At 51.8% G+C, this 136,701-nt stretch overlaps 7 protein-coding genes, 4 long non-coding RNA genes and 2 other non-coding genes across 26 annotated transcripts in view; 10 read left to right on the top strand and 3 right to left on the bottom strand.

Moving 5' to 3' along the window:
* Positions 1–3,999, bottom strand: part of LOC101907241 (uncharacterized) — a 5,311-nt gene extending 1,312 nt beyond the window's left edge. The window contains exons 1-4 of the long non-coding RNA XR_234518.4: positions 3,906–3,999; positions 2,571–3,011; positions 1,966–2,099; positions 1–745 (exon numbers count right to left, since the gene is read on the bottom strand). The exon at positions 1–745 is cut by the window's left edge and continues 1,312 nt beyond it. This is a non-coding gene — a long non-coding RNA (uncharacterized lncRNA). The remainder of the gene's footprint in view (positions 746–1,965; positions 2,100–2,570; positions 3,012–3,905) is intronic.
* A 5,660-nt stretch (positions 4,000–9,659) lies between these two features.
* HOXC11 (homeobox C11) lies at positions 9,660–12,132 on the top strand. Its single transcript, NM_001192873.3, has 2 exons — positions 9,660–10,443; positions 11,718–12,132. The coding sequence occupies exons 1-2, from the start codon at positions 9,762–9,764 to the stop codon at positions 11,948–11,950; spliced, it is 915 nt and encodes a 304-aa protein (NP_001179802.1). The 5' UTR covers positions 9,660–9,761; the 3' UTR covers positions 11,951–12,132.
* Positions 12,133–19,767: 7,635 nt separating this feature from the next.
* LOC101907194 (uncharacterized) lies at positions 19,768–21,544 on the bottom strand. 3 transcript variants are annotated; one of them, XR_001500320.3, is made up of 3 exons: positions 21,339–21,544; positions 20,533–20,556; positions 19,768–20,455 (listed from the first exon to the last, which is right to left on the bottom strand). It is a non-coding gene; the product is annotated as an uncharacterized lncRNA (long non-coding RNA). The 3 variants fall into 3 exon arrangements; XR_009494478.1 differs by lacking the exon at positions 20,533–20,556 and having other exon boundaries at positions 21,339–21,521; XR_806594.4 differs by lacking the exon at positions 21,339–21,544 and having other exon boundaries at positions 20,533–21,332.
* A 12-nt stretch (positions 21,545–21,556) lies between these two features.
* Positions 21,557–26,873, top strand: HOXC10 (homeobox C10). 3 transcript variants are annotated; one of them, XM_059886861.1, is made up of 4 exons: positions 21,557–21,721; positions 22,107–22,632; positions 25,025–25,117; positions 25,743–26,873. In XM_059886861.1, exons 1-4 carry the CDS (start codon positions 21,719–21,721, stop codon positions 26,018–26,020), a joined length of 900 nt encoding a protein of 299 aa, XP_059742844.1. In that variant the 5' UTR covers positions 21,557–21,718; the 3' UTR covers positions 26,021–26,873. The 3 variants fall into 3 exon arrangements, with proteins under 3 accessions (XP_059742844.1, XP_003586096.4, XP_024848183.1); XM_003586048.5 differs by lacking the exon at positions 21,557–21,721 and having other exon boundaries at positions 21,770–22,632; XM_024992415.2 differs by lacking the exons at positions 21,557–21,721; positions 25,025–25,117 and having other exon boundaries at positions 21,770–22,632.
* Positions 26,874–28,334: 1,461 nt separating this feature from the next.
* Positions 28,335–28,419, top strand: MIR196A-2 (microRNA mir-196a-2). The gene has a single exon (NR_030827.1). It is a non-coding gene; the product is annotated as a microRNA mir-196a-2 (primary transcript).
* A 3,180-nt stretch (positions 28,420–31,599) lies between these two features.
* HOXC9 (homeobox C9) lies at positions 31,600–39,612 on the top strand. Its single transcript, XM_002687231.6, has 2 exons — positions 31,600–37,326; positions 39,048–39,612. Exons 1-2 carry the CDS (start codon positions 36,789–36,791, stop codon positions 39,290–39,292), a joined length of 783 nt encoding a protein of 260 aa, XP_002687277.1. The 5' UTR covers positions 31,600–36,788; the 3' UTR covers positions 39,293–39,612.
* A 5,734-nt stretch (positions 39,613–45,346) lies between these two features.
* On the top strand, positions 45,347–49,372 carry HOXC8 (homeobox C8). Its single transcript, XM_002687232.5, has 2 exons — positions 45,347–46,285; positions 47,680–49,372. Exons 1-2 carry the CDS (start codon positions 45,850–45,852, stop codon positions 47,970–47,972), a joined length of 729 nt encoding a protein of 242 aa, XP_002687278.1. The 5' UTR covers positions 45,347–45,849; the 3' UTR covers positions 47,973–49,372.
* Positions 49,373–53,851: 4,479 nt separating this feature from the next.
* On the top strand, positions 53,852–67,102 carry HOXC6 (homeobox C6). Of its 6 annotated transcripts, none has more exons than XM_059886859.1 (3): positions 53,852–53,941; positions 64,978–65,203; positions 65,928–67,102. In XM_059886859.1, exons 2-3 carry the CDS (start codon positions 65,050–65,052, stop codon positions 66,233–66,235), a joined length of 462 nt encoding a protein of 153 aa, XP_059742842.1. In that variant the 5' UTR covers positions 53,852–53,941; positions 64,978–65,049; the 3' UTR covers positions 66,236–67,102. The 6 variants fall into 6 exon arrangements, with proteins under 6 accessions (XP_059742842.1, XP_059742843.1, XP_059742838.1 ...); XM_059886860.1 differs by having other exon boundaries at positions 53,854–53,941; positions 65,041–65,203; XM_059886855.1 differs by lacking the exon at positions 53,852–53,941 and adding an exon at positions 55,802–56,005 and having other exon boundaries at positions 64,858–65,203.
* Positions 67,103–69,385: 2,283 nt separating this feature from the next.
* Positions 69,386–70,833, top strand: HOXC5 (homeobox C5). Its single transcript, NM_001191351.1, has 2 exons — positions 69,386–69,921; positions 70,619–70,833. The coding sequence occupies exons 1-2, from the start codon at positions 69,468–69,470 to the stop codon at positions 70,831–70,833; spliced, it is 669 nt and encodes a 222-aa protein (NP_001178280.1). The 5' UTR covers positions 69,386–69,467.
* On the top strand, positions 70,293–70,385 carry MIR615 (microRNA mir-615). The gene has a single exon (NR_031135.1). It is a non-coding gene; the product is annotated as a microRNA mir-615 (primary transcript).
* Positions 70,834–74,254: 3,421 nt separating the features above from the next.
* On the top strand, positions 74,255–91,577 carry HOXC4 (homeobox C4). 4 transcript variants are annotated; one of them, XM_059886694.1, is made up of 4 exons: positions 74,255–74,401; positions 88,729–88,845; positions 89,483–89,927; positions 90,412–91,577. In XM_059886694.1, exons 3-4 carry the CDS (start codon positions 89,489–89,491, stop codon positions 90,765–90,767), a joined length of 795 nt encoding a protein of 264 aa, XP_059742677.1. In that variant the 5' UTR covers positions 74,255–74,401; positions 88,729–88,845; positions 89,483–89,488; the 3' UTR covers positions 90,768–91,577. The 4 variants fall into 4 exon arrangements, with proteins under 4 accessions (XP_059742677.1, XP_059742676.1, XP_059742675.1 ...); XM_059886693.1 differs by lacking the exon at positions 74,255–74,401 and adding an exon at positions 82,093–88,566; XM_059886692.1 differs by lacking the exon at positions 74,255–74,401 and adding an exon at positions 82,095–88,566 and having other exon boundaries at positions 88,992–89,927.
* Positions 91,578–93,797: 2,220 nt separating this feature from the next.
* LOC100847613 (uncharacterized) lies at positions 93,798–128,316 on the top strand. Of its 2 annotated transcripts, none has more exons than XR_009494477.1 (4): positions 93,798–96,812; positions 123,538–123,644; positions 125,719–125,774; positions 127,543–128,316. It is a non-coding gene; the product is annotated as an uncharacterized lncRNA (long non-coding RNA). The 2 variants fall into 2 exon arrangements; XR_003034699.2 differs by lacking the exon at positions 93,798–96,812 and adding an exon at positions 114,576–114,656.
* On the bottom strand, positions 112,328–113,686 carry LOC107132469 (uncharacterized). The gene is made up of 2 exons (XR_001500318.3): positions 113,602–113,686; positions 112,328–113,297 (listed from the first exon to the last, which is right to left on the bottom strand). It is a non-coding gene; the product is annotated as an uncharacterized lncRNA (long non-coding RNA).
* Positions 128,317–136,701: the final 8,385 nt, after the last annotated feature.

The raw sequence follows: 136,701 nt of genomic DNA, 5'->3' as shown, positions 1-136,701 counted from the left end.
GACTATCTGACACATGCCTATGGAAAAATTCTTTGACAGACAATACACTCACACCCAGCAGATATTGTTTTTGAGTCAATGGGTTCCTGTAGATGCGGCCATATTTTACTGTCCAAAGGAATCAATTAATTAGTGCCTCACCACTCCTCACACCCTCCGCTGCTTGGCTGAGCCTGCCTGAGCCGCGGAGATAGATGTACGTGGCCAGCTCGCAGGTCTTGTTAACAAGCCTCGTCATAAAGATGGAGATGATAAGAAGAGCAAGGAAGCCCTGGTGGCCGTGAGGGGCACTTCGAGGGCCCAGCCCAAGGGTGTGGGGGGCAGCAGCAGGTCGGAGCCAGAGCGATGTAGGAGCCAGAGCGATGTAGGACCGAGGATCGAGGTGACCCGAGACTGAGATCACCGAGGATCCGGTGTATCCAGTGTTTTTCCCTTCTAGGGTTGAAACGCTGTGACTCGAATAAGTCCCTCTCCCCTCCCCCATTCTTGAGTTTTCCCTTTTTAAAATCAAGCCTCAAGTTTTTAAAAATTAGAAAAAAATAAAGATACATAAACCTCTGTCCATGAGTGCCTGTCTTGCCCTCCACCACGTTTGTTCAGGAACCTGCCGCTTTCTCCTTTCCCCGCATTTCTCTGCGTAGTCCTTTTTCATCTCCGTCTGGCGCTCTCTTCCCTCCTTAGGCTCGCTCTCTGGCTTCAAGCTTGCTTTTTCTACCAAGTTGATACTGGCTCAGGCCCCAATGAGCTTGTAAAAATAATATTACAGATACCCCTGCTTATCTCTCAGCAGAGTAAACACCCCTAGATAAGCCCAAAGGAAAACAAAAACAAACAAACAAACAAAAACAGCAACAAAACATTCCCCTCCCCCCAAAAGGATGTAATTGCTGGTTTGGGTTGCAGCACTTAATTCTCATTATTCTCACCAATGTGGATACTGCACAGAGAGATACTGATATTAGTAGGCAGGGGGGAATTAATGTTAGTTTTATAGTCATCTATTAAGAGCAGAGAGCGATCTGAATCTACTTTAAAGGGACCAAAAGAGGGGGGGGGGGTGGAGAGAGAGAGAGAAAGGGAGGGGGAAGGGATAAATATGACTGAAGGCAAACAAAGATCTTTGCCTGAAGAAACAATGTAATACTAGACAGAACTATAAAGTCTAGGAATGTAAGAACACAGGCTCTCTCAGCTTCCCCCATTTGGAATTCCGTCCCTTGCACTTCCTGCTGAAATCTCAACCTGACTACCCAGCAGTATTCAAGGAAGGATTCATGCAATTATCCGGATAATTGTAGGGGGTGAGAGAAAGCATTTCCTTTTGATGGTCTGATCCTCTCTGGTGTCTGTGCAGAGGAGGAGGAGAGGGGGGTGTAAGGGGAAAAGGAGGTGGTAGGGTCTCCCAATATGACCCATCCCCTACAAGACGGCTACTCCTAAACCACGGAGGTCCTTGGCAAGCTTACAGATTCTGAAACACACTCAAGAATGGACAGAGTCTCACTTTCATTTTTCAGCATATTTCCTTGGCTTTACTTTGTCTGCATAAACCTGCCTCATCCAGTATTGTAATTATCACAAGTAAGCGAATAATAGATAATTATAGGGGTGTCCATAATATCATTTATTTTATAGCCACACAAGATATGATTAGAGTTAATGTTGGAGGCTTTGTTGGAGCCTGGGAGGCAACAAGAAGCAAAGCAGAAAGGCCTGAATAATCTATCTCTTTTCTATTTTTATGTGTGTGGGAATATCCAAATCCCTATTTCTCTAAATTCCCTCCCCAAATGCCTTAAGTGAAATATCTAGGATTTTACAGGCTGAAAGCTCAGAGAAAGGTAAACAGCAATTTACTCCTTAAACATTTCCCTAAGTCTCAAGAGCAGAGGTCTCTGCTCTCCCTATAACCCCCCCCCCAAACAAGAGCTTCACCCTCAGTTCAAGACCCCTAGGGTCACAGACCTGGCAGGTGAGGCCAGTGAAAGGAAGACAGTCTTCCAAGTTCATTGCCATCTTCAGGTGGGCACTGGGCCCAGAATGAAGCCCCTTTGATCCCAAACTCGCCTTCTTTCCTGGTCCTTCTTCCTCAGGGATACCTGGATGGGGGCAGAAGCCAGGCGAGGGCCATGGAGGTCAGTTGGGGTGGGGATGGGAGAGTATTGAAAATATTATTTCCTGTTTCTGAGATTCAAAAGATCAGGAAAGAAGAGAGAATGAGATTGCATCAGAGAGGCTAGGAAAGAGAATCAAGGGAAGCCATGAAACCAGAGGCAAGAATCAAAAGAATGAGTCAAAGGAAAGGGGGGTGGGGGAGAAAGAAGAACAGCAGGGGGGAAAAAGGAAGGAAGAAAGTAAAAAACAAAGGGCAGGAAAAGGGGAAGAAAGGGAGAGGAGGGGGAAGGAGGAAGTGAGGGGTGGGGGGGGGAGAAAAGGAGAGACATTTGACAGAGAAAGAAAGGAAGCAGGGAGGCAACGGCCAGGGTCGCCTGGGCGCTGCCTGGCTGCCTGCAGAGGTCTGGGTGGGCGGGGGGCGCCATGACAAAGTGAAGGTCAAGTTAGCATCGTACCTTATAAGGAAGGCGTCGGTCCTCCATTTCAGCCTTTCTTTCTGCCAGGACGTGGCCGTGGCATTTCTGGTCTTGTAAACACTGGAGTCTTAGGGGCCTTAAAAAAAAAAATAAAGACCCCCCTCCTTCCTTTATTGGGGGTGAGCTCGGCCGGCTTGGGGAAGCAGTGGACAGAAGTCAACTAATGATGACTCCGGGAAACTTTTCTCTCCTTTTCTCTCTGGCTCCGCTCCCGCCAGCTGGGGCCCCCTCCCCCTCCCTCCGTCCCTCCCTCCCTCCCTCTCCCCACCCCAGTGCCTCTTTTTCTCTCGGTATCTCTCCGTCTTCCGTATCTCTCGCCACCGTCTGTAACTCTGGGCTCCGTCTCTCCACTCCCTCTTCCCAATACTGCAGACTTCTAAATCCCTTTCATGCTACCACGAAGCGGAATGGGACGGAGAACTGGAGAGAAAATTAGCCGTCACAAAGAAAAAAAGTTCATTTACAGCTTAGATGTCTGACTATTCAGATTTCCTTCGAAAACAAGGCGGTACACTCGGTAAGGAGGAGGGGAAGTGAGGCAGCAAGAGTGGGGAGGGCTGATGAAGCAGGGGACTTGGATTTATTTATTTCTCACATCCAGAGGCGGAAAGGGTTTGGGGAGAAACGGGAAAGTGAGAGAGAGAAGCGGTTGAACCCAGCAACTAGCAAAGAAGGAGGCTGCAGCGGGGGACGGGGAGCGAAGCGCAAGAACCCGGTGGCGCGGCGGCGATCCGCGAGCGCTGAGCAGGCTGAGCCTAGGCCTTGGGTACGGAGAGACAAGGGCATTCGATGTCTGTTGGTCTGAGAGGTGGGGGCGGCGGGGTGTGAAGGCAGGGATGGAAGGAGTCAGGCAGAGACAGACGGAGTGAGGCGGCGCCGCAGCCGGCGGGCCGGAGGGAAAGCGAGTTCCGGAGCCGCCGCGGCGGCCCAGGCAGCGGGCAGCGGGCGGGCTCAGGGGAGAAAGGCGGCCAGAGAGAGGAGCCTGAAGTGGAATCCTTGGCCCGGTCCCTCCAGGGTACCAGAATAGCACTAGGAGAGGGTGGCGGGGGAGAGAGAGAGAATATGGCGTGGAGGTGTCTGTGAAGGACTCACCTCTATCTAGGACTTCTGTTTTTGCCTGCTCTGCGTCCACCTTGCCCTTTTTAGGTCTAATCATTGCTTATTACATGGGAATTCTAATAGCCAAGGGAGGGACGCCCTGATGGCGGTCTTCTGGTTAAACCTGATGCCCCACAAATCCCTTCTGGTTGTCACCTACACCCTTCTTAACTGAAAAATCAGCGTCTAGGATCAGCCCCCTCCCACTTGGCCTACCTGGTTGAGGGCACCTAAGGGCTCTCTGGAACCTGAAGTGGGGCCTGGGGTCCAGGTGGGAGCAGCCAGGAGCAGTGAGGGTGGTCAGGAAGCTCCCAGGCCTCCGCCTCAGGCAGCCCTCCCACCCTGTGTTCTGATAATGAAAAACAAAGGGGGAGGATTTGATTATTTCTGCTGGTGTTAAAGGAGCCTGGCTTTCAAAAACAGCCTCTGACCCTGAGCTCTAAGGTGATAAGTGTCTCTCCTATGGACATTTAATCTGGGCAGGCCTCCTACTGCCTGGGCTCTGGGGGCTGAGGGGGTGGCCAGGGTAAGGACATTTGAAGCCAGGAAGCCCCAGGGAAGGAGCGGCAGGCCCTCTCTGGCACTCTCTAGAGTTCTGTGTAGAGTACTTTTAAAGGACCGAATGGACTGGGGAAGCCCTTTCTGAGGTTTCCCTCAGCCCGGGGAAAGGGAGCCCTAGGAAGGGAGGGAGTTTATTAGGAGCTGGGACTTTTCCCTAATGTGGGAAATACAGAGATAGCCAGACCTTATCCTGCAAAAATGTATTTTGTGCCTGCCACAGAAAATTGGTAGCCACTGGGGAGACAAGGGACTGGCAGTGAGTGGAGCAGGGCCAGATGCTGTGGTGAAGGCAGAGGTTGAGGTGTGATTTCGGGTGGGTGCAGGAATCTGAGGGAAAAGAACTGGAAAGGTATCACCCAAACCCTTTTTCTCGGAGAAGCTAAACACACACACACACACACACACACAATGGGCCCCAAATTGAAAAACACCAGATGATCTGCTTCGAAGAGACATAAACAGGCCAAGCGGATGCAGGTTAATAAAACCCGCAAAATCCCAGACAGGAACACTTAAAATGCCCCAGAAACAAAGCATACCGTGACAAATTCTCACCCAACACACAAGTACATGTACCAGAATGTTCCCAGGCACAGGCAGTCCTTCCCTATTTCCAGCTCCCACCCTGGGACACTCAGGTGAACCTGCCCAGCTCCCAAGGCACATGCACATTTGCGTCCCCTGCTAAACCTACCCACCAGGAGCCCCTACTGGGCAGGGGGGCTGCACACACACCCCACATAGTCAGCCCCGAGTCTCCTGAGCCTCAATAATGCATGATCCATACCCTGAGATAAAAGTCTAGACAATAGATGGCTGTTTATGACAACAAGGCTCTCCAAGTTTGGGGCCAGGCGATAAATCTCTGGCGAATCTTCCTGTAACTCAACTTCTGGCTGTAGTGACAGAAGAACCACGGAGACCGCTGAAAGGGGAGCAGCAAAATGGGACATACTTTGAATTTAGAGCAGAAGGCGACTTCCAGGCCCAGTCAAGGGAATGCAAGCGGCCGCACTCGGCCCCCATGGCAGGTCCACAGTGTGGAAGCTTTTGGACCAGGCTTCAGAACACAGGCAAGTCAGGCTTCCTGGCTCCTGAAATCAGGGAGAAATGGCAGGGCCTGGAGGCTGGGACAGACCCTCAAACCATTCTTGCTGCAGGCAAAGGGTCTTTTTTGTGGGTGACCCAAATCTTCTTGCTACGTGTCACCTGAATTTTTTCACCCCACGCCTTCTCTCTCTCTCTCCCTTTCCTTTTTGGATTGATGGGCTGTATCCTTTTGCATTTTCTACCCAGGCGTCTGATTACAAGTAAAGAGCCACTGAAGTTGATCTCATAAAAATGCCGCGAGCTCACTTTGATCTGCGCGGACTGGGTCCAAGCCTAAGTAGGCGCTAAAGCCGGGGAATGGCGGCTTCGGCCAACCCGGCCTCCGCTCCGCCGCGAGGTCGGAGATCCTGGTGGTGGGTGGCCGGGCAGGGCAATCCTGCTTAGAAAAGGCATTTTGTGTGTGTGTGCTGCTGCAGCTGAATTTGGAGACCAAGGTCCAGTGGTTGTGACTCCGTTTCCAGACTGCTTTTAAGACATTTCCTTCATTTTAGAGCATTTGCTGAGGGGGCCAGTGAAACTGGCTCATAAAATGGGACTTTTATGGGGAGAAATGGGGTCGCCGTTGCTAGCCTCCCAGGACAATCCCTCCGCGGAGGAAAGAGGGTGGGGCCGCGGGGGCTGAGGGGCTGCCCTTTTCCCTCCCCTCATCCTCTCCAGAGGCCACAGGAACCTCGGAGCAGCATGTCCTCTTAGGTGACCTGAGTTAGGACCTTGGGCTTGGGTTGAGGAGAGATGAGTATTGGGAACTGGCAGTCCCTTTCCTTTCTAGTTCCCTGGCTGGAGGTGTGAGGTGTCCAGGGATGCAGGATAAACTGCTGGGCTGAAAATCCCCAAGCACACTAAAAGGATTATTAAAATCAGTGGCATTGCTCTAACGGAGAGAGCTGTGCCCAAAAGGATGCAACCGTTGCCTGCCCGGCAGTCTCAGACCCGCGGAGGGAGTCCATGTGCTGATTGCTTATCTTTTTACTGACTCTACAGAGACTGATCTTACAGACTTGAGAGCCCTAAGGGCCCCCTTGCTCCAACCTGAGGTTTCCTCCCAGTTCTTGATCTGTGGGAGTGGGCCCCTTTCCCGACCACAATCCACTCTCTCCTGAGCCTCAGCAGGAGGTGGACAAGCTGCAAGGGGGCCCAGTACTGGGTGGGGGGTGCTGCGCTGGGATCCGAAGATACTGCCCTTCTGAAGCCGCTTCTGATGTCTGCGTGTGGAAGGGAAGGGTGCTAGTATCTGTCGCAGCCCTGGCCAGAGTACCGAGGCAGCTACCCAGACCGCAGCCGCCCGCTAGCCGCCATGCAGGCAGACAGTGCTGACTGAGGCCACCCAGAGCCTCAGTGGGGCTGGCAGGATGGCCCCGCTGAGGAGGATTTCAGGTGAAATCTGGGTCTCCAGTAGGAGAGGCTACAGGCACCCATGAGATGAGGGGAAAGCCAGCCACCTCCAATCTGAGGAGTGAGGCTGCCCAAGGCTCTTGGGAAGTGACCTGGGGTCTCACTTCAGGGAAAGCACTGATGCCCAGGGATGCAGGCCAGGGCAGGTGGCTAGCCTATGCTTCAGGGTGGCCTGGACTTAGGACTGGGCAGGGAGGCCGCTCGCCCATGCCTTGGGCACTTTTGCTCACCAATATCTTCCTGACTTCAGCCACCACGGCCTTCTCTCCTTGACCCCAGTAGCAACCTCCTGTTGTTGGGACTTTTTCTAAGCTGTTGAAAAATTAAAAGTCAGACCAAAACTAGAAAAAACATTTTTTTGAACTTTGTGCCTTGCTTTTAGGGAGATGAATATTAATATTCAGAAGCCTCTGTTGGAAGATCTCACAGTTTCCTGAACATCGACTCCTTTGACATTCTTTCTTGCCTTTCTTTTTGTTTCAAGGAAATCGAGCCGCCAGCAGCTCCTTGCAGCCGCCTGGCTCACTTTTATGGTGGCCCTGGAATAAACTTTGGTGGTCAAATTCAAGTGCTCAGGCCCACAGCTGTCTCCTCACAGGAAGTGCACCCCCTCCCCACTGTCGGCCTGGCGGTGCCTTGGGGGCTTGGGCCCCACAGCGCCCTGGAGGCCAGGATGGGGGAGGAAGCACAGCCCTGGGGGAAAGTGGGGAAAGCCCTGGCTGAGACTCTGAGCCGTCATCCACACCTCTGCAAGGGATAGGGGTACCTCTCACCTCCTTCTTGCCAGTTCCTATCACTGTTTGGGGAGCATTTTGCCTCCAATAAATTCGAGTTTAATGAGGAGAGCACGAACCCCATAAAAGCCATAGCCCATAGTTCCCCATCATTATAATTAAAAACGCTGGCCCCAGTTCACCCTATAAAAAGGGGTAGAGGAAAGAGGAAAAGCAACAGATTTTTTTTTCTTGCAGCTTACTCTTTAGCAAAACTCCAGTCTAGCTCCTCTTTGCCCTTAGTTAAGATCTGGCCAGAACTAAAGGAGGGCTCGGGAAGCAGTGCCCAGCCAAGAATGGGTAAAGGGAGCCTAGAGGCCTACGCTTGGGTATGCCAGAGCCACCCCAAGAACAGGACCCATGGTCAAGGCTGTCCCAACCCAGGTGTTGCACTAAAGTAGATTTGAGGAGGCAGAAGGGTTGGGAAAGAATGACTTTGGAGGGGTTGTATTTGGAGTCAAGGTATTTTTTTTTTTTTGGTACCTTCCCTGTCTGGTATTGGGGCCTCTGTAACTCATCAAGAAAAATCAAATACAAATAATATTTTTTAAGTGGAAACCAAGTTTAACCATGAGTTAGGGGTTAAAAGAAGGTTTGGGCCATTTCTGGCTTTTCCTAAGAGTGCATGGACTAAGTCCTTGGGGGCTTCAGTTCCTCCCTCCTCCAACCCTCGGACCGAACAGAACAGAAGAGATCATACTCTGCTGGCTCCTCTTTAGATGCACGGTTGGTTTCTGCTCGTGGGCGGTTGCTCTGGTACCCAGTCCAGAACCCATCAATAAACTGATTTTCAACTATCCAGATGTGTCCTGTGGTGCCCAGAGGGAAGGGAGGCAGGCAAGGGAGGGCAGAACCACTGAGTCCACCCCTTGGGTCACAGCCATCTAGGAGGCTGGCAGATGTGGAGGAGGGCAGGGCAGGGCTGAGAAACAGGAAAGAGGCACCCACCAAGGTCTGGCTGCAACCCCTTGGGAGGGGGGAAGTGGGGCTGGGGGTTTCCATTAGGGAGTGGTCCCTGGCCCTGGGCAGCCTGCCAGGGTCCTCAGTTCCCTTCCACTGCCCTACTGGTCTGTCCCAGAGATCTATACTGTCCACCCAAATCATTCAAGGATATCACCCCCAAACCCAGATCCCCCATCATATCCTACCTAGACCCAACACTGGGCTTCTTTACTGCGCAGAAGCTGACACTTAGCACCCAATCCAAAGGGTCCCCAACAGAGAAGACGTAGGACTCTCATTGCAACCTTTTTCTTGGGGGTTGAAATTTAAAAAGCCACTGTGGATGCAGCTTTCTGCGCATTGATTGACAATAAAGGCAGGCATGAAATATTCACCCAGGGCCACTCTCTCATACTAAATATTTAACACAACATTAGAGAAGGTTTTTCCCAGACTTCGCCAGGCACCGGCTGGGCGGCTGGCTCACTGCTTACCACTGTTTATGACTAATTTGAGTCCCTAGCCGCCAGCAGCACAGCAAGCCAGACAAAGTTGGGACACTGGCTGGTTGCTGGGCCGCCTCACCTTTGGGAAACTTCAGATACCCTTCCAAAGAGTCCCTCCAAAGGGGAAAACGAGTCTGGATACCCAGCCCGGGCTAGGAAAAGAATCGACTTCTTCAAAGTCTTGTAAACAGGCACTGACTCTCTTCGGGTTGGTGGGGTAAGAGTCCCTGAGAGTTGGGGGGAAAGATTCACGTCTCTGGAGGAATCAGGCAGTGGAGAAAGAGGTCCTCATCCCCACCTCTGTCTTGGGCTGATCTCAGGGAGAAGGCAAGACCCCCCATATGTGAGAACCCTCCTCCTTCTCCCAATCCTGGGGAAAAAAAAGAGCAGCAGCTAGAAAAAAATACAATTACCCCCTCCTAGCCACCGCCCCCGCCCATCCCACTGCCCACCCCACCCCAACCCTCTCTCTCTCTCCTCCTTTGCTCGCTCTGTGGAATGGAGAGGAGGGGAGTGTCAAGAGCAAAACGAATACAAATCTGCAATTGATTTTCATAATGTTTCTGCGGTGTTTGCAAACCAATCGCCTGAACGTCCCCATCTTACCTAAGAGAGAACCCCTCCTACGACTGCGAAGTGCTCCGAACTGATATATGACAATATCTACTTTGGATCACGTGCTCGGGGAGAGAGACTAAGACGGATAACGCGTCATCTCGCCTTCCCAAATTTTACCCCCTCGCTAGACCTGGTCCAAAACCTCCATCTGGAGCCGGCAGAAGAGAACGATGTTTAACTCGGTCAACCTGGGCAACTTCTGCTCGCCGTCGCGCAAGGAGAGGGGCGCCGATTTCGGCGAGCGAGGGAGCTGCGCTTCCAACCTCTATCTGCCCAGTTGCACTTACTACGTGCCTGAGTTCTCCACGGTCTCCTCCTTCCTGCCCCAGGCCCCCTCTCGTCAGATCTCCTATCCCTACCCGGCCCAAGTGCCCCCGGTCCGAGAGGTCTCCTACGGCCTGGAGCCCTCCGGCAAGTGGCACCCCCGGAACAGCTACTCCTCCTGCTATGCGGCGGCCGACGAGCTCATGCACCGGGAGTGCCTGCCTCCTTCCACCGTCACCGAGATCCTCATGAAAAACGAAGGCTCCTACGGCGGCCACCACCACCCCAGCGCCCCGCACGCCGCCCCTGCCGGCTTCTACTCCTCAGTCAACAAGAACAGTGTCCTGCCCCAAGCCTTTGACCGCTTCTTCGACAACGCCTACTGCGGCGGCGGCGACCCGCCCGCCGAGCCCCCCTGCCCGGGCAAGGGTGAGGCCAAAGGGGAGCCTGAGGCGCCCCCAGCCTCGGGACTGGCGTCCCGGGCTGAGGCGGGGGCCGAGGCCGAGGCCGAAGAGGAGAACACGAATCCCAGCTCGTCCGGTTCAGCCCACTCGGCGGCCAAGGAGCCGGCCAAGGGAGCCGCCCCCAGTAGGTAGCAGCGGCCGGGAAGCAGGCGGGCAGGAGGGAGGGAGCTAGAGAGGGAGGGCGAGCGAGGGTAGGGGGGAGGCGAGGGGAGCGGGGACGGCCTCGTGTTTTGGGTCAGTCCAATTTTATGTGGAGTTTTATAAGCATTCAAAGGATTTTATTATAACCTACAAAGCCCTCTCTCCCAACGACTCGACTTTTTACGATGGAGAAGGGGTGGGGAGGGAGGGAAAAGGGCTCTTTGGAAAAGCCGGGTGAACCCCCCTCTCCGTTATCTCCTTCGGTCTGTGAAATTTTTAAAAGCGCCACCATCGCGGGCAATATTAACTTTGATCGTGAACTTAGAGGAGCATTTAAGGAAGGATGGGGAGCCCCGCGGCCGGGGTTGGGGGTGGGAGGGAGGGGAGGGGTGGAGGGGGAGAAAGGGGAGGGCAAGGGAAAGACAGGGAGAAACTCCGAGAGGGGGAGTGGTGGAAGAGAGAGGCATTGGAGCAGAGCTGGAGCCCGGGGAGTCCAGCCAGGGCCGCTCTGCTTCTTTTAAAAAAACTATTTTTTGAAATGTTCAAACTCTGTGTTGGCGGGTCCCTGAGCAGGGCTCGGAGCGACCCGAGGGTCAGCGGCGACAGGGGGTGGGGGCGAGGCGGGCTCAGGGCTCCCCTCTGCTCCAGGCCTGGGGCTTGGCGTTTCCCTGCGGCCCGCGGCCTCCGCGCCGGCCTGCCCAGGCCGCGGGGAAGGAGCGGCCCGCCGGGCGTCCCGGGGCGCCAGGGCCCCCGGAAGCGGCTGTCGGGTGTCTCTGGTGCCTGCTCTCTTGCTTCCTCCCCGCATCCCAGTGACTCTCGCCGGATCGCACTTCTTTGCGCCTGTTCTCCGCGGTCCCCCCACATTTCTGGGGGTGGGGAGTGGGGGTGGGTTTTTAGAGCCACCCGGAGGGCAGAGGTGCGCGGCTGAGCGGGCGGGGGGCCTTGGGGACGCACTTGGCCGCGGCTGGCGCGCATCTCCCGAAGACCCCGCCACAGCCACGGCCCTCGCCGGAGGGGAGGGGGCACGGGCCCCCGCGGTGGCCCGGGACGTGGGACGCGCTTGCCGCCCAGGCTGGGGGTCGCGGCTCGGCCCAGCGCCGCGCTTGCGGGAGGAGACCCGGCCGGCCTGGTGGGAGGGCTGCCCGGCGGTGGGGCCGGCAGAGGGGCCCGCCGAGCGCTCCGGGGGGCTGGGGTCGCCAGGGTCTCACGTGTCTCTCTCCCCCTCTCCTCGCACTTGCCCCCTCCCCTCCCCTCCAGACGCCCCCCGCACCCGCAAGAAGCGCTGCCCTTATTCGAAATTCCAGATCCGGGAACTGGAGCGAGAGTTTTTCTTCAACGTGTATATCAACAAAGAGAAGCGGCTGCAGCTGTCTCGGATGCTGAACCTGACGGACCGACAAGTGAAAATTTGGTTTCAGAACAGAAGGATGAAAGAAAAAAAACTAAGCAGAGACCGGCTGCAGTATTTCTCGGGAAATCCTCTGCTGTAACCGCAGACTGGGCCCTTTTGAGGGGAGGGGGGAAAGGGGAAAATTATTTTATTTTATTTTTATTTTTTATTTTCTAACTCGCCTACTTTCCGCGGGTGGAAAACTGGACTGTGGCCAGGGCTGGCCCCCACTGCCGTTTCCCGCACGTCTTTCTGGACAACCTCCTTCACCTTGGTCTGACTCCATGTGGGACAGGGACAGGGCCTGGAATGGGGGATGAAGGAAAGTGTCTGACCCACGGCGAGTGGACACCGTTGGCGCCGAGGCCAAGACTCTTTATTTAAAAGAAAACACACCTCGCGACCATGTCTTGCTGCTCGAATTGGGTGGGGGAGGGGCGAGAGTAGTGGGCGCCTGAACTGAACAATCCTTGAACTAAAAGCCTTCCCTTGCCCAAGTGACAAGATCTGCTAGGACACCGGGTCTGCGAGGGGAGACTTCCTGGGCTCCCCATCCCTACCCCACCTAGCTCCATTGGTAGGGGGCAGCTAAATGTGACCCCGCCTTGCTGTGAAATTTCTGTTCCTTTGACCTGGTGTTAGGTGTGCAAACTCGTGTCCTACCTCCGTCTACGCCCAGGCCCCACCCGAGCCTAGCTGTTCTCCCCTTGAAGGTGTAGAACCCTCTTTAGAAATTTCTTAACTGGTGCATCGAGGTTTCCTAATCTTTTTCCTAGCCGCGCCCCACTTCAATGAATTTATAGCTATAGTCTATGCATTTGTTACCTCCTTTTTTTTGTTGTTGTTAAGGAAAAAAATAAAAAAGATTAGGGTGGAAGAGGCAATAGGGAGATGGGATTGGGCACCTCCCCTATGCTGGGGCCTGAATTTTTTGTAAATAAATTTCACAAGCATTTCTTTCTACCCTGAGGGGGTGTGGGTAGGACTGGCCTGGAATGAGATTGGAATCACCCATCTCCATGTGCGTGAGTGTGTGTACATGTGCAATCCCCATCCGGCTCGCTCCCTGTCCCAGAGGGATTGCTGTGACTTTTTTTTTTTTTTTTTTGTGGCAAATAAAGATACTTCATTCTGTTCAATATTATGATTTTATTTGATCCTTTTATTAGCCCCTCTCCTCTTAAAACCCTCGGTGCTGTCCGGGCGGAGGAGGAGGCAGGCGGGCAGAGCATGTGAAGGTGAAGTAGGCCAGAGCTAGCGGGCCTGCTCCCTCCTTTCCACGGGCAGGGGCAGGAGTGTGGCGGTAGCTTCCTCCAGCTTTCAGGCTGAGGACTTTCCACAGTGAGTCTCAAAGCTGTCCTTTCTCACGTGCTGCTCAAGCCTCGTCCAAATGCCCAGCAATGCTTTCCGCTTTCCGTTTAAGCACACATTTGTTGTGGAGTTAATTGTAACCATCATCGAATTTAAATTTATAGGAATTTTCTTGGCTCCACCACCCTCCTGCCAGATGTCTCCGTCTGTCGCAGTTAAATGTGTAGGGTCGAGGGTAGGGTTTTCGGTTTTCCTTTTTTTCTCCCCCTCAACCATGAGAAGACTGTATTGGAATTTTTATATACAGTTTCGAGGGAGGGAGGGGAGAAGGGGGAAAGCCAGCCCCCACCTTTCCTCTCTGCGCTGGTCCCCGAGGGTGGGAAGGTGGGGCTGGGCCCCTTCCCCTCAAGCACAAATGGCCAGTTCGTCCAGACACAACAAGACCCTAGACTGGGGCTGGCCACCCTGATGTTTATACGTTGGTTTCCCAGAGTAGAAAGCCCCAGAGATTCGTTTTGTAAGGGGTTGGCTTGGGGTGGGGCTCTGGGGAAGGAGGTAACCTGTGAGACCGTCGCCACACCCATCTATATTTGCTGCATGTTTCTTCTGTATAAAGATAACCACAGTCCTTTCAGCGCGTTCAGTGAGGGCACTCTGGTGGTCTCTGTTCCAAATTCGTTCTTTGGGGGCTGAGATTTGGAAGCAATTCTCTCATCTTTCCCTTCTCTTTGGAATTGTTCTGTAATTCAAAGAAAATGTTTTTTTGTCAATAACACCTCTGTTGAATGAAAGAAAAAGCACCACGACTATGGACTGACTATTGCATCTAGGTTCTCATTTTTGATGACAGAGGTATCTGAATCTCTAGTTTGTAAATGTTGGTCTTGAGATGAAATTGGCAAACTGGGGTTTATACGCAGCCCCACAATCCTTTCTTGTGCTTGCACACAAATATTTAAGTTGGGATGCCTATGGGTGCACATGAAAAGGATGTTATGTGTGTGTTTTTGCTTGTAGTGTGGAGTAGAATTGACCACATGCACATCTAGAGCTCGTGTCCTCCGAGGTGTGTAAGCACTCTGGGTGTTTAGTGAATGTGAGCAGCAATGCAGCTGAGAAGCCTGTGTGTGTGTGTGTGTGTGTGTGTGTGTGTGTGTGAGCTTGCACGTGTTCATGCGTATGCACAGAAATACGAGAGATTTCTCTAGGTGTGGTGTTTGTCCACCAGTAATAACAAGGGATATTGACCTGCCGGCTGTGTTTCCAATAAAATAGGAAGGAGATAACGATAACGCTATAGAAGGAACCTGTTTATAAAGCAAAATACTAATCTCCAAATGGCTCCTGATTATGAAGGAAAATATTAAAAATCCAAAGCTACCACTTTCCCTGTATTGTGAAGCTCAGAAAAGGTCCCCGGCTCTAGAAGGATTTCTGAAGGAAAACGCAGAGTGACATAGTGAAAGAAAAACAAAAGCTTCTAGGATTCAAGCCCAGGAACCTGCCAGTCCTGGGTGACCCTCTAAAAGTTAGGGGAAAAAAAGAGGTCTCTGTCCCCCAAACAAACCCACCTCCGGGCCCCTGGGATGTCCAACCCCGCCCTTGCCGGTCAGGGGCACTCTGGGCTCAACCTCTTCGGGTAATCCCCTCCAGCCGCGGCGCTGCCTGGGAACAAAAGAGCCTCGTCTAGACGCCGCCATAAAGCGCCCCCCCGCGCCTCTAAACCCAGTTTCATTTCGCCCTTAACGACCCAGTCTGGCCTGTGTTAGAAAACGCTTCCGCCCTAAATAGTAAACAAACCCGCCGTGGATAGTCTCGGCTCCCCCAACACACCCCAGACCCCCATTCCATTACCCCCTTGCCTGCATTTCCCCCCTCTTCTCCTCCTGCTTTTCTCAGCTCCCAGCACCCCCAATCCCCTCCCCCCACCCCAGTAAATAAACCCGAGGCCGAGTTCAAAGTTTCCTGGAGCTAAGGAGGAATGTTGGTTGTAAAAATCCAAGTTTATAGCGCACGTGGGAGTTTACAAGGGTATTAAGTGGTGTGGGCTGAGAGAGCACTCTGGGCCCCTCCCCCTCCCACTATGGGCTTTAGGGGTGCTGGGGGAACCTGGGGGACTTGAAAAGAAAAGTGGGTTGGGGCCAGTCTTGAATTTGGGTTTCTTTGTCGCTCAGACCTGGGGTTGCTGGGGGACGGTGAGGCAAGGGAGACTTGAAAGAAGATTCACAAAGCCCCATCAAGCACCTTTGAGAGAAAACCCACAGGTTCTAGGTGTCCCAGAAGGGGCCGGTGGGGAGCTCTGCTTTGGACAAGCAAGAAGGTTACAGACCAGGTGTCTGAAAGGTGGACGGAGTTGGGGACACCCGGAACCCTTCCTCAACCAGAGAAGAATAAACTACCTGAGGCTGATTTCTCGAGTGGGTTGAAGGCAGAGGGGGTTTTTCCTCACCAGAGCAAAAAAGAACTTTGAACTTCAAGGGAGTCAAGGGCAACACCCCTTCCCTCTCCCCGCCCCTCTCCGGAATCTACAGGGCAATTCCTTTCCGAGCAAATATTCCCTCAAGGGGGCAGCCCCTGGGGTTTCCTTGTGCCCCAGGGCTGGATAACGCTGTTTGCTGAAGGCTCCCAGCTCAGAGCCCGCCAGAACTGTGTGCACGCGACTGCACTCTTTATTATTCATATAAACCTTTGGAAAAGGCAACGCCTGGGAAGTTTTTATAACTTTGTTTGGCATAAAAGTTTTACAAGATTCCTCCTCCCTTTTTAAAAAAAAAATTAAAGTTTTGGTCTTTCCATGGAATGAAGTCTCAGGATCTCTGGGAGGGTGGGGAGACAGAGGTTCTGGGGTCCAGGGTGTGGGGGGGGTGATGTCTGGAGCTGCATCTCTAAGGCTTCTTTGTCGCTCAGACCTAAAGGCTTAAAGGTAGGGATTACTCATTCCTGAGGCCCACCTTAGACCCAGCTTTGGGGGCTGCTGGGAAAGTCTCAGCCACTCTGCTGTTGAGACACACACTAACAGACCCCCAAAGTTTGGATGATGTCAACTGGACCAGATCTTTTCCATCACATCCTCTTGTTCTCCTGTAGGCATCTCTCTCTCTCTCTCTCTCTCTCTCTCTCTCTCTCTCTCTCTCTCACACACACACACACCCTGCGCACCCTCAACCCACTGCACAAAGTGGAGACCCATAACCTTGACTCAGACCTCCAAGTTGGCAGAGTCTCTGCACACACACACCCGCATCCCTGCCTCCTGCAAAGTCCACAAAGGGTTTGATGAAAGACAGAATTCAAAACAAGAACTGCCTGCCCAGAGGTTGCAGCGATTGCAGGACGGAGAGAAGAGGAAAGCCAGTGGGCTGCAGTCCAGGAGCGTGCAGAACAAAGGTGCCTGTGTAGAGATGTGGCCTTGGGCTGCTAAGCCTGCTTGTGACTCCTTGGATCTGCCCCCCACCTGGGACTGACGGAACCCCACTCCTTCATTTCCCCTAACTCCAGCCTCGGGACATCAAGTTGACTGAAACAAGGGCTATTTTAATGTTCAGCTCTGGAAGTCACGACAAAGACGGAGTAACTTTTCCAAAACAGGCCTGGCGGATGAGGCTCCTTTGGGGTGATGGACTTGAGGGTACCTAAGCCCTGGAGCTGGGCACTTCAGGGAGCCATCGGAGTCGGTCAGGACGTGCCCCAGACTCTGCTTTTCCTTCTCTCTAATGGCGACTGCTGAGGCCTGGCTGCCAGCCGTTGACAGCCCTACACTTCGCCTTGTGAGGAGCCGAGTTAAGGCTGGAGGCGGGGGAAGGTCAACTCCAAGCTTGAGCAGCGGGGCTGGGGAGGGATGCTACGGAACCTGGTGCTCTCCCCCTCTCCGGGCGCCGGGTGCAACAGAGAAAAGTAAGAAGAGCTGGGGGAGAAAGTCAAAGGAAAGGAAAGCATTGATGAGGAAAGAAGAGTAAAGAATAAATTGTATAATAAAGAAGGAAGAGAGAAATAAAGACGACAATTAATTTAAAAAGAGAAAGAATCCGAAAAAGAGAAGGAAACAAATGGATTCCAGAGAAAAAGAGAAAGAAGCAAATAACGAGAAAGGAAGAAGATGGGGAAAGAAAGAAAGGGGTGGGGAGGAAGATGGAAAACAAAGATCTTCAAAAAGGAATTTAGCCGGTAAGGGAGGAGCGAGATTCTCTCTGGAGTAAGCCGGCGACCGCAGACCTGACTCGGGCTGGAAACCCGACCTACTGGGTAACTTGGGAGCACACCATAAAGTGGGGAGCAAGTCTTCCCCCTCCCCAGACATCCTCCCATCTGTCCTCCTCCTAAAGCTTCTCTTGGATGTGTTTGCTGTCTGGTTTCAATTCAGGAGGCAAAGTTAAATAACTAGCTGGCTTCAGCGGGGCAAGAAAGCCGTTGTGCTGGTTATGAGACTTCGGGATGCGGGAATCGCAGGGAGTACATTTTTGGGTAAAAGTGACTATGTGTGGCCCTGTACATACAATTAAGCGCCTAGTCAGACACGTGTCTAGGCGGTAACCTCCATAGCATCTGGGTGCAAACGTGTACAATGTCCAGATGTGAGAGCGACTCTGGTGGCTGGGCTGCCGGCGTGGCGAGGAGATCGGGGTGGATCAGAGGCCCCTCCATGCGTCCTGTCCTCGGCCTCCCACTTGCCTCTTGTACCTGTTTAAAAATCTGTTTGCAGGGTGGGGTGGGGGTGCTGGGGAGCTTCTAAGCATTCTTTTGCCTGAGATTTCTCTGCTCCCAGTTCAGCCGGGTTAGAGCCCGGTCGGTGTTAAGGAAGAAAGCAAAATTTTCCTTCACGTTTTGAGAAGAGATTGATTTATTTGGGCCTCCAAAACAAGAGGGGAAAAAACTCTGCAGTTTTCACCACTGGTGTGATTTTGTTTTCCATTTCGCTTGAAGATATTTCAACACACACACACTGTATAATTATTTTATTATTTGATCCTAAATGGAGAGACATTTTATTTTTGTTTCACTTCACCTTTGGAATTTCCTAGATGACTTCCTTAACCTGGTGAGGAGACTCCACTAGTTTTCCCTGGAGGAATAAGGGTGCCTCTGGGGCGTTTTGAAGGCTAGAGCGGGCAAAGTAGCCGAGGTTCCTTTCTGTTCATCGAGCACTACCTTTTCCGGCTTCTGTTTCCACGTGGGGACCTCTAGCGCCCCAGCCCTCAGCCTGTCCTCTAGAACCCGCCGATCACCCTGGAATCTGTGATGAGCACTCTCCACCTCTCCCTTGGTCACAGTCCCACTGGTGGCAGGAGGCCCAGCTCCCATCCCTGGTGCCCTTTCCAGGGTCTGGGTACTGGGAAGAAGGGCGCAAGGGGCCAGGGCGCTCGGGGTGGGGGGGATTGTCAAAATATAGGTGCCGCCTGAGCCCCCCTCATTGTGGCCTGAAGCCCCTGAATTTTCGCATCCCCAAGTTGAGGCAAAAAGAGGGCAATCCTGAGTCAGGCATAGACTGGGCACTTTCAGGGAAAGTTGGGTAAATGGCTTAACGGTGATTTTAGCAACACAGACTTCTCCTGGACCCCAATCCAGTTCCCTAGGGGTGCAGGCCTGAGGCTCTAGGCCCCGTGGGCTGGGCTGATGGGCGCCTGGCAGCGGTGGCAGGCGGGGTGGCCGTGGTGGCCTGAGTGCCTTTGAACGCCAGGCCTGGGCAATAGGACTGAACCGGCCTTTGCTCGATGGAGCCCGAGGGGGCAGGGCCAGGACCCACACGCGGACCCACACAGTCGCCCCCTCTCACCGTTCTGGCCCATGCATCTTCCTTCTTTTCGCCTCCATTGGGGCAGAAACCCCAGTCTGCAATAACCCAACAAGTTATTCAAGTCTGTGGCTTCGGGTACTTGTTTAACAGCTCTGGGTTTGCCTTTATCCTGCGTAATTAAAGGCAAACATTTGTCCCACCGGGGGTCCCACTTAGGCTGATGAATTTGATTTCTTTTTTCATTAATGGGCCGTGTTTATCATACTTCTAATTATTTCAACTTTAAACACTATTCGTTCTTGTGAGGAGGTGGGAGTGGAGGCGGGAAGTTCGTTCTCCCCGGGGGGATTATTTCCATGAATAATACCGAGGATTCTGAAAGCAACTCTGTCCCCACCCAGGGCTGAGGTAAGGAGTGGGTTTGGGACCGGGGTCAGGTTGGTCTGGGAGACAGGTCGCAAGGCCCAGTGAGTCTGCTTCCCTCCAGCTGGTTCCCCAGGTTAAGCCGTGGGGCTGGATGTTTATGAGAGGTTATCTGGAGTTTGTCCCCCTCATTCTGCCGCCTCCCTCGCCCCCTCCCGGGCTAGGCTCACACTCTTCCCCTTCAAGGCTCTTGAAAACCTTCCACAACCCCAGCAGATACCAGCCCGGCCTGGGCAGAGAGGGTCAGGGAATGATGTCCCTGACACAGAGAGAAAGACCAGGAAAAGCCTGAGGTGGTCAAGCGGCCCCTGGGTGTGGGGGATAGGGCCCAGCAGACCCCAAAATGGGGAGCAAGGGCAAGGGACTGGGACGTCAAACTCCAGGGACAGGCACACCAGGCAGGAAAATAAAGGAGACATGAAAGAGGGGGGAGGGAACCCCCCAAAGCCATATAATTCTCAATTGCTTTGGTCTTTAATTTCATCGCCCCATAAATGAGGAAATATCAGTTCCCATACTAAATTTTTATCCTTGGCTGATAAATATGACCGGGAATTTTCGTTGGGTCCTCGTAAAAGCGAACAGTTTCGATCAAACTGGTGGGGAAAGACTTATGCAGATAATACAAACAGAGTTGCCATAAAGTCTCCGCGTTTCCCGCGGGGTGGGCGGTGGGACAAATGGCTCCTTGGATTGACTGCCGCCCCGGCCGGCCAAGTCTCATCTGGGGCCTAAGCAGGCTAACCTTGCCCGGGCCATCCCCCTGTGCCGAGCCCACTGCGACCCCTGCAAATGAAAACACGAAAGCATTTCAAATCTCCCTTGGCTGGCCGGGTCAGCAAGTCACACATTACAAACATTTTCTTCCAGTTTTTCCTGGGGTTCAGGAACCCCTGAGCCTTCTCTCTCGCCCTCTGGATGCAAGAAATCCCGGATTTCTTTCCGAAGTCGTCTTCTAGAAGCCGCCGGCTTGGGCCTCCCTAGAAGGGATCCAGTCTCCTCACTCCACGCCAGGGCGCCCGGGGCTCAGATCCCTTTCCCGGCCAGGCTCCAAACCTTTGGAAAATCGAAACCCGAGGCTCAGCACTGGGGGAAATGTGGGGCCACCGGAAAGACAAAATATTCTCCACATTCCGTCTCCTGAGGAAGGGGTAGAGAGTTTAGTTCGCTTTGGGAGAAAGGCGATGAAGAAACGGAAAGAACTATTTGAAACATACCTTGTCTCTTATTTCTCGCTTTCCCTTATTACAAAAAATAAAAATAAAAAAATAAAATAACAACCACAAAAATAGTCTGGTTCCGCTCCATTCAAAAATGCCCCCAGCTCCTTGGCTCCTTAAAGGACACTTCTGTAGGTCGGGTTTCGTCGCCGCCTCTGTTGTCCCGGTTTCCCGGTTGATACGTGACTCCCCCCAAGCCGCTCGAGGCGGCCCCGAGGGTTCCCTCTTTCTCTCTGGGAATATTCCCTGTTTTCATAGGGGGCAAGGTCAACTGGAAAGCGAGGGCCGCCAGGGCTCGGAGCAAAGCAGCCGAACCGGCTCCAAGGCCAAAGCCTTCCAGCCCCTGAGTTGATAACCCCGGAGCCGCCCACCCAGCCAGGCCCAGGCCGCACTCCCTGGTCGGGGAGCCGGCGCTTTGGGTTGCCGGCTTCTTCCTCCCGCGACCCCTAAACCCCTTCGGAACCTCCCTCGCCCACGCAGCCCTAAAGCTGTCTTGACCCCTCCCTGGCCTGCCCCGGACACTGGAGATTCCCCGTCAATCCCCGCAGGGAACTGGCGACTCAACCAACTTCCGTGACAGGCGGTCCCGAGCTGAACTCCCAGCCCCAAGGAAGGAGCCCGACGAAGGAGGACGCAGGAGAGGAGAAACTTTAGTTCTGTTCGGGAGTCCTTAACTTTTTCTCTCCCTTTTTCTGTCCACAGGAGCCCTCCCCCAAACCTCACCCCACTCCCATCCCAAGGGAAGAAGTGGGGGCGGGGGCCAAGGCGAGGAAAAGAGGAGGTGAGGAGAGGGGAAGAAGTACCTGAATCGTGTCTTGACCTTTTAATTTGAATTTGACTATTTTGAGCCCTGAGTTGCCTCGCTCTCTCACTCTCTCCCGCATTTCCCCCCACCTTCTCCCGCCCCCCTCTCCCCAGGAGTTACAGGCTGGTTCCCGGGTAAGCAGACCCCATTCTCCCTAGAACCCCCGCACCCCCCTCTACCTCCCTCCTGCCCCCGTCGCCCCGGGGGCCCTTCCTTTGTTCGCGGGGAAGGGCTCCGACGCCCCTACCCCGAGGCGGCTGCTAGGTGGCGCTGTTACTCCACGCTGCACACTCCGCCTGCCGACAACTTGACCCCGCTGACGTCACGGCCGTCTGAATCATCAAGGCCATTTTCAAATCCCATTGGTCTAGCCGTCACATGGTGAGGCTCGAATGCGCGGATAATTATGGAGCTGATATTTCCCCCCCTCCCCTTCTTTTCCCTCCCGCCCCTTCAACCGCCCCCCCTCCCGGATGGGGAAAAAAAAAGATGTCAGCTCCTCCGCTGTAGTATTGCTCCTTAAAAACCCCTCTCTCTGAAAATGACATGCCCTCGCAATGTAACTCCGAACTCGTACGGGGAGCCCTTGGCTGCGCCGGGCGGAGGAGAGCGCTATAGCCGGAGCGCAGGCATGTATATGCAATCTGGGAGTGACTTCAACTGCGGGGTGATGAGGGGCTGCGGGCTCGCGCCCTCGCTCTCCAAGAGGGACGAGGGCAGCAGCCCCAACCTCGCCCTCAACACCTACCCGTCCTACCTCTCGCAGCTGGACTCCTGGGGCGACCCCAAAGCCGCCTACCGCCTGGAACAACCTGTTGGCAGGCCGCTGTCCTCCTGTTCCTACCCACCTAGTGTCAAGGAGGAGAATGTCTGCTGCATGTACAGCGCAGAGAAGCGGGCGAAAAGTGGCCCCGAGGCAGCTCTCTACTCCCACCCTCTGCAGGAGTCCTGCCTCGGGGAGCACGAGGTGCCCGTGCCCAGCTACTATCGCGCCAGCCCGAGCTACTCCGCGCTGGACAAGCCGCCCCACTGTGCCGGGGCCAACGACTTCGAAGCCCCTTTCGAGCAGCGGGCCAGTCTCAACCCGCGCGCCGAACATCTGGAGTCTCCCCAGCTCGGGGGTAAAGTGAGTTTCCCTGAGACCCCCAAGTCCGACAGCCAGACCCCCAGTCCCAATGAGATCAAGACCGAGCAGAACCTGGCAGGCCCCAAAGGCAGCCCCTTGGAGAGCGAAAAGGATCGGGCCAAAACCGCCGACTCCAGCCCAGACACCTCCGACAACGAAGCAAAAGGTAAGGCCGCCTGGGCCGTGGTCCGGCTGGGACGCTCGGGCACTGGGTTTTCGTGGCCCCGGGCGAGGGCAGGGAGAGGGTTGGGCCGAGGAGGCCCTGGACGGTCTTGGGAATGCGACCCCAGCTTGAGACTCGTGTCTGCTGAGCGCCAGGCTGGTGGCGCGTCACTTGGCTGGGGAAGGTAAGCGGCGAAGTGGAGGTGCAAGGCCGGCAGCGGCCGTGGGCGCCGAGACCGGGGAGGTGCACACCGCGGGCAGCCTGCGGGCGCCTTATGCTGCCCCAGGCGGGTGACCGCGCCTGGGTGTGTGCTGCCTTTGGTTTGCTTGTTCTACGTTGTTGTCCTGGGGGACTGATGTCCCCCCACTCAGGTCAGAAGCTTGCAAAAAAGCTTAAAATGGCGATCTTGGGCTAGGGACTAAGGGAAGCTTGGGAGACGGGGGATTTCGCTTTACTGCGTTTTCCCAGTTGAAAATGTTTCCTGCGAAGCGCGATTTGTTGTTTGTGGGTCTGATTCCTGCGTGTGGTTTGGGCTCCTGCGGTTTTTGGCTCGGCCGGGGGCCTCGGGCCGCAGGGCTGGGGCCGGAAGAGGTGGAGGTGAAGGGCTGCCCGCTGCGTCCCTCCCTCCCCCAGATGCCTAGGCCGCCTATGGCGTTGGAACAGGGCATGTGGAATGTTGTTAAGTTTTTTATCTTCCTTTGAAATTTTTTTTCTTTTCCTTTTTTTCTAGTTGCATTTTTAAAAATGTAGTTTTCTCATTGGTTTCCAAAAACAGACTACAAATGAGTGGTTGGGAAATTTCTGTGTGCATAGTAAGCGGTTTTCTCCTGCAAGGGAGTGTAGCTTTAGTTGGATTTCATTGTGATTTTGGTTGGCGAGGGAAAGCCTAGGCAGAGTTCAAGCTCAGAGTTCAAGATTCATTTCTGCTGAAGGAGCTGGGGGCCTTCAGGACCCTTCTCTGACACCTGGAGAAAATGTAAAGGAAATGGGAGCAGTGGAGGGAGGCTGAGGCGGTTTTCCATGAAAAGTTGGAGCAAAAAGCATCAGAAAAGGCCCAACTGGCAGACGAGGTGGGGGCGGATAAACTGCTCCCCACGGCACTGGCTGCTGGAGGCTGTGTGTAAGAAGGGCTCTTTGGGTGCAGAGGCGGATGAAATAGTGAGAAGTGAGCAGACTGAGGGCGGCCTGGGTCTTGTGGCGCTTTGTATATGGATGCGGTGCACAGGCATGCCCGGCGGCGACCTGTGTCACACTCACACACACGCGTGCCCTCTCATACATGCACACTCACTCTTTCAGAGGGTGAGGGCAGAGCCTCGCCCTCTTGGGTCTCCTCTGCAAATCAAAGGTGGGCCCTGGCAAGTCAGCCCATGGAGACCCTGGCCAGAAGATGGGCACGGGTGTGTTCCTGAAGGTGAGGGGGAGAGAGGCACACACACCCATGAAGCCTTAGTGGTGGCACATGTGCAGCACAGAAGTTTAATTTTATACCATCTCCCCACACCGTGGGCTTGGTTGGGGTGCAGATTTGGGGTAAGAAAAGCTGCATTCTAGCCCCACCAAAAGCAAAGTCAAGGTTAACAAGCCCACCTCCTAGCTCAAATTGCCCCCATGCCCCATAGACTCTCCTTTCTCTCCTGCCATTCCCCACACCATCTAAACCCTCCAGCCCCAACTAATCTTTCTCTGCCTTCTGCCTGTGCCCTTCTTGCCTCCATCCCCCCATTTTGGTACCTCCTCCAGGCCAGAGGCAAGCCCGCTTTGGGCCAGACTTCCCCACTTGTAATTTCTCCCCTTCCCCTAAACCCCAATTAAAAAAATCAATAGCACAGAGTTATATGTGGAGAGCCTTTGAACAATTTGGCAGGAGGCTGCAGGTGCAGAGGTGGGAGCAAAATTAAGGACATTCAAGTGTTTTAAACTAGAGCCTCAAGTTTGCATTTTTCTGGTGCCTCCTGGTTCCCCTAGGGCCCCCACCCCACTCCCCATCAAGATAAGATCCAGGAACTTGGCAGTTTCATTGGGCATAGAGGGGAATAGAGCACAGAGCCATCAGCAGAGTCCTTTGCTTGGTGTCCCTCTCGGGTCTCTGGACTCTGGGTTTTCTCCCTGGAAAAGATAGCCAAGGTCCCTTCTGCTGCCTAAGGTTCATTTCAGCGAGAATGTGTGCCAGGGAGAGAAGCTATCCATGAGGGAAAGGGAAATACACAGTATATTTAGAATATCTCCTTATATAAATAGACACACATGTGCATATCCCTGTGTGTGCATATGGGGAGGAATGTGTGTCGCTGCAGAAATGCACATGTACATGCATGCATGCATATCTGCATAGACGAGGCAGGAGATTTCCAGGAGGCTGCATTTCCTCAGGATCTCTCTCCCTTGACCTTAGGTCTCTGGCCAGGGCAGTTGTCTGAGGACCCCTCAGCATGCCCCAGAGCTGTTGCCCCTGACCTCTGCTGCCTGCACAAGCTCCCTGCCTCAGGTACTCCTGGGGAAAACAGCTAGGAGAGGAAAAGCTGGCGATGGGAGATCCAGTGGGGGAAGAGTCGCTCTGTGGCACTTGGGGTGGGAGTCAGGGCTGGGGGTCTGACTCTGGCTGCAGAGACTGGGGCAACCTCCCTGCACTGAGTTGAAAAGGGCCAAAGCTCTCTGGGAATTGCCCAGGGCAGCGGGGTGGCCTCTGTTACCCAGTCTGAGGCCTGGAAACACCTTTCCTTCTGGTTGGGGTTTTTTTTTTTTTCCCCTAGAGCTGGAAGGGAACAGAGAGGAGGGAGGGTCTGGTGGGGCTTAGAGAGCCCACCAGGGTCAACAAGCTGAGGGACAGTGGGAGTACTCAGAACCTGCTAAGTCAAGGTGGACTGGGGTGATTTAAATTTAATAGACACGTTGGAGGCAAGTACCTTCTGTCTTTCTTCCCTGTAAGTTTAGACCCCAGAGAAATTCTAAAAGCCCTGAACCCAAGAGGACCCCACCAGCCAGCCCTGTGGGGCGAGAGCAGCTCCCCTGGGCTCCCTCAGCCGCCCCCACAGCAAGCTAGCTAAGGCTGCAGTGCTGCGAGGGTTTGCCTCTTCCAGGGATACTTATGCAAATAATGTTATTTTTAACAGAGGAGATAAAGGCAGAAAACACCACAGGAAATTGGCTGACAGCAAAGAGCGGAAGGAAGAAGAGGTGCCCCTATACTAAACACCAGACGCTGGAATTGGAGAAAGAATTTCTGTTCAATATGTATTTGACGCGAGAGCGCCGCCTGGAGATTAGCAAGACCATTAACCTTACAGACAGACAAGTCAAAATCTGGTTTCAAAATCGCAGAATGAAACTCAAGAAAATGAACCGAGAGAATCGGATCCGGGAACTGACCTCCAATTTTAATTTCACCTGAGCTCGGGGGGCCTCCCCTCCCCCTCCCTTCTCTCCCCACCACCTTCTTTTCCCCGCCCCTCCTTCCTTTGTGCCTGGTGGTATATTTTTTTTTTCCTCCCTGAGTATAAATGCAACACGCCTGCAAAAAAGGCAAAGACCTCAGACTCTCCTTCCAAGGGACCTATGGTTCGTGCTCCGAAGATGCGTCCACCTAAAGCATGAGAAATGGGGTGCTGGGGTGTGGGGTGTGGTGTGCCCACATAGATGAGGGTGGGAGTGTGGCTGGTGTGTGTGTCAACCCCTCACTCATGCACGCACTCACACATAGCATCCTGTTCTCCAGGCAAAGTTAAGGTCGAATCCACCCGATTATAGGGGGAAAAAAATCAACCAGAGAAGGTCTGTAATCTCGCAGAGCACAGTCAGAATCAGAATCGCTTCTTCCTTGCTGCATTTCCTCCTTAGAATAATAGACGTTTTGGAAAGTTCAGCTAGTGTTTGTGTGTTTGTTGTAGCGTCCAGCGCCTTTGCCAAACCCTCTCTGTGTCTTTACCTCCCAGTCGCGCTGAGAATCTGCTTGAAGTCTCGTATTTGTACTGCTTTCTGCTTTTCTCCCATCCTCCAAGCACCCCTACATCCTCCATCCACTGCCATCTCAGAAATTCCATTCAGAGGAACAAAAAACAATTTTTAAATTAAAAATAGAACATAGAGAAGCAAAGACAGAATGCCCCTCCCCCAAATATTACCCTGTCCCTGTCTGGGAGTTGTGTTATTTAAAGATATTCTGTATGTTGTATCTTTTGCATGTAGCTTCCTTAATGGAGAAAAAAAAAAAATCCTAATAAATTTCCAGAATCGTAATCCTCAAATGGGTGGTTTTTTTGTTTTTTAGTGTTTTTTTTTTTTTAGCGACACCCTCCCCCCAAAGAGGCTGAGTGTGTGGATATGTGTGTTTTGTGTTCGACTCATCTCCTAGAGCCTTTCTAGAACGTCTCTTGGCGGGTTTAATGTAAGTGAGAGACCATAACGTTGATTTAAATATTATCCAGGTGACCACAATAAGTCAAGGTCATAAAACAGTAATGTCAGGACGGTCTTGGTGCGCGCGAGAGGTGGATTTTATGATCTGCAAATATAATGTGGTGCTGCAGTAAAAGATGCATTTAAAGGTGACTGGAGGAGGGAAAGAGGCAGAAAGCAAACTGCAATCTTGAGGAGCAGACGGATCCCATTGCTTGGGGTGCTGGGCCAAGCGCACCCCACCGCTGCTGGGGGGAACCCCAAGAGCCCCCCACCTATCCAAGGAGAGGAATAAACTTAACCACCGGAGGGGGATGAGGAGCTGAGCACCCCCCCCCCTTCTCGACAGCAGCAGCAGAAGCGCGGGCAGTGGCAGGAGGAGGAGGCAGCGACAAGGTAAGAGAAGCGGTTTCTTGTTCTTCTCTTAGCAGCGGAGTGGGGACTAGCGGCGTCCCCAGGTGCCCAGCACGCATTGGGCAGAGCAGGGTGGAAGGTGTTCTGGGCATCTTTGCTTGCTGGGAGCCCAGGCTTGCCCTGTGGCGGCTCGAAGCGGAGGGCAGTGGCCACAAGCTCCCCCTCCCTGACCCATTGCCTTGGGGTTCGGCAGTGAAAGGGGTAAATTGGTGGTTTTTGGCTTCTTTCTTTACTCGGTCACTCATGGTCGCCTGGAGCTTGACACATGGGTCTTGATGTAGCTCAGTCTGGTCGTCTGCTGAGGGGAGGCAGAAGGAGGATGGGCTGGTGAGGGCTGGAGCTTGAAGCTTAGGTTTTCCTGCTTTCTGCTGGTTTAGATGTGAGCCTTAGCCAGGCTCTCGGTCCCCACTCGCTCTGGCTGTGGGGCTTTGCCAGGCAAGTGGCCTGATTGGAAGAGGCTTTGGAGTGGTTCGGTCACACACGGACGAAGGGAAGCCAGAGTTCAGCTGAGAGACAGGGGATCAGAGGAAAGCTAGGAGGAGAGCACAGGAGAGCCAGAAGGGCAAGACAGGGGACCCAGCCCGAGAGTGGAAGGACACTCCAGCTTCCCTCAGGGCCAGAGGCAGGGGGATAGCCCCACTGCGGTGCTGGGGGCGGGGCGGGGGTTTGGCGGCTTGAGGTCCCATTTCACCAGAGTCTCCCTGAGCGATTGCTTAGACCAGAAGCTGATGAGGCAGTCAGACCCCCTGCCCACCCAGCCACCCAAAGTCTACCCTCTAGTCCTTAGGGAGGTTGTGGGGGCGGAAAAGGGGACGGGGCTGAATTTCTTCCTTCCCCAACCCCCTTCCCTTCTCCTCCCGATAAATGCAAAGCTGAATCTCCCGCCCTGCTCGCTCAGCTGATCTGTGGCTTAGGTAGTTTCATGTTGTTGGGATTGAGTTTTGAACTCGGCAACAAGAAACTGCCTGAGTTACATCAGTCGGTTATCGTCGAGGGCCCCAACCCACCTATCCCGCTCCTACCCTCCCCAGTGGGACTGCTCCCCAGGCCCCCTCTTAGACAGGGCAAAATGGGTACAGACTGAGGAGGGCAAGCTGTGAGTGGGGCCACACGACAAATCTGGAGAACCCCAGTTTATCCGTCCACTCAGCCTGTCCCAATCCCCGTGCTTGAGAGAGAGGAGTTTTTCCTGCAGCTATTGTTTCCTGGGCCCAGCTGATGGAGACAGACAAAGGAGGTCTAACCAATTCCAAGGAAATTCAGGAATTTGAGTAAGAGGTGGCCTGGCGGGCCAGCTCAGCTGGGTAGCAGGGTGGGGCAGGATGATTAGAAGAGAGAAGACCACAGAAATAGAAAGGAGTCTTTGAAGGGTTAGTTTTTCCCACTTGCCACCCCCGGGGTGGGGGGCGGGAATCTGCCTCCAGTCAACTGGGGCTGGAGCTTCTTAGAAAAGTGGGATGCGTGGGGGGTCCCAGGAGCTGGGGAACTCTGAGCGTCAGCTCAGCCACCTCCTCTTCCTCTTGTATAGCCCCATCCCCAGGAGAAGGGCATATTTAGGGTGTTAGTAGGCTAGAAGAAAGTCATCAAGTCCAAGTAGAAACCCCCCACACACACCCTACTGGGAAACATCAGGGCAAGAATCTGGCTCTGGTCTCTCTAGCTGTTTGTTGCCCGTAGGCCTTGGTCTGTTGTGTCTGTGCCTGTCAGGCAGCTGCTTGTCTTTGCACTGTGTGGAAAGGTCTGGGTGAACCGGAGGCTGCCAGCGCCCAGCATTATCATATTGTTGGAGAGGTTGTTGGCTGATGCCAGGGGGAGGAGGGGAGGACCTGGAGTAAAGGGGCATCTGAGCAATGTGCAACTTTGCAAAGCTTCTTCCCCTCCTTGCCCCCTCTGGTTCCTCAGTTCTGGTCCTGGTTGCTAGAGAGAGGGCTCTCAGAACAGGTTTCTCTGCCTGCAGAGAAAAATGGGGAGGGTCACGGAAAATGGAGAGGTACACCCCTGCTCTCAGATTGGAAAAGAGAAAGTCAAAAGGCAAAGGACAGGTTCTTGGTTCTCTTACTTTGGAATTATTATGATTATTAAAACATAAGAAACTTTCAGACAGGGAAACAAAGTCATGTCCCTGTAACACAGTATATCCATGAAGTTTATTCACGCAGTTGTCTGCTGGGGGATATATTGAACCTTGCATGCATGTGGGTCTCTGTTTCTATATCTCTGCCTCCTCCAGCCTCTCCCAGATCCCCTGTATATATTTTTGTGCATACTCATGTATTTTTCTCTCTCTCTTATACAAAGAGATCCCATGGAGATTAGAGGAGAGAATAGTAATAGAGCCTCCGTTCTCCCCAGCTGAAATTGTCAGTCTGTCTTTCTCTCTGTCCCCCAGCCCTTTGTAAGGGAAAAAAAATCTCTTCCCTTGGAAGGAAGTGCTCAAATCGCCCTATGGCTCCCAGAGAAATGGGGAAGTTTTCAGAGAGGAAGGCCAGCTGGTGCGAGGCAGGCAAGGGCTTCCCCGGTTTGGGAGCCCTTGGCAGTCTCTGAGTTTTCAGGCTGTCAGAAGCCGGGGGCCAGCTGGAGTGAAGGGAATCCCAGGCAGGGGCGGGGTGCTCAGGAGTGCCTGGCTTTGAGACAGTGTCCCTGATGGGCCGAAATTTACCAATGAACGACTTCTGCGCTTTGGGTCTCTCAGCCCCAATTTCCATTTCAGAGCTGGTGGGCTTATAGGGGGGTGGCCACAGAGCCATGGGTCTGAGTGTCCCCCCCCAATATCCTGGGGAGAGGGGTGCATTCCCACAGAGCCAAGGTGAGGGCCAGTCTGGTGGCCAGTGTCCACCGCGGGGCCCTGGGGCCGTGGATCATGGCTAAGGCGATGGTGATTATTTATTCGCTTCGCTGGAGGGGAGTCTTCAAAAGAAACAGCGTGAAGAGGAGGGAAAAAATTATCTCTCTCGTCTGTGGATATTAAGATGGATTTTTATTTCTTAAAGGACCCTCCCCGCCGAGAGCGCATAAGCGTAAACTTAATATATGCTCTGCAGCCCAACTCCAGAAATCGCAATAAAAGTTAAAACCTCCCCTACTGGTTTTTTTTAATTATGATATGGGAAAGAGGAGCAGGATTTATAGAGCTGAACTCTCGGCGTGTAAGTGTTTAAGACTTGCGGGAGAAGGAGGAAGAGGCAAGAGCTCGCCAAGGAGAGCCTTGGTCTCTGAGATCTCTCGCCGGCTGCAGGGGTCTCCGGCTTAGGCGGCGGATCATCTGTGGCCTTCCTGGGACCTCGGCTCCCGGGCACCCTACAGCCCGGCCCACCGCCCTGCCTCGGCTGGCTCGGAGATGCGGCCCTTCTTGAGAACAGGTGAAGGGCAGCGGGACTGGGGAGAGGGGGCCGCGGGTGGGGGCGTCGGGACACTGGGCTTTGTGTGCGTCCCGTGCAGGGGAGGAGGTGTGCAGCCCCGGGCAGGGCCGCGGCCCGAGGGTGGTCAGCGGGCGCCTTGGCTCGGAAGGGTGTCCGGGCCGGGCCCCGAGAACACGGACAAGGTGGATTGTGTGAGGACTTTGGCCGCAGATGGAGCGGAGCGGGCTCCCAGGCGGAGAGGCCAGCGGCAAGGCGGGCAACCGGATGTTGAGTCTGTAGGAAGGACCTTGAGGTCTGCTTGGTGTTTGGGCTGCCGGGGGGCGGCGGCCCAGAGTGTGGAGCGCGCAGCGCGCGGGGCGCGGCGGCCGGCGTGGGCGAGGCAGCAGGCCAGCACACCTCTGCAGCCGCAGGGCCGGGCCCAGGACGCCTGAACTGAGGCCGACCAATGGTCAGAGCGTGAAAAATAAATGCAGTTCAGGGTCTTTCTTTCTTTTCTACATCAGAGGTCCTTTCTTTTTTGTCTCTTTCGGAGATACCTGGATTTGGTCCAGAACAGGTTGCCCGCGGGAGGGCCCCGCGAGCGGCGGCGCGCGAGGGAGGGAGAGAGGGAGGGAGGGCGAGGAAGAGGGAGGGAGGGAAGGAGGGCGGGCAGCGGCGGCTGCGGTGGCCGGGGCTTCCCTCCCCCGGCGGAGGCGGCTGCCCTGCATCTGTGGCCGTGGGGAGCCGAGGAGCAGGTAACGAAGGCGCTTCCCGAGGCGGGATTGGACCAAGCCAGAGGGACCGAGTCTTCCGGGTCTCTGCCGGACGCCCTGGAGGGGAGAGAAGGTAGGGAGATCGGCGCCCGCCCGGCCTGGCAGAGAGGCCTGGGGAATGTTGAACCTGTATTTGATTTCAGACTCACACTCATGTTGTGAGTCTGTCTGCCTCCGGAGATGCGGTTTGCCTGTCTGTATGTCTGTCCGTCTGAGACGTCCTAAACCCTAGTCTGTCCAGCCAAAGGCTGAAAAAAATCGGGAAAAATTCGTCGGAATGTGCACTTTCATTCATTGGATTCTCGGCGACTCAGTGGGGCTGGTGGCTGGGCCCCCAAGTTGGAGGGCGCTTTCCTCCTGCTTTTTGGACGCCAGAACCTCTGGTTCCCTCCGCCATGGGCTGAGTTTCCGGCTCCAGGTTCGCGGGTTACCCTGAGGTTTGAGGCCAGACAGCTCCTAGTCTGGCAGGGAGGGCGGGGGAAGAGACTAGCGGCTCTGGCTCCTTAATTGTACTTCGGACCCGTATTGTCTCTCCTTTCGCCACCTCCGCTTCCTCAGTCTGGGATCCAAAGTCACTGCAAATTTCCTTGCGACACATACATCACCCAAAGATCAGGTAACCAGGCGCCCAGGACCACGGGGGGCTCCGGGCGGAGAGCACCCCTAGCTCTGGGGCCGCTCCCCCTCCAGCCACTCCCCAGGCTGGGAAACCAGATCGGGTTGGGGGAGCGGAAATAGCCCCGTTTGCTGCGGGGCGCAGTGCAGGGGGCCGGAGGGAATGCAGGCCGTGGCGTTGAGAGGGCCACGTTCACAGGCCCTGGGGGTTTCACTCCTGCTGGGCTTAGCGGCTGGACTCCTGGTGTGTAAGGATCCCGGATACCCACCTGGGGTGGGGGCAAGACGCTGGTCTCCTCGCGGCGGGCCAGGAGAATTCAGTTTCTGCTTCCAGCGCAGGCCTGAGCTAGGAGGAGTTGTGTGTGTGGGTGTGTTTTTCCCAACAAAGAGGGATCAGGAGAGAAAAGGGGGGAAAGGAGTGGGGAACCGAGGAGGGGCGGGGAGGAGGAGAGGGCAGCGGAGAGGTGAACTGAGCCCATTTCAGGGGGAGAAGGAAAACGAAAGCAAATGGAGCACGCAGGGCCTCCTCCGCGCAGGCGGGTGCTGACGAGCCGGGAGCGGGCGCCCTGCCTGCGGCTGCGGGAATGACCCGCTGGGGGACCGGGAGAAAGCCTGTTTTAAATATAATCCGAACTTGACGGTGTAGATTGAACCGGAGGGAATTTAAATCACTAAAAGGGAGGTGCAGGGCCAGGGGAGGGGATCAGTCTAACCTGTCTTTCTGTCTGTCTGTCCTGCCCACGGTGGTGCTAGCTTGATTGTGATCCCAGCTGTCCAGGTCTGAGGTGATGTAGTCAGGGTGCTCCTCCCCCTGAGGGGGCTCTCCTCTGCCCAGTGCCGTCTTTCGGGGTCAGAAGAGAGCTCTAAGAACCACAGTGAATGCACAGCTGCTAGCTAAAGCTGGAGTCCTCCCATCTCCCAACAGGGACTCCCAGTGGCCTCCAGTCCCTCGGGCTCCCCATCGGTGATAAGGAAAATTGAGGGGACTGGTGGGGGTGAGAGGGAGTCTGGGAACCTGGCAGGCGTAACTGAACCTGGGAAAACAAACCCCTCCTTCTTGGTGCTCCCACATCCTTGGTGCCCTCCAGGTCTGGATTTGGGGAGAGCCCTAGGGTCTGCTTCAGAGCTCTGACCTGCCACCCCACCTCCAAATGCAGAGGATGGGGGTACCGTCCACATGTAGTTGTGGAACCCAAGGGACGGCCTGGTGGCCTGATGAACTCAGGGATTCTCAGCCTCTTCCAGCCCCCCTCCCCCAGGCTGCCTCTCTTAGCAAGGCCCAGGCAAAATGGGGTGTTGGTGGGGAGGGGGCTGTGGGTGAGGCCTGCTTCCAGATCCACAGCTGTGTCTGTGCCTGAGTGGGGAGGGTCTGAATTCATGCTCTGAAAGGAAGGCAACAATCTCCCCTCAGTTTCACAGGGAATTTGATGGCAGCAGAGAGCGTGGGCCTGGTGATCTTGGTTGCCCCACTGCTGCTGCCTCTGCTGGGTGGGCAGGCTGCTCAAGAGTTGAAAAGAAGGTGATGGCCAAGCTGGGTAGGAGAGAAAGGGGCATCTGTTTACAGCCACTGTGTCTGGGGGGCTTTCCCAAATAGTCGAAGGCCATAGGAGAGGGGCTTTGGGGGGCAGCTTCCTTCTAGGAAGACTGAGGTAGGTGTAGATGGGCCCTGTCCCCTGGCGAAGACGAAAAGGAGGAGCCGGCGGGCTTGAAACCTTCTCCTTCATCCTGTCTTCTTTGCTCCTTGATTGAGAGCGTGGCTCAGCTCCCAGCTGCCTGGGTAGCTGCCTGGGCCGAGATAGGGTTCTATATCCTGGAGGCCTGGTGTCCCCACCCCAGCAGGTCGCCCGGGAGGGGCAGGAGAGGAGGCCTCTTCCTCCTTTGTGTCCGGACAGAAGTGGCCGCCGCGCCCAGAGCCAGTCCCGCGGCAAAGGCCCGGCCAGCCAGCGGGTTGCACAATGCCACGGCTGCTCGGTCAGCCCGCGCCCTGCCCCGTCCTGCCTGCCTGTCGCCGCCCTTCCTCCGACTCTCTCTGCATGCCTTCCTTTCCTTGCTCTTCCCTCTCTTTCATCCTGCCTCCCCTCTTTTCTGTCTTTCTTCCCTCTTTCTTTTATTCTAACCCGTTTTCTTCTTTCTTTCCCTCCTTCCTTCCTCCCTTTCTCTCTGGGGACCTGGCGCCGTGCTTCAGTCTTGCTGTCTCAGGCTGTCTCGGGCTCAGTCTCTCTCAGGCTCTGTCCCCTGATGTCCTCTTGGTCACAGTCTGGCCCCGGGCCCTCTGAACGCTCCGCGGCTCTGCTCAGCATTGCCAGCAGCCACCCAAGAACCAGGCAGGGTTCCCCGCCGCCAGGGCTGGGGGGGAGGTGCAGATGGCGCTGGGGATTTGGAGGAAGCCTAGGCAGGGGGACTGTAACCTGCAGTCTTTTCCTTGAACTAGTGAGGGAGAATTTTTGATTGACAGCTAACCCAGCTCCATCAAGGCCAAAGAGATATTCTGTTTCTTGCTGTAATTTGACTTTTCCAAAACCAGTCCAGTCGAGGGGCGAGGGGCGGTGAGGAGAAGATAATCAGAGCTGAGGGTGAAGAGGCTGAGGCCCCGGGTTGCCTCTCCCCAGCCGGGTACTTCTCACGTCCCCCCCATGCGTCGAAATCCCAGCCCCGCTAGACCGAAAAGGAGAGAACCCGAGAAGGGGAGGAGCAGGGACTGGGGTGGGGGCCTGGCAGGCTGGGGTCAGTGCTGCGGGCTGCAGACAGACCCTTCCCCCTCAACTTTCCTCACCCCCCTTCTCCCAAACACACACACTAGTCTCTGGAATACCTCTCTCTAGCCCTTCTCCTCCTTAGAGGAGACAGGTTGACAGAGATGCAGGAAAAAAGCAGCCTCCGCCTCCGCCCCCCCCCCTGGTGTTTGGTCCCCTCCTGAGGACAGGCATGGGAAAGAAGAGCAGGCATCTCCAGTCTGAGAAACCTTGTCCTTCCCTGCTGCCTCAGAGCCTGTGTCTTAGCCTCAGCTCCTGCCTGTTTCCCTTGGCGCAAACTGGACTATTCCCTGCTGACCCTGAAATTGCACCCCTCCTTCAAATTCACTCTGCCCTGACTAGAACGCCTGTGTCTCTGGGGATATCACCTGCTCTTCTCCCCCACCCCCACCAACTTCCCTGCCCCTCTCTTGCACCCACACTGAGAATTTCCTGCTTGCCTTTGCCCACCTTTGCTAAACCACCATGGGACAGTCTGATGAAAAGCAGAGGGCTGGGCAATGAATGAACCCCAAATTCAAAGAGGAGGGTAACAACCAACTTACTGAGGGGGGAGGAATCCAAGTTGTGTGATCTTCCCTGCCATCACACTGCCCCCTCCAGAATTCCTGTGTCTGACTCCAAAGAAATTGCTTTCTCCCATTCCTTCATAGCTTTTTTTCGTTCCAAAAACAGCCTACAATTTTATTTAATGAAAGACACATTTATGAACAATCAAATGATCCTCATAAAAATTTTATTGAAGGACGTAAAAACAAGCTACTTGCCCACGACCGAGGTCGCTCTCTCGCCTTGCCCGCTCTCACCCTGGCTCTCTGTAGACAGAGCCCCGGTAGTGACTTCTTTTTTGGGGGGAGGGTAGGATGTCTCAGAGATGGAGTTGAGGGCAAAAGAGGGCGAACAGGAAGACGGGATGGGGACACCCCACTGAAGTTGTGTAGATCTCTCCTCCACTTCTTCAGGCTGGCAAAGAAAGATAAAGATACAGACAATAAATTTAAAGACGTTTGCATATCTGTGCCAAAGCAAAGAGAGGACTTCTGGTGACAGAGGTGTACAAGGTCCCGAGGTCCTACCCCTCCCAGCCTTGGGCCACCTTCCCCAAGCTTCCCCTGCCCCAGATTTGGGGGGCTGAGTTGGCCAGTGGCAGAAGGACGCTCCCCTTTCCCTCCTTCCCTCCCTCCACCCCAGCTTCCCCAGTCCCCTCCCACTCTCCCTCCCTCGCTGCTGCTGCTCCAGAAAGAAATACATACATACACACTATTTAAAAACGCATTTTTAAAAGCCACGTTCCGAACTGACAATCGCTGATCTCGGCTCGCGCAGAGACTGCGGGAGCGTCGGGACCGACAGAGACGGATTACGTCAAGAAATAGTTCCTCCACCTACCTCGGCCGGCCTCTCTGCCCCTGCGAGGCTCCAGCGCCCAGCTCAGCCCCGAGGGTCCGGGAACCCTGGCTTCGGGGACTGGCATTGGCACCCCATTAAGAAATCCTCCCGGGGGTGGGGGCGGAGGCCATCTGCTTATGGGTGGACACGGGCAGGGGCTTCTGTGCTGAGATGCGAGTTGTCCTTAGGGGGCGGCGGGTCCTTGGGTCCAGAGTTGCGGACCCCCAGGAAAACGCAGGTCGCGGGGATCAGCAGAGAGAAGGGGGTGGGAGAAGGGGAAAAAAAAAAGCCAGGAAAAAAAGCCCCTGCGCATTGATCCGCGCCGTATTTTTGGGTAAATACGATCACGTGGGGGCCGGGGAGCCAATGAGCTGCGGGGAAAAGGCTGGAAAAATAATTACCTGCCTTGATTGTTCTGTGAGCAGATAAAAAGTACATATACAGTTCATACAATAATCTTATGTATGTAAAACCCTGTTACGATGTCGGCGACGGGGCCCATCAGTAACTATTACGTGGACTCGCTCATCTCTCACGACAATGAAGACCTCCTAGCGTCCAGGTTTCCGGCCACAGGGGCTCACCCCGCCGCCGCCAGACCCAGCGGTTTGGTGCCGGACTGTAGCGATTTTCCGTCCTGTAGCTTCGCGCCCAAGCCGGCAGTGTTCAGCACGTCGTGGGCGCCCGTGCCCTCGCAGTCGTCCGTGGTCTACCACCCGTACGGCCCCCAGCCCCACCTCGGCGCCGACACGCGCTACATGCGGACTTGGCTCGAGCCGCTGTCCGGCGCCGTCTCCTTCCCCAGCTTCCCGGCCGGGGGCCGTCACTACGCCCTCAAGCCGGACGCCTACCCCGGGCGCCGCGCCGACTGCGGCCCGGGCGACGGCCGCAGCTACCCGGACTACATGTACGGCTCGCCCGGGGAGCTGCGCGACCGCGCCCCGCAGACCCTGCCCTCGCCCGAGGCTGACGCCCTCGCCGGCAGCAAGCACAAAGAGGAGAAGGCCGACCTGGACCCCAGTAAGTTGGGAGCAATTTTCCTTTACAACCCGCGCGGGAGGGGAGGGGAGGCCAGGCGGGGGGAGCGGATTACAGCCCCTCGGAGCGGCGCAGGGAGCGCGGGAGAGGGGTGAGGGCGAGGACTCAATAAAAGCGAATTACCTTGGGGAGCTTTCAGGGGCAGGAAGGTCTGAGAAGGGGGCCCAGGGAGCCAGGTTGGGAGAAGGCTGAGGGGGGCTCCTCTCCCAGGAGCTGGCTTTGATGAGACCCCCGCCCCCACACCCCCAGCCCAGGCTTTTTGGCTCAGTCACTACTTTCGGAGAAATGCAGACAGGGCCAGGGGATAGGATGGGGGCGAGGTTCATTTTATGGTTTGGGATGAGATGGGGGAGAGATGAGGAGGACACTGGGGATAGAGAGGAAATAACCCCAAGGAGAAAAGCCACCCCTACCTCCCAGGCAGTGTGGGGGTCCTCACCCCACTAGAGATTCATAAAACAGAAGGTCCATGGGCTTCTCCCCCAGGAACCCTGGATGAGAGGTCTGAGGGCTTTCTCAGCCTGGGAACTTGGAGGGATCAGGACTTCCAGAGTTGAGGGAGAGAAGAGGGGTCCCAGTTTCCTTAAACTTGAGAGCCCTCTTCTGAGGCTCTGCAGGAGAGAGGGGTGGGAGTGGGGGTCAGGGATAAGGAGTGGGGAGAAGCATCTCCCCAGATTAGAGAATTGCACACACACACACAGACACACACACACACACTCCAATCAGGGAAAGGGGAGCCTTCTGAGTATTGCAGAGAAAGGCAAGGGTAGGTTTTTTTTTTTTTTTTTGGAGGGGGGACAGGTGAGAGCTGCAGGGCCAGAAAGAAGATAGAAGGGGAAACAGCAGGAGGAGGGGGTGCAGCCCCTGGGTGTGAGGAAATGTCTGGGGGAGACCCAGGAGGGGGCTGCAGGAAATCCTTTCCTGCAGCCCCATCAGGGGCCAGGGCCTAATTATACCCCTCTGAAGGCTTCCCTCCTTGCCCTCAGCTACTCCCATAAACCTGAAATTGGAGGCTTGGCTCCTGCAGAGCGTGTCCTGGGGCTGGCAGGAGGAGGGGGCACTGGAAGCCAAAGAGGGAAGCTAAGATATAGGGGGGCCTGTCCCCAAGGCCAGCAGTTCCCTGGAGAGAGGAGAAAGGCTTTTCCCATCCCAGCATCACCCTGAGAATTCGCCTCAGCAGGGTTGAATTCCAAGAGCGGAGATGGGGCGCTGGAGAGGGTAATGAGGGGCTTGGGGACTCTCAGGGTCAGGAAATAGAACTGCTGAAATTTCAGGACTTGGTCGTGGGCTGGGAGGATGGGAGGGGGCAGAGGAGGAGGGAAGTGGGGAGGAGAGAGACCTCGCTATAAAAATAAAAAACAAGAGAGAGAAGCGTTTATGGGCCTATGAAACGGTTGGGAATTTGGACTTTTTATGAGGATATTCTCGAGTTACTACTCTTGAAGCTGAGGAGGACCAGATTGTAGAGGCTTTGATAGCTTCGATTTCCTATAGTTTTAGGTGCTGGAAACTGAGGAGGGGAAAGATAGGGAGGGGGGAGACCGCAAAAGCAGTAAGGGGGGTGGAATTCCTAAAGCAAAACGTGTCCAAATTCAGGTTCAATTATTGGGTTTGGGGAGCCTGGCTGAGCCTGAGGATGGGGTGGCAGGGGTCCTGGGCTGGAAAGGGGCTCCACTGACCCCTGCCTGTGTTTGGCCCTCCAGGCAACCCCGTGGCCAACTGGATTCACGCCCGTTCCACGAGGAAGAAGCGCTGCCCGTACACCAAGTACCAGACGCTGGAACTGGAGAAGGAGTTTCTCTTCAATATGTATTTAACCAGGGACCGTCGGTACGAGGTGGCCCGGGTTCTCAACCTCACCGAGCGGCAGGTCAAAATCTGGTTTCAGAATCGGAGGATGAAGATGAAAAAGATGAATAAAGAGAAAACCGACAAGGAGCAATCCTAAACCCTGCCCCAGCCTGCTGCCTCGCACAGCCAAGGGAAAAACAAAACAAAACAAAAAACCCACAAAATACCCCAGCCCAGGCGGGAGACAGCACTGAAAGAAAAAAGGAAAGAGCAAGATAGAGAAAAGCCAATCGGCTTATAAAGGAAAAAAAAAAAGGGAAGGGGAAAAGGAAAACTCTTGCAATTTGGGAGGGTTCAGTGTTGAGAAATTGGTGTTTTAGAGTTAGTTCTACCCAGCGAGGAGGAGGAGGAGGCGGGGAGAGAAACCGCGTTCTCTTCTCCCAGCGCAACTGAAATAAATGACACACACAAATGTGATTTTTTTTTTCTCCTTTCTTCAGAGAAGCCAGTACTTGAATCGCTATATTTCTATTTTTTTTCATGTATTGTATTTGGTCCGGGCCATCACTCCCCAGGCCTGGGGTGCTCTGTGTGCAGATTTTGTACAAACACACACACGCGCACACATACAACATACACAAGTATGCTTCCCAGCCCAGGAGCGAAAAGGCGAGGGCCAGGGACCATGCCGCAGGCTGGGTCCAGCGGCGCAGGCCGGCGCCTCTGGCGTGTACATAGCAGTGTCTCCTCTCATCCTCAGAGTCGGTCCTGTAACGTGCTTCTGTTTGTTATGGTAGAACAGCTCTGTGTTAATATATCGAAGTCACTTAAAAAACCAGAAACCCAACTGCATCCAGTTCTCATTATTTCTCCTCCTTGTCGCTCCCAGGCTTCTGACGTGGAGGAGGCAAGTGCTTAGATCCTTTAGGGGAGGTGGGAGCCAGGCAGGGGTCTCCCCCTACTTCGGAAGGGCAAGTGCCCGCCACTCCTCCCCAGGCAGGGTGTGATGGGGCTAAGAGGCTCCCGGGGTGTGTGGAGGCTGCTGAGGCCCGGGTGCTGCCTGTGCCTTCCCTGGCTGGCTGCCTGTGAGTCTCCTGGTAGCTCGATGGAGTCCCTGGGGGTGGGGGTATGGCATGAATGGTTTTCCTTGGCTGTAATTAATTGTAATAATTTATGAGTACATGAGATCGGAGGGAAGAGATAGGTAAAGATGAAGGTTGCGTGCTGGGTGCAGGCCGGGGCTGGATTCTTGCCTGGCTGCATCGGTGCTTTGAGGGGTGTCGGTGGGGGGGCAGGCTGCTAAGGAGGGTGTGCGGTGAAGGGTGAAGAGGAAGGCCCTGCAGGCCTCAGGGAACTGGACAGGCACTGGACATTGAGAGTGAAAGAAGATGCAGAGAGAGAGCAGGGAGAGAGAGTAGAGAGGGAAGAAAGAAAAGGGAGGAAAGAAGGGAGAGAGAAGAAAGATGGCAAAACCAATGCAATCAAGATTAGATTTAGTTTCTATTTCTCAGTGTATTCTCAGTTTCTCTCTCCATCTCCTAGTTCTCTCTTTTCTATTCAACCTATCTCTCTGGTGCTTAATTTGAATGTTGATCTGGGGGTGAAGTTTGAATGTTGATCTGGGGGTGACAGTGGTTATGCTGAGCAACCGCAGCATTTCAAGAGATCCCTAGGCTAGGACCAAAGGAAGCTGGGCAGGGATTAGCCAGAAGTGGGGTGTTCTCTGGTGGCTGTGGGACCCCAGGGGCGAAGATTTGGGGATATGTGTGTGTAACAACAGCCCAGTGGGGATGGTTGACTGCCTAGCACCCCGAGAGCCTTCCCCAGAACCAGCAGTTTTCATCTGTTAATCAGAAGCAGACTCAAGCTGCTGGGTATGCTTCAGCCCAGCGCCCCCTTTCTCGGAAATCCCCCAATCTGGAAACTATTAAACTCAGACTGCTTGAAATATAGCCCTTTAATATCTCAGGCTGCCCATTTTGGCGAGAGTGCAGGGTGTTGCTCTGAATACTTGGGGAATACCACCGTAAAAGAAAATAATTGGGGACCCCGATTCCTAAGCAGCTCCCCCCATGGCCATCACCTTACAGGATTGGTGAGGCACTTGTAGGGACCAGCCCCTTCCCATCATTTGAATTTCCTACCCGCTCCTCCTATTAAGTAGTCCAGTTTCAGGGGCTGGAGGAAGGTGGGAAGAGGTGAACGTTTTGTTTTTGATAATATTTTGAGGGAGACAATCTAAAGTCGCGGTTTGGTTTTCCCAGTCGCTGAAGCACCCCTCCTCTTTCCCGCTTAAGAAGAGATCTCCCAATTCCAGAAGCGATTGTTTTCTTGGTCCTTTTGAAAGGTGCTTTGCCTGTATTTTTCTGGCTACCTTGCTCCTCCTCTGGGACCCTGGCCTCAGTTGCGCCCCGCGCGGAGGACAAGGCACCCACCCATCTCCCTCGGTCCTGACCGCGGGGACTCAAGCTTCTCTCCCGGCCCGAGCTCGGCGGTGTTTCCGGGCCTCCACCCCGCCCCTGCTCCAAGGCCCTATCGCCTCCCCTCGTCCGTCCGTCAGCGCGGCCTGCTTCCTGCGGCCCGCCCGAGCCGGTCTGGCTCCCGGCAGGAAGGAGGGCCCTGACCAGAGCGTGGGATCCAGAGCAGGCCCACGCGGTCCAGCCCGCGGTTAAGTACCAGCTCAGCCTCCAGCCTGCAGGTCAGGATTGGATTCGATTTTTATTTATTGTCATTTGTGAACTCAAACCACAACAACACGACACACATCTGGGGAAAGAAACGAAAGCTGGGGACGAAAGAGGGGCTTGCAAACGCCCCCCTGCCCTAATCCTCCCCTCCCACCTCTCCTCTGCTCCTTTGTCAGAATCACAAAACCCTAAAGGTTGTTCCACTTGGGAAGGCAGAGGGTAGGTACATTTCCGAGGCCCCGAAATGCCACTTTTATGGCGCTGTTTGTCTCCCTGCGCTGGATTCTGAATGGGGCCGAACAAAACAGCAGCGCGGAGCTGGCTAGACGTCTGGGCTTAATTGTTTTATGGTTTAAATAAGGTGGACACTCTTTCCTTTGAAATCGGATTATAGGAATGTTTTGTCTATGGCCCACGGAGAACAGGACCTCACTGGATGGGAGGGAGAGGTGGAGAGAGCGCGCGTGAGAGAGGGCTGGGCCACAAACCAGGGGGCAAAGAGCAGGGAGAAGTCAGAGTCCCACCCCAAAGTCCTGAAGGCGGCGGCGGAATAGGCGGTACGGAGCAGGCGGCAGGGTAAGAGGAGCGAGGAGTTTAGAGTGCGCGCCACGGGAAGGCGGTCGCGGGAGCTTCGGTGCGTGTGTCTGCATGCGCGGTGTTCCGAGGCCAGAAATGCGCCTGGTTGCGGGGAAAATCGCGGCAGTTCCTTTTGCACAGTGTCTCAATGCGGGAAGGGAGGGTGACAAAAAGAGAAAATAGTATAAAACCTTGGACAAGGTTTATTTCGAGGATTTAGAACACAAAAGAACAGCGCTCCTGAGGAGGGGGGAATCCCTTCCGGGGACCCCTCTCGTGCGCATTCATTTGGAAACTCCTTCCTCCCACCCCCCATCTTTGGGTCAAGCCTGGGGACCTGCTTGCTCTTAGCTGCTGGCTTTTTCCCGGCCGAACTGCATTGGAGCAAGTGGACGCGAGGTGGCGCTGTTGCTCAATGTTAGAGGCGGCGGCTGTGCCCCCAGCCGGCCTGGCCGCACTGACATTTGAGGCCCGGCCCCGAGGAGCAGCAACTAAAAGGCCGGGTGCCCCGGCCCAACCCGGCCCCTCTGGCTCTGAGCAAATCAATCCTCTCACCTGCGAGGTGTAAATAAATCGCGAGTGGCGGCCGGAGATGGGCCCTCGCTCTGCCAGCAGACTCGAGAGGCTCAGAAGGGCGGGCGTTGAAAATAATCGCTTTGCGGAGGAGATAAGCACGAAGCAGGCAGCGCGTAATTAACACGAAAAGGCAGAATGACCCGGACAAACGAACATAAATCCACGATACCTAGGAGGGCGGTGCAGGCCTCGGGGCGAGGGACGGAGACGCCCCAGCAAGGATGGCTGCTTGCGGTTCCTTTATTTCCAGGTTCGAGGAGCGAAATCAACCAAATATATGTAAAAAACCAAACAATCAAATGAACTGAAGAGAGAAAAGGCGAGGGACCTTTGAAAGGGGAAATCAAGTCCAGCCGGGGCTTTGGGGACTGGTGGGCTCTCAAAGCAGGCGATGCATGCAGCACACTCTGGACAGTTGCATTCCAAGACACAAAGGCCTGGAAGGATAGCTCTATGGCAGGATTTTCGCTGGCCCATAAAATGTTGAGATATCCCCCCACCCCCTAAAAGATAAGGCGCAGGCCCCAAAGCGGATATGGCCTGCCCAGCCTCTGCTTTCCAGGAGGGAAAAGGAAAGTATTTATGACAGTCCCCAGTGACCTAGAAGCTGGGAGTCCAGAGTCTGTCAGTTTAGTACCCACAGAGCAGGCTCAGAGAAGGCAGAGGCTAAACCAAGGCTGCAGCGTGCTCTGGTAGTGGAGGAAATCTTGGTCATGTCCCCCACTGCCCTGGACCCTGCAGCGCTGGCATGGCCCTCTGAACCTCCCTTCCTGTGGCTCCAGGGTCAGAGATATTGGTGTGGTGTCACAGAGTTGGAGCAGTCCCCACCTCACTCAGATGGGGGTGGATTCTTCCAAATTCAGGGTATCCTGATCTCTTGCTGGGGCCCCAGTGGTTCTCCTTTGGGAATGTGGCTGAGAGTGACTATTTCCCCAGCAATTATTTAGATTCAAAAGGGGGAGACTCATTTTCTCTGCATCGTCCTCCCCTGCGCTTTCATTTCTTCCTTCATCCCTAGAGCTGGGCTCCGGATGGATAGTGAAGAAAAAGATCTGATTTTCTAACTGCCTCTTTCCTCATCCAACCCTGAAACTCCAGAATGTGGAAAGAAATTAGGTAGCCTTTTTTTTTTTTTTTTTAAATGATGCAAAGAGCGAAAGATGCATGTGTGTTTATCAGGTCTTATTTTCACATATGTCTGGGTGTGCACGAGTGTGCACAGTCTCTGTGAAGTGTCAGGGGTGCTTTCTGATAATTTGAGTGTGTGTGCATTTGATGTTGTTCGTGGTGGAAGAGAGCATATACAACATGTGTGGATCCTGAGCATGGCCCCGCATTGCCCTCACATACTGTGGAGGGGGAGAACCAGAAAAATCATTCTTCTTCATTCACCTGCACAGAGCACACGTGTCCACAGCTCTCTTTCTCCCTTTTCTCTCTGTCTGTGTTCAGTCCATGTAACTGTACATGTTTATGGCCAGAGAAGGGTGCTGATGGGATAAGGGTCTTTTATCCATTAGCATTAACTTGAATTTACCCAGTCTTGGGGATGGGGGAAACCCCCCAGAGAAGTGTGGGTAAATATTTAAAGAGTGTCTGTTGACAGTTCCCATCCACATCCTGGCCTGGGCAGCCTGCCTGGGGAAGTTGGGGAGGGGGGATGCAGTGAAGCCAGGAGGCCAAACTGGCATTTCCTATGGGGTTAGGGTATGTGGGGACAAGTAAGAGGCCTGCTTTAGAGGCCTCCAACCCAGATACAGGGGGTCTTCTAAGAAGCAACCTCCTGGATCAGCCCAGCCAGAAGCCAGAGAACCACAGCTGCCCTCTCCCTCTGTTCCCACCAGCCGCTTTGCTCTCAGAGCCTCCAGCAAGCTCGTGGCCATTGCCCGGGCTTCCTGCCTGAGGCATGAGCTGGTGTCTGAAGGGGCAGTGCAGCCCTGACTGGGTATGTGGAGTACCCTTGCCTCTGGCCCTCTCCACTACCCACAGCCAGCTGACAAGGGATCTTAAGAATCTAGGGGGGACAGGGCAACTGGATAGGGGCAAGAGGGTTCTGATGGCTGACGTGTCTGGGGATAAGATGCACTTTTCCTCCTAAAGTCCCCAGACTTAAGGACCCCCTGGGGAACCCACCTTTGGTTGTTAGGGGACCGCTCTCTCTGGTTGGCATTCAGCCCCCTCGGGGGTCTTATACCTGTTGAGGTAACCTGAGTTGACCTGCTGTCTCAGGTACCTCTCTCTCTGAGAGGAAGGAAAAGAGAAGGGAGGAGAGGCACCTTCAAATCTGAATGCGCACCTTGGAAAAGCTGGCCCCAGCCATTAGCTGGGACTGGCTCACCACCACCCCCCACATACCACACCCCCATCCCTCCCCCTTCCTCCCCTCCCCTTCTTCCAGGTCCCCCCAGCCCTGAACCCCTCTACCCCCCGCCCGCCATCCCTCCCTTCCTTCTCTCTCTCTCTCTCTCCCTCTCTCTCTCCCTCTCTCTCTCTCCCTCTCGCCTGTCTTCATGTCGTGGATTGATGAACGCGAATCGCGTGTAAGCGCCGCCACCGCCGGGAGTCTGAGGAATTCGCCTGGGCTGTTAAAGGAAAGAGCTAAGTGCGAGAGCGCGAGCTCTACCTACCGACAGTGAAGAGAGCCGCCGCCGCCGCCGCCGCCCGCTTGCCCGCCGCCGCCCGCGCCCAGCCCGGGAGCTGCGCCGCCCCGCCGGCCGCCGGCACCCAGGCGCCCCCCACCTGCCCAGCCCGGCCCGCCGCCCCGGGGAGCCGGCCGGCCTGGGGATCGCTCCCGGGGGGAGGGCAGTTTCGGGGGTCCCGGGCGGGGGAGTCGGGAGCCAGAGGGGAGGGGGCGGCGGGTTTTCATGTGCCCAGCATGAGCTCCTACTTCGTCAACCCCCTGTTCTCCAAGTACAAAGGCGGCGAGTCCCTGGAGCCGGCCTATTACGACTGCCGCTTCCCGCAGAGCGTGGGCCGGAGCCATGCGCTGGTGTACGGGCCCGGCGGCTCGGCGCCCGGCTTCCAGCACGCCTCGCACCACGTCCAAGACTTCTTCCACCACGGCACCTCGGGCATCTCCAACTCGGGCTACCAGCAGAACCCGTGCTCGCTGAGCTGCCACGGAGACGCCTCCAAATTCTATGGCTACGAGGCGCTCCCCAGACAGTCCCTTTATGGGGCTCAGCAAGAGGCGAGCGTGGTGCAATATCCCGACTGTAAATCCTCCGCCAACACTAACAGTAGCGAAGGACAAGGCCACTTAAATCAAAACTCGTCTCCCAGCCTCATGTTTCCATGGATGAGACCCCACGGTGAGAAGCCTTTTCTCTTTCCCCCTTAGTCTCCCGCGCTCCGGGGTCTTCCCCCCTCCCTCGCCTCCTTTTTGTCTGCCCTCGCTCTCCCTCCTGGCTTGGGGCTCTCTCGGGCCCCACCCCCGGGCCTGAGTGGGTTTCTGGAGGTTGGGAGGTTCAGCTGGGGGTGGGGCACCGGGTTTGTCTGGGAGATTTGGGGGATTGGGGTAAAAGTGGGGGAAAAGGTGGTATCTGGGTGCAAAGGGTTAAAAAAACGTTTTCTCCACCTCTGTCAGTCAGTCTGTCTCTCTCTCTCCCCTCCTCTTTCTCTGTCTGTCTCTTTCTCTCACCGTCTCTAGTCAAAGTTGGGGAGGTGGCTGGGAAGGAGCGGGGGACCCAGTGGTTATCAGCCTTTGGAACAAGCCAGTGTCTCCATAAGGCAGAGAGCCCCAGTCCAGGACAGTGGCCAGGCTGTCTTGGGATGAAGACCCCTGCTTCCCTCCCCTGGCTGGGTCAGGGGGTGGCAGGACCCCAAGGACAGGTGATCTGCCTCTCTGGGGTACCCACCACCTCCTCTCAGAGAACTAGCCTTAGGGCCACTACCCCAACTTTGCTCTACTTCCCTCAGTTGGAGAGAAGAGAGGGAGTCAGAGAGAAGGGGAAAAAAAAAAAAAGAGTCCTGAAAAGGAGGGAGGCCATGTAGGTTAGAGGGCTCTGACGTCCAGAAGACCCTGGGGGAAGCCAAGCTGCCCCCCATCAAAGGCTTGTGGGGTCTTCCTGAGACCCTCAGGGCAGCTCAGGTCATGAGCCCCTCCAAGGGTGGCCCCTCATCGCCCAATTTCGAAGTAAAAGGGGAAGCTAGAAAGCGACAAGTTCCAGCAAGGATGGCCCGTGATTTATTTGCTGATCTCTAGTTAGCAATCAGGCCAAGCAGTGATACATTCCAGGAGATCAATTATTTTTCCTCCTTGCAAGGCATAAGGCAGAGAGATCTGAAGAGGGGCAGTGAGCAGAGCCTCACTTCTTCACCCCCAGCCCTTTTGCCTTCCTTTTGGAAAGAGACTCTGTCCCCAGCCCTTCTCACCCAATGCCCCTCTGCACTTGTAAACAAAGCTGCAGGGCCAGTTTCCTGGAACTGCAGGCCTGGGGGGACTCTGCAGTGCTCCCTTGGCCTCTTCCAGCCCCGGCTTTCCAGACAGATCCTAGTCCCTGCCCCCACCCCTACCCTACCTCCCAAGGTGAAGCTAAACCAAAACAAACCCCCCAAACTTTCCTGCCCTTGCCTGCTCTGCCTTTTATGCAGGAGGGAGGGGAACTGGGGAAACCAGAGGGGGGGATTTCAGGGGAGGAAGAGTGACAGGGGAAAGCCAAGCCCCTACCCAAACATAACCAGACTGGGCTTCTGTTCTGTCCAGCTCCGGGGCGGCGCAGCGGAAGGCAAACTTACAGCCGGTATCAGACCTTGGAACTAGAAAAGGAGTTTCTCTTTAATCCTTATTTGACACGAAAGCGTCGGATTGAAGTCTCTCATGCCCTGGGACTGACTGAGAGACAAGTGAAGATCTGGTTCCAGAACCGAAGGATGAAGTGGAAAAAGGAGAACAACAAGGATAAACTGCCCGGAGCCCGAGATGAGGAGAAGGTGGAGGAAGAAGGAAACGAGGAAGAGGAGAAAGAAGAGGAGGAAAAGGAAGAAAACAAGGACTGAGCAAAAAAAGAGAGACACCCCCCCCCTCCTTTAGCAACTCCCTTGAAGTTTCATTTTATGGTAGCAGATAAATTGAGAAGTTTACGACTGTCATTTGCTTTTATAGAGAATAGAATGACACTCACAACTCTAACTACCTGTCAGATACTTGCAGCTCTGGTTTTATTACGTTTGGACTTCCCCCCACCTTTATTTGTTTGGGGGCTGGAGGGGGGATACTGAGACACAGCGAAAAGTTCCGAGTTTCTGTCTCAGTCGTTGCCCCAACACACACACTTCTCCCTACCCCCACCCTTCCTAGTCTTGCCTGGATTTTAAGGTCTGAGACCTGGCCCCCTTTCCCCTTCTCCCGGCCCCTTCTTGCCACACTGCCACCTCCCTGCTTCTCTGGTATTTATTTTAGAGGGGAGCCCCCTCAAAATATGGAAGAAGACTCGTGGCTTTGTTTTCATGCTAGGATTAATGTCTTAGATTGACTTTTTTCCCCAAAGGACAGAAAAAGTGAAGGAAGGAAGGAAAAGAAAGGGAGGATATTCAAAGACATTTTAAAAATGATAGCAAGGAATATCCCCTCTCCCTCCCTGGGAGTCCCCACTTAGACCCCCTTGACTTTCTCTAGGAACCTGATGGAAACCTGAAGGAGACGAGGTCTCCCCTTCCCTCCTCCCTTTTCACGGGGTAGAAAGGCGCCTGCCTGCAGTTGCCGCTCAGATCCTACCTAGCCATCCCTTGGTCACTCGGGCCCATGCCTTCCTCCCCTTCAGCTGTCTAATTCCTGTTGTTGGGCCCAGCTTCCTCTGAGCTGCACTGGTATAAGCGCTCAGAAATCGCCATAATCATGAAAATAATAATAATACTGATAATAATCATAGTAAATCTTTAACATACTACCTAAAGGGAACCTGCAATAATCTTGAAAAAATAAAAAAGAGAAATTAAAAAAATCCTAATACAGGAGAAAAAAAGAGAAAAAATTTAAAATAAAAAAAAAGAAAGAAACCTCCAACGTATTTTATCACTACCTATAGGAAGAAATCCTGCTTTGAGAGTATTTGTAATGCGGTTTTGTTGTCGTTTGTTGCTGCTTATTTCACTAAGAAAAACCCAACAACTGAGACTGCCTAGCCCGCCGGTCCTGTGCGCTTTTATTGTGCTTCTAACCCCAGTAGAGTAGAACTAAATTGCACTGAATGTATAGTTAACTGTCTTGAATCCTCTGTTTATGCAATGTGCTCGAAAGAAAAACAACGTTAAAAATATATCTATAATAATAATTTTTGGTCATTCGTCTTTATGTCCAGCTATGAATGTAGATTTTGTGTCCCGGCAGCAGCTCTGTTTCTGGTCGAAGTACTTTGTATTGTATACGTGAGTCATAATAAAAAAATGGAGAAAAAATATTTGAAGCTGTAATGACTGACTCGATTTTTCCCCATCGTACCCCATTTTCTACCCCTCCCCTCCTTACCCTTTTTCAATATTCTAGTAAAGGTTTCCTCCACTGATCTGACTTGGGGTTGGGGAGCACTCACATGGAGAGGAGTGGAGGAGCTGAGAGGGCTGGCTGGGCTGGGAGGGCAGGTGAAAGTGGGGAGGTGAACAGGAGGAGGAGGAAGCAGAGCAGAATGCCCTTGGGAGAACATTGGCTCCAAACAAAGTGGGTTGGTAGATGCCAGGGTCCCAATGGGAAGAAAGCATCTTCTCCTCCACTCATCCATCTTCTTCCTCCTGGCCCTGGGCTGAGCCCAGATCAAAAATCTGCCCCCACTCCCATGCCCCTCCAGCAACTAGGCCTTTTTCAACCAGGGGCTGGGGCTAAGGATGAGGAAATGTGATTCCTTCTGATCTCTCATGGTCAACCCTTAGTACTCAGCACCCAGCACTAGAAAGCAAACAGGGTGGGAAGGATGTGAGGCTTGAGGCAGTCTGGAGGACTTGGTTGGAAGAAGCCTGAGAGTGGGGGATAAGGGAGCTTAAGCCTAGGGGAGAGGAGAGAAGGGAAAGGTGGAGGGACTGGCAAGGCAAGCAGCCTGAGTCCACTGTCTGAAATTCAAATTCAGCCAGCACAGAGCCATCACTGTCACCCAGCCGCTTGCACTTACTCCAGCCTCTGTTCTGGCTGTTTCAAGCCCTCTCAGCTTCACCTTGGCAATTGGGCAGCCTGCCCTGCCCTTATAATTCAGGTCATTGGCTTGGGTGGGGGTGGGCCCACTGAGTGATCAGTCCCACACTCCAACCACAGCCGGGTAAGGACAGTCTTCACTGGACTCCCCATTCCCCAAAATAAAGGGTTGAAGGCTAAGGGACTCAGGAGGCAAGAGGTCTCTCGGTCTTCCCTGGAGAGTCCTAGACAGAGAAATCTGTTTATGCCAGCAAGATTCTGGTCAAATAATACCAAATTCCAGAGATACAAGCCGTCTGATTCAGTCAAGAGATGGGACGAGGGGAGGGGATGGGATCTTCTGGTCTTAAAAACCCAGACCCCCAAAGACTGAAATATTTTTGAGGTCAGACCTCTCTATCTCTTACTCCCTTCACTCTCTCAGTCTCTGTTCTCCCGTTCAATGATTTCCCCAGACTTACGCCCAGTAAGTCGACTCTAGTTTTGTGTAATTTCACCCGCGTCTGAGTCCCTGGCTCCCACGCAAAGTGGTCTTGAATACAGGATTGGATCAGGCGTCGTTAATAGGGGAGTCCTGCGGCCCGAGAGAGGCTACGGATTGGAAGCACAGGCTGCGGGCAGGCAGTCGGGAACAGCTTTGAACAGCTCTGGGGTAAATCTTTCGGAACCTGGGGTCCCAGCTGACAGCCGCCGGGCCAGCCAGGTAACCCCGTTTGCTGCGGGGAAACACCGGCTGCCCGCCGGGGAGGCCCGAACAGAGAGCATTTCGCTCTGACCTCAGGCCTTCCCACGGGGCGTCCAGACTCCGAGGGCCGGCGAGGGTCGTTTCATTTTGAAATGTGGAATTATGCTTGCTATTAATAAAAAATCGCTGGCCCAGTAGCCATTGACCTTACACTAAATGCCTTCGAAGAACCTCACCGAATTTTCCCCACACCCAATGCCCCATTCAACCCCGGCCGTGCGCAGCAATGCCCGTGGCCCCAAGCCCGGCGTCGGAGGGCGGGGTGCGTCTGGCGCCCAGCATCGCTTGAGATGCGAGGCAACGGGTGGGCCAGACCCAGAGATCTCCAGCCGCCCTCTCTTACAGCACCCGCTCCCCCCAGCCCGTGGTGCCCACCGCCTCTGTTTTCTCGTTTGGAGAGAAAAGGAGGCAAAACCCGTTTTATGGGAGAACTTAATTGCGAGCGGGGATGCGCTCTCTTTAGAAACGCGTCCTCCCAAATACTCCCGCCGTCCCATTACCGGAATGGGGACCATTCGGCAACAGCAGCTAGGACTTTCTCCCATTCTTTACTTTTTTATTAGCCAATCAAAGTGGCTTCCGAAAGCTATTTGTGATTTGTGAAAAATAGTGTCTTTCAAAATGCTGAGTGGAAGCATCTCGCTCATTTCGCCTTGAATTTATTATTCTAATCTCAACCGTAGAGACAGGATAATGCAGCTATTAAGTTGGGGGGCAAATTCGTTTCTCAGGATTTAAAAACAAAAAAGAAAAAAAAAAAACACTCGGCATTATCTCTCCCTCCCCACTTCGTTGTAGAGGCCAAGGGAATTGAGGGCCTGTAGGGGATCTGGGGGAGGAGGATGAGGGAGGTAATAAGTGCCCTAAAAAGCTCCTTGGGGTACCCTAGGATGGGAGAGTGGATTGGCCTCCCCAGCCTCAGCTTCCCCAAATGAGATGCCCCAGCGGCTGTGTGCTGGAGAAAGTCACCCCGTGCCAGTTAAAGCGAACTGTGAGACAGGTTGTGCCACAGACTAGAAGTAAAATTTCCGGTGAACTGCCCGCAGAGCTGTCCCATTCTCCCCGAGGCCCATTGTGAAAAGCTGGGCCACTGCTTCCTTGTCGTAATTTTTAACTACCTGTTATAAAATTTATGGGTGGGTTTGTAAAAGAAACGAGGTCCCTGCATCCGGCTGAGGGAACTGCTTCACTTACTGTAGAGGAAGTTTGGGGAGGGGATGAGGGGACCCCCTGTTGGTTGGGGTGGGGCACCCAGCCGTGGAAGTCCCCATGCCAACATGACTCTGGAACCAAGAGAAGAGCTTTGGGCCTTCAAATCTCCAGCTTGTTGGGGAGAGTGGCTGGGTGGTGACTGGTGGCAAATAGTCTCTATGGGGGAATTTATTCTGGGCTCCCTCACACTGGATTCATTGCCAAAATCAGGGGTCTGGAGTCTCCCGTGTTCTGGTGTTTAGCATGGAAGGTAGAATTTAAGGAAAGAATAGATTCTTTTTTCAGGGCCTGCAAGGTGTGTCCTAGTTGCCCAGACATTGGAATTTTTCTGAAAAAGGCAGATGGGTTTGGGCCACCTGACCAGACAGAAAAAGGCTTCCTATGACCATGCACCCAAAGGAAAAAGAACTGGGAAGTAAGATCGATCATAGGCCTTAATTTTATATTTAATTCTAAAAAGATTAGGAGGAAGCTGCTATCTGAACCTAGGAACTGAGGAGACCTGACATCCTTAGGAGACCTAGGGATGGTCTTGGGGGGTGGGGGGATAGGAATGTCACTTTTCCGGAGAAAAGAATCTGGGTACGAGGGGCGCTTTGGGAGTTCTGCAGGCTGCTCCCCATTCTCGTCCGCCACGCCCCCCCCCCCCTCCTCCCCAAGCTGCCTCCGCAGGCCTGAACCCTCTCCGCTCTTCAGACCACGGCCAGGTCAGTCTTGGTTATGAGGCTTCCAGCCGCCTCCCCGTCCTGTTCCCATCTGGGGTGGAGTGGGGGCTTCCCCTACGCCCCAGTGGGAAGGATGTTGTTCTCTTCCTAGAAAAAAATGACTGGGGTAGGCTGAGCATCCCTTCTCAGTCCCTTCACGCCGCCGGGGCTGCCGTCACTGCCCCAATGCCACAAATCTTTGCAAAGCTGTGGTTCCCCCAGAGCCAACCTTAATACCCCATTTATTAAGGAAAATATGTAAAATTCGGCATGGCAGAGGGAGGCAGCCGACTCAGCGCCAGAATCCTTCCTTGTCTCCTGTCAGGTCCCCCCTTCGCCCTTCCGCGCTAGCCAGGAGCAACCCGGCCCGTGGGGAGTGGGCGGTGGGTGGGGGTGGGGTGGGGGGTCGGGGGATGCTCCCTCTCCGAGAGAATTGGGTAAACATGGCGACCGCGGCGCCCATTTGCACACGCTACACAAATGCATCGCATTCCCGGTTGTTTGCAGAAAATTTACAGCTGAGTAATAAAAGTTTACGATCGACTCACAAGTTGGATTGGCCACAAGAAGTCATGTGGATTCCATCCATGAACGTGAACTTTTTATTGTGGTTTGTCCGTTCGGAGCGCTCCGCAGAACAGTCCTCCCTGTAAGAGCCTAACCATTGCCAGGGAAACCTGCGCTGGGCGCTCCCTTCATTACTAGTATTTTTTTTTTATTAATCTGATTAATAATTATTTTCTCCCCTCATTTAATTTTTTTCCTCCCAGCTGGAGTTGCCGGAAGCTGGGAGCACCTGAGGAGGGGGGCGGGGGGAGAGGCTGGAGTAGAGGGCACCCCTCTCTCCCTTCCCGACCCTCTAGCCCCCCAAGGGGCAGGAGGAATGCGGGAACAGGAGTTGAGATAGGGAGCTGCAGATGCCTCCGCCCCTCCCCTCTCCTAAGCTCTCCCTCCTGCCCCCTTCTTGCATCTCTCCTTAATTTTATTTGGCTTTTTTAATTATTGGGACTATTCTTTTTTATTTTAAAATTTCTATAAAGTATATATATATATATATATATACATATATATGTATGTGGAGCTGAGACAGGCTCGGCAGCGGCACAGAATGAGCAAAGACGAGAAAGAGAGAGTGGGAGAGAGAGGCAGAGAGAGAGAGGGAGAGGGAGAGTGACAGCAGCGCCCGGTAAGTGTTTCCTTATTGGTTCAAATATGTAACTAATGGTCCGTAGCTGGGTGGCGGTTTCAAGATAAGGACAGCAGCGGCTTGTCTTGGTTAGAAAGGAGAGGGGGCGAGAGGGTGGGCGCGTGGCAATTATGGGAAGGAAAAGTGGGGGTGGGGGAGAAATTGGGTTAAACTGGAATATGGTAGTGGGGGAAGTATGTTGTCTTTATGTCACTGTACGCTGAAGTTGGGGGTCGGGGGGCCAGAGGACTGCGTGGGGCTCAAGGCCGGGGTCTAGTGCGCAGACCTTGTCCTTACCTGTTATAGATCTGCGGCCTTTTGGCTAACGGGACTGGGACAGAGAGGGCTCGGGAGCTCAAAATCCAGGGCAGAAGAGAGAACCTGTAAGCTGTAACCAATGCCCTCCGAGCAGAGTCAGCCCCCCAACCCCCAAACAAACTTTCCAGTGCCCCCTCCCTGCTCCGCAGCCCCCTCCCTCCCGGAGAGCGCGACCGCTAGAGCTCACACATGCGCAGTGCGGGCCCAGGGCCTGGCCGCGGAGCAGGAAGAGAGCGCAGCTAGGCGGGCGGCGGGGCCTGTTAATTGGCAATTAGGGGGGAGGCTGGTGGCTGGTGCGCGTCAGCGGAGGGGAGAGCGTCTGCCCACCCCCTGCTTCCACCCCCACTCGAGCGGATGGAAAGATGGGAGGTGCTCTGCACTGCGGATGGATGGGTGGGGGTGGGGGACTCCGTACTCAAAAGCCATCTTGTGCTTGGAGAATGGGGGCCAATCTGCTTTTTCTCCCCCCACCCCCGGCCCGGCGTTCTCCACCCCCAACCGCGGCCACCCCACCCAGGATACCAACTGGACTGCTTCACCCGCGTAGCCTGGCTGCTCTGGGCTGTGATCTGCCCTGTCTGGGGCGGAGGTGGGAATTGAAGAGGCCCTAGAATGGGTGGGGACCAGTGACCAGGCCTCGCCGGCAGGGCCTCCTGAATGAGCAGAGGTAGTGAGGTCTCAATGCACGGCTGGGGCACGACTGACTTACGGGGTCGGGACTCAGAATTGGGCGGCCCGGAGGGTCCTGGGCGCTGGGGATCTTCCTAATAATTGGTGCTAATGGCGTGTTGTATAGTCTTAACCCAACACATATGGTTTCATAACACAGTGGCTTAATTTCTTCCAAATGTACGTGGCCCTGAATGTGTTGCAGCTTGATATATGACCCCGCCCTGCTCCCTGGCCTGGGTCCGAGGCGGCCCCTATATGTGTGAGCTTCTGTTTATAAAGGGCAACGCACACACACTCGCTTACACACCCAAGGCAGACACACCCCAGAGCTGGGGGAGGGGAGGGTGCATACTTCTAGAGAGAGATCCGAGAGTCTGGGGGCCAGAGTCCCCTTCAGCCCGAGCCAGGAGCACGCCCCCCCCATCCTCTCCCAAACGCGCGACTGGGCTTCTGCGCCAAGCCCGAGTGGGGGAGGGGACCACTCCTCGATTTCCTGTTTAAACCCAGACTAGTCGCCTGGGGGGTAGGGGGGGGGATAACCTGTTTTATCAAATTTTTAAAAATATAGTTCGACTGCATTCAAATCAAACCCCTTGGGCCCGAGTTGACGGTGAATCTTCCCTCCCCTCCCCCCACAATCCCCTTCCCTTCCTCTCTTGCCCCCCCAAAATTCCCCTTTCGCAGCCGACATAAAGGCCTGGGAGGTATTCTCCCGGGGGAAGAAATGGCATTTTCTCTCCCCCTTCCCCCCCGCCCCCCCCGCAATAGGACTTCTGTGTGTCGGCAGAGGCGTCTGCCGAGGGGCTAATTTCGCGTTCCTTGTTTACGATCGAGAAAAGCGCTTGGCTCTCCCCAAATGGGCCCAGCCCGCCGCCCGCTCCGGCTGCCGCGCGCTCTTTCGCCGCCCCGGCGCGGCCCTGGGGCTGACGCCCCGGGGAGCCAGGCCGCGGCCGCTCAGACCCCGAGTCCGTGCGACCTGCAAAGGGCGAGGGGAGTACCGTGGGTCAGTGGAGGGGCCCCGGAGGCCTGAAAATGGGAGCTTTTCTCCTGGCGTATTCTGGGAACCGCCGATCGGTGAGGCCTCTATTTCTCTTTCGCTGTATTTTGTCTGCCCCCGCCCCAGCAGATGGCCGCACTGACTGGGGGAGGGGGACAAGTCTTTGTTCACCGCCCCCCCCCCAGGACAACAGTTTCCGGAGAAGGCCACTCGGGCCAGTGGGGTTCACCTGGAATACTAGAGGGGGCCCCCTCCCTTTGGAGGGGTGGGCCTGGGCTAGGCTGGGGTATCACCTTCGGCCTACAGGGATCTAACCGAACGAAAGTGGTTAGTGAGATTTCACAGTGGTAGGGTTGGTGGTTGTCGGGTTAGTAGCACCATCCTGAAATGTCCTTATATATTATTTTTATACATTGATTTTCTGTCCCTTGTTGGCTATGGTCCTGCAGGCTCCCACTCATTTCACCCCTAGACTCTCCTCAGGACCCAGAGGGATGCAGAGACAGTCTAGCCGCAGTGACTGGCCCTAGTTTTCCATTTTCTAGTCTGGCCAGGGGAAAAACCCAGCCCCAAACGCCAGCCCCTTCCTTCCCTCCTTACTCTCAATTTTCCTTCCTTTCTTTCTCTCCCTCGATGGCACTCAAACAGAAGCACAAAAGGGGCCACCCGTGGCAACCCTCACCCTCCTTGCAAGCCAAATTCCCTGTGGACAAGGTCCTAAGAGCAGGAGGACACTCCTGTGATTATCTAATAATAGCCAGAGCAGCTGAGAATAGAATCGGGCTCAAGGACTCTGCACACCCAGAGCTAAGGCTGTGCAGAAGCCCTGAATCCATGGGTCAGGGTCTGATGACACTCCCTTGAGCCCAGGGCCCCCAGCAGTCTCCACTGAGTCCACTCTTTGGGTACCTCAGGCCTGTCCCTTACGGGGCTTTGTCAGTCCTGCCACGGGCTGTATTTCACACGCCAGCTCCTAGCTAAGGAGAAATGGGCAGAGCAAACCCTTTCTCCCCCTGGTCTGACAGTTGTGATCCCCACGAAGAATGCGACCTTGTTTGGAGAAGGCGGCCTTGTTGGGTTGGCTGTTATGTTCCGAAACCAGGCTTGGTAGCTTTATACGTTTATTAGATAGAGGCTCAAATGTACGGGCGCAGACTTCTGCACGAATATATACAGACTCATGTTTCCTCAGTGGTTAATTGTGTATTACCATGCCTATATGCGCTCAAACACCATTTTATGTGCGTGCGAAATTTTGTTAGCCCTCACTAGATGGGCTTAGGCTCAAGGAGGCACTGGGTGCCCTCTGTGCGTGCTCTGCTGAAAATGTGTTCGTGCTGGAATCGGAGTATGCGGGTATCAGTAACCAAGAGATGCCACAAAGGTTTTCTTAGACCTTATTGCCTTTGCTGTCCAAGCAGCTGGGCTGGGGAAAGATTGACTTCCTTCTGCTTCCTCTCCACACCTCCCTGCAGACTTCCCCAACTCAGGATTGTTTGAGCAGGCGAGCCCAGTTGTGCTGAAAGTGAGTTCGGTGGGAAACTTTGGTCGGTGAGGCATGCCTGTGAGCAGTTTTGAGCAGTCGCTGGGCCCTGGTGTTCGAAGCCTCACTGAGGCGGCAGAGAAGATTGGAGTGGTTAATAAGGTGGCCTCTGGGCAATGATCTGGGGCGGCTGTGGACGGACTAAGGTGCCTGGAGAGGCCGCTGGAGAAAGCCAGCCAGACGGATGAGGGTGCGGTGAATGCCTATCTCCCCACTCCTGCTCGCTCTGGTTGCTGACGGGGTCTCAGCTTTGCCTGTGTCATATGTGGAGCGGACTAGGGGATCTCAAAGTTCCCCAGAAACCTAGATCTGGTTACTGGTGGAACTTTATTTTAATCCTGTCTGCTACCCAAGCCGTAGAGATAGCTGAAGCTTGGTCTGACTGCCAGTGGGCCTAGAGCACTGAGTGTGAGCCAGGGCTGAGAATTAACCAGCCTTCTTTCTCCCTTCTGGGGCCAAGGAAAGACAGAGGCTGGGGTATAAATGTCCATTAAAACCCCCAGGAAAGAAAGTAAGGATGGGAGAGGAGCTGGCGGGGGTTTAACTCCACTCCCTAGGTGATCAGGTTCCTCCCCAGAATCTCCTGTCCAGACTTGCCGCGGGTGCGAGGCGTGCAGCTCTTTCCCATCTTCTCTCGCACCAAGGGCAGCCTCGAGCTTTTAGGCCTTGGCGGCCCCGAGTGCCAGGATGACATTACCCCCAAAGTGTGCCCCTCATCACGGCCCACGGCCTCTGCCACGGCGCTGCAGCCGCCCCTGTTTATTGTGTCTGTGAGTTGTTTACTTGTTTTGTCTGCTGCCACCCTGCGTCAGAAACCCGCCAAACAGCAAACTCACCCAGGAGAACAAAGTGCGGCGCTATCCTGAACTCCCTCCCCTTTCCGGCACCCCGCTCCCGCCATTCCCACCTCCCTCGCTCTCCCTTTCCGAGGGGAGGAAGCAGAAATCGTCCTAAAATAGGGCAGCTGTTTATAGGGTCGGGGGAATTATGGAGATACCATAAACCTCCGGGTGTCCTGGTGGTGGAGAGACAGAGCAGCCCTCCCCTGGCCTCCAGCTTTTTTTCCTTTCCCCTGGCAACTGCTCGGTTAAGGGGGCCACACTCCTTGAGAAAGCCGAATCCCCCTCACCCCACTCCTTTCTGCAGGAGTTTTCCCTGAGACACAGGTTGTTGGGTTTTAAATCAGGCTAATGTTGGCGGATTCATAAAGCTAGATAAAGCATGTCGCTCTCCCCATCACCCTCCCTTCTCCTCAGCCCCCCAAAATAGCAGTGAATTTAAGCAAATCCTACAAAATTAAATTGCCCCTTCACTAAAGATCCTATAAATCTCCAATCTCGCCAGGTGTAGAGTCGGAGAGGCCGCTGTTCGCCTCTAATTTTGCTCCTGGCTATCAAATCTGAAAGAGTATTATTGAAGTAAGTAATATTCTCTCGTTTCTGAAATTAATTCCCCCCTCCCCATCTCTCTCCCTCTTTTCGCCAGCGCAGATTAAATGGTTCTTTCATATCTGCAAACAATAAAGGATCAAATTATTTATAGGGAAATGAGGACAGTGTTTCTTGTTGGCTTATTGTTCCAGAACTTTAATAATATTTTATTTTCAAGTGGGAAAACTTAGACCAGGGGAAGAAGAAGGAGACAGGTGGGGGGAGAGGAAGTGAGGGGAGGCAGGGAACCCACACACAAAACTCCTGCTGTATGTAGTAACTTTTATGACATTTACAATTTCCTCATGACAACTCACTGTGACGTCATAAATGCCGCGTTCTTGTTCTTGAATTTTACAATTCTCAAAACTTCCAAAATGGATCCAAGCAGTACTCTGCATGGAGGGATATAAGAAAAGCCAGAAAATTGGGGATCCTTTGTTTTCATTCTGGAGGCCAAAAAATATTCTGAGTGTTCTGGATTTTAATTTTCCCTCCTGGGCCAAACAGGACTATTTGCTTTCCCTCCCTGAAATGTCACTCAGGATCTGAATTCCCTCCCCATTCCCAATGGGGATGAGACACTATGTCTGAAGGCTTTCTGTATGCCCCCTCCTCAGTTGATACTCAGCTGCTTGGGACAGAGGTGGGAGGCTTGGGGGCCAGGCCCCTAAAGCCAGAAATGATTTCTTCCAAAGGGGGCCCAAATGGGCTCAGGGTTGAGTGCGATGGGATAGAGATGTTGAAGACCTACTGTACTTCTTAACCTTCAGCCAGAGAAGCCAAACAAATTCCGTTGTGGGAGTGTGTGTCTGCTGATGGTAGTAGCATTAAGTGGAGTGGTGGTAAAGAAAGGTCAGGCAGAAATCTGGAAAGAGAGAGAGAGAAGAGAAAATATGATGTGAGTTAGCTGAGCCCCTCCAGGTACCTTTCTTCTCTGTTTAATTGCAAATAAAGCAAAAGCAGCTTGGGTAGCCTCTCAACCTCTCAGCTCAAAAGCGCAGGCCTCTGAGGTGTTTGGGGCAGTTCTCAGGAGCTTGACATGCCCCATCTGGCCTTTTCCTCTATCCCGCCTCCCTGCTGCCCCCCAACTCCATTCAGCTGGCCAGCCTGGGCCCTGTCCCCAGAATATCAGCACCCCCAAATGGGATCCATTTCCGGGCTGGGTGTGTCAAATTTCACTTTTCTCCAAGTGTCTCCATGCCTCAACTTTGAAAGGAGAAAGAGCATTCTTTTTTGCAGTACAACACATGTGTGGAGAGGTATGAGCTCAGACAGTTTCCCCACTGGATCTTTGAGAAGCTGGGGGCTCCTTGGGTCAGCTATGCTGGGGTATCCCCAAGCAGACCCAGTTCCCTGCGTTCAGGTTCTCTGACGGACTAGGAAACTCTTTGCAAGCCTTTTACTCTGCATTCTGTGGAGATCAAAGGATCTCTTACACAAAACACTAGGCATTTGGAGTAGGATTTATTTTTTTAATTTTTAAATAAAAAAAATCCTATCATAAGCCAGTCGGGCCAACTGAGCAATCACTCTAGAACAGCAAAGCCTTAACCAAACAGTGCTATTGTGAGGTGAGCTGAACAATTATTGAAACTCAGCTTTCTCTGCAAGAGGGATTTCAGCCCTCGCCCAGTGGCACAAAAGGGGCCAGTGGGGCAACCGCTCCTCTCCCGCCCTGGAAGTCAAGGATCCAGGGGGTGGGCTGGGCAGCTGTAGGGGCTTCCAGGCAGCCAGGCGTTCAGGCCGACTGCTGAGTCCTGCGGCTCCAGTGCCCGCGTCCCTGAGCAGCCTTCGGAGGCGCCGGGCTGCAGTTGGCGCCGGCAGCCAGGAATGGAGTGTGTATGTATCTGTGTGTGAGGCTGGGTGAGTCACAGACAGCGGCGCAGAGTTGGGGGATCTGGGGAGAGAGAGAAGACTGGGAGAACACAAACTAACCAGGACCTCTGGAGAAGAATGGCCCCAAATAAAAATTCCAGATCTCATGCCTCTCACTTCACATACTCTTCCCCTAGAATTAATTAATATATTTCCCAGAGCAGAGTGGAAAGCAAAGGCAGGCAAGGTGAACCTTTCATGAACCCACCCATGAACCTCTCCAGGGCCAGAAGCCAGACCCAGCCACCCTCTCCCCAGTTCAGAGATACACAGGCCCCCAATCCCCAGTCTGGAGCAGGATAAGGCTGGAATAGGAGCCTTAACACTTGCCCTGGGAAACCCTCCAGTGTCCAGCCTCCAATGCAACCCTTGGGGACTCCCGACCAATGACTGCCCCCCATTTAGGCTCAGGGCACCTACAATGAGTTCTCTCCTATAATTAGTGTTCATGAAAAGCATGTGTTTTGGTTGCTGAGACAGGGAGCCGCAACTTTCCCCCTTTATTCCTTTTCTGTATTTTTTGAATTCTGTTTTTGAATCCACTGATTCCAGCTCCGAAAGCGAAAATCCGTTCTTGCCGCCAACCCCCCTCCCTATTCCAGAGGCCGAAGGGGCAGAGCAAGTCGGAGACCAATGGGCCTGATGAGGGGGTGTTCTCTGATTTCTCTAGGCTTGTTTTATAGAAACAAAGAACTAGTTCTCCCCCCTCCTTCCCAGGACTTGTGCATATTTACAAGAGCTCAACTGCAGTTTTAATAAAACATCTGTTCTTGCTTCTGCTGATGAGTTTCCATAATTGTTTTCAGACAAATTTAACAGGAAAATATAAATATATTTAGAAAAACCCAAGTCCCAGCTTTCCCCCCATAGACAGTCGTTCTTTTGCCAAAAAAATAAAATTAACATGAAATGAGAAAAGGAAAATATAATCCAAGGGAGGGAAGATTCGGCTCATCTGACTTGTTCTCCCCCCTTGGAGCGAATCCTTCCAGCAAATTTCAGCTGCATAATTAAAGATCTAACTGAAGGAAGAAGGCTTCTTTCCTGAGGAACGAAAGGTGATGGGGGAAAAGTGTGTTAGAAACTAATTTTGCCGAAAGTCTTTAAGCAGTGGCAGAATTTATTTGTATTTCTGCTTCCCCTTCTCCCCTCTTCCAGCATTTCTGCCTCCCCCCACCCCCAGCAGCTGGTTCCTGTTCATTATAAATTGGCGAGACCTTTCCGTCTCTGCCCTCTGTTTAGGGATGTAATAAAACACTTAACTTTCCGGGGCTGAGACTTACATTCTGCTCCTCAGGGCGCCCACCCCCTGCGCCCACTGCCTTTAGGCCCCAAAGGGGACTCTCCCCAACTTAGGCACCCTTTTCCTCTCCACACTTGGTTTAGAAGGGGCTCAAGAAAACAAACCCAGGCATCCTTGCTGGGGAGCTGCAGCGCATGCTTCCCCAGAAGCCCCTTCTTTCTTCCAAGGTCCTTCCTTCCCCCACCTACCCATAAAAGAGATTTTAAAATACATAGAAAATCAACAGTCATTGAAAGCGAAACCTCATTAAGACATCCTATCTTCCATCATTCAATTTGTTGTACATTGCAACAATTTAATATCTTGAAGGAAATATCACTGACATGATTTATCCCTCTAGCAATCTCTCTCTGAAGGGGGGGTGGGGAGGGAATTTACTCTCTCTTCCGGCCTGTTCTTCGTGTAACACTGCTGTCCTTAGGGCAGAATTGAGACTGGGAACTCAGAGAGCGGCTACTGGTGTCCAGGGGGGCACTGACTTGTTCCTTAGTTCAGCCCCCTCAGCCTTCCTTCCATCCCCTCCCCACTTCTCTTTCCCTCTCCCTCTTGCCCTCCAGGGGGCCTGGAGCCCCAGCCAGCTGTTGGAAACCCCTGCCCAGGCATGCCATGAATTCGAGGACAGCTGGATTCTAGAGCGAAAAGCAGCTCATGCTGGTGTCTGTTTGTGTACCTGCCATGACACCCCAAAAGAGACAACTCATCTCAAAATTTCTTTCTTATTTTAAGAATCCTCCTCTACACTTCACCTTCATTTCCTTGGGGAGAGGAAAGTATGGTCCAGGAGAGGGAGCCTTTATAATTATAGGGGCCTTCCCCCTGCCCTTCTAAACACCAACACATTTCTCTCCTCTCTGAAGGACTGGGGCTGTATTTTTAAAAGCCAACACAAATTGTCTCGCAGGAAGACTCTTACATCCCGTTACGAGGTTCATGTATTAACTAACATGTTGTCTCCATCAGCTCCTACATACTGTCTGCTTTTGGGTTCAAAACTTTATTTTTCCCCCCTAGCGACACTCCAGGGAAACCTTAACGTTACAGAAGATGAATAAACGAGTTTTTTTCCCAGTGTAGTCCCGTTTATGGCTTTATTGCTACCCATTGATTACTCCGCTTTGTTACACAGAAGGAAAAGATCATAAAATCCGGCGACATCCGGGTTCTTGTTATAGCCAGTTCTCCCCCTCCCCAAAATGGTGAGGGGAAAATATGATCTGCCACTGTTCCCTTCGCTTGCCCCACCACCCCCCACTTTGTCAACTCAGAGCATTTTCGGCCTATGTTACAATATCAAAAGAAGTTTGGATTAATCAGGAGGAAAAAGCCCATCTGCACACCTTCCGCTGTTTCCGTTCGCCCACTGCGGCTCCTCAGAAGCCTCGGACTCAGCTGCCTTTTCCTAACCTTCTCTTCCTTTTTCTCAGCCCCCAGGTGGGAAGAAAATGGGGGTAGGGAGTTGCTGAGAGGCCTGGCCCCACCAGGTGTGGCTGGCCCTTGGGAGAGAGCGCCCCAGGAAACCTTGGCTGGAATCTCCAAGCCCCAGAGCTCAGGTCCAGGGGCATTTCCTTTGGCAGGACAGCGTCCAAGAGGGGCAGGGGTTTCTGCCCTGGGCAGGGGCTTGAGGCTGCAAGACGCTCTGTCTCTGTGTCCATCAGAGCCCCACCAGCTTTCTCTCTTTGGCTGGATGCTATGTGAATTACCCCAACGGCCCTGGCTGGCTCCAAATCATAAATTCTCACCAACATAAACAGGAGTTGATGTGTCTAGAAAGACTCTCAGAGTTCTTTCTTCTTCCTTTCTTCCTTTTTTTCTCTCTCTCCCACCTTTTACTTCTTTCTCTTCCTTTCCTATTGTATTTTAAAATAAATTTTCCCTTTTAGGCAAAAATGCTGTAAGAGTTTCCCCCAAAAGGGGTTCCTGAGCAGGAGGAGGGAGAGGAGGGCTGGGAGAGAGAGGAAGCAGATGCATGGCTCCTTTGCACACCTCAGCTCTGCCACTGCACCCTGAAGACTCAGCATTCCCTCTTTAGACTTAGGGGTTCCCCACATGCCCCCCGCCACCCCCAACTCTCAGACATACTCTACTTCCTCTAAACACCATGTCTTATGCAATTTCTTTCCATTCTTGATTTTTTAAAAAATTATTCGGGTAAAAATAGACTGGTTTAAAGATGGGAACTCGCTCCTTGGAGTATCAAACCAGATTTCCTGTAAGATTTCTGGGGAACCCCCTGAGCTGGGAAGGAGTTCCTCCTATGGAGAAATCAAAGTGTAATTTTAGAAGAGGGCAGATATAAAAGATGAAATCAAATTGAAAATACAGAGATTTCTCCTGTGGCCACAGCACAGCAAAGTTAGCTGGGGCTGAGAGATTTCCTGGGAGTGCAACTCTCCTTTTCTGGGCCTCAAGGCCCTGCTAGAGGACATTCACCCTTCCTTCACCTTCAAATCAGTTCTCTTACATATATATTTTTAAAAGAAATCCAAGTCTTACTTTCAAAGCACACACTTAGTCTCAACTAGGGAATCAACAGAAGCAGAAGCGATTTTTTTCCCCCTTCTTGACATCTGGCTTGCGATTGGCTAGGAGGGGGTCAGCTGACTTTGTCATTTTGTCTGTCCTGGATTGGAGCCGTCCCTATAACCATCTAGTTCCGAGTACAAACTGGAGACAGAAATAAATATTAAAGAAATCATAGCCCGACCAGGTAAAGGCAAAGGGATGAATTCCTACTTCACTAACCCTTCCTTATCCTGCCACCTCGCCGGGGGCCAGGACGTCCTCCCCAACGTCGCCCTCAATTCCACCGCTTATGATCCAGTGAGGCATTTCTCGACCTATGGAGCGGCCGTGGCTCAGAACCGGATCTACTCGACTCCCTTTTATTCGCCACAGGAGAATGTCGTGTTCAGTTCCAGCCGAGGGCCGTATGACTATGGATCTAATTCCTTTTACCAGGAGAAAGACATGCTCTCAAACTGCAGACAAAACACCTTAGGACATAACACACAGACCTCAATCGCTCAGGATTTTAGTTCTGAGCAGGGCAGGACTGCGCCCCAGGACCAGAAAGCCAGTATCCAGATTTACCCCTGGATGCAGCGAATGAATTCGCACAGTGGTGAGTTTTACAGCTCCGAGATATAAATTAAATAAACTGAACTGGCTTTATGACCGGCTTCCCTAGAAGAACGGGCGGAGAGAGTTTTTTATGGCCCCATAAAAACAATCACGCTCGTCTCCTCGCCGACGCCGAGACAGGGCCCCCTCTTCTGCCCCCTCTGCTCGCCTCCTGCTTGCTTGCAGGGGCCTGGCCCCCTCGGCCCCTGACGGATTGGAGGGCTCTAAGGCGAGTTGAGGGGGCAGGAACAGGGCAGGGGATGAGGGGAGGGGGTGGGGGAGCCCCCAAAGTCGAGTCAGACTGAGGAGAAGGGAGTGGGGGGAGAATGGGACAGAGAAGTGGGGAGAAGTTTCCCAGGGGCTAGGGCGCTTGGGGAGATGGGGGAGCCCAGACCTTGAGAAATGGGGCCTCATCCCCAGTGTTTTGAGATTTTTCTGAAAAATCAGCTTTTAGTTTACAGCTTCCTGCTTGGTTCTGTCCCCCCACCCCCCACACACCTTTCTTTGGGACACACCTACCAACCGGGGAGGGGGGGGGACTGAATGAGTTTAGGATCCTGGCTGTACCCCCAGTGGGGGTGGGGACAGCAGAGGGGAGAAGGCTGGAGCCGGAGGGGCCCGTGAGTGCTGGCCAAGTTGGGAGGGTCAGGGCTGTGCTAGGCTAGATCATCTGCAGAGGATGCCTTGCTGATTGTTTGTAGTGTGTTTTGTGCCCGGATCTCTAGGGGTCGGCTATGGAGCGGACCGGAGGCGCGGTCGCCAGATCTACTCGAGGTACCAGACGCTGGAACTGGAGAAGGAATTTCACTTCAACCGCTACCTAACGCGGCGCCGGCGCATCGAGATCGCCAACGCGCTCTGCCTGACCGAGCGACAGATCAAAATCTGGTTCCAGAACCGCCGGATGAAGTGGAAAAAAGAGTCTAATCTCACGTCCACGCTCTCAGGGGGCGGCGGAGGGGCCGCGGCTGACAGCCTGGGCGGAAAAGAGGAAAAGCGGGAAGAGACAGAAGAGGAGAAGCAGAAAGAGTGACCAGGACTGTCCCTGCCACCCCTCTTTCTCCTGCTCCCTCGCTCCCCCCAATACCCTCCTAATCACACACTCTATATTTATCACTGGCACAATTGATGTGTTTGGACTCCCTGAGACAAAATTAGGGAGTCAAATATGGACCTGAAAAGTCAACTCTGGACGCCCCCCTCCCTCACCGCACAAACTCTTTTCACCAGGCGCCTCCTCCTCCTCGCTCCCTCGCTAGCTCGTTCTCGGCTCGTCTGCAGGCCCCTTCCCCCGCCCAGGCCTTGGGGCTCGTCCCTGAACCTCGCTTTAGACTCCACAGATCTCCCTCCAAACGAGGACTTGGCCTCCCACCCCCTCGGCGCCCCCCATCCCCGCCCCCGTGCAGAAAGCTGGCTCCCGGGCCCCGGGGGCCTCTGCTCCCGGGCCTCAGGGCCCGGCCTGGCAGCCGGGGAGGGCGGGAGGCCCGAGGAGGGCGCGTCCGGGCCCCACAGCAGCCCCCAGGGCCTCCCCGCAGCCCCCGCCCGGCCCCTCTGCCCCAGCAAATGCCCAGCCCAGGCGAATTGTATTTAAAGAATCCTGGGGGTCATTATGGCATATTACAAACTGTGACCGTTTCTGTGTGAATATTTTTAGCTGTATTTGTGGTCTCTGTATTTATATTTATGTTTAGCACCGTCCGTGTTCCAATCCAATCTTAAAAAAGGAAAAAAAAGAGAGGGAAAATTACGAAAAGAAAAAAAAAGTGAGCGACGTTTGTTTAGCCAGTAGGAGAAAAAAAACAAATTAAAAAAATTCCCTCGTGTTACCTTCCTGTATAAATCCGACCTCTGGATCCGTTCTCGAATATTTAATAAAACTGATATTATTTTTAAAAGTTTATATCGGGATTTCTGTTACTTCGCTCGCCCGCCGGCCTCAGGCTTAAAGTTGGAGCAGGCTCTGAGCGCTCCCGCGTCTGCCCGCCGCCTGCGAGCCCCCGGCCCCCTGCACGCGCCTGGCCCGGCCCGGCACCGATCCCGGCCTTGCGGTTCTCCCGGGGGTCGCACTGGGGGCTGGGAGGCCTCTCTGGGCTCCCCACGCAGAGCAACGCACTCAAACCGCAAAAAAAAAAAAAAAAAAAAAAGGCCGCATGGGTTTGGTTGGGGGTAGAGTGGGACCCCGGGTTGGCCGCATTGGTCTCCGGCCCCACACAGGCCTTTCTTCCTGTCTTTGGTAGTTTGGGGTCCTCGGCTTCTGAACCCCGGACCCCCAAAGGCCAGAAAGGCTGCATCATCCAGGCCCCAGGTCGCCCCCGCCCACTCCTCGGAGTAGGGAGGGAGGCGCCGGAGCTAGCAGGGCAGCCCCCGGCCCGCGCCAGGATTCTTGCGAAACGTGGCGGAGGCGGAGAGCCGAGGGGAAGAAGACCGCCGGGATCTGAGCCCTTCTGCAGGGCCTGAGCGATTCAAGGACATCTCGGAAAAGAAAGCCTGGAAACTGATCTCTCGCCTGCTCTGGGACTCCTGACGTGGCCGGGACCAAATTCCTTCTTCCTTACTTCTCCAGCCCGTCTTTTCCTTACTGTTTCTTCTCCCCTCAAACTAGGCCAGTGAAGAGCGCAGCCAGACCCTAGCCCTTCCCCAGCTCAGGCCGTCTTTCCTAAGCCCAGCCAGAGAAACCTGAGTGGATGTAGGGGGTGAGGTATTGAGGGGGTCTCCCGGAGGAAAAAAATCCGCCAGAGTTTTCCAGACCTTCCAGATCCCCGCCAGCGCCCCCTCCAGCGCCTCCACCAGCGGGGGGGGGGGCGAAGGGGGGCTTCCCCTGGCAGGGGCGGAGATTTCCTGGGGAAAGACAGGCAGGAAAGAATAAGACTTGGAGCTAGGGGAGGGGGGTCGGAAAGGGGCCGAATGGCTGCCAAGGCCCTGGGCTCAGGCTGTGAAGGTAGACTAGGCGCCTGCCCTGCCCGCCCCCCACCCCCACCCTCCTGCCCCCAACCAGGTCCTTTGGGAGACCTCCAGATCGCTCAGAAATTGCTCTCCCTTGGACCTTCTGAACCCAGGTCCCTGGAAAGCCTGGTTCATAGGCCTTTTCCCCAAAGGGCACAAAACAGGCCTTTTCCTTTGCCCTGCTCATATAATATTTGTAGAAGCTTGGATTTTGCTTCTCCATGCCCTCAATGAACATATATTTTCCATTCAAAATACTTGGCATGGGTACCACACGAGGGTCATACACAGGGATGCAGAGCAGTCCTCCAGTTCATTATGTCTGATTCTTTACCTAGGCAGCTAGCCACTCACCCACCCACACACACAATTGAAAATTGCCTTGATGTCACTCTGGAGTCCCTGGGGTGATGAGAAGGCCTACCTATCTTCCCCTGGCTCCTTACCTCCAGGCTTACCCCAAAGTCCCCAGCAATCTTAGTCCCAGGAGCCCTCTATCTAGCTCTGTCCACCCAGGACCACTCCTCATGGGCATCCTGTCTACCTCTCCAGAGGCTGGGTTCATTTTCTCAGTCTGACAGGCACCTCCTCAGCGGTATCAGGGCTCCGGGGCCTCAAAGGAAAGGGACCTGGACCCTTGATTTAGAGAACCTGAGATAAGGCTCCTCCAGCCTGGGTTGGGGCTCTCCTACCTCAATCCCCTTCTCAGCCATTTTTGAACATTGAAACTCCCTGGGGTTGTGGAGGATGGGGCTATCCGTTATCAAAAAACGCTCTGCGCATCCTGGTGAAGGCTTATCTCCAGTTAAAATTAAATACAATTTAAAAGGCCATTTCAGGAGTTTATTGCAGCAACACCCAGCTTCTCCTCTACAGGGTAGAAAATCCTGAGAGGCCTGAAGGCCAGCCAGCGAGCCAGGATGCAATTCCTCCAAGTAGGCACCAGGTGTCGCTGTGGGCTTGTTGTCCCGGCTACCCCCCAATTCCAAGAACCATTTTTTTTTTCTCCCCCTTCTCTCCTTTTCTCTCTCTCTCACTCCCTCTCCCCCTTGGTTGGGCTTTGCCAACATATCAAGATGCGTTTCGCCGGCTTCCATCACTAACCTCCCGGAGGTCATCAAGCCAAATTTATGAGTGGCCGCTCGAGTCACGTGACTCTATTTAAGGCTCCCTTATTTGGGAAGAGCGCATAGGATAAAGAAAGAGATATCTCCACCTATAAATTGTGCACTTTGGAGAACAAAAAACCCCTCAACTTCAAAGAGTCACAAATCACCCTTAATCAAAAAGGGTGCAGAAATTTTTTTTGGGCCCTCCCCGCCATGAGCTCCTACGTAGCCAATTCATTCTATAAGCAGAGCCCCAATATCCCTGCCTATAACATGCAAACTTGTGGGAACTATGGATCGGCCTCAGAGGTGCAGGCATCCAGGTACTGCTACGGCGGATTGGACTTAAGCATCACTTTCCCACCGCCTGCGCCTTCCAACTCTCTCCACGGGGTAGACATGGCTGCCAACCCCCGGGCTCACCCCGACCGCCCCGCCTGCAGCGCCGCAGCCGCTCCGGGACACGCTCTGGGCAGAGATGAAGCGGCTCCTCTGAACCCCGGGATGTACAGTCAGAAGGCGGCTCGCCCAGCGCTGGAGGAGCGAGCTAAGAGCAGTGGGGAGATCAAAGAGGAGCAGGCGCAGACAGGGCAGCCTGCCGGACTGAGCCAGCCACCGGCCGCGCCACAGATTTACCCGTGGATGACCAAACTGCACATGAGCCACGGTAAACTTTAGGACTTCATTTTGCGCGCTCGGGTCCGCCTGGGTTTTATAGGCCATGCGGGGCAAATAAAGAAAAAAAACCTGCGGCCATAAATTTTACGATCCAGGCATCAATGGCTCGTAAAACTGTCCACTAAAAGGCTTAGAGGCTGTGTGCGCCCAAATTTACGACGACATAATTGGATCATAGGAACAAAACGTGTATAAAAGGCAATATTCAATTTTTGGGGGAGAGGGAGGGAGTTAAAAAAATAGAGGGATCTGAAGGGTGAGGAGCGCGGGGCTCCAGAGCGGGGATCCCCCCGCGGTCCCTCCTCCCTCCCCTGCGGAGCCGGCTCGGCCGCCGCTTGCGGCTCCGGAGGATTCCAGCGACTCGGGAGGGGCGGGAGGGGGGTCCCCGGTGCTCGGATCTCGAGGGTGCTTATTGTTCGGTCCGAGCCTGGGTCTCCCTCTCCCCCCACCCCCAGCCCCTCCGGCTGCTGAGTGAAGGCTGCGGCGGAAAGTTTCCTGCCTGGGCGGAGGCTCCTCTCCCGGGGCCAGGCTGGGCTGGGCCGGGCCCGCCTGCGGCCCGCCGGGCCTGTCCGGCCCCGCTCGCGTCTTCTCCCTCTGGCCGCGGGTGGGGGCCTGGGGCTGGGATGGGGACGCTGGGGTGCTGCACGCTATTCACCCCTTCCTGGCTTGGGGGGTTTATATTCCAGAGACGGACGGCAAGCGGTCCCGAACCAGTTACACGCGCTACCAGACTCTGGAACTAGAAAAAGAATTCCACTTTAACCGCTACCTCACTCGCCGCAGGCGCATAGAGATCGCCAACAACTTGTGTCTCAACGAGAGACAGATCAAGATCTGGTTCCAGAACCGCAGGATGAAGTGGAAGAAAGATTCCAAAATGAAAAGCAAAGAGGCTCTCTAGAGGCATCGGGGAGGCCCGCCGAGAGCACCCCGAGCCCGCTTCGGTCCCGCGCCTTTCCCTGTCGGTTTTTCCTCTCTAGATATCTTGGGGGCAAGAACGGGGGCTGGAGCGCCGGTTCCCCACCTCAGACAAAAGCTCTTTCCCTTGGCATTGCGCATCCCTACCGACCCCAGGTTCCCGCGGGGCTGCCCGCGCCGACCGGACTCCCCTCAGTTCTGCTCAGCACCGTGGTCCGGGACAAGTTCCGCAGGGGACCCCCAGACGGCTGTGGCACAGGAGCTGGTGCTGAGCGAACCTGGCTTGGGCCGCCTCTCAGAATTCCTGCCCCAGCGTGGGCCGCCGGGGTTCAGGTGGGCCCTGCCGCCGCGGCAGGCCCCACGCCCGGACCCTGCGGCCTCGCCCTGTCCTTTGTTCGGGCTTAGGCGGGCCAGGCGGGCTGCCGGCTTGGTGAGAGCATGGTTGTGCTTGGCAAACCCCGGCACCATCTCGGGGTACTTCTTTGTAGCCACTCAACTCGATGCTCATTTTTTAAATGATCTGCATATGAAAGGGGGAGATGGCTGTCTGCCTAGGGCCCCCTCGGTTGCCCTATGCTCTCTAAACCTGCGCCCCCCCCAACCCCAAAACCTGGAAACCTGTCCAGCCTGCGCTCTCTGCATGTCCTCTCAGGCCCCCAGCCTCAGACCGCTAGCTAGCTCAACCATTGGGGTTCCCTGCTACTAGACCCCACAAAGGTTCTAGAGGCTCCTGGCTGCCCAGTAGTCCTTGCCACGACTTTCGGTGTCCTTCTGCCCATCGCTATTGTCAAACTATTTATTAACTCCACATCTTTCCTGAAACTATATTTTGTCATATCAAATAAAGACAGAGAACAGGACGAAAGATACAGTGGCTCCTCTCTGTTTGGGGGGCATGTATTGGGAAAAGTGTCTAAATGGGCTGCGGGGTGTTGGGGAAGGCCCACAGCCTTCAAGGGCTCCTTCAAAAGAATTTTAGGAGAGTCTAGGAGCATTGAATAGAGGCAGGTGAAACTGAGCTCCTTTCCTAACCCTGGCTCCAAGAAGAACCTCTTGGGGAAGGGGAGGGCACCCAGACCGTCTCTACTGCCTTTTCCTGTGCTGTGGCTGTCCCAAGCATTCAGGCCTCTGTACCCACTCCAACCCTGACTGGGTGAATCTGAGGCCTCTAGACTGGCCGCCGCACGCACTGCATGCCAGAGCTAATCTGCAGGGACCAGGGATCCATGGCTCTGAGGTGCTCAGACTCAGGCCCTCCTGGGCCTTTGAAGAGCTCTCTCAAGGCTAGGTGGTCTCTGAGGGGTCTCACTGGACATAGAGGAAGGGTTGAGCTCTCAGTCTAGGGGCCTGTTTGGTCCCCCAGACAATGCTCAGAAAGAGCTGGTACTGCCTGGTAGAGGGGCACTGCAGGAGGAAGTGTGTGACCTTTGTTGGGGCGGGGGGAGCAGTGGGGCAACCTGCAGTTTGTACCTGCCTGGCCGGAAAAGTTCAGATTGTCTTCCCCACCTCCTAGAGCCTAGGGCTATGCAGACAATTAGCTGGGAAAGGAGCTGCGTAGACCAGTGCCTGAGTCGCGTCTGTTGGCCCGCCATCATTTATCTCAGTCTCAGAGATTTTGTGTGGAGGGGGAGGGGGAGCTAAAGAGAAGGGGGAAATGCAGAGAATTCAGGTGGTGCCTGAGGCTGGCCTAGGCCCAGAACAGCTCTGCCCCAGGCTCTTGGGATGGGATGAAGGAAAGAAGCACTTTACGGGAGAAACAAATGTGGGAAGGGTCCATAAAACTTTACTGCATTTCCTCTCCTGCCTCCCACGACGGGGTAATTTCCTGGAGCCAAGCCTAGGCCCCCCACACTGGGGGGCGGGGGCCAGTTCGGGAGCTGGGCTCCGAGGCTGTTCCAGCAGCCAAGAGGGAGAGGGAGCAGAGAGGATCTGGGGAGGGGGAAGGGGAATATTTATGATTATTAACGCTGATGCTACTTGGATTTATTATAAGGACGGACTTCTCTGCATCCTACTGCTTAAGCTGCCAGTCTGTCTTTTATTTATTTTTTTTGAAAGATCCAAAAGCCTTGCCTCACTCCTAACACACAGGAGGTCTTACACAAGTTTCTTGAACTGCACCCCTGGCTACACCCTTCGTCTTCTCAGAGCACTCACCAGGTTAGGGCACCCGTAATGTCTCTCTTCCATTAGCTCATAGCAGTCAACCCAGCCCAGCACCAATTCATCTCTCTCAAGCCCCCTTCCTCTCAAATAAAATGTGTGATTTTCTTCAGGGAGTTATTTTAATTTTTTCTCCATGCTGAGTAAAACTATTGGGCGAGCAGTGAAGCATGGAGAAGCACTGGCGTCTCCAGTGGGTAACAGTTAACTAAGAAAGAGGCCGTGGCACCCACCACCACCCACCCCAGCCTCCCTGACTGCCAGGGAACAGGCTCTGTGCTTCCTCCCCATTGGCAGCGGGGGCGGGGGTGGGGGGAGGGATGCACCACCCCAGGGGGAAAACCAGGGGTGGAGGCAGTGTGACAGACCTGCTGAGCAGGGTGCACAGATGCCTTCTCCCCACAGGGTTTGGGCCTCTTTCCCTGGAGGAGCTGGAGGACTTGGGTAGCCAGAGCCGTGCCAGCCAGTTTTCCACCCTCTGTCACAGTCTGCAGGCCTGCGCCCAGGCCCCAGCCTCTGCTTCAGCGGCATCAGCGACCATAACTTAGACAGAGGCTACAAATCTACTCCCGTGCACTGGGAGTGGTTGCAGCCCAGACCCCTGCTTTCACCGCTAGCAGAGGCCTCCGCGTTGGAGTCTGGGGTGGTTCTCCTACCAGCCAGCCTCCTAGAACGATCTTCAAGTACTAGGGTTTGGCATTGCTCTGGGGGAGTTTAATGGAGGGGCTTCTGGGTCTGACCAGAGACCACGGAGCCTGCTTCTCCACTCCGCCCTGGAACCCACCCCCTCTGGCAGCGAGAAATAAGGGGAAGAAACATGACTTACCTTCCCGGGGGAGTGGGAAGAGGGGTACACGGCCCACTCTGAACAATTAGAGGATAGAGGAGGAAAAAAAAAATAGGAGGAAGAAAAATATCAACACGACCTTGAAGGCGACAGGTCCTTATGGAAATAAGTAAGTAAGTAAATAAATAAATAAGGATCCACTCCTCCCCCCCCCCCACCCTGCAAGGGGTGTGTGGGGGTGGGGCAAAGGAGCAGCAAAAGGGCTTTTTAGTGTAACTGAGCATTAGAGAAATACGCATGGCTTCTATGTGAATTTAGGAGTTTGAAACTTTTGGAGGTTATTTATGTGAATGGCCTGAAGGCAAGCCCGTGAGTGGCTCTTGGGGGACCACGTGATGTCATTAAACCAAGTTTTATGGTGTAGGGAGAGCTGACAAACCCACAATATATTTACATCATATATAATCTTAACTGTCCAGCCACGCAGCTGCTGGTGAGGTTTAATGCTAGGACAGAGGGCCTGGCAGTTAGAGGGGATTACGGCGCTGGGGATGATGGTGAGAGAGGTTACATCTTCGCAAATGAATCCCAGGCGAACGCTGTAAGTTAATTTTCTCTCTCTCTGACCCTTTCTCCCATTTACTTAATGTCCCCCCAACCCCGCTCCAGATAGGAGGCAGTTCCCACTCATTAAGGGGAGGGGAAGAAGGCCTCCCCAGGCCATGGTGGGAGAGAAAGAGAAGCCGCTGGGAGGTAGAAGGATGGGGGAGTTTGTCTCCTCAGACCAGCCCTCCCCACTCCCAGCCCCTTAGTTCCTCCAAATGCAAGTTAACTGGGGTAAAGAGAGACTTGGATTCTTTAGAGCTTCACTAGGTCTCCCTGACCCCCTTTCCCTTCTCAATTGGGAAGAAAGACAGCGGCAGACACAGGGATGTTTGGTGTTTGTAGGACTGTGTAAACTCTAGGCGCAAGCGCAAAGGGCCTCTGGGGCCTTTGTCCTGGGGAGGGGCCAGTTCAGCCTTGGCCAGTGGCCCAGAGACCAAGGCAGGGCGGGACGCTGGGGAGGGGGCCAGGGAAGGAGAGTGTGAGACTACTGAGCCTGCGACCTGAAACGGCAGAAGCATTTTAAAGGTAGAGGATGGAGCCCAGGAGGTCCCCAAACATTCTTTCTTTCTTCACCACCAGACCTAAATGGGCAGCTGTCCCAGTCTCCACAGTCTGGGGGTCTTAGCCGGTCTGGGGCCAGTATGGTTTCATGCCTCCCTCTCTCCCTCTAGCTGTTGAGATCTTTCCTGGTGTCCCCAGCACTGGCCTGAGGTAAAACTAGGCCCTGGAGGCCAGGAGGCTCCTGCTGTGAGTGGAGTGTAAATGGGTGTGGGAGTGGAGGTAACATCTTTATTGAGCCTGGCCAGGGAAGTCCCTCAGCTCTGAGGAGAGAATGGCCTCTGGGGGATGGAGCCTTCAGGACCCAATATGGGTTTGCACCCTGGGGCCAGTCTCAGGCTTGGGCTCCCTTCAAGTTTCTAGGAATGTTCCTTCCTAGAGGTGTCGTGGGACATGGAGGCACGTGTCCTCCACACCTTCGAGTGTGTACCCTACCTGACAACCTAGGAACTCAGGTTCTCTGAAGGGGCCAGGGATTCCGAAGCCGGGCCAAAAGGCGGGCCCTTCGAGGGTGTAGCGTCTTAAGTCCTGGGAAAGGGAAGGGGAGCAGATGGGGAGAGGGAGTGAGCCGCCTGGAGGGACTGACTGCCCTGGGGGCTAGCAGCTCTGGGTGCCTGCGGTGTGGAGAGGTGCGGTTGGATGACTGGAAGAGGACACTGCTACTGAGCCCCTGCCGCCCAAGAGACTGAGGCAGAAGCAGGCAATCAAGCAGAGGCAGGGAGCCCAGGCAGACTCTGGCAGGGTGAGGGGGGACAGAGACCCAAAGACACTGGGCACTGGGCGTCAGAGTTGGAGCCGCATCCCTCAGGGGACTGTCACCTGTGTGAGGAGCACAGGCACCCTGCTGGAAAAGTCCAAAAGCCTCCCCCTGGGTCCTCAGTCCCTCACAACCCACCTGCCCCACCAGCCTCCCACACCTTTATGTTCCGGGAAAGTGGCAGGATCCCAACGGACTCCTTCCAGTGGCCCAGAGGAGAATTAACTTTCCTGTTCTTTATGGGCCCTCCTCCCTTCTCCTCCTCCCCACTAGTCCAATTTGGAGAGTTTCTGGAAACTTTCCATTCAAGCAGCAGGGAGATGGGAGTTTCCCTTGGTCTATAACTTGACTCTTCCCCTCCCTCTGGCCTCCCTAGTACTTCAGGGAGCAAATCTAATGGTCTTCAATAAAGAATTTAAGCAGGGCCAAAGTTCCACACCCAGGCAAGACTCACCACCTTCCCCCACTCCTGGCGAGATCGCAGGCCTAGTTCTCTCAGCTCTGTGTAGCAGGGTGAGCGTGCTTCTGTTTAACAGACTTACATAGCATTTCTTGGAGGGTTTCTATAACTTCCTCGTCTTCTTTTCCTGTTTCTTAGGCTCAAAAGTTCCATGTAAATATCACCCCTTAATAGATCCTCCTTCCTCTCAAATAATTTGCCAGAGCGTTTTTTTTTTCTTCTTCTTCTTTTGTTTTGTAGGACTAATATAAAGGGAAGTAGTAGTACAACAGGTCTTGAAATTTTTGGTTCTCCCACCCCTCCCCCACACTGGAATTTGAGGTTTCTCTAGAGTAGGGGGATGGGCAGTCCATCAGGTGCCCCAACTAACCTGGAAAGCTTTTAATTTTGTTTCTAGGTCTTTAACCCTAGAAGAGGTCAAGCAACCAATCAGAAATATGCTAAGCAGGGTCACATGGCCTCCACTAACCAATCAGCCAAAAAGGGTCTCACCCTTCCCTGCTCTCTTCTTCCTCCTCCCTCCCCACCACCCTCTTTAGTTTCTGGGTCCTCCCCGTCTATGATGTGAAGGGAATAAGTGATGCTGAGAATATTCCAACCCCTTCCCTCTGTCCCTTACCCAGCTCTCAGGAGTCCGCGGCTTTTGTCCTCTAGTTCTAACAAAGTTGTATTTCGAGGTCAATCTCAATTGTACTGGGACTGGAAGTTGTATGGGCATCCTCTGCATTACTCCATGTTCTCCTGTGTGATCCTACCCAATTCCCTGCACTTTATAGATATGCCCTTTCGATTAGGCTGTACAGTGGGTGTGGATGCAAACTCCAGCCCTGAATTCAAATTCTGTGATTATTCCCTATACACTTACCTTGCACAACTTTTCGTTTTTATTCTCTTCCTATCCTCTTGAGCACAGGTGGAGCGACTAGAAGCGATCTCTTTCAATTTTCTTCCTGGAAATGCTCCAGAAGTCACTAGCTTTATCAAAGTGCCTCTGGCGTGGTTGGGGAAGGCAGCAAAAGTGGAGACTTTCTGAAAGTTGTGTTTGGTACCTTTAGTTTGTTGAGTAACTTCAAGTCTGGAAAAGGGAATCAGCACAGAAAACCAGGACCCTTGCCTCACTGCTCTCATATGAAACAGTTGATGGATTTAAGTCCCCTTCCTTTCCATTCTTTTAACAAGATATGCCACTGCTGCTGCTGCTTTATCCTGGCCAATGGCTATCAAAGGACACAGCCACTGAAGATGTGGGTTTTAGTGTTTATATTTACATGGGTCAGGTCAGAATAAGCAATGGGTGATAAACTATTTCTGAGCAAAACAGCTGATGGTGCAGACAGTGTGCGTGTATGGCAGGAGTGCATGTGTCTCCTGAACACTTGGACTGGGCCCTGAGCCAACTGACTTGCTTTTCAGGTCCAGACCCAGGCATTTCATCCCCCATCCCTCAGTCTCCAGGGCTTTGTTGCAGGGTTAATTTTCTGATTGAGTTCCACCACCACCCCCCATCCCCGCAGCTGCACCCCCCCCACCCCCACCCGCACCAGCAACCTCCCCTTTCTCTGCTGATCTCCTGCCCTCTTTGAGCTGACTGAGCAGCAGGAGTTCTGATGGGTGGTGCCCCCAGACCTCCAAGCCCTCCTCTGGGGGTGTCAAGGGATAGCCCAGTTTGAGCTGGGCTTTGTCAGCATCCCCGCGGTGGTAGTTTGCTTTCTAGGTGGGGCTGATTTGGGGACAATGCCACAGACCAGGTGGGAAGGATTAGAATGAAAAGCCAGAGGAAGGGCAGCTCTTCTCAGAAACCACTGGGCCCTCACTTCCCAAGTTACCTTCAATCCCACCATTCTATTGACTTCTTTCATGAACTAGAATTAGAGCACACAAACTTATTTTTCCCTGGTAGATGGTGTGGTAATCTTGTCTAAGACCAATCCTCACCTCTAGTGTGGATATCTCATGCTGGAGTTTCCAGATTCCATGAAACTAAGGCAAGAAGGGGGGAGGGGTGTGGCTGGCTCCTTCTAAGCAGGCACTGGGAAGAGAGCTTTTATTGCCTCAGCCCCTCCTAATATCCAGGTCAACTTTATCTGTCTCTTTGCCTCTCCCTCTCTTTGTGTAATTACTTTGGGTTGAGTTTCTCAACGGAAACATCATTGCCCAGGGCTTCAGTTCTGTGCTTTCTTTTCCTGAAGAGACAAGCACTGTTCTGAGCCTCCTCCTCAGTGGGATTGTAGACCCTGGAGCCCTTAGCTGTGGAGAAGGGAGAGAATCTGGATTCAGGACCCCCCAAGCTCGGGCTCTTTGGCTTTCTGAGATGCAATTTAAAGAAGAGGCTAGCTGTTAGAGAGCCAGGAATATCTCATCCTTTTTACTAGGTCTTTGTAAACCCGAATGGTGTACCTGTTCTAGTACTTCCCTTCACTGCTTTGATAGGGCCCCAGGAGCCCAAGGAGTCTGGACTGAGGAGCTGAAGTAATAGAGATCTCTTTGTCCTTGAGTCCTACAGAAGAACTCTGGGATCCATTTTCTTCTTCCACTGCTAGGAAGATCCACTGTGTGGGGAGTGGGAGGGAAATGAAATTTAGGACTTGGGAAAGTTGGGCTGTCTAGGACCTTGTTCGGCTTCTGATAACCAGGCCTTAGAAGCTACAATGAAAGGTTGACCAGGAGGCTCTGGGTATGCTGGGGAGCAAGTACAGGAAGGAGGCTACTTCTCTACAGCTGACTCAAACACAGAGAAAGCTCTGCCATGATGTGCAGCCCCATATTAGGGGGTGGGATGGTGGGCTTAATTCCCTGGGATCTCTTTAGTTCTGCATGTGTCACAGCTCTGACAGAGTTAGAGGAGGCTAGGTTCTGCCCTGGAAAGAGTCCCACTTCTCCCAGCCCCCGGCCCAGAACATCACACACAAAAGTATATGTATGTGGCCAAGTACGGTATTAAAGAGGTCAGAAGCCGAGGCGGGACACAGTAAACCAGCCTTAAACTAACTTCCCAGTCCTTGTCCTGCTCTGTTCTTCCCATCAGCCCAGCCTGAAGACCATTTGTCCTCCCCCTCCACACTCATGCCCTCAAGCCCCAAGCAACTATTGAGTTTCTTCCTTTCTGCTTCCCTGGAAAACCAAACCCCTGGAGCAGCCCCCACAGAGGGTGGCAGCCAGGCTCTTGGTGTCTTTAGTGTCCTGTTGGCCTGTTGAGTTGTAGGGGAGTTGGAAGGCAGTGTGAGACCATGAAGCCAGATCCTTATCTGATCAAATCCACTCTTCAGGATCAAACTCCAAATATCTCAGGGCTGCTTCTTTGCTCAGATAGTGGAGAAAATTATTGTCTATAAAATGCTTCTTTAAAAAGTTAATTTTCTGGCTGGAAAACCCAGCGTGTGCGTGTGTGTGTGTGTGTGTGTGTGTGTGTGAATGAAGAGAGTAAGGGTCAGGTCCCTCATTTTGGATTGTGTCTCTCCCCCTCCTCTGGGTGGAGGATGGGGATGTGGGCTGGGGCTTTATTGAGGGTGCTTTTCCTGTTGGGAGTAGTGGTGGGTCATAAAACCTGGAGGAGGTTGTTTTGATCTGGTGACTTCTCAGGAAGTAGCATTTGAGCTTTTGCTTTGTAAATCACTCTCCCCTAAACTGGCCAACTAGATTGGATTGCACTTCCCCAAGCCCACCTGGGGCCCTTCTTACTTCCCTTTCCCCAGTAAACCAAAGCAGAAAAATCAAAGCAAGTCCAGGGGCCCCAGATCCTCTGCCTCCAATATGAAAAGGGCTCACTGGTGATTTGACCCCTCTAAATTCGGCATGTTCTGGGTGGTATGGCCATAGTTCTCCTTAAAATTCCAGATTTAAAAATCATACCATCTTTCATTTTCTTTTGCCCATGCAGACTTTGGTTCCCCCAACCCCTCAGTTAAAAAACAAGTAACATGGAAGGTAATCAGCTTCTGAGTCTGGTGGTAGATACAATGACTCCTGGGGGCACTACTCTCTTGTGGGGCTGCCATCTCCCTGTGATGCATTTCCTGAGCCCCAAACCCCTTCTTGACAAGGTGGGACTTTGGGTGTGTAAGAGAGAGCTCATGAAGAGAGGGGATGGGACTGAGGCATCATCTAGCATTATATGAATGGAGGAAACTCTCTGCAGTCAGTGACTGGGATTTATGTAATTAAGATGCATGCTGGGGTGTGAGTGAAAGCCCACAGCCTCCTTACTAACTGAACTGTAGCAAAAAAAAAAAAAAAAGCATTTTACCTAAATGGCTCCATTTTGTAATGTTAATGACCCTTTCCCTCCTAAAGACACCCCTGCTTCTCAAGGGTCCCTCTGCCAGCTTTGGGCTAGGGAGCTAAAGGGAAAAGAAGTAAAGAGGCTTCTATCTCTGTCTCAGTTCAGGCTACAAGTTAGGATGCTTTCAGGCCCAGACATCAGGGCTCCTATCCATAGCCAGAGAAATGCCCCGTATGCTGGAAATGAGGCCATAGATTATATGAATTCCTGGGCCCTCTTAGCACTTACTTGCACAGGCTCCAGTTTACTCTCCTTCATTTCCCAGAGAAGTCTGAGTTGGGGCATCCCAAACCCGCAACCATCAGAGAATCTCCCTCATTCCTAAGGCTCGATGCAAATACACTGCCTTTATAGAGAGCTGAGCACTTCCATAGCTGTATACGGGAAAATATATTTATAGATCACTCCGTGTATAATAGGATGTATGTTTTCCATATCTCTCTACTCCACATTTAAATGCAGATTTATAGATCTTTAGATTTATAGATCCACAGTGAACATAACAGTCCTCTGTCAGATTTCTGTGTGCACATTACCAATCTCTCTATAGTGCTGGATGTATAGGCTGGGATGTATTGGTACAGCACTCCCTAAATATCTGGATGAATATTTGGTGAGCTTTTTCTTTCCCCTTGGTTGGAAAAAGACTCTGAGTGTGTTGCTCAATCTCTATTTTGAAAAATTTATCTAGATTTATGCAAAAGCCCCAACTCATAAAATAGCTACATATTGAAGCTACATATTTGGAGATCTTTATAGTCTTTGCAGTTTTGCTGCAAACTTAAATATTTGAAAGTATGTTTAGAGATGGTTCCATAATACATGTATCTATATGTAGGGGCATAGATCTCCCTCCAGAAGGATATAAACTTAATTCATCTCTCTGTCTATCTCTGTGTCAATAAAGACATAAGGTGAGTGCCTTTATTGGGGATAGGGAACAAATATCTTTCTGGCTGTTTTGCTTATTAAAGAGAGTGATTCTGTTCCTGTCTTCAAGGTTCCCACTAAATAGAGTCCAAAGGAGTTAGCTGCCTCCTAAAAACCTGCTCTAGGGACCACAGCCCTCTCCAGGCTTTCCCTGTGACCTGAAATCCCAGCCCAATCTCCCCAACCTGCAGGACCTCCCAGAACAGCCGCTAAGAAGGGAGAGAAAAGGGAAGAGTCCTAGGACTATGCTCCTCTTGGCTCTCAGGGTGGAGAGGTTGAGGGAGGGAAGCATGAGTCTCCCCAACACAACTGGGCCTTTGAAATTTGGGGAAAGATGTTCAAGTCTCCCCCTATTTTTGGAGGGTGCCCAAATGGTGCGAGGGTCACTGCCCTACCCATAAATGCCTCCTCCCCAATTGTTCTTGGTGCCCAGGGCCCAATTAAGCGGCTGCCTCACTCCCGGCAGCCGAGCTCTTATCGGCCGGGGATTGATGCCTCCGCGGCTCCTGTATATCATTTCCAAGATTTTTTCTGTCCAACTCCTCGGCTCCTTCGGCTTCCGCGGCTTTGACTAATGATTGCTACAGATGCCAACGTCTCCAGAATCCTAATAGCCAGGCAGGCGGACTCTTATTTACCCGGCAACATTGCCGCGGGGGAAGGGGGGCTGGGGGAGCAAGGATTGGGGTGTTGCAGGTTGTGGGGGACAGGGGAGAAGGTTGTGATCAAGTTTCCCTGAACTTCTTCCCCAGTGAGAAAGACATTCCCAACTCCCTCCTCTCCCTGAGGGAAAAATAGAATCATAAAATAGGGCTAATAGTAACTCATAGTTTGCCTCGTTGGAAAAGATCAAAGAATGAACAGGACATGGGAGAATAATCAGAGAAGTGTTTATTACTTGTAAATAGATGAGAGATTAAGCAGGAGACCAGCAGTTTAGGAAGGAAAAAGGAGGGTTTCTTTTATTTTTTTGTCCGGAGGAGGAGAGACAGGGAAAGTCAGCCACGGTGGGAGAAGGGGCTCCTTTTTAAGTTTTCGCGTCTTCCCCGTCCTCTCCCCACCCCAAATCTGGTCTTCCCATCCGTGAAAATGCCTCCCCTTTTTCCCTTTCTTCGCCTCACCTTCGGTCACTCCGGTGTAGGGATGACCCGCGTGTTGCCGACCCCGGTGCCTCCTCCCAGAGGCCGCTCGGGTGCCCGCTGGGGCTGCCGGAGTGCTGGGGCCTCTGTCTGGGGGTGGGGAGAAAATCAGACCCAACAGCCCACTGCGGGCTGGGGGTCGCCGGCCTTGCGGTTCCACGCGGGCCGAGTGGCGGAAAGTTGCAGCCGAATCCGCTTCTCCGGCGCTTCTGGGCCGCCAGCGGGGCCAGGTCTTTGGGGGGAGAGGCTGGAGTTCCCCGCCGAGCCTGCAGCCTGGGCATTGCGCTTCCTCGGGTCTCCATCCTGACCTTCCCAGACATACACACTTCATGCCGGTGAAGAGACAAAAAAGCCGAGCGGCCCGGCTCCGAGCCCAGGCGTGGAGTGCTCACTCCAACCCGGAATATTTTTCTATCAGAGAATAATGGAGCACAAAATAATTCAGCAGAGCGGATGGGCAGGAGCGCAGTGTGGGAGCCCCGCGCGGTGGGCCGGCTGCACAGCGGGCCGCGCCGCCCAGCCCCGGAGGACCATTTCGTTGGAGTGTAGAGCGAGGCCGCAGCCCAGCCCTGACCCAGCAGCCCGAGGGCCAGTCTCTAAATGACGGCCCTTCAAGAGGACTCGGAAATGCAAAAAGGGAGCCGAAAAATTTAAACAGTCTGAAGGTAGAGGCGTCCCGGCGCGGCCAAAGCGAAAATCAATTACGTAATTAAAACGGGGAGAGGGCGAGGCCAGAGGTTGGGGGTCCCGGGTTCCGAGGAGGCGGCCAAGGTATGGGCCGAGGCGGGTGAGTGGCCCGGGGATGGGGCTCGCCCGCCACGGCCCGGAGCGCGAGGGGCTGCGGGGAGGTTTATCACAGATCGCTATTGATTCCCGCTCGTCTGGGGAGAGCAGGCTGCATGTCCTCCTCCAGGCCGGATCCTGAAACCGACCGATGGGCCTTTCCGGGCTCCCTCATTTTTTATGGGGTTGCGGCACGCAGTGAAAGACGGCTCCCCAGATCCCAGGAGTGCCCGGATCTGTCCAGGCAAGTTTGTCTGAGAGTGCAGGTGGCACCAAGACATTGCCTCCGGGTTTAAGGGGATAGAGGAAGGTGGTACCCTAGTTTCAGGCACTTACATGTTCCTCTCGGTCTGGATTCCCCCAGCCTGGGAATCCAGGCTTGCTTTTGGAATGACTCTTATCTAAGGAGGGAGGCTTGGAAGGGATGTGGGTAGGCTTATCAAGGGGAAACTTGGGCCTGAGCTAACTGGATCCCTTAGGGGTCCCAGGGACCCCAGAGAAGGAAAGGGAACAGTTTCTGGAGGAAGGAAAGAAGGCACACAGGGAGCTCTGTTTGTGAAGAAATGATGTTCTTGTTATTATTGAGGTTAATGATGGTAATGATTGGGTATGGCTGGGTCAGCCTGAAAGAAGAGCTCTCCACAGCCCTTTCTCACAGAGGCTTCTCTGGAGAAGTCACTGGCTCTCCGACCTAGCTGTAATTGGGGAGAATAAAATGAAGACCTTTCCTCCCCTGCCCTTTCCTCCCCCACTCCTTAAGAACTCCAGGAAAAAAGGGGACACCTTGTAAAATCTTCATCACCCACCCCAATAATTTCCCCTCTGCTCTCTCCAGTAAAACGCGTCATTTGGGGGCACTGGGCTTTTGCCAGGCACCCTTCTTATGAAGTTCAGCAAGCAGTTCCTGGGCCAAGTCCCCAATAATGAATTCTGTTTCTGACTCTGGAGGAGACCCAGGATTCTCTTGCCTGCTCCATGGAATTCTCCCTCTATCCTTGTCTCTGCCTTCCTTGGTCTAGGGTGCCTCAACCCATGAGTCCCTGGAAGCTCAGAGGCCAAGAACAGATTAGAGTATTTTGAGATGCCCTCATCAACCCCAAAAGGAACCCCACCTTCCTATCGGCTTCTTAATTCTGGGAGCACCAGGTCAGCTCTCTGGAAGCTACCCTAAGCCAGCCTAATTCCTAAATCTTTCAAAACCACATTTAGAGTGCTTTAAAAGTAAAAGTCCTTTCACCCACCTCTAACAGGAAAGTTCAAGTTAGAAATACTCAGCAGCGCAAGCTTCTTGCAGCACTGTCAGAATTTTTCAATAACAACAACAAAAATAAGAATTAAAGCTTTCATCAAGGGGAGAAAGGGACACCCCCACCCTAGTTTTAAAGAGGATATAATCCTGCAGCCTTGGACGAGAGTGGGGAGCAGGGGTCAGTGAGGCCAGGATGAGCAAAGAAGAGGATGGGGAACCCAACCTCTAACTAACAATTTCTCCAGCATAAAAATGAAACATCAAATTCGTTAGCCCAGGGCCTTCATTTTTCCCCTTCCACATTATAACTAGTTATTGAACTCACTGGAAGATCTAAAGGCCATTTGCGAAGAGACAAATTTCAATGGAGTTTCCCCATCAATAACCCCATGGCAGTGACCTATTGGAACAAGTCAAACACCCGAGGTGAAATGCAGGTCACTCTGTCTAACCAATATTAAAATGCGGCCACTTTTTAAAAAGCCACTTTAAATGAGATTTGAGGAAAATTGAATTCCAAGGAAGGCAAAGCAAGGAGGGGGAAATTCACGAGAGGACCCTGCTTATGGTCTCCGAACAAACAGGAGAAATTCATCTTTAATATTTTAAAGGGGGGCAAATTAACATTCCATGATTGCTTTTTTTTTTTTTGAGACTATAAGCGATTCCAGGAGAAAAAAAAGGTTGAGTATTTTCTGGTGACACGTCTGGGTTATTAAAATCATTTTAGACCAATTCATTACTTTTACTGACAAGAGATTTAAGAAAAAATCAATTAAGCATTTGCATATTCTTTTGCATACATTAGCCCTGCCTGCTGGCATTAGAAGGGGACAAAACACATACATATATACAAATACACACACAGCGGGGAAAATGGGAGTCTTGCTTTATTTGGGGGTTTGCAAGTTGCTTGGAGAAAAAAAAATGGAATGAATTACTTGATGGTATACCATCTAAAAGTCAAATTTATTTGAGGAAGAGGAAAGAGACGTGTTGTGATGTTTAATCTCTAAAACAACAACAAAAACCATATATACACGCGCGCGCACACAGTCACATCCTGTCCTTCTGAGAGTGGGGAAAGGAATGACACCTCATTTTCCCTCTCTTTGCCCGCCAAATCCTGAGTTGGCTCTCACTATTTTTCTCCCTAGGAAAATCCAGGGAGTCTGAGAGGTGAGATTTTAATGCAGCAGAGAATCAGTGGAGTCGCTGAGGTCTCTCAGCCGGCAGCTTGTTACTGGGGAGGGGAGGAATATGGGTTATCCAACGGTCAGTATGGTAATGCGGGCACAATAAGGCCTCGCACACAATGGACACATATTTTTCTTCAGCGGTGTCAGAAGGGAAGCGCTTTGTACTAAAACACGTTTCCGAAAGAGAAACCAGATCGAGATTTAGAAAGAATATGGGGGGGGCGGATGCGGGTAGCATTCAGAGAGTGATTGTTTGGAGGCTGGCAAAAGGTGATCAGAAAAAATTAAAAAAATAAAATTGGGGCTGAGAGAGGTAGAGGGCAGAGCAGGGGTTGGAGATCCCTGGGCTGATGAGGCAGGAGGGCAAAACACAAAAGGAGATACAAGGATTCATCACGGACAAGAGCTGCTTTAGGCCCCCCCCAACCCATTAAGCTAACGCTAAGTACAGGAGCCCTCAGAAGGGATCTTATTTCTATGCTCGCAATAATATCCAGGTGAAAATGTTTGTATGTGTGTGTCTGTGTAGCGGACTCTGGCTTGCTGTTTTCATGTGATAGGCGACTTTCTTGCTACTGAGATATAGGAGCCCAAAGAGAGTTTTTTTGGTAAATGATGTAGATACATGTGGACAAATTTGGGGAAATCTCCCAGATTTTACTTTCTGGATCCGAATGTCAAATTAGCTGTGCAAACCTGGAAAGAAAACTCCACGTATTTATGGCTGCATAAGGAGGCACTTAATACATCAATAAATATTAATAGTATGAATGCACATGGACTTGGCATTCAGTTGAAGGCATCTGAACTCTCTTGGATCTGCCTACACACACTGGCCCAAAGTGGGTTTCGTGCTCCCTTTCCCTCAACGCACCTGCAGGAGCTCAGAATCCTGGGGAGTGGGGGTGTAAGATGGGCCGAGCCTTGGAAAGGACTTCCTAGCAAGCCCAAGAGGGTGAAAAGAAGGAAGAAAAGCAAGTTGAGGCGGGGGCAGGGCTGGTAGAAGGTGACAGTGAGGGCTGGGAGGAGGGGAGCCAGGTGGAGGTGAGACTATTCCTGGCCAGCATAGGGTGGGGCAGCCTGATCCAGGTGCAGGCCTAGAAGGGAGGATGGGGGTGGGGCTGGAAGGCTTTCTCCTTCAGCAACCTTTCCCCCACCCTACCTGAGCTCCTGGAGTTCTGCCTCTCCCCAGGTTGGGGGCTGGGGCTGGGTTCAGAATTTTTCTGTAGGACAGCAGTCAGCATTGGTTTCCCTTTGGCACTTCTAACAACTTGTAATTAACCCACCCCCCAGCACCAATAATAAACCAACTAAGCAGCAGCCTTCACCTTCTCAGAGTCTCAAGCTCCTCTTCCAACCAAACCAGCCAATCTTCACACGCAGAGGGTCCCAGATAAGAGTGGGCAGGAGTACTTTGGAAATTTGAGAATCGCCTCTAAGAGGTGGTCAGCCTCCAGGGAATTCCGGTTCTCTCACCCATCTAGTGGCAGCAAGTGGGCACTGACCTCTGGGCAAGAGGTTTCCAGGGACTCCCAAGCACTGGCTCTTGGTGAGCCTAGGGTGAGGGTAGGGGGCTTGAACATGGCAGGAAGAAAGGTGGCCACGGGCCCAGGCAGAGGGAATCAGTCCTTTGGGGCATCTGCTGTGGCCCAGCTCTCCAACCTCAAGGTGAGCCCTAATTTGGAAGTGAGAACCCTCTCTGGCATCCCAAAGGTGGTGAGAGACAGGTTGGGAATCTCCTGCCTTCAGCCTCCCTCTCGCAACGGTTTTATTTTTTTCCCTTTCCCCTCCTCATTCCCTTAATTGCAGATGTTCTAATTAAACCCTCAAATAGTTGTTATGCCGTTTTAAAAGGTACTTATTCAAGTGTCAACCAGGCTGGGCTGGGAGGAGGCAGCGTAGGGCGGCGAATTAAAGGTAGATTGACTAATCACAGCGGCGATCATAATAATAAAATCAGAGGGGAAAAAAATCACATTACGACTTTTCGTGGAAAGGAGGGAGCAGGCAGCCAGCGGCCGCCAGCCCTGCGCCGCCGCCGACACAAAGAGTGCGGGCGATTCCGCGAGACTGATTTATGACGTTTTACAGCCCTATAAAAGCTGTAGCGACGAGGCAAGCGCTCCTACCACCGCTGGCAGATTTAGTCTAATAAATAAAACATAAACAGTTAACTTTATGTGTCACTTTTATTGTTATCAAGTAAAATATAGCCGAGCCCCGGCAAGCTATGATTTTAAACTATAATTGTTATCAAGTGCAACAAGGGGACCCAGCTCCCTCCCTGGGCTCTCCCTTCTGCCACCCCCACCAACTCTGAGTTATGGGATCAGTTAATTAGAATTGGTGGCATGACGTGGCCACCCCTAGCTGGCGGGGGGGGGGGGGGTGTCAGAAAGCAGCTCTTCTTGCCCCCTCCCTCCTCCATGGCCCTGCCACCCCACCATCAAGGCTATTCCTGTGGGTGGGTGGCAAGAGAGAGGGGAGGGTGCAGGAATGGACTGGAGACCCCCGAGTCCCGCCCAGCCTCCCCAGCTTCGTGAGCTCACCCCTCAGTTTTTGGAAGGCAGCCTGGAGCTGACCCTTGGGGATGCGTGTTTACATGTAAACACATGTGTTACATGGATACAATCCCTGGCCGGAAGCAGGCTCTACTAACGCAGGCCTTCCTCCTAGCTAGGTCTGCCCTCTGTGGGGATGGAGAAGGAAGAGCTCCCAGGGCCTTGGCTGGGCACCATCCCAGGGGACTGGCCCCTGGCAGAGTGCTCTCCTCCTTGCCCCAGGTCCTCGGGAACCGGCCTTGGAGGTAGTTGTCAGAAAGCGGCAGGCCAGGCAGAATGGAGAGCAGAAACAACTGCCAGCGGAAGAGATCCTCTGCTCCAGGCTGGGCAGGGAGGGTCAGTGGGCACTTGGGGAGGGCAAGGCTTCTGAACTATGCTTTTGCCAACCACTTCCTGTCTCTCTTCAGCGGGGGCTCAACCCCCAGACCTCCAGAAATGACGTCAGAATCATTTGCATCCCGCTGCCTCTACCTGCCTGGTCCAGCTGGGACCCTGCCTCGCCGGCCCCCTGGCCAGAGGGTTGGGTGAGTGTGTATGGAGAAGAGGGCTGGACTCTGGTCTCCTTGGATGGCGGGGTACCACAGGCTCTCCAGCCTCCTGGGCTCAGCCTGGGCCCCTCCCCATCCAACCGCCACTCCAGTCCTCATTCAACTTCCTCTTCCTGCGAAAGAGGGGCGCTGCCCCGTGACCTACACAGATTGAGACAGGATCGCCATGAATGGGGATCTCTGGAAAAGCTCGGGAGCCGAGGCCCGAGGGGTACACCGGAGGTTCAACGGGAGACTCTGGGAGGGGGCTGAATCACAGCCTCCCAACAGCCTCCCAATGCCCAGGCTTTGGAAAGGAGCTGGGGGCTTCCCATCTCCTTTGGCAGGGGAGCGTTGTCAGTCGGAGGGGTGTGTACTGGGGGCACCCCAGCCCCTGCCAACTAACCCCACATCACCACCACCACCCCCCAGCACCACCACCACCACCACACACAAAAAAAATTGGATACATTTTGAATAAAGCGATTCGGTTCCTTATCCGGGGACTGGGTTGCTCCGTGTGATTGGCCGGCGGAGTCACATGGTGAAAGTAACTTTACAGGGTCGCTAGCTAGTAGGAGGGCTTTATGGAGCAGAAAAACGACAAAGCGAGAAAAATTATTTTCCACTCCAGAAATTAATGATCATGAGCTCGTATTTGATGGACTCTAACTACATCGATCCGAAATTTCCTCCATGCGAAGAATATTCGCAAAATAGCTACATCCCTGAACACAGTCCGGAATATTACGGCCGGACCAGGGAATCGGGATTCCAGCATCACCACCAGGAGCTGTACCCACCACCGCCTCCGCGCCCTAGCTACCCTGAGCGCCAGTATAGCTGCACCAGTCTCCAGGGGCCGGGCAATTCGCGAGGCCACGGGCCGGCCCAGGCGGGCCACCACCACCCCGAGAAATCACAGCCGCTCTGCGAGCCGGCGCCTCTCTCAGGCGCCTCCGCCTCCCCGTCCCCAGCCCCGCCAGCCTGCAGCCAGCCAGCCCCTGACCATCCCTCCAGCGCCGCCAGCAAGCAACCCATAGTCTACCCATGGATGAAAAAAATCCACGTTAGCACGGGTAGGCAACTTTGCTTTTTGCTCTCCCCCTCCCCTCTTCCCCAGCGCTCCCCACCCTCCTCGGCCCCCGCCGGCCCCGTCCTCCTTTCTCTCCTTCCCCCTCTCTCTCCAGGAGCGACTCTGGGTTAGCACAATTGAACTGGATTTACGAGCGAGAATGGGTAATTACATCCCCCATAAATTTTATGGCTTAGCTACTCTGGGCAGTCCGAGCCATGTGCTACGATCTGTTATGTATGTGTGAAAACTATGCTCGCTTTCTAAGGGCGCATAAATAATTCAGTGTCGTTACAATGAGGATTCCCCTCTTATTACACTACAAAGTCTCCAGCTCCCTTCAACTTCTTTATAACCCATTTAGCTTGATGACTTTATTTCCATCACCCCCTCCTCCTGTTCCAACAGAGCTGAGGATGGGGTGAGGGTGGGGGGCGGGGAGCCTGCTGCCTTTGAACCCCACTATTTGCTTTCCCCCCTCCCCTCAGTGAACCCCAATTATAACGGAGGGGAACCCAAGCGCTCGAGGACAGCCTACACCCGGCAGCAAGTCCTGGAATTAGAGAAAGAGTTTCATTACAATCGCTACCTGACCCGAAGGAGAAGGATCGAGATCGCCCACTCGCTGTGCCTCTCTGAGAGGCAGATCAAAATCTGGTTCCAAAACCGTCGCATGAAATGGAAGAAGGACCACCGACTTCCCAACACCAAAGTCAGGTCAGCGCCCCCGGCCGGCGCTGCGCCCAGCACCCTCTCCGCAGCCACCCCGGGCACTTCTGAAGACCACTCCCAGAGCGCCACGCCGCCGGAGCAGCAACGGGCAGAGGACATTACCAGGTTATAAAACATAACTCACACCCTGCCCCTATCCCAGGCCCCCCATCCTCCCCTCACACACAAATTGACTCTTATTTATAGAATTTAATATATATATATATTTTGGTTCTTTTCTCTCTTCCTCCCACCTTCCCCCTTGTCAGTTCCAAACAGACAAAACAGATAAACAAGCCCCCTGCCCTTCTCTCCTTTCCACTGTTAAGGACCCTTTTAAGCATGTGATGTTGTCTTAGCATGGTACCTGCTGGTTTTTTGTTTTTTTTTTTTTAAGGCCATTTTGGGGGGTTATTTATTTTTTAAGGGAAAAAAACTGCAAAAATTATATATTGCAAGGTGTGATGGTCTGGTTTGGGTGCATTTCAGGGGAAATGAGGAAAAGAAAGAAGGAAAAAGATTTTTAAGCCAGTACTCCTCCTCCTCCTCCTTCCCCCCTCTTTCCTTAGGCCTTTTGCATTGAAAATGCACCAGGGGAGGTTAGTGAGGGGGAAGTCATTTTAAGGAGAACAAAGCTATGAAGTTCTTTTGTATTATTGTTGGGGGGAGCTGGGAGGAGAAGGGGGAAGACAGCAGACAAAGCTAAATGCATCTGGAGAGCCTCTCAGAGCTGTTCAGTTTGAGGAGCCAAAAGAAAATAAAAATGAACTTTCAGTTCAGAGAGGCAGTCTATAGGTAGAACACCCCACCCCACCCCCATCATGGTTATTGTGTTTTTGGACTGAATTTACTTGATTATTGTAAAACTTGCAATAAAGAATTTTAGTGTCGATGTGAAATGCCCCGTGATCAATAATAAACCAGTGGATGTGAATTAGTTTTACGTCAGTGTCTGATGGTTTCTTTTTCTCCCCCTTCTCCTTCTGGCCTGGAAACATCCCACCTTCTCTCTAGAGTTGCTGAAGTTTACTCTAAGCAAATACACAAATCTTAACTCTCAACTCCAGTTTCCCAAGGTCCTTAGAAGATCCAGCAATAGGTTTGGGGCAGAGGATGTCAGAAGAGGGGATGTGGAAGAGTAGGGCACTCCCTCCCTGAGTCTGTAGGGGCCAGACTCTCCTGGGGGGTCTCACTTTTCTAGAGTTAAACATGGTGCCTTCTTTGTCTCTTCCTCTCTCCTCTCTTCTCCCTTCCCTCTGGTGAGTAGGCCTGCCTAATTTGCAGATTAGAAGGCAAGTTTAGGGAGTGGGGACGAAGAAGAGTTTTCATCTTTGGGGAGTTCTTTGGGGCTGAAGGATTAGGAAGATGCCTCTCAACATGCCTGTTGTCATAAAAGAAGAAACATTTTGAGCTGGTGATTCTAAAGCAGCAAAGTGACCTGTCAGGATGGCTTTTCTGTTTGTTTAGACTTGGAAAGAAGGGTGAAGTGGAGGCCAGAGGCCTGGGAGGCCCTCTTGCATGGGTAGGCCTCAAAGCCTGATGCCTGGAGATAATGAAGCACTCTTATTCCCTGCTCCCCCACTCCCACACCAACTTTTATCATGGACCTGCTAGATGTGGAGAAAAGACACAGGGAGAGGCAGGGGGATCACCTTTCTTCCTACAACCTCCCAGGTCTCCACAGGACTTGAAGATTGAAGGAACAAGACTTCCTGCTTGTAAGAAAAAAAATTTTTTAATTGCTTCCTTGGGGGTTAAAACAAACAAAAAACTGATTTGGATTGCCTGAATGATTACTTTAAGCCAAAGTCTCCAAAGAATTCTAGTCCTGGAGACCAGGCTGTGAGCAAGGCCTGCTCAAATTTTTGCTTGTTTGTTGGGAGAAGGTAAAGGGGTAGTTGGTGAGCTTCTCCGACAGTTTATCCAAATATCAGGATGGAGGGCTGTCAGAAGTAGAAAAGAGAGGGATAAGAGATCTGGGATAAGTAGGGAAGCCATGGGTACTGCTGTCCTCTCTCCTCAAATTCTGGAGTGAAAGGCAACAGAGGAACCAAGTTATGAAAAGCTGTTTGATATGCTTTGGATTTATTTCCTCTTGAACCACTTGCTGGGTGTGTGTGTGTGTGTGGGTGTGTGTGTGTGTGTGTGTGTGTGTGTGTGTGTGTGCTGGGGTCCTGTAGGTCTACTTTCCCCTCCCTCAATGGTGCCCTGGGGACAGCAAAACATGCTGCCTACAGTGTGAGGAAGCAGGGCCAACAATTATCTGGAGTGATTTTATGTAATCAAGTGAATTAGGGGCCAAATCTGACTGTAGCTCCCATCATCTTGATGCAATTGGCTTTGGGGCAGGAAAAGGGGGTCTAGTTGCTCTTAGGAAAAGGGAAGGTGTGAGAGGGGGACCTGGAAGTCTTTTCAATCCCTTAAGGAAGTTAAGATGGAAAGAGGGGGCAATGGAAATTAAGATTCATAATCTTTTCCTAACTTTGCTCACTTGGTTTCAGGTGAATGTATTCTTTCTCCTCCCTAAAGTGGAAGGGATGAACACAGGGGAGGGAAATTCACTGTCTTCTATATGTTAAGATGAACTTGCTAAAGGTACACACTCTTGTTCGAGAAAAGCAGTATAAAAGGATTGGGACAGTTCTTTTATTTTTCCTTCTTTAGGAGCTTCTGTTTTAAATTCCTCTTCTCACACATCCACATGTAGTCACTCTCTGTGTATCTCAGTCTGAAAAGCAGAAACATCAGACATCCATAGTTTGACAAATAAAACTAAACCCTCTTGTATTTGAGTTTTGGAAAAATTTGGCCTCTGGCCTTCCCTCCAGTGGGTTCCATTCTTTGCTCTTTCCCCAAAACTCTCCTTTGCCTTGGACCTGACCACCTGGAATGGGATCAGGCTCTCGGAAATGAGTGGGATGTCCAGAGTAGGGGGCCAACCTGAGCCCCTAGCTCTAGCTGTCTTGACCCACTGGATGCTGCTACAGCCTCACTGGGAAGCTGAGGGTCTGGGCTTTTATTGAAGTTGGATTGAATAGTGGGGAAAGCCTGGGGGAGGGTGGGGAAGACGCAGCCCAGGTTCACGGGGAGGACACAGCATTTTCTCTCCCATCGCCTTTATATTCGGCAGCGCCTCTGACCTCTCCCCCACCCCCAGCTCCAACCCTCCCAAGCCAGCCCTAGCTCAGCCCCCTGTCTCCAGACAGGATGCCACAGCTTCTGTGGGGCTGGGGATTTCTTGCCCCGAGTAATGGGAGAGGCAAGGCGCAAGAATGCCTGCTAGCGTATTGTGTGTGTCTCTCCAATGGCTAAGTAAAAAGAAGACGGGGTGAAACCGGCAACACCAATCTTCCAAGGTCCTTCTCTCCAAGCACCAGGAGATCCCCACAGGTCAAAAATCCCCTTGACATGTAAGTAGTTAGCACTCATATGCTCTGGGGGCGAGGAGCACAGCAATTTCAACTCTCTCTCTATTTGCCATTCATTTTTATTTCAAAGCCCCGTCTTGGGGAGGGAAGGCGGGAAATCCAATCAGGAGCGGTGAACTTCTGCTTGGGGAAAAAATTAGAGTATCTGAGCCGAGGAGTGTACCTGGGGAACGAAGAAACTTGTCTCCTAAAGGAGAGAAAGAGGGGAGAAAGTGAGCCTGGGGGCGGGGGCGGGGGCAGGGGAAGGACTGAGGAACTTTGCATGTCTGAGGGCCTCTCACTGCCGCTTGTGTGAAGTTTCCTACAAAGTTTTCTCTGCAATCTGTGCATTAGCTTTTTTTGAGCATAGACTTGGCGGATTGCAATCCAGGGACGCCTTCCCGCTGTTAGATGTATGTATCTGTGTGTATTTGGCGGACCGCTAAGGAAGACAAACAGTTAAGGGTTTCTCCGGAGCTTGGGGCCAGGGTACCCTCTGCTAGGCACGGTTTGTCTGCTTTTCTAAGACTAGATAGACTGATTCTGAAGGGGGTGCTATGGTGGGGAGGAGAAGCCTGCTGGGGCAATTTTACCATCTTTTTCTCAGCTTTCTGCCCAGTCCTGGGGAAGTGTGGTTCACAAAGCCACTTCTCATGGTTTTCCACAGCTTCTATCTGCACCCCACCTTTGCAGAGCTAATTTTTATGAAAATGTTCCCCTTTCAAGAAATTCTTTTTAGGCTTGGAAAAAGAGATGGAGGAACCCCCAACTTCAGCGGCCATCAGCGCAGCGGGAATATTTATTACCTCTCTGGATATCATTACCTAAGAATACAATTTTATGAACTTCCTAATCTGTTAGCTTGATTTATCTGGGTGGGTAGGGGCCCAAAATAAACATTTAGGGGATTTAGTAGGAAAAAAAGTCTTTGCCTGTGACCAGTCTTTCTGATGGAACTGACCACCCCCCTTGGCATGCTTTTTCTGCATCCCATCTCACTAGCCCCAGTTTAATTTTTCTCCTGCAGCATGTGGCAGCTTTGAGTATCCAAGTTTTAGTTGCTTCTTGAGAATTAAAAAGGGTAATGTGCACTGTTTGAACCAGACACCTGGAGGGCTCTCTCAGCCGCCTTAAAATCTATGTAGTTCCCGGAACTCGGATCCCCTTTGGACTTGGGGAGCAGAGAGAAACCGAGGTCTGCTCACTGCCTCCCAGGTCCAGGAGCCTCTTCTCTGGCTTGGCTCTCCTCTACGCCTCAGGATTTTCCTGCTCTTCTCTCTGGTGTCATCTCTGTAGTTTCTTTGAACAACTGGGTCCTTCCAGAAGCCAAGCCCACAGGCCCAGCTAACTGATGAATTAGGAGGCAGGGGAGTCAAGGATGGGTAGGAAGAGTCTCAGAGGATGTTTGAGGAAGAGTAGGGCCACATAGTCTAATAAACCTAAAGGGACTGTTTTAACTTCCCAGTCCCCATCAGCAATTGCCAGATTCCCTGAGATGTAGGGTCCTGTAGGATCCACTCTGCAACCGTGATGGGAATGGGTCCAGTCCAAAGAAGTGCCCCTCTACTCACTCCTTTCTGACCCTGTCTTTGCAGCATCAGAGTTTGGGAGAGGGAAGTATATTTGAACTTGGGGCGGAGAAACCCTAAATCATAGCATGTGGGAGGCTCTGCCAAACAGCTCAATCCTAGGTTCCTGCTCCCGGGGGTGCCTCTGGCTTCCCAGGAAGCTGGGCCTAAGAGAACAGGGCACAAAGCAGCTGCCTGCATTCGGGGGTCCTCGCTCCCCTCCTGGCAGCGGCCAGGGTCTGGAAGAAGCCGAAATGGGACCAGCCCGACAAAGACCGCGAGAGGCCGACGGGCGGCCCGGCTTCTGCTCTGGGTTCCACGCTGCGTCTGCTGCGGGGCGCGGTGTCGCCTTCAGCTGGGTCACGACCCCCAGCTCTCACAGAGGACAATAGGGCGCGGGGCGGGGGCCGGGGGCTGCGTGGCCGGCCAAGCGGGTTCACTGAGCAGTGAACTCCGCTCCACCTCCCGGGGCTCGTCCTTCAGAGCCCAAGCTCACTTTGCTTCCCCCATTCTGCCTTCCATTTTTTGTGGAAAATGGAGCGGGCCTCTCGGTTGCTCTTCGACCGATCAACTCCCCACCACCAAATAAGGAGACTTTATTTCCTTTGGAAAGGAAAGGATAGTTTTCTCTGACTCACAAGAGCAGGAAATGGGACCCTCTCACAAGATTTTTGTGGGGACCGATGGAGAGGAGAGATCTCAGTCAGTAGTAGAAACATTTCCAAACCCTGAAGAATCCCGGGTCATCAAACCAACAGTCTCTCCTGTGTCAGAGGAATTCCAGGCCCAGAATGGGTCCACTCCGCACCTCAGCCCCAAATCCTGCGAAGAATTGCCTCCCTCCTCCCCGGCCTTTGTCTCTGAATGCCAGGTTAGGATTAGGACTCTTACAAAACAGGAGGCACCTTCTCCAGTCCCATGGACAGGGGACAGGGCTGGGTTATCCATGGGGGTGTGGGAATGAGTCACTTGGGAGATGGCCCCCAACCAGTTTGTTCTTGTTCTGAGGTGTCACCCCACTCCCATGACTGCCTGGCTCCTGTTTTGACTCTGTCCCTTTGGGCAGGAATGCAGTGTTTGTAACTTTCTACATGTGGAGTTTTTCCACTCAGCTGGAACAGACCTTGGTAATTAAGGTTACAGAACAGGGCTTGAGTTCCAGCAGGAGGAGAGAAGAGCTGGGGAGAGGAGAAAATGGAGGAGGTATGGAATATTCCCCATGGGTGTTTGTTCCTGCTTTTACCGGCCCTTCTCCACACCCCACCTCATCCCTCTGCTGCCTGACCCCACTCAGAGAGGAGACGGGGAGATTTAAGCTTCCCAGCTGGAAACCTCTCTTCTTGGACTTGGTCTTTCTGATGATTTTGAACCATTTTGGGATGTGACTGCCTCAAGTTCTATCCGTGTCTGTCTCTGCTCAGCATTTTCAAAGAAGCCTAATGTCCCTGCTGCTTTCTATGTTCCGTATTTCCTCCGGTTGGTTCTTGCTCCTCTGCCCTCTCATCCCCCAATAATCCTCTGGGACAGCCCCCAGCTCCAGTGCTCCTCCTGGAACTCCCCTCCCTTGAGAATGCAGAAGAGGAACCAAAAGGTAGGGGGTGGCAATCTGGGAGGGACATTTGAGGTTCAAAGGTTCCTGGCTGAGCTTCCAGTCCAGGTCACCTCAGGGACCAATCTGACTGCTTCAGAGTGGCCCCTGGGCCAGCAGCAAATAGAACAAGATTTTATAGCCCCAGGGCAGATGTTGGCTTAGCCATCTCACCCAGATTCCACCAAAGAGGCTCCAATCCCCACCACACCTTTGTTCTCTTTCCTTTTTCCCCTCCTCCCCCTCCTCTTCCTCCGTTTGATCCTGCCTTTCCCCCCTCAAATTATTTCTTTAGATCTGGAAGCATCTGTTCCTGCCTGCCCCTCCCCCTCCCCTCTTTCCCTCCTTCCCCCTCCCTCCCTCTCTAGCAAAGAAGCCCCCAAATGAAGGGCCTCTGGCCTCTAGCCTGTTCTGTTACCTCAGAGCCCAGAGACCTTTGAGGCCAAACCTTGAGACCCCTCCCAACCCCCCGGTCCCTTTCATTTCATTCTCTGAGCTGGAGAGGGTCCTGGAATTGCACAGTTTTGAGTCTTGGCCCCCAGGGACCAGTCTCTTCTCTTACTGGGTCAGTTATCCATTAAATTCAGGCAAAAGCACTGTAGTCAAAGGGTTTGGTGCTGAATTATTTAGATTATTGCCCCAATTCTCTGCTGGGCTTTTTTTGGACTCTGGATTTTGAACATATCTTCATATTCTGACCATAGAGGGGAGATGGCCTTTTCTAATCCTCTCTACCTGGTCATTTTTTATTACCTTCCCCTGCCCCTTCCCTTGATTGCAAAGTCATTTTCTGAGCAGTTAGCATTTCCCTCAATACCCCTCAGAATTCTGTAATCTAACAGAGGAGGCCAAGGCATTGTTCATACTATACACACAGAAGGGTCTCTTTTCTCTGTCTTCCAAAAAATAAAAAAGAAGCCAAGAAATGACTGCCTCACATCCTCCTTGCCTCCACTCATATCCAGGAATATGTGGTCTCCAAAGCTTGATGGAGAGGGTGGTAAACTTAATCAAGGTGAACAATAGCTTGTCTTATCCTCTTAGTCAATCCAGTTGGATTTTAGTCTGGATAATGCCAGCCCAAGACTCTTGAACTCTGTCTGCTAGACCTGTCTGTAGCAAGAACACACCTTATATCCCAGAGTACCAGACTGGAATAATCCCAAGGTCCTTGCCCTAGTACCCACAGTTGAAAACCAGTAGAAAAGATTAAATCCTTCTCCGTCCCTTCCTTCCAGCTCTGTCTTGAGATTCAGCCCTGCTTGGGATTCTGCCCCTCTTCTCTCTTTGTAGATCGGTGGTTGGCCAAAAGCCCCAGATTCATGCTCCCGTTGCTCTGCCACTCGGTTACCATGACAATGAGAGGCAACTGAACTCCCCACCCACTCCAGGTGGTTGGATAGACCCAGACCAGTCAGGATGGTCTCTGGGGGAACCTGACCTAAGAAAGACACTGGAGATGAGAGCCTGTATTTTGTTATAGCATCTTTGCTAATTAGTCAGGATGGAAGACGGGAAACTGGGGAGAGAGTCTCTCTCTGCACTCTATAATTTCATACAGTCCTTTCTCTCTGCATACGTGTTTGCCTAGAGGTACACCATCAAAACAAGCATGAAGCAAGGACCTCAACACATTCATTTCTTCTGTTTATAAATGCATGGGAGGTGATTTTGCTGAAGGTCTGCATGTGTGTATGTGTTCGTGTGTGCGGAGAGGCTCTGAGTGATAGAGAAGAATAACGTCCCAAGTATAGCACCTGTGAAGTAGGTCTTTTGACTTATCACTGATGTTGCTGGTGACAGAGGTTTTTGCTGTCCTCTCTTCCTCATACACTGCTTTAAAAGGCCTGCCCCTTGGCCTGAAGGCCATGTGGCCTGAGGACTCAGTCTTGATCCTACATCTTGGCTCCAGAGGCCTGGGGTGGTTATATAAGAAGAAGGCAGGAGTCAGAGACATCTGGAAGATCAGATTCCTCACTTAATGCTCTCACTTACATGTCAAAGTTAAATCAAAACCACAAACATTTATCTAACCCTTCGATCTACACTATTCTGCTCATAGGCAGGGCCTGGGAAACCACCACCACCACCACCACAATAGCAGCAGCAACTGCACAGAAGCTGTCTCCTAGGGTTCTTAATTGCCTTGGGATTAAGTGGATAAATGTATGAAAAGCACTTAGATGAGTGCTTGGCATATAGTAAGGTTTCAGTAAGTGCTGCTGCTGCTGCTAAGTCGCTTCAGTAAGTGCTAGCTGTTATTATTATTAACAATAATAGGCATTTTCTTAAGTGCTTACTATGTACCAGGCAGTATGCTAAATTTATTTCATTTGAATCTTATAATAACACCGCAAGGAAGTTGTGTCCCTATTTTACACAAAGGGAAGCTGAGTGAGGCCCAAGAGGCTGATGATATACCCCATTGGCAGAACCAGGACTCCAGTCAGACTTGCCTGACCCCAGAGTGGGCACTCTGAACCATTTCTCTGCTTCTGATGACCTTGGACACTGCTTTAGGCTGGGACTGAGTTTGGCAGGGAGCACTGATGAGGATGTGGGTACAGCAGCAGCCTGAGGGTGAGCAGAACCTAACCTGGGCTTTGCTACTTGCCTTGGTCTTGCCTTAGGTTCTTGTCCCTAGCAGCAACAGGCTCTGACGGTTGTTCACAAACTTTTTGGTCTCAGAACCCCTTTATACTCTTAAATATTATTAGAATCTCCAAGAGCTCTTTTTATATGGGTCATACCTATCAATATTTACCTTACTAGAAATGAAAACTGGAACTTTAAAAAAAAAGTCTTTTAAAACAATGATGATCTGTTGCACGTTGTCATAACTTTTAAAAAAAATTTTAATTGGATGTCATAACTTTTTTTGAAAAAACTATTTTGAAAAACAATTTAGTGAGAAAAATGTCATTGTTTTACATTGAAGCATATCTTTTAAATGTCTAGCTTAATAGAAAGTGATTGGATCCTCATATCTGTTTCTCCTTTCAATTTGTTATGATACAGTTTATGTTTGAAGTATATGAAGTACATAGCCTCATGCAGATATATATTGGAAAAGAAAGGAGTTCACAGAACTCTTGAAAGGATATCCAGGACTCCCAGGGATCCTTGGGCCACACTTTAAGAACCACGGATCTAACCAACTGAGACAACCAGCAGAACTCACTTCATAATAACTATATCGAACATCTTTTTTGCTCTTGATTGTTGCTTCTAACTCCAAGACTCCATCATTTCACTAGTTCGGGCTGTATTCGAATTGCGTTATCTTAGGAAATTACTCATTTTTTTCTATCCCATATTTTAAATTAGATAAATAGATTGGCATGCATGCATACAAATATTTATATGTTATACATGTTATTGGTGGATATTCATTATTTTATTTTGAATATGTAGAGTAAAATATAGATTTATGGAGAAAATAGTTTTTATGTTTAGCATAGTTTGACCTGGGCAGCTTAGCTATTCCTATCAATCTTGTTTTTCCAAAGAGGAAACTGAGCCAAAGAGGGGTGATGTGACTTGCTGAAGATGACATGCTCAGTGTGCGATGGACAGGAGGTCAGAACTCCTGTCCTCTGACTCCAGCACCTGTGCTCACTGTGCAGGAACCCTCCCTCCGAAGACATGGCTGCATAACACGTGCATGAAGGTAGCTGGGTGCCATACACTGTTTATGGAAGTATATGTGATGGCTTTAGTTATCTGAACATATTTATGTATGAAAGGGAAAAAAATCTTGTATCCCTGGGTGTGAAGTTGCAGTTTTATTGAGAGGCACAAGGCACCAGCTTGCCAATGGTTTTCCTTCCTTACAAAACTCACTGTGTGTCTGTGCTCTTGGGCTTGATCTAATTTTAGGGACACTTACTCCTTGCAAATCCTCTGTTGGTACATTCTCACAAGGGGTATGCAGATAGCCCAGTTCTTCATATGAACACACAGAACAGGCACACCTGGAGGTAACAGTCTGATCCCCTTTCTTATTTTTTACCCTGGACATCATGCACAACCTCCTGTATTTTCAAAATAAGTTATCTACAAGTGTATAACCGAGAGACGCGTAGCTGTGTGAACAGAGGTGTGTATGTGTCTCTGCGGATGCAAATGTGGAACCCTTGGGTGTCCATATACTTGTCTAGGTAAGCACCACGCAAATGTACAAGCAACTGGAGCCTCAGTAATTTCATTAATCTGATAGGGATTTATTCACAAATTCTATATTTTATGACTGCATGAGGTTCATGTTTATGCACAGTCCAATGAGAAGAACCCTAGGTGGGAAGCAGGCTGTTGGAATTCTAGTCAGGGCTTTCTGCTCCCAGTTGCCTTAAACAAATCACTTACCTGGTGAGGGCCCTCCACCTCCTCATCCACATAATGGGGGGAATAATGAGAGTTTCAGCTACATCTCCAGATGGAGAGTGCAGTGGGGAAAGAATAGGAGATGTCTGTGAGAATGTGATTCTTTCATACTATGGAAAAATCCAAAGAAAATCAAGAGAGAGTAATATAATCAAACATTCACATACCCATCACCTCACTTTAACAGGGATCAACCCATGGTCAATCTAATTTCACCTAGTTTGAGCCCAACACTTCCTCATACACTTTTAAGCAAACCCCAGACATCATATTGTTTCTTATGTGAACAATTCAACAAATATCTCTAAAAGATAAAAATCATTTTTAACAACCTAACTACAATATGATTATCATACTGACCTGAAAAATGTCAGCAATTTTTTTTAGCTTTTAAAGTGTGAGAAAGGTCTAAAAAATGTAGAGCAGCTGCCTTCCCTACGCCTCATGCTCAGGGTTGATTAATGTTAATAAGGGAAAATGAGGAAAATGGGAAGGAAAGGATGAAGTTTCCTTTTTTATTTCTCTCTTAAAATCCCAGTTCACCTCCAGAAACTCCCCTCTCCTCATTAGGGCCATTAAAAATGGACTGAGAGGGGACCGTGGAGGTCTAGATTGCTAGAGGCAGCCAGAAGGGGCCCTTGGAGGACCCTGCAGACTTCATCTTGGAAGAAAATAGTTGTTGAGCCAGAGGGAGTCTGAGCAGAGGGCCTGCCCAACCATTTCCAGCATCAGATTTCACCTTTGGCTTGCCAGGCATTTGAGAGATGTCTGAAGTCTCATTGGAGTTACTGATCTCTAAAGACATGCAGATACATGTAATAGCATCCTTATACAGAAACCCAAAAGGAGATATGTGCAGAGGCACAGGAAAATCTACCCGTTCATACACAGGTCGTGTACAAACACATGCAAGCGTTCAGAGACAGATGCAAATGTACAAGTAGATGTACACCCAGGTGTGTGGGAAAACACAGAGACAACCCGAACACTCAGACATATGTGAGTATGCAGGGATACAAAAACATGCAAGTCATGGAAAAAAATATACAAAAAGCCAAATACAAAAGCCCAGAGACATGCAAATGCATTTGGGGCCATTTTTACACAGGAGCAGTTAATGTGGCCAAGCCCCATTCTAGCTGGTTCCTTCCCTCTCAGCCTATAAATTTACCAAATATTGGCCAAAGCTACACTCTGAGTCACATTCATGCAAGTGTGCACCTAAGAGAAGTTGTCCCAAGGGTTTCCCATTGCTCCTGCTAGCACACGTTTTCTATCTCTCAATCCTCTCTCTCCCAGAAAGATAAAGACTAAGGGTAGCATGGCATGGTATGTATGTGTGCATGTGTCCATATGAACATGTGTTTCTTTGTTCTAATGAGTCAGCTTGATGAGAACAGAAGGGTGCTAGCCACGTACAGACTGCAAGTCACTGCAGGCTGATGAGAGAACGTTGCTTTGCCTACTCTGTGTTGCAGCTATAGGTTAGACTGATATTTTGGGGGAATTGATTGACCCACGTGGGTATTTTGGCATCTTATAGACATGACTGAGAGTGCTTTCTTTGAGCCTGAGTGAGGCTGTCAGTTGTCTGGGTTTGATTTTTTTGAGTGAACTTACCAATCAATTCAAAGAATAACGGTGATGGAACTGAGTTGGTCAGGTGGTTGACTAGGCCTCACATGGCCACAGAGTGATTCTGAGTCAAAAACGATGGGCAGAATCTGACAGTTTAAAAATGGGATCCATCAATTAAACAGAAAGAAACCAGTGGGGCTGTTTGGCACTCGTTCACCCAAACCAGTCAACTGATTAAAATGTTCTCATTTCAACCAATTTGTGCAAGATGCACCCACAGCACCTGAGGGTCAGGGAACCCAAAAGGCTTTGCATCGAAAGCTGGATGTATACCAAGATCTAAAAGAGGAAAGGGCTGTGTTCGTGGCCGTACACTTGGAAGAAAAAAGTTCTGATGCAAGGCTGTGTGTGATTGCATGAGTGCTTGTATCTGGACCTGTGTCTGCTTATAACTAATAACACTGGCAAGACAGTAGAAGCTGTGTATCATAACTGGTGCTTTCTTTTCATGTGGAGTCACAGAATGTTAGGTATTGAAGGAACCTTTAGAGTTCATGTAGAAACTGAGACTTGGAGAGCTTTTGGTTTTTGTTTTTTGGTTTCGTTATTTATTTTTTGGCCATACCCTACAGCAGGTGGGATCTTAGTGCCCTGACCAGGGATCAAACATGCGCCACCTGCATTGGAAGTTCGGCGTTTTAACTAGTGGACCACTGGGGAAGTCCTAAGGTGTGGAGAGTTTTAAATGACTTGTCCAAGGTCACACAGTGAGTGGACAGCTGAGACACATCTAGACACCATATTTGTTAAGGCTGTCATAACAAACTACCCACAGAGTAGGTGGCTAAAACAATAGAAATTTATTTTTTTCACATTTCTGGAGGCTAGAAGTCCAAGACCAAAGTGTTGGTATGGTTGAATCCTTTAGAGGCTTCTCTCGTGATCCTTTTCACATGGTCTTGGGGTCCACCTGGTTTTTCTGTGTCCTAATCTCTTCCTTGGACATCAGCCAAGTTGAATTAAGGTCCGCCACTATGTCCTCATTTTGTTTTGATTATCTCTTTAAAGGCCCCATATCTAAATACAGTCACATTCTCCAGTACTGGGGGGTTAAGACTTCAACATAGGAATTTGGGGTGACGCAAAGCCTAAAACAGACATCAAGTCCCTAGACCCCCTAGTCCAGTGCTATTGTGCCCACGTCAAACTGATAAGTGATCTGGTGAATTTTGTTCCTGAATTGATTTAATTTTGTTTGGTTCCTTAGAGATGGGAAAGTTGGTTGGGGCCAACACAAGATTTAAAAATGTATTCCGGAGCCAAAGCCCAGTGGTAAACTGAGTAGGCACTGTCTGAGGACTCTGGAATTAGACAGACCACCAAACACTGGGAAAAGGAAGTTTCCAACCAGAATCTGTGGACTAGAAGGAACCATGTGAGGTTAACTTGACCGTCTCAGGGGGTGATAATTACCTGATATGTTCAGTGAGCACAGGTGTCTAACAATGTTCATGACTGGCAAATTCTTCTTATATATCATCAGCATTCTTTGTGCTAAGTTCAACCCTCTTCCCTTGCAAAGAAAAGTGCACTTATCCCTTTGCTCTTTGCCCTGAGACCTTCAGCCCCTCTCCAGGTCTTGGGCAGCTCTAGAGAGTGGATTGAGGGGAACTGACACATACGGTGGCACAGAAACAGGGTCTTCCCCTGTTTATTAGAGAGGCCCTCTAATTTCACAGGGCTTCCCTGGTGGCTTAGACAGTAAAGAATCCACCTTTAATGCAGGAGACCCAGGTTCGATCCCTGGGTCAGGAAGATCCCCTGGAGAAGGGAATGGCTACTCACTCCAGTATTCTTGCCTGGAGAAGTCCATGGACAGGGGAGCCTGGCAGGCTATAGTCCGTGGGGTTACAAAGAGTCAGACATGACTGAGTGACTAACACTTTCTAATTTCACAGAAATCACAGATGGGCTCCAATGGGATTGTGGAGTGTGGTGTGGGTATGATAAGGCATGTGCCAAAAAAGTGGCCATAACCAAGCAAGAAAGTCCACATTATCATGATGGTTGGTATCTCTGTTCTCTGCCATGGGAATCAAGCTCAAATTCTGGGTTTTGGAGGAAGAAATTACAAAAGTATCTAGCGGAAATGCAGAGAGCCAGGTGCAGTGTGGTATACTGGGAAGGATGGTTTGAGGATCAGAATGCTTGGGTTCTGGTCTCTGTCTGAGCCTCAGTTTCCCTTCCTTTACAATGAAGTGGTTCGATTAGGTTATCACTCAGATCCTTCCAGCTCTGAAACTCTAAGCAAAAACTAGAGGATGCTGGGGGGCAGGGAAGGAATACTCTTTGTAGCAAATCAAATGATGGACTATGTGTCTCTGTGAACCAAACCAGGCACAGAAAACTCTCCATCTTCATTCCAGAGCTGGTGGGGGTTGGAGGAGTGGGGGTGTTAGCTGTGGTGTCTCCTCATTTGACAACTCAACCTTCTGCACAGGGCCCCTGCAGACACACCATGGGGAGCCGTCTCCCTTGAGAACTCTGCCCCTGAGGGGAGGGAGGCAAAGACAAGATGGGGCAGGACAATGGGGAGGGTGTCTGGAGGATGCCAGCAGCCAGGTAAAAACAGAGATATCAGCCCACTCTCTGCTTAGCTTCAAAAATCAGAATAAAGGGATCCAATTTTATAGCTTTCATCTGAAGTTAATGGATAATGAGATGCAGGATCAGCCTTATGCAGTGATGCAGTATAAAGCCCCTGGGAAAGCTCTGTTTTCCCCCTCCCCAATTATCCCGCCACTGAAATGCCTTAAGTTCCACCGTTAGAGCACATGGTGTTAAGTGCAGTCCTCTGCACATCACATCCTTTAAAATACAAAAGCACCGCTGGGATACTTTATCAAACAAGGCTAGAACCAGAAAAGTAGTGCTTAGCGGGGATGCTCAGGGAGACGAGGGGCTCTGAAGATTAATCTCTAGATGCTTCTCAGTTTCACGTTGGCTGAGCCTTACAAGAAAGCTAGACTCTGCCTGGGGAAGTGGGAACTCAAGAACTATACTAGAGATGAGGTGCCTCAACTCTGGCTCTATCTCCAGTCTTGGGAAAGGGTTGGACTCTAAGTGGTAAGGCTAGTCATCATGCTGAAAGAAAAAATCACAGACTGCCAATAAAGTAGAATTCAGGGAGATGGAAATTTTGAGTTATGTGCACTTGGATCTACCACTGCAGAAGCCAGTATAGAAGTTCCTCACAGGGCCGCCTCTGCACATCCAGAGGATGTCAAACTATTAAAAAAATTTTTTTTTCCTTTCCCTGGTTATGTTCTTTTTTTTTTTTTTTAACCCAGGAGGCATGATTTGGAACTATGAAAACCTAGCAGATGGGGAAACACACAGCCAGGGTTCAAACCTGGCTAAGCGACCTTGGGCAGGTGACTTAACCTTTCTGAGACTACATTTCCTCATCAAATTCAGTATAAAGCACCTGGCATATAGTAATCCTCTATAAATGGAAGCTATTATAGTTATGAGTATTGAGAGGGCTTCAGGACACTACCCATGAATTGGAACTGAGTCATGGAATGAATAATTACCATATTCGGAACAAATCAGAAGCCCCGACCCTGATAATTCATGCATAATCTTCTCACTGCATGGAATCCAGTCTTTTCCCAACTTAATTTGACCTCTCAAAAATGGGCGATAAAAGAGGAAGAATGCATTCTGGACTCTTCTAAGCAGCCTGGAAACCTTAGGTTTAGGGCAAAGATGCTCTTCCCCAGAGACAGGATGGGTGGCTGTCTTCATGATATGGTTTTAAGAAAAATTGTACACCACCCTCACACAAATCTGTATTATGCCACCTGCCATGGATCTGAAATTCCATCATCATAGCTACTTCTTTCCACCTGGGCAATGGCTCCTGCAGACCCCTACCTAAAAGCACACAATTTCCTGGGAGGATGTACATGTGCACACATTGGTTAAGGTTTCCTAATCTGGCAATCCAGCTTTTACCCCATGGATACTGAGCTGGAACTCAGGATAAGTAAGCTTTGATAGGACTGGGGATATAGAAAGGCCAGAGGCGTACAGTGGAAAGTATGGGCAGCAGAAAGACATGAGGGCCAGAAAAAGAAGAAAAGACACCCAAAGAGCTAGGGGACCTGCTAAGAAGGGCCACTATGTCACCTAGGGTTTAAAGAGGCAAAAAGGAAATGCAATTCTAACTTTTCCAGTTTGCCTTGATACTGACTTTATCTGAGTCTTGTACCCTCCACCCTGGACTGGCTTCTTTCCAGGAGCAATTGTGTACTTGGGTGGAGGGAGAGGTGGAGGGCTGCCCTCAGCGTTCCGGCTGTCTAAGCAGCAACACCCAGGATCTCAATGACTGGCCAAGCAGCTTTGTCTCTGACCAAGGCTACCATGACAGCCACGTCAGTTCTCCACCCAGGGTTGGGGCTGAGCACTGAGTAACTAGGAGTGTGCTCTGCACATTACTGGGATTCCTGGGGGCCTTTTAGAATCTGTCATCCAAAAACATGTGTCTGGTTTGTGTTTTAATTATAATCTGTGAAACTATGAAAAAAAAATTGTTACTCACTCAGTCATATTTGACTCTTTGCAACCCCATGGATTGTAGTCTGTCAGTCTCCTCTGTCCATGGAATTCTCCAGGCAAGAATACTAGAATGGCTTGCCATTCCTTTCTCCAGGGGATCTTCCCAACCCAGGGATCGAACCTAGGTCTCCTGCATTGACGGCAGATTCTTTACCATCTGAGCCACCAGGGAAGCCCCTGTGGCTTCTATTGCCAAAAAAGCCAATAGACATGTGGGGCCTGGCACCTCCGAGATCTGGTCTGAACAGGTCTGAAGGCCCCTGATGTTGCTATGTTTGCAGGATGGGCCGTCCTCCTACACTTGATTCAGATGTTTTGGCATCATGGCAGCACAAGTTCTCTCTTTAACCTGATCTGCCTAGAAACGGTGCAAGCAGTTTCTGCCCCCAAAAAGGGCAATCAGAGAAGTAAGAATTGGATTCCTCCCACATTATCCTAAATATCACTGTGATGTCAGGGAGACAATATTAATACTTACAACTCTTCTCCTCCCAACTTCCCAACTCTCATCCTCCGACTTCCGAAACAGGAATGGAAAAGGCTGGGAACAGGAGAGAAGAATTGGGACTGGAGAGACTGTTAAGCAGGTGTAAAACACTGGGGGAGGGGTTCTGTAAACACTCTATCTCAGAGAGGGTGACTTTGTGGATGGGAGGAGGAGAGGGAGCTGAAGGGTGGTAATTAGCTTATTACTGTCTCCCCTGGGTGTTGTGAGAATTCCTTAGGAGACACTTGTAAAAAAGCAGAGGGAAGACAGTAAATACACATCTAATGATATGCTAAATAAATTATTATTGTTATTATTATGACTATTATTATAGCAATTGCAACTTGCTCCTTGCATCCAAGTTTCCACTAGAGATGGGAATTGGTCCCCTTATAGCCAGGCCTCCACTCTGCCAAGATGCCCCCAGACTCCCCCACCCTCAGGAATTACTGGAATAATTGGGCAGAGGAGACCAGGCTTCAGTTAACAGCCAGTTGCCTGGTTTCTGCAGGAGAGCAGATAAGGAGCTTGCAGAAACGTGCAAGGCCTCGGCCTGGTGCCTGTGATCCAGCAGGAAAGCAGGAAAAGGGATTTGCCTAGAAAGGCAGGGCTTGTACCTGGAGAGGAACTGACTCCCAAGCAAGGGGACTCAGAGAGGACAAGAAGCAGACAACTGGGGATGGGTCACAGAAAGAAAGGGTAAATAATATATCAATTAGGGACGCCCAACCCAGAGATCCTGGTCTTCCCAGCTCCCTATCATCCTGGCGACTGTCCACACTGTGTATTTGCCTTTGCTGGGGACAGAGCAGATTGTTTTTATCAGTTTCTCAAGGGGGTCTGGGACCCAGAAACAGCTAACAGTCATTCCAGCCCAGGTAAAGGGACCCAACCTCTCCAGGCTCAACAGTGTACAGTTGACTGCCTGGGTCTCTTCGTTTCCTGCCTTTTGGCCAAAGACGGTTGTTATTTGAACCCTGCAAGTTCTGAGGTTTATAGCAAACCATCCCCACCTCCTGGCCTGAGCCTAGAGACACCTGCCCAGAGTCCAGCTTAGGCAAACATATGTAAATGTCAGCCCCTCAACTCTCTCTCTGCATTTCCGTAAAGAAAGTAGCCACAATCCATCGGTGGGCATTAGGTGTTGGAGGGTGAGGGTACAGATTGTCTGCAGAGGAAACTGTCAAAAACTGGAGGACTAGAAATGAAATTCCAGGTTTAACTTAGCCCACTTTCCAGACTTCAGTCCCTTATCCAGACCCCAGGCAGATTGCCTCTACGTGTTCTGAGAGGAAATAGAAACCAAAGCAGGGGCCTCCCTGCTCCAAGCCTTGATGGGATCCTGCAGACCTGGATCCTCACTAGATGGGGATCTCTGAACCTGACTATCTCACCCCATGCCAGTGACTGCCTGCCCCCAACTCCCAGAAGGAATTATTCTACAGGGACCGAAGCAGGGGGATTATGACAATTAAGAAATAACTATATGAAACAACCTAAATGTTACTGCAGCAGAAAATCTGAACCTTTTTAAAGTTAAAAAAATTTTTTTGATAACTTTATTTATTTATATTTTTGGCTGTGCTGGGTCTTTGTCGTTGCATAGGCTTTTCTCTGGTTGTAGCAAGTGGGGGCTACTCTCTAGTGGTGATGTGCAGGCTTCTCATTGCTGTGGCTTCTTTTGTTGCAGAGCACAGGCTCTAGGGCGTGGGGGCTTCAGTAGTCGTGGCACTTGGGCTCAGTAATTGAGGCTCCCGGGCTCTAGAGCACAGGCTTGATCATTTGTGGTGCATGTGCTTAGTTGCTCTGTGGCATGTGGAATCTTCCCAGACCAGGGATTGAACCCATGTCTCCCGCATTTGCAGGTGGATTCTTTACCACTGAGCCACCTAGGAAGCCCCATCTCAAATTTTTTTAAACATTAATTCTGATCAGTTTGGTAGCATCCACAGAGCAGGCCTGAGGCATCCGGCATTTCCTCAGCCAGGCTAACTGCCTCCAGCTGATTTATGTTTATTTCATTTGTATATTTCTTAATGGATCAGGTGGTGTTTCCTCTTTGGAACTCTCAGGCCCACTGGCAGCTCTAGCCCAACCTAGGTCTTGACTCTGGTTTAGTTTTAATATATTTGGGATTCTGGAAAATCAGGAGACTGAGGGCACAGGGCAGAGCCTGACTTGCCCCCTCCCCTATTTCTTGGCTCCAGGTGCCTCACTCCAGTCCCTAACCTCCCATCTTAGGGCTGGAGCTACTCTCTTGCCCTGGCAGTAACCACTGGCCCCAGCAGAGCTCCTGTGGCCAGCGACCATGTGATCCCCCAGCCAGGCTCCCGTCCATGCACCCAGATGCCCTAGCCTGTGGTGGCCAGTGGCTGGGAAAGGTGAGACTCCCTCTGCCAAAAGCCTTTGAATTGGTTGCCATTCAGTTTACTACAAGTACCTATTGGGCAACTCCTCTGTGCCAGGCGTCAGAGAGAGTCCATGCTCTGGAGCTCCAATCTAGTGGGTAGGGGTGTGTGGAAGCTGGTGCCTGGCTTTTAACCCCAGCTGAGGGATCTCCACTCCCTTCCAGCATCCTAAAGATCTTGGAAGCCCTGCTGGCTGCTGAAACTAAGAGCCAGGAAACTCCTTCATGCAAACCATTCAGCAAACATGCCTGCAACTCTCAGGTTTTCAAAAAATAACGAAATGAGGTTGACGGTGTCTTTTTTCCCAGGGGATGGTTGGTGCAGAAGAACTGTGGAGCCTGGGCTCAGTGGCATCTGGAAGGGGCTGCTGGGAGAGCCGTGTGGATGAGTAGAAGTGAGGGACAGAGGTTCAGTTCCATGTTCCCTCCTCATTAAGGTCATATTCTCCCCATAAAGGCTCAAGGCAGGGCTATTAGGGAGCTAAAGAGGCCCCTAAGAATCCCAATTTGGGGACCAACAGATCAGAAGTGGCCCAAAGGAGGAGAATTTGGCCCAAAAGCCCAGGCCTCAGAGAAGGAGGGTGGGGAGGACCTCCCCAAACTCCTATCAGAATAGGCCCAATACTGAAAAATTCACCCCTCCATCCACCAGACTCCTCAGGAGCACAGGAGGCCCAGGCTAAAGCAAGCTTTATGGGGTCACATTACCTTGGTTTCCGGGCCGTATTACCGGAGAGCAGCAGGGACAAAAGTGTACCCCACTTCCTGCTCCATCCCTCCCAAATGTCTTCATCTCTAAAGCCTACTCCTTAGAGAGCCCAAAATTAGGGTTCAAGAGAAAGGCACCAGGCATATGAGAGGGGCTGAATGGTAGCCAATCTTTGGTTCATCAAAAGCCAAACCTAAGGCCCTTCAAGATCTGTTCCCTGCCTCCATCAGTGGTGATGGTAGGATATCCTACCTCCATCTGGGTGGTAGGACAGTTCACTGCCTTCCCTTCTGTGCCACCTATGTCAGCCCGTCACAAAATTGGTTCCACTTTCAGTGGGTGCCCGCTGTTTACCTCTTTCCTCCCTGACTCTCCGTGCTGAGCCCCAATGTCCCTCCTTTTGACTTCCCCTGCTCTGTTTACCCTCCTGTAACTCCATCCCTCCATAAGTAAAGAACTCCGCTAGCTGGTTTCCTAGTCGGCCAGATACAGCTGCTCTGTTGGCCCTCTGAAAACATTTCCTGAACAAGTCTCTCCCAGCCCCTGCGTATAAATATGCCTGAACAGAGATAGACTGACCTAAGCCCAAATACACACACATCATGAGATAATTACACCCTTATATACATACAGATATCTCTATAGAGTTATATTCGCAAGTGTCTATAACTCTTGCGAGATAGCAGCATGTACATATAGGACTATAATTACTTATGTCTATTTTTATAACTATGTAGTTATAAATAGATATGCCTATATATAGTGATAATAATATAGAAATATCTCCAGAGCCATATATGGCTCTAAGTGAGTGCTCTAACTACTCTATATCACAATCAATAAGTATATATCTCCTGATACATAATTCCAACGATATACATTTATCTATATAGCTGCTCAGAGCTGTAAATCTGTCAGGATATCAAATGTCCATAAAGCTGGATGGCTAGAAGAGAGTCATATATTTTCCTATATATAAATCTGCTCTTACAACTACTGTATATGCACAAATACAATGGAAATAATTATATTTTCCTCAAGCATAAATCTGTAAACACAACCACAGCACATTTAGGTATGGTTCGAGATAGAGCAATATTTTCTAGACATCAGTCTGTCAATAGAGCCACCAGTGCCTCCAAACAGAGAGAGTTATAGTGGGAGGTATAAATAAACTCTCCAGCCGCCAAGGGATGTGTAGACCGAGATGTAAACAGGACTCTAAGCCGCCTTTCTTCTTCTTCTTCGCGAGTTTCCTGCTGAGAATACAGTGCAGAGGTGTCTGGGTGGTGCTATTTCCCCCCTAAAGAGGACTGGAGGTCGCTGGACTTTGGGAAATCAGGCAGGAGTTGGTGGGAGCAGCCCAGAAGCCCCTTCTAAGTCAGCCGACCGGTGGCTGAGAGCTTGGGCAAGTGGAGAGGCCTGGGGGAGGAAAAATGAAGCAGAGTCTGGCTTGAGTCACTGTCCCCAGTTTTAGGCCCCAAATCCTCGCATCAAGGAAGCCCCCCGACCGACCGGGCATCCAAGCCGAGAGAGCCAGGAGAGCCGCGGAGGCTTGGGAGAAGAGGGCTGCAGGCCGACCCGGGGAGGCTGAGACTCAGCGGGGTCGCCTGCCGGTGCGGGACCGCACTTCGCCCCGTCGCCCAGGGCAGCTGCCTCGGCGGGCGGCTGCCTGGAACCCAGACCTGGGCCCTCTCTGCGCGCTCCGCGCTCAGTGCTTCCACCGACCGCAGTTCTTTCCTCTTATTGTTATTTTGCCGGGTTGGTTATGGCAGTGTCCTCCACTCCGCACGGTTCTCAAATACTAGGACGCCCAAGGGTCTCTTTCGGATCTTTGTATATCTACACTGGTTTTAAAGAAGTGACTCAGTGAAAAGTGTTTCTCCGTCTTTTCCGACCAGATGGGTCACCGGCTGTTAAAAAAGAATCCAAACCCCTTAAAAGGTTTGTGACTTAAAATTTTTTAAGTTTTCACGCCCACTTGTTATGATCATTTTATCTTATTTCTCTTTTTAAAGTTAGCTAATTTGTTTTTGTATTCCTTTTTTGATTTTCTTTCTCTTTTTTTTTGCATACGATTATTTTTAAGAGGGGATTTCGTTAGACCCGAAACTGTGGGACGGCTTCCTCCCCCGAGAAGCGTAGGTCGCATCTCTACCCCTCTTATTTCATCCTCCCCTCAATACATAAATTCATAAGATGACCAGAAAATTGTACCTGCATAGAATGAGGCGGACGTGGACGTATCCGGGACCCTGCGCTTCTCTTCCTTTATGGAAATCCTCTCCGCTCCAAGCCCGCGAAGAATTCTGCGTGCCTCAAACCCTCCTTTCTTTCTCTCTCACTGTCCCCCCTCTCTCACTCTCTTTTTTTAAGACCCCAGGAAGGCAACTTCCCTGGTCTTGCCTCGCGCTCTCCCTTCTCTCCGACAAGGCCATAAATGTTTTTCAGCGTGGATCTCTGCCCGCGGCTGGTCCTCCCAGACAACTCCAACTCGGGCACCTCGGCAGCTCACTCGCTGGGCCTGGACCCTGGCTGTGATCATCCCCTCTTCCCTTTCTGCTCCTGTGGGCCCTGACCCTATATGCTTTAATTCCTCTTTAAAACAGGGGTTCCAAAGAATCCCCAGAGCTACTAACCCTCCTCTTACGTGGGGTTCCTCCCCGATCAGACAAAGCAAAAGCCGAGAAAGAGAAACAAGAGAGAGCGGCCTGCAGGCTCGCCTTCTCCTCCTCTGGCGGAGGACCTTATCTGGGGAGGGGGTTCCCAAACCCAGCCCCACAAGGGCATAGAAAGAAGCTAACTTCCTTCCTTTCTTTCTCCCTGGGTTGCTGTGATCATGACTCCTTCTCCTGTCCCCTCCTCAAAATATCTCCTCTTGCATTTTATTGTTATCCTGCTAGGGAGGGACTGTTAACTACTGTTTTTATTGTTATTATTTATCGTTATTATGATTGTTGTTAGAGATTTGTTCACCGGGTTTGGGGGTGGGGGGAGCAGCAGCCTGGCCCAGAGGGAGGCCTGCTTGTCACACGTGCACATGTACACACACACACACACACACACACCCCTAGCATGGTGCACACACAGGTATATATCCACAAATGCCTGTTATAGTCAGGCCCTGGAACAGCAATTCGCAGTAGGCTGGCATGCTCTTACCCTAGCACACAAACAAAACATTGCCCACGCACACCAGCATTCAGTCGCAAACACCACCCCCAGACCAGTTTCAAAACCCACACAGCAAGCTTGCAAGGAAAGGAAAATAGGTAAGAATCCACTTGCAGAGATCACTTCTCTCCCAGAATCTGGAGGGGTGAGTCAAGCCTCTGTCTCTTCACCCCCAGTCTCTCTCTCTTTCTCTTTTTTTCCTCCTTGTTTACAGCTTCAGAGAGCTCAAGGCCCATAAATCTTGAGGGGCCTACAGAGGCAGAGCACATTTGTATGCATCGTTAGGACTCGCTAATACCTAAGCCCATTAACGAGCGTGTTTGCTCGTGGTTTCCGGTGTGTATTAACTTATAGTTAAATTCTGGAGGAAAGGGCATTGTGAATTAACATATACCAAATCCATCACGGGGCTTTTGTCATATCAGATTAGTCAGCGACGGGTTTTGGGGAGTGGAATGCCTGAGTCGGGGTGTACCCACCCACCCTCTTAACTTTCTGGTGCAACATGAGGGTCTAGGGTAAGAGGATACTCCTGTCCCAGCCCTAGCATTCAGATCCCCCAAGCCGGCGGCTGCACACCTGCGGGACGGTGGATGGCCCAGGGACCGGGGTCTCGGAGATCGGCGCCGGTGAATGGAGGCGGGCCAGGGGAGGCCCAGCCGGCTGGGCCGGTGGTTGTGCTGGGACCGCTCGGCCCGCGGCTGCTGGACTGTCTGGTTTCGGCTTTCTGAGGAGAGGCAAGTGGAGTCGCTGAACTTTAATTAAACAGAGGAGAAGACAGTGGGGGAAGGACCAAACGAACGGAGGAGGAGGAGGCAGCCGAAAGGCCGAGGAAAGGAAGCAAGTCCGACTTGGGGAGATCTGTCTGTAAAGGGCCGCAAGCTGGGCCCTGGTGATGGTCTATCCCTTTCCTCACCCCAGCTTCTCTGCCCTAGTCAAGGACGGTCATTCCAGCCCTCTTTTAAAAAGAAAGAAAAGAAAGAAACGGTAAAGAAAAAATCCTTTCTAATTATAAGGCATGTTTCAGCCAGGTGTTCTCGGTTCCAATGACTCAGACCCTGTTGGAACTCCAAGGATCTGTATAATTGGCTTGGACAGACAGAGATGAAGGATGCCACTTCTGGAGGGAGAACGGAGTGGAAGTTCTTTCTCTTGGGGTCCTGCAGAAAATGCCAAAGACAAAACCAGCTGAATTATCGTGTCCATGTAGATCTAGTTGCCTGTTTAAATAAAGCAAGCAGGGAGGGACGAGGGTGGATTGAGTTGGGGGGGCGGGGTACGGAGATCCACGGCCGGCCGGCCCGGAGCGGGCTGACGGGAGGGAAAACGCCTCCCTCTCCCCTTGCGAGAGCAACTCAGGGGCCTCCCTGGCGGGGCTGGGGCGGCGGCGCGCGGGCCGGGCCGGGGCGGGCCGGGGCCGGCGGGAGGAGGGGAGGCGGGGGCGGGCCCTCCCCGGGCGCTGTGAACTTTAGCTGGGCCGCCGCCTGTCAGCCCCAGAAAGCGTTAAAGGTGCAGCAGCCCGCGCCAGCCTCCGCAGCCGCCTTTGTACGCGTGATTTATGACTTCAATCTTGGTTCACCGAGAGTTCACACGGCTTTCGCTGCTGTTGAAGGTTAAAAGATGGTCTTCGCTTGACAAGTGGGACTATTGAAAATTCCTTCTTCTTCGTTTTTTTTTTAAAGAAGAGAAGAGAGAAAAAAAAAATTGGGGAGGGGGAGGGGACAGAGTTGCAGGTGGGGAAAATGGTAAATCAGGAAAGTTTGTCCCTCTAGGATTTTTTTTCCGGAACTAGGATTTGGGGGTATAAGCTGGGGAGGTGCATGGAAAGTAGGAGGAGCTAGGGAACAGATTTTTTTTTTTTGGCCTCTTTGGAGGCCAAAGGAGTGGCATTAAAAGACATACACACACAAACTCGTGCTTCCACAGTTAATTATCTGGATAACTTGAATCACACCTAACTAATCCTCCTCTTGAGACCAAAAACTGGGACCAGGGAAGGAAAGAGCTTGAGGTGGGTGTGTGATGCCCACCCAGTGTGTTTGGCTGACCGTCCACCTTGCCTGTAGCAGTTTTTCAAGGGCACCCTTGTACCACAGATTTGGAAAAGGATACTTTTAGGTTCCAGTTGTCCCAACTCCCTTCAACCTGTAGATTTAGCCTTACGTGCACACTTGAGGTACATGGTGAACTGATGGGAACACTCTAGAACTGGGATTGGAAACCCTTTCTAATACCAGATCTCCTTGTGCACCTCCACCATCTTCTCATTCCTTCTTCCAGTACTTTGAAGGTGGTTCCACATCAGAGATGGTGGTCAAGGATCACCTAAGGATCAAAAGATAAGGCCCCTTTGTGGTCTAAGGCGGTGAATGCTTAAAAGAACCAATCTCTCCTTTTCAGATTCCCTGAGAGAGAGAAGATTCCCTGGAGCTGAGAGTTTCTGAGCAGCTCTTTGAGGTTCCTTTAAGGTTTTTTTTAATCCCCCAAAGTGGGAATTTGGGGTTGTAGGTGTTGGGAAGAGGAGCAGCAGAGAGCTGGGTCTGGTGCTGGGTATGCCTCCCTAGCCCTGTTTAGACCCCACCACTATAACTGGGCTTCCTGGTGGCTCAGATGGTAAACAAGCCTCTTGCAATGCAGATAAACCTGGGTTCGATCCCTGGGTAGAGAAGATACTCTGGAGAAGGGAATGGCTACCCACTCCAGTATTCTTGCCTGGAGAATTCCATGGACAGAGGAGCCTGGGCTACAGTCCATGGGGTTGCACAGAGTGGGACTCGATTGAGCGACTAACACTTTCACCATAATTGATGCCATGTAGAAGTGACTTAGCAGCAGCAGCAGATGTCTTTTCAGGAGGTCAGCCTCTCTAATTCAGAAGCTGGAACTAAGGGCATCCACACTAGAAGGGGTGCTTCCTGTTTCCCTTCCTGCAAAGAGTTGGAGAGGTCTTCTGCCACCCTCTGAGGGCTCCTAAGGCAATCTGCAAGAGAATGGAAGGAAGAAGGAGGAGAGCCAGAAGATAGCCACATCAGTCCCTCCCACACCCCATATATAAACAGTAGAACAGGCAGTACGGAACAGAGGGATTCCAGAAGTCCAGAATCCCAGTTCTCAGGTCTCCCTGGCATGGATGCCCCTCTGGCCTTGGAAGAGCTGGAGGCAGTGTGGTACTATGTTTAGTGGCTTGGGGAGGGAGGGGGGATAGTTGTTGGGAGGAACCAGCCAAGGAAGCTAATGAATGCCTTCCATGTTTGGCTAGGGAAGCAAAGGAATGAACTTAAGGGCCTCTAGGGAAGTGATGGCTGTACTGAAGTCCCCCTCCCATCCCCTCCAACTATGTTCCTCCCTGGGAAATCATTTCAATGGGCTTGTGCTTATCTGCAAGTGGGGAATAATTATAAATTATTAATTCATAATTAAGACTGTTGGTGCTGACCATTGCCCTCCAGTGGGCTCCTTGATTTCCTTCTCCCCTGTGAAGCACAGGGCAGCCTCTGTTAGCCCCTGCCCTCAGAACAAGCAAACTGAGGCCAGCCCCTTGAACTCAGCCTCTATGTGGAATGGTCGCCTCACGGTGCACCGCATAGAGTGTTTATATTCAATAAATCACCTCCCAGGAACTTCAGATTTCAAAGTGCTTTGTAGGCTTGGCTCCTAGAAAGACAGAGTGGGGACTGGACGTGAGACCCCAACAAGAAAAGCATCTTGGCCAACCTTGTGTGGAGAGAGGAACTAAGATGTGCCGGCAGGACTCCCAGGCGCAATGTTCAAGTGGTCTGGGATCAGGGATGGGTGGTCTGCCTCCCCTGCTGGGAGGGGATGATGGCTTCTGTCAGCCCTCTGGGGACCCCTGAAGACACACTGGGCTCCTTTTCCTGACCCCCTTTCCCCCCACCTCACTCCCCTGTAGGAGGCACCACACCCTGGGATGGTTGGGGTGGGGAAGTAGAATCCATCAGTTGTTTCACATCTGTAATGGCCTAGAGAGAAAACTGTCCTGAGGGATAATTTCCCTTTAAATCCCTGCCTGCAGCTCACCTCCCTCTGCACTGAGACAGTTCTCTTCATCCCCTCTTCCTGCCTTTCCCGTCCTCCGGAAATACGATGGGGAGGGTGAGGCAGCTCCCACAGCTGCACCTAGAAAGAGACAGAAGTAGGAAATGAGGAGAGGGGTTCAGACCTCCTACTTCCCTTGACTTGTCCCTCTGTTCCTCAAACTCAGCTTGACACCTTGATAGCAGGGCCCTCCCACCTCCCTCCCCCAACTCTCTCTCAGGGAAAAGAAACCCTCTCTTCCTCCCCGAGGCAAAGGCTGCTGTAAGAACACCACCACTGGGGACCCGGCCCCCATGCATCTCTCCATGCTGTCTGGTCCCAGGTAAGCCAGTGGCCCAGCCAGTGCACATCACCGCTTCCTGCCCCAGTGGAGCTGGTCCACGGAGTCATCTCAGCCACCACCCCAAAGTTCACTCGCTCTTCCTTCAGGCCACCCCAGCGTCTCTGGGTCTCTCTCAAGCCAGGAGGCAGGTAGGAAGCCCATCCAGAGAGTCCTCTGGAGCTGGCAAGTATATTTTAATTTACTGTTTGATGGCAAATAAAGAGACCTTGGGAAAAAAGGGAAGGAGCAACTGTGCCCGGCATCCTCCCCACCGGCCCCTCCTTTGGACATTGGCTTTCTCCACGAAACAGTGCACTGTTGTTCTTGGACAACCATTCCCCACCATCTCTGTTCGAAGGGTTTGAGTTTCACCCTCCGTTCACCCCCATTAATCACCCCAGCAGCTAAACATCACCCAGCCCCCTCTGGCCCTTTCTCTTCTTCTTGCCCTTAGTATTCATGGCGGGCATTCCTCACTGCTTCGGGCCTCACAAAGACCCCTCCTCTGACACAAGTTCCCTCCCCGTCCCAGCCACCCGGTCCTGATGATGGGCTCTGCTCAGCGGTCCTGGTCCTGCTGTTCTCCGACTGCCAGCTCCTTCCCACACCCTCCTTCAGGTACCTCAGCCCTTCCCCACAGACTCTCTCCAGCCTCTCCCACCCACCACCACTCTTTCCTTCATGCCCCATCCACGTGTAGCCCCTCTCTACCCTTTTCCCTTCCTTTTCCCCAATATATTCCCTAGGACCTTCAGATACCAGCTAGGAAACACTTCCCTTCCAGCCTTGAGAAACTGAGTAGCTAAAAGCATGGGTTTTGGATTCAAGTCCCAGCTCTGTCACTGGCTGGTTGTACGACCTTAGGCAGACTGCTTAACCTGTCTTAGATATCCATAAAATGGACATACCCACTGACCTTATGGAACAGTTGTGTGGATCAGATTAAATTTTATTTGCATGGATCCAAGCATTCAGCAGGAGCTTGATAAATGGTGGTTATTAATATCAAGCTTCTTGTAAGGAGGGAAAAGGATGCTCTTCAGATTCCAATAAAAGTGAAGGAATTGCCTCCTCTAGCATCTAAAAGGGAGGGATAACAATGATGGTGTTGTGCAGATAAGCAGCGCCCTACACCAGCAGCCACTCTCTTCTGTTAGCTCTCTAGGGCCACGTCATTTGCCACACATTGGAACTGCCTCTGGAGCTTTAAGAAATACTGATGCCTGGGTCCCACTTCCTGAGATTCTAATTTGGTTGATTTGGAGTAGTGCCCAGGCTTCTGTATTGTTAAGAACCCCTCGGGTGGTGCTAATTTGTAGCCAGGGATTAGGTACAGGCCCTGGGAGAAGAGAGGTGCTAGAAGGCTGCCTGTCCTGCTGCCCTTTTCCTGTGTGTTAACGGGAAGTACAGCAGGAAGGGTACTCAGCCTAGAACTTCTCAACTTGGGGCCCCCTCAGCAGCCACATTGCTTCAGGTGGGATTGGTGGGGGGCTGTCACTCAGGATCGACTTGAGATTGCAGAATTTCAGACTTTGATCCTTTTCATTTCTTACAACTACTGGGATTTAGAAAGGGGCCACTCCAAGAGAAAACAGGGGAATGGACAAATGGACCCCTCCAAGGTTCCTCCCTCATCAGAAAAGTATATGATCCCCAGACCACCAGTGACAGAGGTAGAAGCAGCTAGTGGGGAAAATCTGTAATTACATAGTAAATGGAGTTTCTACCTGGTTGCTACAATAATAGGCCAAGCAATTAGGATACAAGTTTCCAGGATCTTTTCCTATATTTCCAAAAAGACAAATCGCCCCCAGGAACAGAATCTGCATATTGTAATTAACTGATAAATATTTCATGCCTGGCTCAAACTTTCTCCTCTTCTATTTAATGGCCACAAACTTGAGCACAGAGGAAACGGGAAGAGAGAGGGAGGGGAGGGCCAGGAGGCCCCACACTGGCTTTGAGGGAGGGAGAAGCTGTCTCAGTTGCTTCTTTACTTTCCTCCTGTTCTTTTAAGGAAACATTGCTCACCTGAGAAAATCAGGTCCCAGGTGGCAGAAGATGTAACTTGGGCTTCTTGGCCTCAGCCCTGACCTCCCCCAGAAGAGGCCAGTCTCTGGTGACCCTGGGGCGCTGGGAGCTGCCTGCTTTGGAGTCCAAGGGCCCAGTGTTTGAATATAAGCTCAGTTCTGCCATTTATTAACCAGTTGGTTTTTAAGAAATTTACTCAATTTATCTGAAACTCAGTTTCTTCATCTGTAAAACAGGCATAGCAATCTTTTCCTTGTAGGGTTGCCTGTGCCCAGGAGTATTACACCTGATAACTGTTGTTATCAACAGTGACAGTGTATAATGATTAGTCACCCCATTGCATCACATTGCACTGTATCCCTTCCCTTGCCCAACCCCACCCCAATGTTTATGGCACTTAATTGAATGCTTCCTGTGAATGGGGTGAATACCTTACCTCATTTAATCAACACAACATCTCTGTGAAGGGAGTATAGTATTACCTCCATTTATTATCTGTATTATGCAAATAAGGGAACTGGTACCTGTAGCAGTTGAGTTTCTAGCCCAGGGTCACCCCAGGATGGGCTTAAGAGCACAGGCTTTGTGGTCTTTGATAGTTTCAAAGTTGGGCTCTGCTGTTTCATAATAGCTATAGGATGCTGCGGAGTAAGCTACTTAACCTAAGTCTCAGTTTCTTCATCTGTAAATTGGGACTATTCATGGTATCTATCTATGCTCAGTCCCTCAATTGTGTCCAACTCTTTGCAACCCTATGGACTGTGGTCTGCCAGGATCCTCTGTCCATGGGATTTTCCAGGCAGGAATGCTGGAGTGGGTTGCCATTTCCTTCTCCAGGGATTCATGGTACCTACCTGGAAGATAACTGTGGTACTTAAGTGTGAAATTTACAGGCAGTGCCTGACTCGGTACTGGCACTGCTAGGTGCCCAACAAGTATTAGCCATCCTCATTTTGATCCCCATTAGACCAGAAGTGGCCTTCGGCAGTTCAGCCCTGGTGTCTCCTGCTGTTTGGTGGTGCTTGGAGGTTAAGTGTGTGAGGTTCTCCACAAGCCACAGAGCTGCTCTCTCATTAACTCCCCCTCTCTCCCCACACACACTTCAGTACTCAGGACTTGGGAAAAAGGACACTAAACAGATTATGACTCCATTTCGGGAATTAAATCAAAACTCAAGACTAACTCAATTTGGCTTCCTACGAGAGGGAAAGGTTAAAAGGGAGTGAGGAGGCGTCTGGGTGCGCTCTCAGAATGGTAATGGGTTCTGGGTCCTTGCTCCCAGCTCTCAAAAGGGCCCTTGCCTGAGGGGGATACCCTGGGCTGGGGGAGCAGAGGAGCCTTAGAGCTCTAGGTCACCTGGAGTGGCAAGGGGTTGGAAGATGGCCCAGGAACATTTCCCCAAGCAGGATCTTCTCACGGCCCTCAGTCAGCCCAGCCCTTGGCTGAAGGGGATCCCAGGACTGGACAGGACCTTGAGGTGGTCACCTCAGAAGGAATATCTGTGCTGACCTGCTTCTTAAGACCTCGAAGCAACACTGATACTGTAGTGTTTTACGTTCAAATACACTTGTTAGACAGCCCTAAGCACTGTGACCTGTGTTCTTGTATGAACATACAGTCTACATGTGAATATCCGCCCAACTCTCATTCAGCTTCCTGCATTAACCCAGATGATTCTGAGCCACATGAAATAAAAAGTAAAAATCGATTTCTACTTCCGGAAAAGTGATAATTTTCCACAGCATTTCCTCCTTTGCTGCTAACACTCTCTTTCCAGTCTTATAAGGACCATATTTCCTCTCATACAGAAGGGGAAACTGAGGCTCAAGGAGATGGGTAGGTTGAATCACAGAAGCAGTAGATCCAAGGATGAACCCCGCACAGAAACCAGTGCCTTTAGGAGGAGACAGAGCAGGGAAAGCCCCGCTTTGGGTTTCACCTGGAGGTCCCAGGCCTCCCCAAAGTCCAGTGGGATGGGGACAGCGCCGGGGAGCCCGTCGCTGCGGAGGGAGGGACTCAAGGGCTCGCCGAACAGCGGGGCCTCGGGCGAGAGCGTCGCCAGCGCGTCCTCATTCCGCGATTACTGTCAGGGGACCATCCATCAGCGCCGCCCGGGACGCTCGGCCAGACTGCCCGCCGCCCGCCCGGGTCTCTCCAGATCGCATTAGCGTGGGGTGAGGGCGCGCAGCGGCACCGGCTGCTGGGAGAGGGGCGGGCTGGCCACGCTGGGGGGTTGGGGACCTGGGCTCCCGCAGTGGAGCCGCTGCAGGGGCAAGGCGGAGGCTGCTTTAGGGGGTCTTCTTTCCAGTCTCCCGGCTCTGGCGTCTTAAGGTCGAGGAAGGGGGCACTAGAACACGGGAGCGGTGGGGGAGGGGAACCCAGGGCTCCAGGGAGGGGGCAAGGTAGTTTGGGAGACCTCGCTCACTCTTTACCGGTAAAGAGGAAAACGGGAAAGAGTTGGTTGGGGAGGGGAGAGATTGAGATAGGGAAGGGAGTGGATTAAGTGGGAGTTGTTTATTCTTTGCTCAGTGTCTGACTCTTAAGTGACCCCATGGACTGTCGCCCGTCAGGCTCCGCTGTCCATGGGATTTTCCAGGCAAGAATACTGGAGTGGGTTGCCAATTCCTTCTCCAGGGATCTTCCCAACCCAGGGATGGAACTCAAGTCTCCTGCGTTGGTAGGTGGATTCTTTACCACTGAGCTACCTGGGAAGCCCGGTTAAGTGGAAGACAGGGACTTAAAAGGGGAGAAAATCGAGGAAGCAGAGAGAATGGACGAGGAACAGATACGCAGGGGTGAAAAAAACCTTGGAAATAATCTAGCGCAGCCCCCTCATTCTACAGAGGGAGAAAGTGAGGCCAAGAGTTTGGCCAGCTCTCCCATAGCCTTCCCTGCTCAGTTTGTCCTCTGGGGATGGGCAAACCTCACTAATTGCCATAAGATCAAAATCAGCGGGCTTGAGGTTGGATATGAAGAAGTACTTCCTGGTCCCACAGTCTGGAACCACTTTTTTTGGCTGAGACTCTAAAGCAGCTGTCCTTCCCTGAGTGTGAAGTTGGCACCATCTGCCAGGGAAAGACTTGTCCACTGCAGTCAGATTCCCTGGTCTGCCTGTATAAGCCTTGGTGCTGACATACTGGGGGGCTCCAGAGAGCCTGGTTCCTATCCATGGGGCTTGTGCTCTAGACATGGATAAACTCCCATCTCTCTGGCCTCCTCTCCCGTCCCTGCCAGCTCTGCAATATCATGGAATCCCTGAATCCTTGGCAGCCCTCAGATCATCTCATCCTTCCTCCTGCCTCTGGACTGTATCTGAGTGGTTCCTGCTAACCCACCCCAGCCTCTCTCCTTCAACCTGTTTCCTGACAATCAGAAGTCCCCCCTTATGTCTCAACTTGATCCCTCCACCCCTGTGGTCCTTCATCATCACTTTGGTGGGATTTTGTCATGACCAGGACTGAAACAGAACATTCTTTCTACAAGCAAACGCTCCTCCTTTCCAGGGGTACCCAACTCTTTTGAGAGCTCTGGAAACTTCTCTTTCCTCTCGCTGAAACCAGCTCCTATATGTGCTGAGGTAGGGATTGTCTTTTGAGAAGAGTTCATCTTTCTCCACAGCCCAGGTTACACTCAGAGGAAGGAAAATGTGAGGGAGTTTCCAATTCCAGCCTCTGCCTCTGAGTCCGGCCCCTGAAGAGGCCTGGGGCTCAGTAGAGGTGATAAATGAACAGAGCTGGGACAGGGGCAGATTCTCTGTACCCCCTTTCCAGCCCAAACCCCCAGCGACAGGGCCCCTACAGGACAAGAGAGACTTTAGAGTCTTTAGACTCCCAGTCTAAAGGCCATAGATAAATTTCAGCATTACTCCTTCTTGTGGACAAAGGGATGCCCTCAGGACTTGTTTAGTTGCTAAGTTGTGTCTGACTCTTCCAAGTGGAAAAGCCTGGGAAAGAGGTTGTTTTTGCAGCCGCTGTTGCTTTATTCAGAGGAGGATGTCAGCCTCACCCCAGGAGCAGTGCTGGAAGCTGAGAGTTTGGGAGTATAGAGTGAATTCTTCCAAGGGCACGCTAGTCAAGGGGGTTGAAACGCCCAGGCCAGAAAACCATCCAAGGAAGGAAGCCATGGCAATAACTCTGTCTCTGCGCTAACTCCACATACATTGTCTCATGTGATCCTCAGTGCCGGGTGCAGCACCTGGCACAGAAAATATGCTTGTTGTACAAATGGATTCATGAAGAGCCCTGGGAGGAAGGTCACGATCCTCAATTATAGATGAAGAAACAGAGGCACACAAAGGTTAAATGACTTGCTCAAGGTCATGTGTCTCATTGGGGCAGGGCCAGATTTCAGGGGAGAGCTACTTTTGTGGTCGAGGGTGCTGGAGAAGAGGAAGGCAGGAAGGGAGGGATAAACGATCAGACACCAGACTGGGGAGGGGAACAGAGGAGAGCTGCATAAAGAGATGACTCCCTGGACAAAGATGACATTTCAGACCATGCAGCTTTAGAATTATCTCACTGAAGGCTGACTGGTAGCATACACACAGCCCTGCGCATAACATGGAGAGGTCGAGGGGGAGACTGGGCCATTAAAGACCAAGAGAGGGAGTTGACACTGACAGTCTGGACACATGACCCCTTAATGCCCCTCAGTGCTGTAGCAGTCTCACTTCCCTGGATCTGTTCTTGTTATTGTTACTATTGTTGTCATTGCTTCTGTCTGATTTTAATTATCTTATTTTTTTCAAATAGGAAATACATATACATGGTTGAGAACTCAAAAGGCATCAAAAGTTATACAGTGACAAGTAAGTCTCCCTGCCACATGCTCAGGACCGCCAGGCCACCCAGGTCCTCTCTCCATTCTAAACACAGCAACCACTGGCTTGTAGAACCCTCCAAAGATATTTTCTCCTTCTCCTGGCTTGTACCCTAAAGTTGCCAGAAAGCTGAGCTGAGCACAGTGGTTTGGGAGAAAGGGGTAAAGGGACACACCTGGATTGGTGCATCTGGGAGGACCAAGTACCTTCACTTCCCCCCACCCCACCCTGCTGAGATGACTGCATGCCTTGGGAGCTTAGAAGCCTTGCAGGTGAGAGGGAGGGGTTAGGGGTCCCAGCTGAGGCAGGAGCCCTTTCCAGGGCTCTAAGTGCCCACTCTGCCATCCCAGGAGCCTCAGTGTTCACCTGGCTGAGGCATCACCCAGTTGGGTCCTGCTCAGGTTCTCCAGAGAGCCAGTCTCCATACCTTCCCTCTCCTACCCGTTGCACTGTTGGGAAGTCTTCCTGGATGTCTAACTCCAATTCCTTTTACTTTTGGTGCAGCTCATGGTTTTGGCTTCTGCCCTCAGTGGAGATGGAACGTCCTCTTTGAGATGATGACTTGATTCCCTCCCTCCATGAACATACACAATAACATACACCCTCCCCCACCTTGAAGACCTCTGAATTCCCATCCACCCATAATTTCCAATCACTTCGTTCTTGCCTGGCACGTCCCTTTGGTATTATTATCCCAAAGTGCTTCTTGGTCACTGAGGTGATGAAATTCCAACATAAAGTCAAATCTTCCACCAGATTCAGGGAGTAGATCCAGGCTAGTCTTTTTGCCAACAGAACCCCCCAGCTTTAGTGATGGCCCAGCGCAACTCTTGCACTTGTGTGCATCACCTTGACCCTCCCCTCTGGCTCTGGGCCTCGTTCATGGCCTGCAGTGTGATGAGGCATAAGTGGAGCCCATCCTAGGGTGGCTTCTCCTGCCTTCCCTCCAAATCTCATCTTTTGTGTTTACTCATTAAGCAGTTATTATTACTGAGCACTAGTCTAGGTTCTTGGGATACACTGGTGACCCAAAGAGAGAAAGACACCTATCCAGGCCAAGTTTACATTTTAGCAGGGTGAGACAGATAATAAACAATACATTTATTAGATAAGTAAATTCTATTATATATTAGGTGGGAGTTATTACCGAAAAAAATAAATCAGAGAAAGAGGGATCAAGATGAAGGGGAAGTCTGCAATTTTAAATATTTTAGTCAAGGATGTCTCACTGAGAATATAGTATTTGAATAAAGACCTAGAGATGAGGATGTAAGTTAGTCCTGCAACTATGTTGGGGAACAGAATTCCAAGCAGAGGGAACAGCTGATGCAAAGGCCCTGGGGCAGGTATGTGCCAGGCAAGTTTCTGGAACCTGGAGGCCAGTGAACAAGGAGGAGAGGGGGAAAGGATGGTATCAGAGAGGTAATGAGGGGGCCTGGTGACATAGGGCCTTGAAGGCTATCTTAAGGAGTTTGATTTTTATTCTGAATGGAAAGGACAGATATGACTGAACTGACATTTTAAATACGCCTTCTGTCTTTTGTGTTGAGAATGGATTGCAGGGGTGGAGGGTGGGTCAAGATGCAGGGAGACCTGTTGAAAGGTTCTGGCACTAATCCAGGTGTGAGATGAGTGGCTCGGACCAGGGTGGCAGCAGCCAACGTGGTGAGAAGGGCCCAGATTCTGAATCTAGTGACAGTTTTCCCTTCCTCGACTTCCATCCTCTGCTCTCTTCATGTTCTCTCTTCTTTTCTAGGTTGTATGTTTTCTTTTGCCTTGAAGACTGAGAGCTCCCTGGGGGCGGAGCTCAGTGCCCGTCCCCGGATCTGCCCAGCATCTAGGTGTGAAGGTCAGCAGGCCCCAGGGCTGCCCAGGAAGAGGCTGGTGAGCAGGGCAGTCCGGCAGCCCTCCTCGGTCCCAGGCTCCCTGAGCCGAGGGGAGGAGGCTGCTGACTCTAAAGAGGATGTGATGGACAGTTATTGAAGACACTCAGCTGGGGGCTCCACTCCAGTCTTAATCTGAGCCGCCCTCGAGGAAATCATAACCAGCTCTTAAAAACATGTTAAGACCAAAGCTAGTGTGTGTGTTTTTGAGCAGCGCTTCAGACAGCTGCTTAATACTGGGGCCCTCTGGGCCTTTGATTTCTCCACCCTTCGCCTGGCCCTCTCCCCCCATCTGGCTGGTGTTTATCGGCCAAGACATTGTTTAAATCACACTCATTTCCTATAAACATTTCACTTGAAATGCCATCCACTGCTCCAGAAATTCATCTATCACCAGCTCAGGACTGTACTTGAGGAGCCTCGGGGTGATGGCTCCCCACCTCTTCCTCCTGTCCCCCATCATCCCTCCTCCCCTGACCCATATTCTCAGGTTTCACGCCCTAAGAACAACTTCCCCTCAGTGTAACCGTGCACTTAGTGCCAGGATTATTTATAACAGTTGAGATGGCAACAGGCTACAGGGAACAGCCCAGCCCATGGACACTGTCTCTTACAAAGCTCAATAAATGGACTTGGATCACTGTTTACCACCTGGTGTCTCAGTCTCCTCTGTGTTCCCTGCTGGCTTCAGGGGGATATGGGGGGATGGGGGAAGAGGGGCCTGGGCCAGGTCAAGGCTGTCCTCAGAGTTTAAGGTTCTTATAAGCCAGGCCCCAAAGAAAGCGAACCCTTGTTCTCTCTCTGTCTCCTGCCTCTCATTTCGGGCCTCAGGTGAGTTCTCCTCTCAGAACTGAGCCGCTCTTAAGGGTGTGTTCTCCAGCAGGGAGCCCACTGCCTGCCCAGGAGTTAAACTTGTTTTTATTGTTCAGTCGCTAAGTCGTGTCCAACTCACTGCAACTCCATGGACTGCAGCACTCCAGGCTCCCCTGTCAAACTGGGGAAGGCATCTAATCTTAAATGGAATGGGGTGTGGGAGATTCTGGGGTCTCCTTCCAAGGAAAACTTTGAAATGGCTCAACTCGAGCTAGAGTGGAGGCAGGGGGATGGATGAATTCACTTCCTAAAGACAGAAAGCTTCCTGACTGACTTCCTCCCCCTCAGCCATAACAATTCACTAGTTGCCCTAATTTGAAGGCACTCATGTTAGGGCTGGAGGACCCTAACCCATTGAATGGCTCCTCTCCCAATCTCATTCATTTGGTTAGAGTCACCTGAAGGAAAAGCGTCATCAGCTCTCCTCGTCCTTCCCGAAGGCCTGATCCAACCCCTCCCCAGACACTGGGGTACCTCCAACTCCTTCCCTTCACACCTGTGACCACTTGCTGTGCTGGGGAGGCCCCCAGCTGAGTTCCAGGGAGAGCCCAGGTGAGAAATTTCTAGAAGGTAGGGAGGGATTCAGGGTTAAACCCAAGGTGGGGCAGGCAGGGGAGCAACCCTCGTCTTTGGGGGTCAAGTAGCACCCCTTTACAAGCCAAATGAAGAAAAAAGGTTCTAAAGGGAACACATGACTCCATAAAATAAAGGGACATAATTGGGAGCGATATCTAATTTATCTATTGAATGCCTCCTACGTACTCTTTTATCACTTAGATGGACAGAATATAATTGGTGTGCTGAACGCCATCAATCTCAGGGCCTGGGCTTCCTGTGCTGGCTACACCTATTACTGTCAGATTATGACACTGTAATACCAAGATCAATGACATTTTAAATGTGCTTCAGTTATGGGCAATTGCTGACAATAAAAACAGTGACAAATTGATGAAACTTGGGCAGCGATGATCTGGTGTCAAAAATAAACCATAAATAATCTGCTTTCCAAACTGGGAGAGGTGCCTGGGACACCAGCTTAAGGGGGAAAGGCCCAGGGAGAGCAGAGCCCCCCTCCACAACATCTTGGCCACTCAGGAAGCCACACCTGCTTTGGCAAACTCCCTGAAGGCCAGACTGTGAGGGCCTGATGGGGAGATGCAAAGGATGCAAAGGTTGTCTTGGGTTGAAGCCTGGGGTCCCTTCAGAGAGAGTCCCCATCACTTGGACTTTGGGAAGTGCCCCTGTGTGGCTGCCAAGTCAGGGGCCCCCTTTAACGGGAGTCAAGACACCCTCGAGCGGTCTTGTGGGATCCTGCCCACACTAAGGGATTGTTGGTCAAATCACAGAGTCAGACTTAGTCAATGTTAAACCTGGTGGAGACTTTGAGAATCTCTCTTGGCAAACGGTCTGGCTTTGTCCTGAGGGCTGGCTGGCAGAGGGAGGTTCAGTGTCTTTCCTCAGAGAGGCCTGCATTCGGGTGTGTTCTGGGCGCCTGGCACCAGTGTGGCAGGAATGAGTTAGAGGCATGTTCCTTTTGGGATCATGGAGTAGACATGGGAAAAGAACGTGGTAAAAACAGACCAAGCCCCCCTGCTCAAAACCATGATGTGTCTCCTTCTCTGGTTTTGACTAATGTTAAAGGTTTCTCAGTGAAAGGCAGCTCTAGGCCTGCAACCAGCAGAGCTATTCAAGGGCGCATTAAGGCAGACCCTTCTCCAGTTCCTTATTTTTAAGGGATTTATCTTTTATTATTTCGCTCTCACATTTCCCCCTCATTTTAATAATCACAATTTCTTCGTATGGATACTACCGCTGATACTATGACAAGGTTTAATATTGGAGAGCATTTATTGAGCAACTACTGCATGCCAAACTCTGTCCTGAGTTTTTTACAGATATGGTTTTTAAGCCCCATAGCAGTCCTTTGAGGTGAAAGACATTTTCCACATTTAGAGGCTTAGAGATTTGGTGTCTTCCAGAGAGTCACCAAAGGAAGAAAGGAGCAAGAAAGGAATCTAAGATACAGACTCCAAGACTCACCTTTGTTTTTTTTTCACTATCCTTTTCACAAACCATTTCATCCCATTTTATAGATGAGGACCCCGAAGCTAAGAGGCTCCCTCAAGAACCTAGCTAGTCAGGGCAGAGCTGGACCTAAACCCGGCTTTTCTGACTCCTGTACTAAACCTCTGCTCTTCCCAGGTGTCCCACAGCTGTCTCCTTCCTCAGGAGACTGCTACTCACTTGTCCAGGTGCTGCAGCCTGAAGGTGGCAAGTGGCCACGGTCTGCTCGATTCCAAGCAAGCAGTGGTTGAATCTTCACTCTGCCACTTGACAGCTCTGTGACCTTAGACAAGTCACTTCACCTCTCTGAGTTTCAGGTGGTTTGAGAATTTAAATGACATAATCCATATAAAGCATTTGGCACCAGAGCCTGGTGCATAGTAAGTGCTCACTAAATGTAATCATTAGAGCTATAACCTGGGACAGTGGCAGGGAGTGTGACAAATGAAAAATCAAATTGAGAAGGGACTTCCTGGGGGAGCAGGGCACACACGGAAGCATTTCTCACCTGGGGTATAGAAGCCACTTGGTGGGAGTACCACAGGATACATGAGAAGCCTCTCTGAGGGCCACAGAGGTTATGTGATGGCAAATATCATTTTTATATGAAGACATAAAGACATAAAAAATATACTATGAAAAAAACATATATATACTCTGTAATAGAATGCAAAAATTGCATGATTTTAAAGCTAAAATTTAAAGCATCAAAAGAATTTGGTCCTTGGTGAGGGCCCTTCAAGCTAAGCCCCCAGGCCATGCATGTGTGCTAAGACACTTCAGTCATATCTGACTCTTTGCTACCCCATGGACTGTAGCACTCCAGGCTCCTCTGTCCATGGGATTCTCCAGGTAAGAATACTGGAGTGGGTTGCCATGTGCTCCTCCAGAAGATCTTACCAACCCAGGGATCGAACCCGTATCTCCTTCAGTTCTTGCATTGCAGGTGGATTCTTTTACCGCTGAGCCACCAGGGAAGCCTGAGCTCCCAGACCACTGGGGTCCAATTCATTCTTGTCTAATATCAAAAGGACTTTGGCAGAAAAGCTTGAGAATCCTCATGTCAGGGACAGAGCCTGGACAAGAGCCAGGATTTCTGACTCAGTCACTCTTTAAAAGAGTAAAACAAACACAATTGTTTCCACAGCTTAACCTTCAAGTTTAGCATTAAGAACATGAAGTATTCAATTTAAATTTATGACAACTTATTTCTGATTCCTTCCTGTTTAATAATTACAAGCCAAATCACTAACCATAAACCCTGTGAAAAGTCACACTTTATAGAAGGTGGCAAAGCAGAACACTTAACATTGGTTGGATTCTTAAGGAAAAACCCAGGGGCTGCCAAACACTTAGATACTTTTAAGTTTTATGACCACGGGCGGGATTTGCCCCTCCAGGTCTCATGGACTCTTTCCTCTCTTGACCCCTACTCTAGTCCTCTGCGGATGCTCTCTGTTGGCCCAGCCTTGGGGCTGCCGAGGGTTCAGGGCTTTCATATTCCCAAAAGGCCTTGGAGTGTCCCTTGACCAATTATAGAACACCCACAGGACACACCTACCTAGGGCTCTGTAACCAACCCAGCAGCTGCTGCCACCATGGCTAACTTCTGCTCTTTTTAAAATCCTACCTTCTTCTCTCTTCTTTTTAAAATTTATATGTATTTATTTTTCATTGGAGGATAATTGTTTACAACACTGTTGGTTTCTGCCATGTAGTGTAAGTAATACATGTTGATTGTAGAGAAATGTTAAGAGTCCAGGTGAAAAAGAGGAGAGAAAAAAGTCCCCAGAGTTTCCCCACTAAGGAAGATCCTCAATTCACTGGGCAAGTCAAAGGACTGTGGGAGTGGTGCTGAGTCACCTCCTGCTTAAGGCGGAAGCCTGCATAGTGTGACTCTGTTCAGAGTGGCAACGTGGTATTCTATAGGGTCGCAAAGAGTTGGACACAACCGAGCGACTAAAAAACAACTTTGGTAGGGAGTATTGTTCTGATAAAAATCAGAAGCCTTGGTTTCCCTGGTGGCTCATTGGCAAAGAATCTGCCTGCCAATGCCAGGGACAAGGGTTGGATCCCTGGTTGGGGAAAATCCCACATGTCTTGAGCAACTAAGCCTGTGTGCCATGACTATTGAGTCTGTGCTCTAGAGCCAGCGCGACCACTGAGCCCAGGGGCTGCAACTACCGAAGCCCGTGCGCCCAAGAGCCCAAGTTCCGCAACAAAAGAAGCCACCACAATGAGAAGCCCAAGCCCCACAACTAGAGAAAAACTCGAGCAGCAACAAAGACCCAGCACAGCCAAAAATAAATGATAAATAAATAAAACTTTAAAAAAAAAAAATCAGAAGCCTGCCCAAGTTTAAGGTGGAAGGGGACTGGCCACAGCCCAGTTTGAAGATCGTTAGATTGATCCTTGGGTGACTCTAAGGATTGGATCCGGGGGACAGCAGACCTTTCCAGTGGATCCCACCACCCCATAAAATGACAGGCTCTTAGAGAACTGGGCTGACCAGGGTCAAGATTTTTCCCTCACCTACTCCACTACTTCATGACATTAAAAGTTCTTTGAAAAAAGAGCAAGTCTAAATTGCAAATACTCTCAGGAAAGAGAGTTGAGTGACTTAGCTCCATTTCTGAGAGGAGGAAATGCCTTACTCTGCCAGACCAGACAAAACTAAAGTGAACTTCTGGTCCCTCCACCCCACCCCGAGAAGGGCAGTGGGAATGGTAAAAGTATTTCTGCCCCCCAAACCCAGGGATGATGTGGAGAAAGGCCACTTAGCCATACCCAGGTCCCAGAGACCTCTGAGACCAGGTGAGGGTCTAAAAAGAGGATCTGAGACAGATAAGCATGAAGCCGTGAGCTGGCAGAGTTAGTTCAGGAAACTGGTGCTGGAGGCAGAGAAAGGGCGGGCAGGGAAGGCTTCCAGGGGAAGGTAGTGAGTCAGAGGAGGAGAAAAATGAGACTGAGCAGGTCTCTGTGTAGAGATGGAATTGGCAGCAGAGGGTGGGTAACGGCTGGGATGGGGCAGGGGGTGGGGAGGTGAGGAAGGGGAGGGGTGGCAGTGGCTTTGGGGGGGCTCTCTGCAGAGGGTAGCCTTTTGAGGCGATGGCCAGAACTCTGGGTCTTAAGAGCAGGAAAGCAGGTTATATTTCACATCCTTCTCTGAATAGAGAGATTGGATTTGGTCAAGAATAAGTCCCTAGGAAGCAATTGTGAGCACCCCGCCCGTCCATCTTGTTGATGAATATGGAGTGGGAGCAAAGTTAGGAGTGTGGGCGTCTGACAGGTCTTTATGATTCTAGAATCACTTATTACACCTTCTTCCTCCTCCTCTGCCTTGGCTAATGGGCTGTGGGTACCCACCACGCAGAGGGCAGCAAAACTCTCATTGTGGGTAGCACAGAAGCTGGGTCCTGCACTCCTGGCCTTCTGAGGAAACTATTTTTTTGAATTGTTTGTTTTTTCAGCCCTAGAAGGACTGAACCTTTCCCCCTCCAACTTCTGGGTCCCTCCAAATCCTTCATAGCCAGCAATCCTGAGAACCAGAAGTCTGGTCTGTTCCCTAACATCAGCCTTCCTGTGCATGGCTGTCTCATTACCTCTTGCCCAGAAAGATGGTTTCTGGATGTACCTTTCTCAGCAATCCAGGTTCACCTCCTGGGACCCTCGTCTTGGAGGCTGGCACCATCACCAGGTCAGTCACGTTGGGCCGGGAATCTGGGAGTCATCCTGGATTCCTCCATCCCATCAACCTCTCTGAGCCAATACTTACTGAGCATCTTCAGTGAGGCAGGCCCTGTTCATGGTGCTGAAGACCACCAGGTACAAAACAAATCCCTGCCCTTATCAGCTTGAGAATCAGTGACCTGATGTGTGGGTTCCACTTTCAGAATGCGTTACCCTCTTTCCCGCTGTTACTGTCCTCAGTACTCCCCATCACCTGGAACCTTCTGGTTAGTCGCCAGGATGGTCCTACAAACTCAAGTCTACCCTTGTTGGTGCTTTGCCAAAAAAATGAAGACTTAACTTTTAAAAATTCAGAGTGAAAACATCAAGTTGTAAATTATGTCATAACAATTGGATGGTTTTTTAAGAAGCACTGAAGCAATATAGTATGCTATTCATGGATCTATGTATGTGGTTAAAAAAAACAGAACAAGGAATTCATGATGGTGGGACCTTGGGTAGGAAGGAGAATGGTACTAGGAGGGGAAAAAGGAGCTTCAATTTTATGTCATGACCTGTTTATTTTTAAAAACTCCAGAGCAAAGTTGATGAAATATCAGTAGTAGCTTAATAAAACCTGAAGTCTTTTGGTGGATACAAGAGTGTGATATTATTCTATTTTCTTGAATTATAGAAAAACTTTTCAAAATTGAAACCATAAAATCCTCAGAAGTCCTTCACTGTCCCCACCCCTTTAAAAGACTACTATCTTGGGCCTTCATAAACTTGTTTCAACCTACTCTTTACAATGAAGGACTGGCTGTTTCCCAAAGATGCCACAGGTGCCCTGGCCCCCGGGGCCTTCGTCAAGGCTGCTCTCTTCTCCCGAATACCCTTTCTGGATTGCTACTTCACCCCTGCCCCCTGGTTAGTATAGCAAGCTGGTTAGGACTGGGAAGGTAGAAACATTATGGGAAAGACAACTCTTAATTGACCTGGTTTGTATTTCACTGCAGCTAGCGAGACAGATCACCTGTTTCTTTTTATTTAAAATCTGGTTTGTTTCAAAGCTGCTATCAATGAGAAGGAAGTGGAAAGAGTAAGACCCTCCACAGAGCCTTCCTGCCCTCCCCTCTCCCTCAAATAACCCAGCCCTGAGGCAGAAGCTTCCCAGCAGAAAAAGGAAAACTGATAACCTCATTCCCTGGTCTGGCTTTGTTAGGATTATCATCTGGTGTTCCCTGCTGCTGCTGGAAGAGCTGCTTTAGTGCAGACCAGTGCCATCCCCTGCCTAGAGGGAAGAAACTTGACTGGAGCCTGATTTGACCACAGCTCTTGGTGGGATGCTGAACAGGCACACAGACTGGCCCAGAACACCCTGCCATGCTGAGCTGATCTGTCCCTGATTTCCACGCACCCTTTGGGATAGCTTTAGTGTTGCTTCCCTACATCCTCCTTGCATGCCCCCTCACAGACCAGAGTAGGTGCCCCTTATATGCCTTCAATGGCAACTGTCCCTTCCCCTTCATAGCACACATCACCCTGAATTCTGCCTGCCTATTATGAACCTGCCTCCTGTATCAAGTCTTGCTCTCCAAGAAGGCAAGGACCAAGTCTGTTTGCTGTTGCATCTTTAGTGCCTGCAACTTTACCTGGCTCATAGTAGATGCTCAAGACTTTTTTTTTTTTTAATGAATGAGTGTTCTCTGTTACTAGACTGTGAGTATCTTGTTGACAAGGACTATGCCCTGATTATCTCTGGATCTTCAGTGCCTTGTATAGTGCTTGGCACATAGTACGTGCTCAATAAAAGCTCCCCCATTTGAGTGACTGGAACTTGGTTTCTCCCCTTACAAGCTGGGTAGAAGAGAGAATCTTTGCATCTCTCTCTCTTCTCCCCGCTGTGTTAGGGCTGGTGGTTGAAGCTGTGGGACCCTTCCTGCCTTCAATGACCATAGATTCAAACATTCTAATGGGACAACAGAAAGTGCTAGTCAAGTTTCTGGGTCCTGATGTCTGTCCTACTGACCACCCCAAATGTGGGTGAACTCCTTCAGAGAAGGCGCTTCAGGGCCCCTCCCCATTCACTTCAATCTCTAGCATCATCAAAGAGTCCAGGGAAATTTCACTTTCACCCCTTCTTTCTAATCCCATAGCATCTGTAGTTTGTACTAGTTCCCCCATACTGTTTGTGTGAGTTCTGTCTCTAACCATACTGCACCATCATGCACTATTTTAAGCAGGTTTAATAGATGATCCTTGCAAATTGACAAGAAGAAAACAACACACACCAAGAGAAAGCAGAAGAGGATGTTTTCTTTTTTTGTTTTAACCTAGAATTTGTCATCTGGTGCTTGCTAGCTCCTTAGTACAGTGAGAAGTGCACTTGATTTCTGCAAAACATCCGAGGAGGCATAAAGTACTCA

The sequence above is a fragment of the Bos taurus genome, chromosome 5 (genome assembly GCF_002263795.3).
Source record: "Bos taurus isolate L1 Dominette 01449 registration number 42190680 breed Hereford chromosome 5, ARS-UCD2.0, whole genome shotgun sequence".
Lineage (NCBI taxonomy): Eukaryota > Metazoa > Chordata > Mammalia > Artiodactyla > Bovidae > Bos > Bos taurus.
The sequence above is the reverse complement of the archived record's forward strand: the minus strand, read 5'-3'. Positions and strand labels throughout refer to the sequence as shown.

Coding starts and splice junctions, on each gene's coding strand:
- HOXC11 (NM_001192873.3), top strand. CDS start 9,762: ATGTTTAACTCGGTCAACCTGGGCAACTTCTGCTCGCCGTCGCGCAAG. Junction 10,444..11,717: donor GGCCAAGGGAGCCGCCCCCA/GTAGGTAGCAGC, acceptor CCTCCCCTCCAG/ACGCCCCCCGCACCCGCAAG.
- HOXC10 (XM_003586048.5), top strand. CDS start 21,882: ATGACATGCCCTCGCAATGTAACTCCGAACTCGTACGGGGAGCCCTTG. Junction 22,633..25,024: donor CTCCGACAACGAAGCAAAAG/GTAAGGCCGCCT, acceptor CCTTGACCTTAG/GTCTCTGGCCAGGGCAGTTG. Junction 25,118..25,742: donor GCACAAGCTCCCTGCCTCAG/GTACTCCTGGGG, acceptor TATTTTTAACAG/AGGAGATAAAGGCAGAAAAC.
- HOXC9 (XM_002687231.6), top strand. CDS start 36,789: ATGTCGGCGACGGGGCCCATCAGTAACTATTACGTGGACTCGCTCATC. Junction 37,327..39,047: donor GAAGGCCGACCTGGACCCCA/GTAAGTTGGGAG, acceptor TTGGCCCTCCAG/GCAACCCCGTGGCCAACTGG.
- HOXC8 (XM_002687232.5), top strand. CDS start 45,850: ATGAGCTCCTACTTCGTCAACCCCCTGTTCTCCAAGTACAAAGGCGGC. Junction 46,286..47,679: donor TCCATGGATGAGACCCCACG/GTGAGAAGCCTT, acceptor TGTTCTGTCCAG/CTCCGGGGCGGCGCAGCGGA.
- HOXC6 (XM_005206201.5), top strand. CDS start 64,804: ATGAATTCCTACTTCACTAACCCTTCCTTATCCTGCCACCTCGCCGGG. Junction 65,204..65,927: donor GCGAATGAATTCGCACAGTG/GTGAGTTTTACA, acceptor CCGGATCTCTAG/GGGTCGGCTATGGAGCGGAC.
- HOXC5 (NM_001191351.1), top strand. CDS start 69,468: ATGAGCTCCTACGTAGCCAATTCATTCTATAAGCAGAGCCCCAATATC. Junction 69,922..70,618: donor CAAACTGCACATGAGCCACG/GTAAACTTTAGG, acceptor TTTATATTCCAG/AGACGGACGGCAAGCGGTCC.
- HOXC4 (XM_059886694.1), top strand. CDS start 89,489: ATGATCATGAGCTCGTATTTGATGGACTCTAACTACATCGATCCGAAA. Junction 89,928..90,411: donor AAAAATCCACGTTAGCACGG/GTAGGCAACTTT, acceptor CCCTCCCCTCAG/TGAACCCCAATTATAACGGA.